This window comes from Sinohyriopsis cumingii, chromosome 2 (assembly GCF_028554795.1).
Source record: "Sinohyriopsis cumingii isolate HCF-2022 chromosome 2, ASM2855479v2, whole genome shotgun sequence".
NCBI classification, from domain to species: Eukaryota; Metazoa; Mollusca; class Bivalvia; order Unionida; family Unionidae; genus Sinohyriopsis; species Sinohyriopsis cumingii.
This window is the reverse complement of record NC_142962.1, coordinates 9,661,959-9,806,137: the sequence shown is the minus strand read 5'-3', so window position 1 is coordinate 9,806,137 and position 144,179 is coordinate 9,661,959. Positions and strand designations below refer to the sequence as shown.

General features: G+C 34.0%; 2 protein-coding genes across 4 annotated transcripts in view; one reads left to right on the top strand and one right to left on the bottom strand.

Moving 5' to 3' along the window:
- The first annotated feature begins 33,874 nt into the window (after window positions 1–33,874).
- On the top strand, window positions 33,875–132,708 carry LOC149804325 (WD repeat-containing and planar cell polarity effector protein fritz homolog). 2 transcript variants are annotated; one of them, XM_089938823.1, is made up of 26 exons: window positions 33,875–33,954; window positions 39,356–39,400; window positions 43,087–43,157; window positions 46,228–46,287; window positions 48,342–48,462; window positions 52,233–52,366; window positions 57,535–57,612; window positions 70,230–70,330; window positions 82,549–82,611; window positions 87,538–87,637; window positions 88,137–88,173; window positions 88,832–88,902; window positions 94,346–94,396; window positions 97,813–97,884; window positions 99,042–99,133; window positions 104,682–104,783; window positions 108,284–108,389; window positions 109,080–109,194; window positions 110,069–110,192; window positions 114,503–114,566; window positions 121,052–121,142; window positions 122,538–122,650; window positions 123,989–124,140; window positions 125,017–125,108; window positions 125,764–125,780; window positions 131,488–132,708. In XM_089938823.1, exons 5-26 carry the CDS (start codon window positions 48,378–48,380, stop codon window positions 131,527–131,529), a joined length of 1,902 nt encoding a protein of 633 aa, XP_089794949.1. In that variant the 5' UTR covers window positions 33,875–33,954; window positions 39,356–39,400; window positions 43,087–43,157; window positions 46,228–46,287; window positions 48,342–48,377; the 3' UTR covers window positions 131,530–132,708. The 2 variants fall into 2 exon arrangements, with proteins under 2 accessions (XP_089794949.1, XP_089794941.1); XM_089938815.1 differs by lacking the exon at window positions 125,764–125,780.
- Window positions 132,709–133,939: 1,231 nt separating this feature from the next.
- Window positions 133,940–144,179, bottom strand: part of LOC149804324 (large ribosomal subunit protein mL48-like) — an 11,178-nt gene continuing 938 nt past the window's right edge. For both annotated transcript variants that reach the window (XM_089938838.1, XM_089938847.1), the window contains exons 2-7: window positions 143,945–144,021; window positions 143,228–143,282; window positions 139,338–139,468; window positions 138,021–138,123; window positions 135,152–135,241; window positions 133,940–134,109 (exon numbers count right to left, since the gene is read on the bottom strand). In XM_089938838.1, coding sequence (XP_089794964.1) covers window positions 134,002–134,109; window positions 135,152–135,241; window positions 138,021–138,123; window positions 139,338–139,468; window positions 143,228–143,282; window positions 143,945–144,021 — 564 coding nt within the window. In that variant the 3' untranslated portion in view covers window positions 133,940–134,001. The remainder of the gene's footprint in view (window positions 134,110–135,151; window positions 135,242–138,020; window positions 138,124–139,337; window positions 139,469–143,227; window positions 143,283–143,944; window positions 144,022–144,179) is intronic.

Genomic DNA, 144,179 nt, shown 5'->3' with positions numbered 1-144,179 from the left:
GTATTCATTACTAATATTGGAAGTCATACAAATTGGGTAATGTAAAGCAGACATTGTATATGTATTCATTACTAATAATGGAAGTCATACAAATTGGGTAATGTAAAGCAGACATTGTGTGTGTATTCATTACTAATATTGGAAGTCATACTAATTGGGTAATGTAAAGCAGACATTGTGTGTGTATTCATTACTAATATTGGAAGTCATACAAATTGGGTAATGTAAAGCAGACATTGTGTATGTATTCATTACTAATATTGGAAGTCATACAAATTGGGTAATGTAAAGCAGACATTGTATATGTATTCATTACTAATATTGGAAGTCATACAAATTGGGTAATATAAAGCAGACATTGTGTGTGTATTCATTACTAATATTGGAAGTCATACTAATTGGGTAATATAAAGCAGACATTGTGTATGTATTCATTACTAATATTGGAAGTCATACAAATTGGGTAATGTAAAGCAGACATTGTGTGTGTGTATTCATTACTAATATTGGAAGTCATACAAATTGGGTAATGTAAAGCAGACATTGTATATGTATTCATTACTAATATTGGAAGTCATACAAATTGGATAATGTAAAGCAGACATTGTGTATGTATTCATTACTAATATTGGAAGTCATACAAATTGGGTAATGTAAAGCAGACATTGTGTGTGTGTATTCATTACTAATATTGGAAGTCATACAAATTGGGTAATGTAAAGCAGACATTGTATATGTATTCATTACTAATATTGGAAGTCATACAAATTGGATAATGTAAAGCAGACATTGTGTATGTATTCATTACTAATATTGGAAGTCATACAAATTGGGTAATGTAAAGCAGACATTGTATATGTATTCATTACTAATATTGGAAGTCATACAAATTGGGTAATATAAAGCAGTCATTGTTTATGTATTCATTACTAATATTGGAAGTCATACAAATTGGGTAATGTAAAGCAGACATTGTTTATGTATTCATTACTAATATTGGAAGTCATACAAATTGGGTAATATAAAGCAGTCATTGTGTATGTATTCATTACTAATATTGGAAGTCATACAAATTGGGTAATGTGAAGCAGACATTGTGTGTGTATTCATTACTAATATTGGACGTCATGGAAAATGGGTAATGTAAAGTGAACATTTTGTATGTATTCATTACCAATATTGGAAGTCATACAAATTGGGTAATATAAAGCAGACATTGTGTGTGTATTCATTACTAATATTGGAAGTCATACAAATTGGGTAATGTAAAGCAGACATTGTGTATGTATTCATTACTAATATTGGAAGTCATAAAAATTGGGTAATATAAAGCAGTCATTGTGTGTGTATTCATTACTAATATTGGAAGTCATACAAATTGGGTAATGTAAAGCAGACATTGTGTGCGTATTCATTACTAATATTGGAAGTCATACAAATTGGGTAATATAAAGCAGACATTGTGTATGTATTCATTACTAATATTGGAAGTCATACAAATTGGGTAATATAAAGCAGACATTGTATATGTATTCATTACTAATATTGGAAGTCATACAAACTGGGTAATGTAAAGCAGACATTGTGTATGTATTCATTACTAATATTGGAAGTCATACAAATTGGGTAATATAAAGCAGACATTGTGTGCGTATTCATTACTAATATTGGAAGTCATACAAGTTGGGTAATATAAAGCAGTCATTGTGTGTGTATTCATTACTAATATTGGAAGTCATACAAATTGGGTAATGTAAAGCAGACATTGTGTATGTATTCATTACTAATATTGGAAGTCATACAAATTGGGTAATGTAAAGCAGACATTGTGTGTGTATTCATTACTAATATTGGAAGTCATACAAATTGGATAATGTAAAGCAGACATTGTGTATGTATTCATTACTAATATTGGAAGTCATACAAATTGGGTAATGTAAAGCAGTCATTGTGTGTGTATTCATTACTAATATTGGAAGTCATACAAATTGGGTAATGTAAAGCAGACATTGTGTATGTATTCATTACTAATATTGGAAGTCATACAAATTGGGTAATATAAAGCAGACATTGTATATGTATTCATTACTAATATTGGAGGTCATACAAATTGGGTAATATAAAGCAGACATTGTATATGTATTCATTACTAATATTGGAAGTCATACAAATTGGGTAATGTAAAGCAGACATTGTGTATGTATTCATTACTAATATTGGAAGTCATACTAATTGGGTAATGTAAAGCAGACATTGTGTATGTATTCATTACTAATATTGGAAGTCATACAAATTGGGTAATATAAAGCAGTCATTGTGTATGTATTCATTACTAATATTGGAAGTCATACAAATTGGGTAATGTAAAGCAGACATTGTGTATGTATTCATTACTAATATTGGAGGTCATACTAATTGGGTAATATAAAGCAGACATTGTGTATGTATTCATTACTAATATTGGAAGTCATACAAATTGGGTAATGTAAAGGAGACATTGTGTATGTATTCATTACTAATATTGGAAGTCATACAAATTGGGTGATGTAAAGCAGACATTGTGTATGTATTCATTACTAATATTGGAGGTCATACTAATTGGGTAATATAAAGCAGACATTGTGTATGTATTCATTACTAATATTGGAAGTCATACAAATTGGGTAATGTAAAGCAGACATTGTGTATGTATTCATTACTAATATTGGAAGTCATACAAATTGGGTAATGTAAAGCAGACATTGTGTGTGTATTCATTACTAATATTGGAAGTCATACAAAGTGGATAATGTAAAGCAGACATTGTGTATGTATTCATTACTAATATTGGAAGTCATACAAATTGGGTAATGTAAAGCAGTCATTGTGTGTGTATTCATTACTAATATTGGAAGTCATACAAATTGGGTAATGTAAAGCAGTCATTGTGTGTGTATTCATTACTAATATTGGAAGTCATACAAATTGGGTAATGTAAAACAGACATTGTGTATGTATTCATTACTAATATTGGAGGTCATACAAATTGGGTAATATAAAGCAGTCATTGTGTGTGTATTCATTACTAATATTGGAAGTCATACAAATTGGGTAATGTAAAGCAGACATTGTGTATGTATTCATTACTAATATTGGAAGTCATACAAATTGGGTAATATAAAGCAGACATTGTATATGTATTCATTACTAATATTGGAGGTCATACAAATTGGGTAATATAAAGCAGACATTGTATATGTATTCATTACTAATATTGGAAGTCATACTAATTGGGTAATGTAAAGCAGACATTGTGTATGTATTCATTACTAATATTGGAAGTCATACAAATTGGGTAATAAAAAGCAGACATTGTGTATGTATTCATTACTAATATTGGAAGTCATACAAATTGGGTAATATAAAGCAGTCATTGTGTATGTATTCATTACTAATATTGGAAGTCATACAAATTGGGTAATGTAAAGCAGACATTGTGTGTGTATTCATTACTAATATTGTAGGTCATACTAATTGGGTAATATAAAGCAGACATTGTGTATGTATTCATTACTAATATTGGAAGTCATACAAATTGGGTAATATAAAGCAGTCATTGTGTGTGTATTCATTACTAATATTGGAAGTCATACAAATTGGGTAATATAAAGCAGTCATTGTGTATGTATTCATTACTAATATTGGACGTCATACAAATTGGGTAATGTAAAGGAGACATTGTGTATGTATTCATTACTAATATTGGAAGTCATACAAATTGGGTAATGTAAAGCAGACATTGTTTATGTATTCATTACTAATATTGGAAGTCATACAAATTGGGTAATGTAAAGCAGACATTGTGTATGTATTCATTACTAATATTGGAAGTCATACAAATTGGGTAATGTAAAGCAGACATTGTATATGTATTCATTACTAATATTGGAAGTCATACAAATTGGGTAATGTAAAGCAGACATTGTGTGTGTATTCATTACTAATATTGGAAGTCATACTAATTGGGTAATGTAAAGCAGACATTGTGTGTGTATTCATTACTAATATTGGAAGTCATACTAATTGGGTAATATAAAGCAGACATTGTGTATGTATTCATTACTAATATTGGAAGTCATACAAATTGGGTAATGTAAAGCAGACATTGTGTGTGTGTATTCATTACTAATATTGGAAGTCATACAAATTGGGTAATGTAAAGCAGACATTGTATATGTATTCATTACTAATATTGGAAGTCATACAAATTGGATAATGTAAAGCAGACATTGTGTATGTATTCATTACTAATATTGGAAGTCATACAAATTAGGTAATGTAAAGCAGACATTGTGTGTGTGTATTCATTACGAATATTGGAAGTCATACAAATTGGGTAATGTAAAGCAGACATTGTATATCTATTCATTACTAATATTGTAAGTCATACAAATTGGATAATGTAAAGCAGACATTGTGTATGTATTCATTACTAATATTGGAAGTCATACAAATTGGGTAATGTAAAGCAGACATTGTATATGTATTCATTACTAATATTGGAAGTCATACAAATTGGGTAATATAAAGCAGTCATTGTTTATGTATTCATTACTAATATTGGAAGTCATACAAATTGGGTAATGTAAAGCAGACATTGTTTATGTATTCATTACTAATATTGGAAGTCATACAAATTGGGTAATATAAAGCAGTCATTGTGTATGTATTCATTACTAATATTGGAAGTCATACAAATTGGGTAATGTGAAGCAGACATTGTGTGTGTATTCATTACTAATATTGGACGTCATGCAAAATGGGTAATGTAAAGTGAACATTGTGTATGTATTCATTACTAATATTGGAAGTCATACAAATTGGGTAATATAAAGCAGACATTGTGTGTGTATTCATTACTAATATTGGAAGTCATACAAATTGGGTAATGTAAAGCAGACATTGTGTATGTATTCATTACTAATATTGGAAGTCATACAAATTGGGTAATGTAAAGCAGACATTGTGTGTGTATTCATTACTAATATTGGAAGTCATACAAATTGGATAATGGAAAGCAGTCATTGTGTATGTATTCATTACTAATATTGGAAGTCATACAAATTGGGTAATGTAAAGCAGTCATTGTGTGTGAATTCATTACTAATATTGGAAGTCATACAAATTGGGTAATATAAAGCAGACATTGTGTATGTATTCATTACTAATATTGGAAGTCATACAAATTGGGTAATATAAAGCAGTCATTGTGTGTGTATTCATTACTAATATTGGAAGTCATACAAATTGGATAATATAAAGCAGTCATTGTGTGTGTTTTCATTACTAATATTGGAAGTCATACAAATTGGGTAATATAAAGCAGTCATTGTGTGTGTATTCATTACTAATATTGGAAGTCATACAAATTGGGTAATGTGAAGCAGACATTGTGTATGTATTCATTACTAATATTGGAAGTCATACAAATTGTATAATGTAAAGCAATCATTGTGTGTGTATTCATTACTAATATTGGAAGTCATACAAATTGGGTAATATAAAGCAGTCATTGTGTATGTATTCATTACTAATATTGGAAGTCATACAAATTGGGTAATGTGAAGCAGTCATTGTGTGTGTATTCATTACTAATATTGGACGCCATGCTAAATGGGTAATGTAAAGTGAACATTGTGTATGTATTCATTACTAATATTGGAAGTCATACAAATTGGATAATGTAAAGCAGACATTGTGTATGTATTCATTACTAATATTGGAAGTCATACAAATTGGATAATGTAAAGCAGTCATTGTGTGTGTATTCATTACTAATATTGGAAGTCATAGAAATTGGGTAATGTAAAGCAGACATTGTGTATGTATTCATTACTAATATTGGAAGTCATACAAATTGGATAATGTAAAGCAGTCATTGTTTATGTATTCATTACTAATATTGGAAGCCATACAAATTGGGTAATATAAAGCAGTCATTGTGTGTGTATTCATTACTAATATTGGAAGTCATACAAATTGGGTAATGTAAAGCAGACATTGTGTGTGTATTCATTACTAATATTGGAAGTCATAGAAATTGGATAATGTAAAGCAGACATTGTGTATGTATTCATTACTAATATTGGAAGTCATACAAATTGGGTAATGTAAAGCAGACATTGTGTATGTATTCATTACTAATATTGGAAGTCATACAAATTGGATAATGTAAAGCAGTCATTGTTTATGTATTCATTACTAATATTGGAAGCCATACAAATTGGGTAATATAAAGCAGTCATTGTGTGTGTATTCATTACTAATATTGGAAGTCATACAAATTGGGTAATGTAAAGCAGTCATTGTGTGTGTATTCATTACTAATATTGGAAGTCATACAAATTGGGTAATATAAAGCAGACATTGTGTATGTGTTCATTACTAATATTGGAAGTCATACAAATAGGGTAATATAAAGCAGTCATTGTGTGTGTATTCATTACTAATATTGGAAGGCATACAAATTGGATAATATAAAGCAGTCATTGTGTGTGTATTCATTACTAATATTGGAAGTCATACAAATTGGGTAATATAAAGCAGTCATTGTGTGTGTATTCATTACTAATATTGGAAGTCATACAAATTGGGTAATGTGAAGCAGACATTGTATATGTATTCATTACTAATATTGGAAATCATACAAATTGGGTAATGTAAAGCAATCATTGTGTGTGTATTCATTACTAATATTGGAAGTCATACAAATTGGGTAATATAAAGCAGTCATTGTGTATGTATTCATTACTAATATTGGAAGTCATACAAATTGGGTAATGTGAAGCAGACATTGTGTGTTTATTCATTACTAATATTGGACGCCATGTAAAATGGGTAATGTAAAGTGAACATTGTGTATGTATTCATTACTAATATTGGAAGTCATACAAATTGGATAATGTAAAGCAGACATTGTGTTTGTATTCATTACTAATATTGGAAGTCATACAAATTGGGTAATATAAAGCAGTCATTGTGTGTGTATTCATTACTAATATTGGAAGTCATACAAATTGGGTAATGTGAAGCAGACATTGTATATGTATTCATTACTAATATTGGAAGTCATACTAATTGGGTAATGTAAAGCAGACATTGTGTATGTATTCATTACTAATATTGGAAGTCATACAAATTGGGTAATATAAAGCAGTCATTGTGTATGTATTCATTACTAATATTGGAAGTCATACAAATTGGGTAATGTAAAGCAGACATTGTGTATGTATTCATTACTAATATTGGAGGTCATACTAATTGGGTAATATAAAGCAGACATTGTGTATGTATTCATTACTAATATTGGAAGTCATACAAATTGGGTAATATAAAGCAGTCATTGTGTATGTATTCATTACTAATATTGGAAGTCATACAAATTGGGTAATGTAAAGCAGACATTGTGTGTGTATTCATTACTAATATTGGAGGTCATACTAATTGGGTAATATAAAGCAGACATTGTGTATGTATTCATTACTAATATTGGAAGTCATACAAATTGGGTAATATAAAGCAGTCATTGTGTGTGTATTCATTACTAATATTGGAAGTCATACAAATTGGGTAATATAAAGCAGTCATTGTGTATGTATTCATTACTAATATTGGAAGTCATACAAATTGGGTAATGTAAAGGAGACATTGTGTATGTATTCATTACTAATATTGGAAGTCATACAAATTGGGTAATGTAAAGCAGACATTGTTTATGTATTCATTGCAAATATTGGAAGTCATACAAATTGGGTAATTTAAAGCAGACATTGTTTATGTATTCATTACTAATATTGGAAGTCATACAAATTGGGTAATGTAAAGCAGACATTGTATATGTATTCATTACTAATAATGGAAGTCATACAAATTGGATAATGTAAAGCAGACATTGTGTGTGTATTCATTACTAATATTGGAAGTCATACTAATTGGGTAATGTAAAGCAGACATTGTGTGTGTATTCATTACTAATATTGGAAGTCATACAAATTGGGTAATGTAAAGCAGACATTGTGTATGTATTCATTACTAATATTGGAAGTCATACAAATTGGGTAATGTAAAGCAGACATTGTATATGTATTCATTACTAATATTGGAAGTCATACAAATTGGGTAATATAAAGCAGACATTGTGTGTGTATTCATTACTAATATTGGAAGTCATACTAATTGGGTAATATAAAGCAGACATTGTGTATGTATTCATTACTAATATTGGAAGTCATACAAATTGGGTAATGTAAAGCAGACATTGTGTGTGTGTATTCATTACTAATATTGGAAGTCATACAAATTGGGTAATGTAAAGCAGACATTGTATATGTATTCATTACTAATATTGGAAGTCATACAAATTGGATAATGTAAAGCAGACATTGTGTATGTATTCATTACTAATATTGGAAGTCATACAAATTGGGTAATGTAAAGCAGACATTGTGTGTGTGTATTCATTACTAATATTGGAAGTCATACAAATTGGGTAATGTAAAGCAGACATTGTATATGTATTCATTACTAATATTGGAAGTCATACAAATTGGATAATGTAAAGCAGACATTGTGTATGTATTCATTACTAATATTGGAAGTCATACAAATTGGGTAATGTAAAGCAGACATTGTATATGTATTCATTACTAATATTGGAAGTCATACAAATTGGGGAATATAAAGCAGTCATTGTTTATGTATTCATTACTAATATTGGAAGTCATACAAATTGGGTAATGTAAAGCAGACATTGTTTATGTATTCATTACTAATATTGGAAGTCATACAAATTGGGTAATATAAAGCAGTCATTGTGTATGTATTCATTACTAATATTGGAAGTCATACAAATTGGGTAATGTGAAGCAGACATTGTGTGTGTATTCATTACTAATATTGGACGTCATGGAAAATGGGTAATGTAAAGTGAACATTGTGTATGTATTCATTACTAATATTGGAAGTCATAAAATTGGGTAATATAAAGCAGACATTGTGTGTGTTTTCATTACTAATATTGGAAGTCATACAAATTGGGTAATGTAAAGCAGACATTGTGTATGTATTCATTACTAATATTGGAAGTCATAAAAATTGGGTAATATAAAGCAGTCATTGTGTGTGTATTCATTACTAATATTGGAAGTCATACAAATTGGGTAATGTAAAGCAGACATTGTGTGCGTATTCATTACTAATATTGGAAGTCATACAAATTGGGTAATATAAAGCAGACATTGTGTATGTATTCATTACTAATATTGGAAGTCATACAAATTGGGTAATATAAAGCAGACATTGTATATGTATTCATTACTAATATTGGAAGTCATACAAACTGGGTAATGTAAAGCAGACATTGTGTATGTATTCATTACTAATATTGGAAGTCATACAAATTGGGTAATATAAAGCAGACATTGTGTGCGTATTCATTACTAATATTGGAAGTCATACAAGTTGGGTAATATAAAGCAGTCATTGTGTGTGTATTCATTACTAATATTGGAAGTCATACAAATTGGGTAATGTAAAGCAGACATTGTGTATGTATTCATTACTAATATTGGAAGTCATACAAATTGGGTAATGTAAAGCAGACATTGTGTGTGTATTCATTACTAATATTGGAAGTCATACAAATTGGATAATGTAAAGCAGACATTGTGTATGTATTCATTACTAATATTGGAAGTCATACAAATTGGGTAATGTAAAGCAGTCATTGTGTGTGTATTCATTACTAATATTGGAAGTCATACAAATTGGGTAATGTAAAGCAGACATTGTGTATGTATTCATTACTAATATTGGAAGTCATACAAATTGGGTAATATAAAGCAGACATTGTGTGCGTATTCATTACTAATATTGGAAGTCATACAAATTGGGTAATATAAAGCAGTCATTGTGTGTGTATTCATTACTAATATTGGAAGTCATACAAATTGGGTAATGTAAAGCAGACATTGTGTATGTATCCATTACTAATATTGGAAGTCATACAAATTGGGTAATATAAAGCAACATTGTATATGTATTCATTACTAATATTGGAGGTCATACAAATTGGGTAATATAAAGCAGACATTGTATATGTATTGATTACTAATATTGGAAGTCATACAAATTGGGTAATGTAAAGCAGACATTGTGTATGTATTCATTACTAATATTGGAAGTCATACTAATTGGGTAATGTAAAGCAGACATTGTGTATGTATTCATTACTAATATTGGAAGTCATACAAATTGGGTAATATAAAGCAGTCATTGTGTATGTATTCATTACTAATATTGGAAGTCATACAAATTGGGTAATGTAAAGCAGACATTGTGTATGTATTCATTACTAATATTGGAGGTCATACTAATTGGGTAATATAAAGCAGACATTGTGGATGTATTCATTACTAATATTGGAAGTCATACAAATTGGGTAATGTAAAGGAGACATTGTGTATGTATTCATTACTAATATTGGAAGTCATACAAATTGGGTGATGTAAAGCAGACATTGTGTATGTATTCATTACTAATATTGGAGGTCATACTAATTGGGTAATATAAAGCAGACATTGTGTATGTATTCATTACTAATATTGGAAGTCATACAAATTGGGTAATGTAAAGCAGACATTGTGTATGTATTCATTACTAATATTGGAAGTCATACAAATTGGGTAATGTAAAGCAGACATTGTGTGTGTATTCATTACTAATATTGGAAGTCATACAAAGTGGATAATGTAAAGCAGACATTGTGTATGTATTCATTACTAATATTGGAAGTCATACAAATTGGGTAATGTAAAGCAGTCATTGTGTGTGTATTCATTACTAATATTGGAAGTCATACAAATTGGGTAATGTAAAGCAGTCATTGTGTGTGTATTCATTACTAATATTGGAAGTCATACAAATTGGATAATATAAAGCAGTCATTGTGTGTGTTTTCATTACTAATATTGGAAGTCATACAAATTGGGTAATATAAAGCAGTCATTGTGTGTGTATTCATTACTAATATTGGAAGTCATACAAATTGGGTAATGTGAAGCAGACATTGTGTATGTATTCATTACTAATATTGGAAGTCATACAAATTGGATAATGTAAAGCAGTCATTGTGTGTGTATTCATTACTAATATTGGAAGTCATACAAATTGGGTAATATAAAGCAGTCATTGTGTATGTATTCATTACTAATATTGGAAGTCATACAAATTGGGTAATGTGAAGCAGTCATTGTGTGTGTATTCATTACTAATATTGGACGCCATGCAAAATGGGTAATGTAAAGTGAACATTGTGTATGTATTCATTACTAATATTGGAAGTCATACAAATTGGATAATGTAAAGCAGACATTGTGTATGTATTCATTACTAATATTGGAAGTCATACAAATTGGATAATGTAAAGCAGTCATTGTGTGTGTATTCATTACTAATATTGGAAGTCATAGAAATTGGGTAATGTAAAGCAGACATTGTGTATGTATTCATTACTAATATTGGAAGTCATACAAATTGGATAATGTAAAGCAGTCATTGTTTATGTATTCATTACTAATATTGGAAGCCATACAAATTGGGTAATATAAAGCAGTCATTGTGTGTGTATTCATTACTAATATTGGAAGTCATACAAATTGGGTAATGTAAAGCAGACATTGTGTGTGTATTCATTACTAATATTGGAAGTCATAGAAATTGGATAATGTAAAGCAGACATTGTGTATGTATTCATTACTAATATTGGAAGTCATACAAATTGGGTAATGTAAAGCAGACATTGTGTATGTATTCATTACTAATATTGGAAGTCATACAAATTGGATAATGTAAAGCAGTCATTGTTTATGTATTCATTACTAATATTGGAAGCCATACAAATTGGGTAATATAAAGCAGTCATTGTGTGTGTATTCATTACTAATATTGGAAGTCATACAAATTGGGTAATGTAAAGCAGTCATTGTGTGTGTATTCATTACTAATATTGGAAGTCATACAAATTGGGTAATATAAAGCAGACATTGTGTATGTATTCATTACTAATATTGGAAGTCATACAAATAGGGTAATATAAAGCAGTCATTGTGTGTGTATTCATTACTAATATTGGAAGTCATACAAATTGGATAATATAAAGCAGTCATTGTGTGTGTATTCATTACTAATATTGGAAGTCATACAAATTGGGTAATATAAAGCAGTCATTGTGTGTGTATTCATTACTAATATTGGAAGTCATACAAATTGGGTAATGTGAAGCAGACATTGTATATGTATTCATTACTAATATTGGAAATCATACAAATTGGGTAATGTAAAGCAATCATTGTGTGTGTATTCATTACTAATATTGGAAGTCATACAAATTGGGTAATATAAAGCAGTCATTGTGTATGTATTCATTACTAATATTGGAAGTCATACAAATTGGGTAATGTGAAGCAGACATTGTGTGTTTATTCATTACTAATATTGGACGCCATGCAAAATGGGTAATGTAAAGTGAACATTGTGTATGTATTCATTACTAATATTGGAAGTCATACAAATTGGATAATGTAAAGCAGACATTGTGTTTGTATTCATTACTAATATTGGAAGTCATACAAATTGGGTAATATAAAGCAGTCATTGTGTGTGTATTCATTACTAATATTGGAAGTCATACAAATTGGGTAATGTGAAGCAGACATTGTATATGTATTCATTACTAATATTGGAAGTCATACTAATTGGGTAATGTAAAGCAGACATTGTGTATGTATTCATTACTAATATTGGAAGTCATACAAATTGGGTAATATAAAGCAGTCATTGTGTATGTATTCATTACTAATATTGGAAGTCATACAAATTGGGTAATGTAAAGCAGACATTGTGTATGTATTCATTACTAATATTGGAGGTCATACTAATTGGGTAATATAAAGCAGACATTGTGTATGTATTCATTACTAATATTGGAAGTCATACAAATTGGGTAATATAAAGCAGTCATTGTGTATGTATTCATTACTAATATTGGAAGTCATACAAATTGGGTAATGTAAAGCAGACATTGTGTGTGTATTCATTACTAATATTGGAGGTCATACTAATTGGGTAATATAAAGCAGACATTGTGTATGTATTCATTACTAATATTGGAAGTCATACAAATTGGGTAATATAAAGCAGTCATTGTGTGTGTATTCATTACTAATATTGGAAGTCATACAAATTGGGTAATATAAAGCAGTCATTGTGTATGTATTCATTACTAATATTGGAAGTCATACAAATTGGGTAATGTAAAGGAGACATTGTGTATGTATTCATTACTAATATTGGAAGTCATACAAATTGGGTAATGTAAAGCAGACATTGTTTATGTATTCATTGCAAATATTGGAAGTCATACAAATTGGGTAATGTAAAGCAGACATTGTTTATGTATTCATTACTAATATTCGAAGTCATACAAATTGGGTAATGTAAAGCAGACATTGTATATGTATTCATTACTAATAATGGAAGTCATACAAATTGGATAATGTAAAGCAGACATTGTGTGTGTATTCATTACTAATATTGGAAGTCATACTAATTGGGTAATGTAAAGCAGACATTGTGTGTGTATTCATTACTAATATTGGAAGTCATACAAATTGGGTAATGTAAAGCAGACATTGTGTATGTATTCATTACTAATATTGGAAGTCATACAAATTGGGTAATGTAAAGCAGACATTGTATATGTATTCATTACTAATATTGGAAGTCATACAAATTGGGTAATATAAAGCAGACATTGTGTGTGTATTCATTACTAATATTGGAAGTCATACTAATTGGGTAATATAAAGCAGACATTGTGTATGTATTCATTACTAATATTGGAAGTCATACAAATTGGGTAATGTAAAGCAGACATTGTGTGTGTGTATTCATTACTAATATTGGAAGTCATACAAATTGGGTAATGTAAAGCAGACATTGTATATGTATTCATTACTAATATTGGAAGTCATACAAATTGGATAATGTAAAGCAGACATTGTGTATGTATTCATTACTAATATTGGAAGTCATACAAATTGGGTAATGTAAAGCAGACATTGTGTGTGTGTATTCATTACTAATATTGGAAGTCATACAAATTGGGTAATGTAAAGCAGACATTGTATATGTATTCATTACTAATATTGGAAGTCATACAAATTGGATAATGTAAAGCAGACATTGTGTATGTATTCATTACTAATATTGGAAGTCATACAAATTGGGTAATGTAAAGCAGACATTGTATATGTATTCATTACTAATATTGGAAGTCATACAAATTGGGGAATATAAAGCAGTCATTGTTTATGTATTCATTACTAATATTGGAAGTCATACAAATTGGGTAATGTAAAGCAGACATTGTTTATGTATTCATTACTAATATTGGAAGTCATACAAATTGGGTAATATAAAGCAGTCATTGTGTATGTATTCATTACTAATATTGGAAGTCATACAAATTGGGTAATGTGAAGCAGACATTGTGTGTGTATTCATTACTAATATTGGACGTCATGGAAAATGGGTAATGTAAAGTGAACATTGTGTATGTATTCATTACTAATATTGGAAGTCATAAAATTGGGTAATATAAAGCAGACATTGTGTGTGTTTTCATTACTAATATTGGAAGTCATACAAATTGGGTAATGTAAAGCAGACATTGTGTATGTATTCATTACTAATATTGGAAGTCATAAAAATTGGGTAATATAAAGCAGTCATTGTGTGTGTATTCATTACTAATATTGGAAGTCATACAAATTGGGTAATGTAAAGCAGACATTGTGTGCGTATTCATTACTAATATTGGAAGTCATACAAATTGGGTAATATAAAGCAGACATTGTGTATGTATTCATTACTAATATTGGAAGTCATACAAATTGGGTAATATAAAGCAGACATTGTATATGTATTCATTACTAATATTGGAAGTCATACAAACTGGGTAATGTAAAGCAGACATTGTGTATGTATTCATTACTAATATTGGAAGTCATACAAATTGGGTAATATAAAGCAGACATTGTGTGCGTATTCATTACTAATATTGGAAGTCATACAAGTTGGGTAATATAAAGCAGTCATTGTGTGTGTATTCATTACTAATATTGGAAGTCATACAAATTGGGTAATGTAAAGCAGACATTGTGTATGTATTCATTACTAATATTGGAAGTCATACAAATTGGGTAATGTAAAGCAGACATTGTGTGTGTATTCATTACTAATATTGGAAGTCATACAAATTGGATAATGTAAATCAGACATTGTGTATGTATTCATTACTAATATTGGAAGTCATACAAATTGGGTAATGTAAAGCAGTCATTGTGTGTGTATTCATTACTAATATTGGAAGTCATACAAATTGGGTAATGTAAAGCAGACATTGTGTATGTATTCATTACTAATATTGGAAGTCATACAAATTGGGTAATATAAAGCAGACATTGTGTGCGTATTCATTACTAATATTGGAAGTCATACAAATTGGGTAATATAAAGCAGTCATTGTGTGTGTATTCATTACTAATATTGGAAGTCATACAAATTGGGTAATGTAAAGCAGACATTGTGTATGTATCCATTACTAATATTGGAAGTCATACAAATTGGGTAATATAAAGCAGACATTGTATATGTATTCATTACTAATATTGGAGGTCATACAAATTGGGTAATATAAAGCAGACATTGTATATGTATTGATTACTAATATTGGAAGTCATACAAATTGGGTAATGTAAAGCAGACATTGTGTATGTATTCATTACTAATATTTGAAGTCATACTAATTGGGTAATGTAAAGCAGACATTGTGTATGTATTCATTACTAATATTGGAAGTCATACAAATTGGGTAATATAAAGCAGTCATTGTGTATGTATTCATTACTAATATTGGAAGTCATACAAATTGGGTAATGTAAAGCAGACATTGTGTATGTATTCATTACTAATATTGGAGGTCATACTAATTGGGTAATATAAAGCAGACATTGTGTATGTATTCATTACTAATATTGGAAGTCATAAAAATTGGGTAATGTAAAGGAGACATTGTGTATGTATTCATTACTAATATTGGAAGTCATACAAATTGGGTGATGTAAAGCAGACATTGTGTATGTATTCATTACTAATATTGGAGGTCATACTAATTGGGTAATATAAAGCAGACATTGTGTATGTATTCATTACTAATATTGGAAGTCATACAAATTGGGTAATGTAAAGCAGACATTGTGTATGTATTCATTACTAATATTGGAAGTCATACAAATTGGGTAATGTAAAGCAGACATTGTGTGTGTATTCATTACTAATATTGGAAGTCATACAAAGTGGATAATGTAAAGCAGACATTGTGTATGTATTCATTACTAATATTGGAAGTCATACAAATTGGGTAATGTAAAGCAGTCATTGTGTGTGTATTCATTACTAATATTGGAAGTCATACAAATTGGGTAATGTAAAGCAGTCATTGTGTGTGTATTCATTACTAATATTGGAAGTCATACAAATTGGGTAATGTAAAGCAGACATTGTGTATGTATTCATTACTAATATTGGAGGTCATACAAATTGGGTAATATAAAGCAATCATTGTGTGTGTATTCATTACTAATATTGGAAGTCATACAAATTGGGTAATGTAAAGCAGACATTGTGTATGTATTCATTACTAATATTGGAAGTCATACAAATTGGGTAATATAAAGCAGACATTGTATATGTATTCATTACTAATATTGGAGGTCATACAAATTGGGTAATATAAAGCAGACATTGTATATGTATTCATTACTAATATTGGAAGTCATACTAATTGGGTAATGTAAAGCAGACATTGTGTATGTATTCATTACTAATATTGGAAGTCATACAAATTGGGTAATATAAAGCAGACATTGTGTATGTATTCATTACTAATATTGGAAGTCATACAAATTGGGTAATATAAAGCAGTCATTGTGTATGTATTCATTACTAATATTGGAAGTCATACAAATTGGGTAATGTAAAGGAGACATTGTGTATGTATTCATTACTAATATTGGAAGTCATACAAATTGGGTAATGTAAAGCAGACATTGTTTATGTATTCATTGCAAATATTGGAAGTCATACAAATTGGGTAATGTAAAGCAGACATTGTTTATGTATTCATTACTAATATTGGAAGTCATACAAATTGGGTAATGTAAAGCAGACATTGTATATGTATTCATTACTAATAATGGAAGTCATACAAATTGGATAATGTAAAGCAGACATTGTGTGTGTATTCATTACTAATATTGGAAGTCATACTAATTGGTTAATGTAAAGCAGACATTGTGTGTGTATTCATTACTAATATTGGAAGTCATACAAATTGGGTAATGTAAAGCAGACATTGTGTATGTATTCATTACTAATATTGGAAGTCATACAAATTGGGTAATGTAAAGCAGACATTGTATATGTATTCATTACTAATATTGGAAGTCATACAAATTGGGTAATATAAAGCAGACATTGTGTGTGTATTCATTACTAATATTGGAAGTCATACTAATTGGGTAATATAAAGCAGACATTGTGTATGTATTCATTACTAATATTGGAAGTCATACAAATTGGGTAATGTAAAGCAGACATTGTGTGTGTGTATTCATTACTAATATTGGAAGTCATACAAATTGGGTAATGTAAAGCAGACATTGTATATGTATTCATTACTAATATTGGAAGTCATACAAATTGGATAATGTAAAGCAGACATTGTGTATGTATTCATTACTAATATTGGAAGTCATACAAATTGGGTAATGTAAAGCAGACATTGTGTGTGTGTATTCATTACTAATATTGGAAGTCATACAAATTGGGTAATGTAAAGCAGACATTGTATATGTATTCATTACTAATATTGGAAGTCATACAAATTGGATAATGTAAAGCAGACATTGTGTATGTATTCATTACTAATATTGGAAGTCATACAAATTGGGTAATGTAAAGCAGACATTGTATATGTATTCATTACTAATATTGGAAGTCATACAAATTGGGGAATATAAAGCAGTCATTGTTTATGTATTCATTACTAATATTGGAAGTCATACAAATTGGGTAATGTAAAGCAGACATTGTTTATGTATTCATTACTAATATTGGAAGTCATACAAATTGGGTAATATAAAGCAGTCATTGTGTATGTATTCATTACTAATATTGGAAGTCATACAAATTGGGTAATGTGAAGCAGACATTGTGTGTGTATTCATTACTAATATTGGACGTCATGGAAAATGGGTAATGTAAAGTGAACATTGTGTATGTATTCATTACTAATATTGGAAGTCATAAAATTGGGTAATATAATGCAGACATTGTGTGTGTTTTCATTACTAATATTGGAAGTCATACAAATTGGGTAATGTAAAGCAGACATTGTGTATGTATTCATTACTAATATTGGAAGTCATAAAAATTGGGTAATATAAAGCAGTCATTGTGTGTGTATTCATTACTAATATTGGAAGTCATACAAATTGGGTAATGTAAAGCAGACATTGTGTGCGTATTCATTACTAATATTGGAAGTCATACAAATTGGGTAATATAAAGCATTCATTGTGTATGTATTCATTACTAATATTGGAAGTCATACAAATTGGGTAATATAAAGCAGACATTGTATATGTATTCATTACTAATATTGGAAGTCATACAAACTGGGTAATGTAAAGCAGACATTGTGTATGTATTCATTACTAATATTGGAAGTCATACAAATTGGGTAATATAAAGCAGACATTGTGTGCGTATTCATTACTAATATTGGAAGTCATACAAGTTGGGTAATATAAAGCAGTCATTGTGTGTGTATTCATTACTAATATTGGAAGTCATACAAATTGGGTAATGTAAAGCAGACATTGTGTATGTATTCATTACTAATATTGGAAGTCATACAAATTGGGTAATGTAAAGCAGACATTGTGTGTGTATTCATTACTAATATTGGAAGTCATACAAATTGGATAATGTAAAGCAGACATTGTGTATGTATTCATTACTAATATTGGAAGTCATACAAATTGGGTAATGTAAAGCAGTCATTGTGTGTGTATTCATTACTAATATTGGAAGTCATACAAATTGGGTAATGTAAAGCAGACATTGTGTATGTATTCATTACTAATATTGGAAGTCATACAAATTGGGTAATATAAAGCAGACATTGTGTGCGTATTCATTACTAATATTGGAAGTCATACAAATTGGGTAATATAAAGCAGTCATTGTGTGTGTATTCATTACTAATATTGGAAGTCATACAAATTGGGTAATGTAAAGCAGACATTGTGTATGTATCCATTACTAATATTGGAAGTCATACAAATTGGGTAATATAAAGCAGACATTGTATATGTATTCATTACTAATATTGGAGGTCATACAAATTGGGTAATATAAAGCAGACATTGTATATGTATTGATTACTAATATTGGAAGTCATACAAATTGGGTAATGTAAAGCAGACATTGTTTATGTATTCATTACTAATATTGGAAGTCATACTAATTGGGTAATGTAAAGCAGACATTGTGTATGTATTCATTACTAATATTGGAAGTCATACAAATTGGGTAATATAAAGCAGTCATTGTGTATGTATTCATTACTAATATTGGAAGTCATACAAATTGGGTAATGTAAAGCAGACATTGTGTATGTATTCATTACTAATATTGGAGGTCATACTAATTGGGTAATATAAAGCAGACATTGTGTATGTATTCATTACTAATATTGGAAGTCATACAAATTGGGTAATGTAAAGGAGACATTGTGTATGTATTCATTACTAATATTGGAAGTCATACAAATTGGGTGATGTAAAGCAGACATTGTGTATGTATTCATTACTAATATTGGAGGTCATACTAATTGGGTAATATAAAGCAGACATTGTGTATGTATTCATTACTAATATTGGAAGTCATACAAATTGGGTAATGTAAAGCAGACATTGTGTATGTATTCATTACTAATATTGGAAGTCATACAAAATGGGTAATGTAAAGCAGACATTGTGTGTGTATTCATTACTAATATTGGAAGTCATACAAAGTGGATAATGTAAAGCAGACATTGTGTATGTATTCATTACTAATATTGGAAGTCATACAAATTGGGTAATGTAAAGCAGTCATTGTGTGTGTATTCATTACTAATATTGGAAGTCATACAAATTGGGTAATGTAAAGCAGTCATTGTGTGTGTATTCATTACTAATATTGGAAGTCATACAAATTGGATAATATAAAGCAGTCATTGTGTGTGTTTTCATTACTAATATTGGAAGTCATACAAATTGGGTAATATAAAGCAGTCATTGTGTGTGTATTCATTACTAATATTGGAAGTCATACAAATTGGGTAATGTGAAGCAGACATTGTGTATGTATTCATTACTAATATTGGAAGTCATACAAATTGGATAATGTAAAGCAATCATTGTGTGTGTATTCATTACTAATATTGGAAGTCATACAAATTGGGTAATATAAAGCAGTCATTGTGTATGTATTCATTACTAATATTGGAAGTCATACAAATTGGGTAATGTGAAGCAGTCATTGTGTGTGTATTCATTACTAATATTGGACGCCATGCAAAATGGGTAATGTAAAGTGAACATTGTGTATGTATTCATTACTAATATTGGAAGTCATACAAATTGGATAATGTAAAGCAGACATTGTGTATGTATTCATTACTAATATTGGAAGTCATACAAATTGGATAATGTAAAGCAGTCATTGTGTGTGTATTCATTACTAATATTGGAAGTCATAGAAATTGGGTAATGTAAAGCAGACATTGTGTATGTATTCATTACTAATATTGGAAGTCATACAAATTGGATAATGTAAAGCAGTCATTGTTTATGTATTCATTACTAATATTGGAAGCCATACAAATTGGGTAATATAAAGCAGTCATTGTGTGTGTATTCATTACTAATATTGGAAGTCATACAAATTGGGTAATGTAAAGCTGACATTGTGTGTGTATTCATTACTAATATTGGAAGTCATAGAAATTGGATAATGTAAAGCAGACATTGTGTATGTATTCATTACTAATATTGGAAGTCATACAAATTGGGTAATGTAAAGCAGACATTGTGTATGTATTCATTACTAATATTGGAAGTCATACAAATTGGATAATGTAAAGCAGTCATTGTTTATGTATTCATTACTAATATTGGAAGCCATACAAATTGGGTAATATAAAGCAGTCATTGTGTGTGTATTCATTACTAATATTGGAAGTCATACAAATTGGGTAATGTAAAGCAGTCATTGTGTGTGTATTCATTACTAATATTGGAAGTCATACAAATTGGGTAATATAAAGCAGACATTGTGTATGTATTCATTACTAATATTGGAAGTCATACAAATAGGGTAATATAAAGCAGTCATTGTGTGTGTATTCATTACTAATATTGGAAGTCATACAAATTGGATAATATAAAGCAGTCATTGTGTGTGTATTCATTACTAATATTGGAAGTCATACAAATTGGGTAATATAAAGCAGTCATTGTGTGTGTATTCATTACTAATATTGGAAGTCATACAAATTGGGTAATGTGAAGCAGACATTGTATATGTATTCATTACTAATATTGGAAATCATACAAATTGGGTAATGTAAAGCAATCATTGTGTGTGTATTCATTACTAATATTGGAAGTCATACAAATTGGGTAATATAAAGCAGTCATTGTGTATGTATTCATTACTAATATTGGAAGTCATACAAATTGGGTAATGTGAAGCAGACATTGTGTGTTTATTCATTACTAATATTGTACGCCATGCAAAATGGGTAATGTAAAGTGAACATTGTGTATGTATTCATTACTAATATTGGAAGTCATACAAATTGGATAATGTAAAGCAGACATTGTGTTTGTATTCATTACTAATATTGGAAGTCATACAAATTGGGTAATATAAAGCAGTCATTGTGTGTGTATTCATTACTAATATTGGAAGTCATACAAATTGGGTAATGTGAAGCAGACATTGTATATGTATTCATTACTAATATTGGAAGTCATACTAATTGGGTAATGTAAAGCAGACATTGTGTATGTATTCATTACTAATATTGGAAGTCATACAAATTGGGTAATATAAAGCAGTCATTGTGTATGTATTCATTACTAATATTGGAAGTCATACAAATTGGGTAATGTAAAGCAGACATTGTGTATGTATTCATTACTAATATTGGAGGTCATACTAATTGGGTAATATAAAGCAGACATTGTGTATGTATTCATTACTAATATTGGAAGTCATACAAATTGGGTAATATAAAGCAGTCATTGTGTATGTATTCATTACTAATATTGGAAGTCATACAAATTGGGTAATGTAAAGCAGACATTGTGTGTGTATTCATTACTAATATTGGAGGTCATACTAATTGGGTAATATAAAGCAGACATTGTGTATGTATTCATTACTAATATTGGAAGTCATACAAATTGGGTAATATAAAGCAGTCATTGTGTGTGTATTCATTACTAATATTGGAAGTCATACAAATTGGGTAATATAAAGCAGTCATTGTGTATGTATTCATTACTAATATTGGAAGTCATACAAATTGGGTAATGTAAAGGAGACATTGTGTATGTATTCATTACTAATATTGGAAGTCATACAAATTGGGTAATGTAAAGCAGACATTGTTTATGTATTCATTGCAAATATTGGAAGTCATACAAATTGGGTAATGTAAAGCAGACATTGTTTATGTATTCATTACTAATATTCGAAGTCATACAAATTGGGTAATGTAAAGCAGACATTGTATATGTATTCATTACTAATAATGGAAGTCATACAAATTGGATAATGTAAAGCAGACATTGTGTGTGTATTCATTACTAATATTGGAAGTCATACTAATTGGGTAATGTAAAGCAGACATTGTGTGTGTATTCATTACTAATATTGGAAGTCATACAAATTGGGTAATGTAAAGCAGACATTGTGTATGTATTCATTACTAATATTGGAAGTCATACAAATTGGGTAATGTAAAGCAGACATTGTATATGTATTCATTACTAATATTGGAAGTCATACAAATTGGGTAATATAAAGCAGACATTGTGTGTGTATTCATTACTAATATTGGAAGTCATACTAATTGGGTAATATAAAGCAGACATTGTGTATGTATTCATTACTAATATTGGAAGTCATACAAATTGGGTAATGTAAAGCAGACATTGTGTGTGTGTATTCATTACTAATATTGGAAGTCATACAAATTGGGTAATGTAAAGCAGACATTGTATATGTATTCATTACTAATATTGGAAGTCATACAAATTGGATAATGTAAAGCAGACATTGTGTATGTATTCATTACTAATATTGGAAGTCATACAAATTGGGTAATGTAAAGCAGACATTGTGTGTGTGTATTCATTACTAATATTGGAAGTCATACAAATTGGGTAATGTAAAGCAGACATTGTATATGTATTCATTACTAATATTGGAAGTCATACAAATTGGATAATGTAAAGCAGACATTGTGTATGTATTCATTACTAATATTGGAAGTCATACAAATTGGGTAATGTAAAGCAGACATTGTATATGTATTCATTACTAATATTGGAAGTCATACAAATTGGGGAATATAAAGCAGTCATTGTTTATGTATTCATTACTAATATTGGAAGTCATACAAATTGGGTAATGTAAAGCAGACATTGTTTATGTATTCATTACTAATATTGGAAGTCATACAAATTGGGTAATATAAAGCAGTCATTGTGTATGTATTCATTACTAATATTGGAAGTCATACAAATTGGGTAATGTGAAGCAGACATTGTGTGTGTATTCATTACTAATATTGGACGTCATGGAAAATGGGTAATGTAAAGTGAACATTGTGTATGTATTCATTACTAATATTGGAAGTCATAAAATTGGGTAATATAAAGCAGACATTGTGTGTGTTTTCATTACTAATATTGGAAGTCATACAAATTGGGTAATGTAAAGCAGACATTGTGTATGTATTCATTACTAATATTGGAAGTCATAAAAATTGGGTAATATAAAGCAGTCATTGTGTGTGTATTCATTACTAATATTGGAAGTCATACAAATTGGGTAATGTAAAGCAGACATTGTGTGCGTATTCATTACTAATATTGGAAGTCATACAAATTGGGTAATATAAAGCAGACATTGTGTATGTATTCATTACTAATATTGGAAGTCATACAAATTGGGTAATATAAAGCAGACATTGTATATGTATTCATTACTAATATTGGAAGTCATACAAACTGGGTAATGTAAAGCAGACATTGTGTATGTATTCATTACTAATATTGGAAGTCATACAAATTGGGTAATATAAAGCAGACATTGTGTGCGTATTCATTACTAATATTGGAAGTCATACAAGTTGGGTAATATAAAGCAGTCATTGTGTGTGTATTCATTACTAATATTGGAAGTCATACAAATTGGGTAATGTAAAGCAGACATTGTGTATGTATTCATTACTAATATTGGAAGTCATACAAATTGGGTAATGTAAAGCAGACATTGTGTGTGTATTCATTACTAATATTGGAAGTCATACAAATTGGATAATGTAAATCAGACATTGTGTATGTATTCATTACTAATATTGGAAGTCATACAAATTGGGTAATGTAAAGCAGTCATTGTGTGTGTATTCATTACTAATATTGGAAGTCATACAAATTGGGTAATGTAAAGCAGACATTGTGTATGTATTCATTACTAATATTGGAAGTCATACAAATTGGGTAATGTGAAGCAGACATTGTGTATGTATTCATTACTAATATTGGAAGTCATACAAATTGGATAATGTAAAGCAATCATTGTGTGTGTATTCATTACTAATATTGGAAGTCATACAAATTGGGTAATATAAAGCAGTCATTGTGTATGTATTCATTACTAATATTGGAAGTCATACAAATTGGGTAATGTGAAGCAGTCATTGTGTGTGTATTCATTACTAATATTGGACGCCATGCAAAATGGGTAATGTAAAGTGAACATTGTGTATGTATTCATTACTAATATTGGAAGTCATACAAATTGGATAATGTAAAGCAGACATTGTGTATGTATTCATTACTAATATTGGAAGTCATACAAATTGGATAATGTAAAGCAGTCATTGTGTGTGTATTCATTACTAATATTGGAAGTCATAGAAATTGGGTAATGTAAAGCAGACATTGTGTATGTATTCATTACTAATATTGGAAGTCATACAAATTGGATAATGTAAAGCAGTCATTGTTTATGTATTCATTACTAATATTGGAAGCCATACAAATTGGGTAATATAAAGCAGTCATTGTGTGTGTATTGATTACTAATATTGGAAGTCATACAAATTGGGTAATGTAAAGCAGACATTGTGTGTGTATTCATTACTAATATTGGAAGTCATAGAAATTGGATAATGTAAAGCAGACATTGTGTATGTATTCATTACTAATATTGGAAGTCATACAAATTGGGTAATGTAAAGCAGACATTGTGTATGTATTCATTACTAATATTGGAAGTCATACAAATTGGATAATGTAAAGCAGTCATTGTTTATGTATTCATTACTAATATTGGAAGCCATACAAATTGGGTAATATAAAGCAGTCATTGTGTGTGTATTCATTACTAATATTGGAAGTCATACAAATTGGGTAATGTAAAGCAGTCATTGTGTGTGTATTCATTACTAATATTGGAAGTCATACAAATTGGGTAATATAAAGCAGACATTGTGTATGTATTCATTACTAATATTGGAAGTCATACAAATTGGGTAATATAAAGCAGTCATTGTGTGTGTATTCATTACTAATATTGTAAGTCATACAAATTGGATAATATAAAGCAGTCATTGTGTGTGTATTCATTACTAATATTGGAAGTCATACAAATTGGGTAATATAAAGCAGTCATTGTGTGTGTATTCATTACTAATATTGGAAGTCATACAAATTGGGTAATGTGAAGCAGACATTGTATATGTATTCATTACTAATATTGGAAATCATACAAATTGGGTAATGTAAAGCAATCATTGTGTGTGTATTCATTACTAATATTGGAAGTCATACAAATTGGGTAATATAAAGCAGTCATTGTGTATGTATTCATTACTAATATTGGAAGTCATACAAATTGGGTAATGTGAAGCAGACATTGTGTGTTTATTCATTACTAATATTGGACGCCATGCAAAATGGGTAATGTAAAGTGAACATTGTGTATGTATTCATTACTAATATTGGAAGTCATACAAATTGGATAATGTAAAGCAGACATTGTGTTTGTATTCATTACTAATATTGGAAGTCATACAAATTGGATAATGTAAAGCAGTCATTGTGTGTGTATTCATTACTAATATTGGAAGTCATACAAATTGGGTAATGTAAAGCAGACATTGTGTATGTATTCATTACTAATATTGGAAGTCATACAAATTGGATAATGTAAAGCAGTCATTGTTTATGTATTCATTACTAATATTGGAAGCCATACAAATTGGGTAATATAAAGCAGTCATTGTGTGTGTATTCATTACTAATATTGGAAGTCATAGAAATTGGGTAATGTAAAGCAGACATTGTGTGTGTATTCATTACTAATATTGGAAGTCATACAAATTGGATAATGTAAAGCAGACATTGTGTATGTATTCATTACTAATATTGGAAGTCATACAAATTGGGTAATGTAAAGCAGACATTGTGTATGTATTCATTACTAATATTGGAAGTCATACAAATTGGATAATGTAAATCAGTCATTGTTTATGTATTCATTACTAATATTGGAAGCCATACAAATTGGGTAATATAAAGCAGTCATTGTGTGTGTATTCATTACTAATATTGCAAGTCATACAAATTGGGTAATGTAAAGCAGTCATTGTGTGTGTATTCATTACTAATATTGGAAGTCATACAAATTGGGTAATGTAAAGCAGACATTGTGTATGTATTCATTACTAATATTGGAAGTCATACAAATTGGGTAGTGTAAAGCAGACATTGTGTGTGTGTATTCATTACTAATATTGGAGGTCATACTAATTGGGTAATGTAAAGCAGACATTGTGTATGTATTCATTACTAATATTGGAGGTCATACTAATTGGGTAGTGTAAAGCAGACATTGTGTATGTATTCATTACTAATATTGGAAGTCATACAAATTGGGTAATGTAAAGCAGACATTGTATATGTATTCATTACTAATATTGGAGTTCATACAAATTGGGTAATGTAAAGCAGTCATTGTGTGTGTATTCATTACTAATATTGGAAGTCATACAAATTGGGTAATGTAAAGCAGTCATTGTGTGTGTATTCATTACTAATATTGGAAGTCATACAAATTGGGTAATGTAAAGCAGTCATTGTGTGTGTATTCATTACTAATATTGGAAGTCATACAAATTGGGTAATGTAAAGCAGTCATTGTGTGTGTATTCATTACTAATATTGGAAGTCATACAAGTTGGGTAATGTAAAGCAGACATTGTGTATATATTCATTACTAATATTGGAAGTCATACAAATTGGGTAATGTAAAGCAGACATTGTGTATGTATTCATTACTAATATTGGAAGTCATACAAATTGGGTAGTGTAAAGCAGACATTGTGTGTGTGTATTCATTACTAATATTGGAGGTCATACTAATTGGGTAATGTAAAGCAGACATTGTGTATGTATTCATTACTAATATTGGAAGTCATACAAATTGGGTAATGTAAAGCAGACATTGTATATGTATTCATTACTAATATTGGAGGTCATACAAATTGGGTAATGTAAAGCAGTAATTGTGTGTGTATTCATTACTAATATTGGAAGTCATACAAATTGGGTAATGTAAAGCAGACATTGTGTATGTATTCATTACTAATATTGGAAGTCATACAAATTGGGTAATATAAAGCAGTCATTGTGTGTGTATTCATTACTAATATTGGAAGTCATACAAATTGGGTAATGTAAAGCAGACATTGTGTATGTATTCATTACTAATATTGGAAGTCATACAAATTGGATAATGTAAAGCAGTCATTGTTTATGTATTCATTACTAATATTGGAAGTCATACAAATTGGGTAATGTAAAGGAGACATTGTTTATGTATTCATTACTAATATTGGAAGTCATACAAATTGGGTAATATAAAGCAGTCATTGTGTATGTATTCATTACTAATATTGGACGTCATACAAATTGGGTAATGTGAAGCAGACATTGTGTGTGTATTCATTACTAATATTGGACCTCATGCAAAATGGGTAATGTAAAGTGAACATTGTGTGTGTGTATTCATTACTAATATTGGAAGTCATACAAATTGGGTAATGTAAAGCAGACATTGTGTATGTATTCATTACTAATATTGGAAGTCATACAAATTGGGTAATGTAAAGCAGACATTGTGTGTGTGTATTCATTACTAATATTGGAAGTCATACAAATTGGGTAATATAAAGCAGACATTGTATATGTATTCATTACTAATATTGGAAGTCATACAAATTGGGTAATGTAAAGCAGACATTGTGTGTGTGTATTCATTACTAATATTGGAAGTCATACAAATTGGGTAATGTAAAGCAGACATTGTGTATGTATTTATTACTAATATTGGAAGTCATACAAATTGGGTAATGTAAAGGAGACATTGTTTATGTATTCATTACTAATATTGGAAGTCATACAAATTGGGTAATATAAAGCAGTCATTGTGTATGTATTCATTACTAATATTGGAAGTCATACAAATTGGGTAATGTGAAGCAGACATTGTGTGTGTATTCATTACTAATATTGGACGTCATGCAAAATGGGTAATGTAAAGTGAACATTGTGTGTGTGTATTCATTACTAATATTGGAAGTCATACAAATTGGGTAATGTAAAGCAGACATTGTGTATGTATTCATTACTAATATTGGAAGTCATACAAATTGGGTAATGTAAAGCAGACATTGTGTGTGTGTATTCATTACTAATATTGGAAGTCATACAAATTGGGTAATGTAAAGCAGACATTGTGTATGCATTCATTACTAATATTGGACGTCATACAAATTGGGTAATGTAAAGCAGACATTGTATATGTATTCATTACTAATATTGGAGGTCATACAAATTGGGTAATGTAAAGCAGACATTGTGTATATATTCATTACTAATATTGGAGGTCATACAAATTGTTCCAATATGAGGTCCTTTTATTGTGGCATATAGTATGTGATATTTTATCAGTTTTGCACTGGATAACATCTTTTGGTTGGCCACATCTAAATATCTCAGGGAACTCATAATTGGAAAATGATGTGGCTCCGGTTTCACTAATATCTTAAAATTTCTTCCTCTGATTGAGATTTTTGAATATTTTTCAGGCTGTTTGGGTGATTTTAGTGATTTTTTTCCTCATAATGTTTAGCATGGATTCAAGTATGTTAATAAAGCTTGAATTTTTCGTAAAATAGTCATTCTGTATCTCAGACGAAATTGTGAGGATTTCATTATGTTCATTGAATTTCTCAACTTTTTTTTAAGATTGAAAGTGTTTCGATGCATTAAAATGAAAAACTAAAAAGTAATGCATTCTTTCTAATATCTTTACCTCTGAGGAAATTGTTTATGTTATCTGAAGTATAATGTGGAAACTGATGTAACGACTGAATCGAGAGAAAATTTGAGAATTTTAGTGACATTGGGACCAGATATTGTTCTTGTCAGAACTGAAAAATGTTCATGCTGTTTATAAAAGTCTGATGAGACTTTTTATAAGGATTAGCTAAACCCCATCTTCAGTTTGCTTTGTATATCCCCATTTGTGTCCATGCTGTCCACCACTGTTACAAATATGGTTGGGGCCCCGAGTGGTCTAAAGTGCTCACTGTTACGGATCATTGCCATCTCACCTCTGTCTGCGTGGGTTTCAAGTCTCGGGTTTGACCAATGTGGTATGTGAGAAAGCTTGCACGTAGCTTCTCATGGGTCAGTGGTTCTTTCTGGGGTATTCCTGGGTTCTTCCTCCACCATTTATACTGGCTGCCATGTATCACCTATCTTGTGCTGAAAATGGCATTAAACCCTACAACAACAGCAACAAATATGGTTACCAAATGTACAGCAGAGCTAAGTAAATATTTTTACTGATTTTGTTACCTCTTTTAGTGACTACCTCTCTATTTCCATTGAAAATGTAAAAGCAAATAAGTAATTTGCTGGATCAAGGGAAGGAATTTATCCTGAATCATCATTGGTTGCAAAATCAACCTAACAGCCTGTCCCTGTTATTAAAATCTATGAATAAATCGTTAAATATCAGTGGCAATTCATACTATGTGTATCTGTCCAATTCATTCTAAATCATCAAGATAGATTCTCATTCCTTTTCTTTAGCAGAATACCAGCAACCTTTAAAGGAAGAAAAGCAGTATTCAGAGAGTTGGATGTTTTGTTATGGAGTATTAGATTGTAGAAATGGTGACCTGCCTGACAGAAGTCTTCATTTGGTCTATGAAGAATAATTTCAGTGTTCCAGGCAAGTATTAACTCTTTCATAGGCTGGACCTGCAGGCAACAGGAATTTAGTGGCTATATATTATGATGCAGTCCATTTACCATGGTTTGAGCAAGTTTAAAATCAGATGGTATATCCTTGGGCTACAGGAAAAAAATCTTTTACCCAAGATTAAATTCATTAAGAGAAGGCAGTGAAGGTACTTGTATATTAAACTGCTAACTTCAAAGACTATCCATTTAGATTCATATTTGTTTTAAATAGTTGCTATCCTTTGAAAGTATTTTTGTAGATTGTAAGTATGTTCTGAAAAAATATAGCACCATTCAAGATGTCATGTAGCAGCCTTTTTGCCTACCTGACACTTGTATATGGTAGCCCAGACCCATCATTCTGCATGCAAATACCTAGTATACTATTAGCCCAGACCCATCATTCTGCATGCAGATACCTAGTATACTGTTAGCCCAGACCTAGTATACTGTTAGCCCAGACCCAGTATTCTGCATGCAAATACCTAGTATAATATTAGCCCAGGCCCATCATTCTGCATGCAAATACCTATTATACTGTTAGTTCGGACCCATCATTCTGCATGCAAATACCTAGTATACTGTTAGCCCAGACCCATATTCTGTTAGCCCAGATCTAATCAGAGTTTCCTTGAATCTTGCCACCCCATTTTTGATAGTTGGACATTTATATTGTTGTGTAGGGTCAGAGCCCACTGCTTATCGAAAAGTTGGAAATCGCAGACACCATTTGGTGTCGGCATAGGGTAGCCACTTACTAGCCAGCCTAGAAAACTTGAATGACCTTTCATTGAGATATATCTGCATGAAATTGATAGGAATATGATTTATTTTCTTAGAACTTGCGAGCAAAGCATTTGTTAAATCTTTAATCCACTGACAGACGAGACGAAACTACATCATTGCTGAAATTTGACCTGGATCTCATCATTAGCATTCCTAGTCACATGACTATGCAAACCTTGCAACCTAGATGTCAGTGACATCAGAGGTCATAAAGTTTTGCACTTTGCACAGGGTTAGGTTTTTAAAGCAACAGAATTTCCCAGGTTTTTCTTATTGGTTATTCTGTTATTTAAATTAGACATTGTATATCTTAAATATTGTTAAAGTAACTTTTAATTCCATTTATTTTTGGCATACGATTGATGGGTTTAATTTGGGTTATAGTATATACAACTTGGCCTTACTACAGATGTGCAGCTTCCAAAAGACTGCTAGTTCCACTTGGTCATTTTCACTTCCAGCTTGTTTTTATATATACTTTTTATATATTTTATAATTCATTTACAGCACTTTCAAAGTTGTTTTGTCTGCTCTGGGCAAACTTCATTTTCCCTATTTTAATAATTACTAAAGTTTGTGTATTTTAAACTAATTCAGGCTCAAATTTTGAGCACATAGGAACGGCTATTTTGATAGCTGTCTGATTTAGATATGTATAGTTTCCATAATTACCACATGTAAAGAAAATTTAGTAAATGAAAGTAGCATATAAATATGCCAACATTCTGTCCATTGTGCTTGTTGCCAGTGCAAACAATTTCACCTTCAACGTCTAGTGGATCCTGGTGCCTGAGTGGTCTAAGGTGCTCGGCTTTATAGATCACTGACATCCCACCTCTCTCCATGTGGGTTCAAATCTTGGTTTGGCCATTGTGGGTATGTGAGAAAACTTGCCAGTAGCTTCCTGTGGGTTGGTGGTTCTTCAAAGGTTTTCCTCAGTTACCACTCCACTAAGTATACTGGCTGCTATGTGTAGCCTATCATATGCTGAAAAATGGCACTGAACCCACAAAATCAACCAAACCAAATGGGTTCCTCTGTCATAAGTATATTATAACTGTAGAGTAGGTTATAAATTGTTTATTAGAGATGTATAAACTGCGCTGATTTCAAATTCCTGAAACGATATGTGAATATTTCTTAATTTATGTAATTCAAAACAACCTTTTTCAATCTGGATTCTGTCAGTGACAACAATCGATGTCAACAGTTACCCCCCCCCAAAAAAAAAAAGACAAATAGAAAATACAAACTTTCATAAAAATATTATTATTTCACAGTAATTCAGCTCATAAAATATTCTTAAGAGAACAAGATTGAGAGAATGGTTGAGAGAATAAAAATGTCACACCATAAGAATCAGTCTTTGAGGTCAGCTGTGAGACTTCTTAAATTCCTATAAAGACATAATTTCTGACTCCACCAGGTGGGATTTTTCAGCACCACACATGTGCATAAAACTTGTCATTTGTATTAATACTTGTATGAAATAATTTGTTTATTGGTTTTAATGGCAATTTTAACTCCTGAAAGACACACCAAAGAAACTGACCAAGGCTGCTGGCCCAGGCATGTATTGAACCAGCAACCCTTGGGTTACAAGTCAAACACTTTACCAACTTAGCTGTCTTGGATTTTTGTATGAATAAGAATTGGTTTTAAGCAAAACAGTCGAATTTCAATAATTTGGCACAAATAATAAAATATGTGCCCATGTAGGAATTAATGCATAAAGTTTTTGTATGTATCATTGTGTGGGTATGTTTGCATGGGAAGACATAATTGGGTCTTTCAACCATAGTGTTATGGTGTACCATATCTCACCAGTGATATGCCCATTTTCAAAAATAAGCTCTTCCACCTTAATTTGAGAAACTTGAAGCAGAGATGGTCTCCATTATTAAGACCCATAAAAACATTTATAGTTTAGCTTGTCTTCATTTCATTTAGTGTTCAAGGCACCCCATCCCCCAACATATTGTACAACAGGTATTGTGTTCAAACAGCAAAATAACCAGATGATGATGATAATGACAGTGATGGAGATGATGATGATAATGACAGTGATGTAGATGATGATGATAATGACAGTGATGTAGATGATGATAATGACAGTGATGGAAATGATGGTTATGTTGACAGTGTCAAACTTGAGCCACTTATGAAGTATTTGTCTAATCATGGAATGTGAATTTATGAAAAAGTACCAGGTGGTTTTGTTTGATGGATTATGCTGTTCAGCCAAATATGGATTATCTATAATAATAATTCTTTCGTTAATTTCATTTGTCTTTTACAGACCATTGTATTGGATGCCACATCTACCACGACAAAAATGACACAGGTAAGTACAAAAAGTTTTTAAAAAACTGATTGAGGAGTGTGGAGAATTTGACTGGGGAGAAATGAAACTTGTGCTGGCTGATCAGATTTGTTTGAAGAATTAATCTGACTTGCTAAACATTTTAAGGGATTCATTTCTTTCCCCCTTTTATAATTGGTCATGGTAATGAGTTGCGACAGCTGGATATGCTCATTTCATACGTGGAATAAAGTGCACATATCCAAATTACATGGTAAATTCTATAATACTTTTAGTTTTTATTGCATTTTAATTTCTAGATTACTTTTTAGTTTTAATGCCCCCAAAATTCATTGGAATTACTAAGTGCTCATTGACTTAACCCATTTATCTGAATACGCCTGTGGTTGTAGTATCCCATTTTATCCTGAATAAGACTAAGGTTGTACTCTACTACATATGTGTGTAGTGTCTCTAGAAACATGTGTTACACCTCAAAGATATTTGTGTACTTCTTCACCAACACATCAGATGGTTAAGACATGCATGCGCAGTAAAATTTTTAAAAAAAATCGTGGTTGGAAAAGAAATTGTTGGTTTGAAATTTGATCAATAAAATGATGGACAACAACTCTGATGTAAACATGGATGTTGATAGTGAGGGTAGTGACATTGAAGTTGACGGTTTGGATGATTCTGATGATAATATTGACTTAAATGATGGGTTAGAATGGAATCAAGTTGATTGAAAGAGATGATGCATGGCTTTTTGACAGTGATTCAGAGAATGAAGCTGACTTTGAAGGCTTTCAAGAGAAAAGGGTCTGGGATGATTTTTCACCTCAGTTCCTGCCACGATTTAAATTGATAGAAGCGGCAACTGTTCAACACCCAGAAGAAGCCAATGCACAACATTACTTTGAGTTACTTTGGTATGATTTAATCTGGAACAAACTTGATGAAACAAACCGTAACGCTGAACAGAAGAGTAGAAAAAATCCCCCCCTCACCAAAGTCACTAAGATGGATGCCAGTCGATATTCCCCCAATGAAGGTCTTTATAGGCTTATGTTTTGCCATGGGAATAATTTGTCTTCCATCAAGACATAATTATTGGCAACAAAATAAGCATATATTTGTCACTTCCTTCAATAAAATCATGTCTTGTAACAGATCAGATTTGGTGATACTTGCATCTCCATGACAACGAAGAACACGCTGCAGAGCCTCAGCCAGAGGGAAGACTAGATATATTAAAGAAAATTAGATGGTACCTGGATTATTTAAACCAGAGATTTTCATCAAATTTCGTACCAAAAACAAATGTATATATGGATGAAAGCATGATAAAATTCAAAGAAAGACTCTATTTTAGGCAGTATCTCCCAGCAATGCCAACAAAATGGGTGGGGATGAAGCTATGGAGTATGGCCGACAGCTCAACTGGATACATGCACAGATTCCAGGTTTACACAGGCAAAGAAGATGGGCAAGAAAAGGGGCTGGCTTACAGAGTGGTAATGGATCTCTGCTCACACATGTTTGGAAAAAATCTGACAGTCTATTTTGACAACTTTTACAAAAACACAGATTTATTGAGAGACTTGCATACTAGAGGGGTGATGGCCTGTGGAACAGTCTGTAACAATAGGAAGGGGTTTCCAAAAGAGTTGCTGCCAAAAGGGCTGAAACTGAAGAAACATGAATACAAAGTCGCACAGAATGATGAATTTACATTTTGTGTATGGCAAGATACAAAAGCTTTTTGTGTCTTGTCAGATTTTCATGACCCATCATCTTGTGGCTTTGTAAACAGATGTTCTGGTGTGGCTGTTCAGCAACAGGTTGAAGTTCCCAAAATGCTATCAGATTACCAACAAAACATGAAGGGAGTAGATCTCTGTGACCAGATGGTTAGGTACCATCTTCTTCACCACCAGGCCAAAAAATGGTGGCATCAAATTTTCTTTTACCTAATGGAAACTTCGGCATACAATGCATATGTGATTGCAAGGGACACAAATCTAGAGAGAGTCAAAACTATGTGGCCAACATTTCAGAGCTATCTGGGGGACCTAGTTGCATCTCTGGTTGGTGACACTAGAGCTGGAAAGGCTGCAGCACTTGTTTCAGAGCCTACTAGAGGAACATTGCAACATACCATTGAAAAAATGTTTGACAGAAAAAAAACCTCATGAATGTTCACTGGCCGCTCAACCTAGAGAGAGAAGAGGGTAACAGTATTTGGTTGCAGGGAATGCAATGTCCCTGTTCATACTGAATGCCAGGGAAAACACATTTCTAGGTGTACAAATGCTTAAAAGCTGATGTTTAGACAACAACTGATGTAGAATTGTGTTTTAAAAATGAAATATGTCTTTGCAATGCGATGTGGACATTTTATTCACCATTAAAGTAATATTGTTATTACTGACATAGTGATGATGTGGTCTTCACAATTTAGACAAAAATTGTACTGATTAATTACCTTTATCTTACTGAAAGATTTCTAGGACTAATTTGTGACAAGTTTTATTTCTAGGAGTAATTTGTCACAAGTTTTCATGAGAAACTGCACGCTGAAGTACATGTTCTAGAATGTGAAGTAAACAAATTGTGCCAGGTGTTTTGTTTTCAATTTTAGTAAAATTATTATAAATTTTGAACTAACAGTGCTAGAAACTTCAAATATGGACCAACATACTATAAACAGAATTATCTTTATTTTATTCACATACTATTAGGAGCATTTCATTCATCTTCATAAACAAAAGATTCACTGAGCATCATGGTAAGATTTTTAATTTGTTTTTTGTTTCTCTCAGGTCTAATTTCAAAATACATTTGTGAGCATGTACATTGGTAAGTGATAACAAAACATTTATCACTGTGTTGCAAATTGTATTACTATTTCAGAGATACATAGTTTTGTATACTTTAAAAAATAAATAACAATGTTACAACATTTTAGTAAACATGGTGAAGGTCATCATAATTTGTGCTGTATGATGATCCATTTTACCACAATGTATTTTAAATTGCTTCTCAGGAATCAGGCAGTGCAGTTGAAATTGGTAAACAGGATAAAATGGGTAATACATTATTTTGGAATTATTGAGATGTCATTGAAAGACATTTTGGGTTGCATCATTGTGGTATATCAGAACATTCAAGCATATTAGAATTGATTCGAAACATTCTATATTTTTAGACTTGTTATTGGATGTTTAGGATTATTAGGGATTTAAATCACACTGCAGTGTCTTTTGAATTTTCATTTTGTATTGTAGGGAATTAAATTGTGTGATGATTTTGCTTAAATTGTTGGCTTCATTTTCTTTCTTGACATATTTTAAGACCGAAAGTAATTACAATTTAAAACATAATATATGCATGTACTCCACTTCTCTCAGTACCACTCCTCCAGAGTTTTGTCCCTGGGTGGAACAATGGGGTCAAGATATGCTATGAAGACTTATATTGGCTAAAGTGTTTATACAGTTACCAAAAGGCAGAAAACAACACCATGTTATGACATTGTCCATCTTTACATCTGTACTTTTTTCATTTGAAGAGAATACATTTTTCTCTACCATTACCAAACATTATAACTAACTTTCAAAAGTCAGGGTCACATGGTCTTTAAGGATTGGGATTTTTTCAGCACAATACCATGACTTTTATAGCCGATATCTTGACCAGTTTTTTTAAAAATTCCTTGCATTTAAGATAAAAAAAGACATTCTTTTTGGATATAAAAGTTCAGATATCAGGGTTACATGGGCAATAAGAAGAGAAAACGTGATTCATGATATGTTGAATTTTTGTATTACCCGCTTTGACCAGATGTGGATGGCTTGCATTTGAGTCAAATATGATGTCTTTTAATATTTTGGCATGGGAAGGTGAAAGCTCAATGTCACCTGGACTGAAAGGAAAAATAATTTCTATAGAACTACTTAAGTTCATTACCACATGTTATGACTAAATTTTGTGGATGGCTTGCATATGAGACAAAGAAAACATAAGTTAGTTTGGGTGAAAGTTCAAAGTCAGAGGGACTTCAACATGGCAGATAGTTTCACAAAATAACTCAAGTTCTTTTGCCACAAGCCAAGACCAAACTTTGTGGATGGCTTGCATATGAGACAAGAAGGGCACATTTTGATAGTTGGGGTCAAAGGTCAAAGCCACAGAGACTGAAAGAAGAAAAATGGTTTGCACAAAAAACTCGATATGGTGTATAATGTACTGTTTATGGTTCTTTTGTTGGTTACGTTTTTCTCATCATTTATATTTTGTAACCCCTCACGCTGTTCATGTTATATTATTAGATTAATTTCATTTGAAGACTCCCATCATACCAGTACCACTCATGATCATTGTTTCTTCCCCTAGGTAATGACATGATGTTAGTAATGATATTGTAGACATATTTTGGTAACAGTTTGTTCATCACATATGTTTCAAAACCTCTTGACCAATTATCTTCTCTTGTCATAGAATATATCACCATTATCATGACATAATGATCTTTTGCATTTCACCACTTTTGTCCTTGGGTGGGGCTGTTGGGTCAAGAAGTACATGGAGGACACATTTTGTTAAAGTTTTTGTTCCTCACTCATATTTAAAAAGGATTTACCCAGTGTACTTCTTTTGGGAACAGAACTTAATTATGCACTTTCCTTCCTAACTTTATTATCCGTGCTGCTGGGTCATGCCCTTGTGAGTTCCATGGGGTTAATATTCTGTTCATGCGTTGGGTTCAGGCAGCTCTTTCTTTTTATAACCCATTTCAGTTTATATTTGGATCATTACATTTTCCTTTCCTCCTTTACCTTTGTTTCACCTGGATTATGTCCTAGAATGAGTCCATGGGATCAAGAAGTAGAAAACTTTTTCGGTTATTTTTTAAAAAAATATTAAGAGTCCCTTGCACATTTCAGTTTATTTTTGAAGTTTATATAATCTAATACTTCCATTTCTCCCTAATCCACTGTTTCCTTTGGTTGGGGCTCATAGGGTCAGGAAGGCTTTGTTTTTTCATCATATTATTTTTCAACAAATCTGTACTTTTCGAGTATAGTATCATCACATGCTCAGACTTTTCCTTTCCAGCATATATTATTCCTGCTCATTTGTTATATTTTTGGATGATGCCACTAGGTCTGTTACTAATGTCTAAATAGTTGTTACCCTGTTTGAAATATAACTGTTGATAAATACTTCACTTATACTCCTTAGTGTTCCTATAATTTGGGTAATGGGGTTATACCCTTTGATAAATCATTTTCTAGGCGCCTACCATGTGTTCTTAAAACATTTCTTATTTAGAAATGGGACGTGAGTTGATTTTTTTATTTCAATTAATTACAAAATTAACAAAACTGGACAATAATTTATTTTTTTAAAACTTAAATGCTACTGTTTTGTTTTTCAGGATCAACCCAGCCCTATCATGAAGAAAGGCAGAAGTTTGCAGAAAGTAAGAACTCTTTGGCTTAGAGAATTTTGACCTCTTATGGACAAAAGTGAAATCGCCCTTAAATTTTATAATTACAACAACAAGGCATAACAATCCTCCTTAGTTGTAGGTCATAGGAAACTTTGAAAATACTTCTTTGTGTATGGTTTTTTATTAGACAAGGCTAGAAGTTGAGATTTCAAGCACTTGCATCTTTTTATGAGATCTAAATGCTTTAGTAATACACACAAATCATTTGTAAAACTCTTAGGTCAATGAATTCAGAAAAATACACATGCATTATTCCAAAATGTTAACTATGGTTTGCTTTGGCATTTACTGTTACATAAGCCGCTTCACATGTAGCTTAATAATGTACATGTACACACTGGTAATACACAGTGGACTAGGGCAATTAGGTATTTGCTCTGCACAACCCCAGAATAATGTATTTCAGAAACAATTTGACCCCACTAACTTTGACAGTGCATTAATTTAATTTTATGAATATTCAGCTGTTGTTACTGATATAAAAACCTCCAGTCTTTCATTGTTCTTGGCAAAGTAACTAATTTTGTAAATTTACATTTTGATTTTCTGTTAGTTTTTGAAAAACAAATATTATTAGGCTTTCTGTGTCGATTTTTTAAAATCTTAATAAATAGTCATTGATTGATGTTTTAAATGATTCAAAGACAGCATATTTTGTGTTAAACTTATACTTCCTGATGTTTTGTTTTAAATGGATATAACAAATCTAGCAGCTGGGTTCTGATTTTTTCCAGTAATACTCAGAATTGGAGTCCAAAACTGTTTAGGCATATTCAAAAAAAACTTAACCATTGAAAAATAATTATTTGAAAACATAATTACTTGTTAATATGAAGGTTTGAATTCAGATTGCTAGTAATTGTGATGCCAAAATATTGTATATGGGTGAGAATTTCTAAAGGAATTCTTATGTCAGAAATATGGCATACTAATTTTTTTTTAATATTGTCATTTGCATTAAGGTGGAACTGAAGATTGTAAATAAAATAAAAAATAAAGAAGACAGTTTAACATAAATAACATTTTTAAAAAAGTCAACCAAAATTAGTTTAAAACTTCTCGAGATATTAAATTAAGCAAATTTCAGGGGAGATAACTTTGGTTACTCATTAATACTCATGACTTTTAGTAAGGTTGTGAAAGAGTTACAAATGTTAATGATCTCTTGTAACAAAAAGCAGTATTAAGAAAAAAGATGTAGGAGATGGTGCTACACAGTTGAATAGTTATTTTTGATAAATTTTGCAGCACTCAAAATTGAAATTTAAACATGTTAGATGATGTAAATAAAATTTTAAAAAATTCTTCCAATCTCAGCAATATATAATAATATTTATTCCTTCACATTTATAGAAGTATTTATCTGAAAATACTGATCAAGAGAAAACGGTTAGCTGTATTTGTAGTTTTTATTCGAAATAATAAAATAGTTGATAGAAAATTGTCATAAGTCCTTAATACTAAGAACCACTGGCTTACAGGTTAATAAAGGTAACTGGTTAAAAAAAATTGCACTAAAACAAGATAAATTTGATACCCAATGAAGAGTTAAGGACTCCCAGGTCTGAGAGTTAAAATTAAGTTTTAAGCGATCAGAGCTTAATTTTTAGAAGTCATTTATTTCATACTTGGTTTATTTAGTTATCATTATTTATCATATTTATTTATTTACTGTGAAATTATTTCCAGTTTATGTGCCAAATGTATTGTATATATCATAATTTCAATGTATGTGCCCATTTCATATATGGTATGCAAGACAGAAACTTTAATATTAATATTATTTAGAGATATATATTATATCTACTGGAGTGGATATTACCTACTGCTAGTTTCCAGTTTGACCATGAATGAAAATGGTGAAAGTCTTGTTATTGCTACTCCTGAACAGAATGACCTTACATGTACAGTTAAATTTATGTTCTGAATTGTTGTTGAATTCAGTATTTTCTGTATTACTTTTTTCTGTATCAGGAATGGCCAGTTAATTGCACTTGCCAGTCGATATTTTAAGTATACCATTTAAATATAGCTCAGAATAATGTAATGTTTTAACTCAGCTCAGATCATTCTGTTATTTTAGGATATCATTGTTTTTTGTTTTCCAAGGGAGTTGTTTAAGTGTTTACTAGAGACATTTTACCAAACCAATTTTTCCTTTTTAGTTCTACTTGCCATAGACCAGGATAGCTTATGGGATGGTGTGTTGTTCATAATCCATCCTTCTGTCTGTTAGTGCAAGTTTGTTATCACTACTCCTCCTAAACTACCAGGATTGCCATAAAAACTTGACATACATTTTCATTCCATGTCCTAGTTGGTCCAAAATGAAAATAGTGACACTCAGACATCTAATATGGCCATCACATCAGCCATCATGAAAATCTTGTTATTGCTACTCCTGAACAATGTGCAAACAGTTCTCTTCTGAACTCAAGGAAAATTGAAGCATGAATTTAAAATGAATAAATTCAGCAAATAATTACCAATACATCAGTGCATATTGTATATGATTGAGGCCACACCATGTGCTTCAAGAGCCCTCACTCACTTATTATCAGAGAATTCCCTCTGCCTCTTCTTTGTTTTTGGATCTTTCAAATATTCTTGACCACCTGTCCCATGGACAGTTTATAATGGGAGAACACTTTCTACTCCATTAGAGTAAAGAAGTTCTTACTCTAGCAGAAAAACCGTGGTTGCCTAAAATTTTGTTGTATGTTACTTAAACTTTGAAATTTCATCTGGGAAATACACACCCTCATTTAGTTTAGCCAATCAGATTTAACTTTCTCTTACTGCCCAAAAATTTTAACACTCCCATCAAAGTCAGAATAATTCTCTCTAGACTGCCTTTATTAATAACTGTCCTGGACAATATCATTTTGTGACACCTGTTTAAGATGGCCAAAGATTTTCCAAAATTTAGGCTCTGGTTTGTCTTAGCTTTGTCATATCCCTCTATATTACCTTATGTTGACATCTCTGTCTCACCCTATTGAATGGACTCTAACTCAATTCACTTATGTCTCCAAACAGGAGAGGTTAACTATTACAAGTTGTCAAGTTATTGTGAGCCTAGCCCATATGTAAGTCTTAATGGTTACGTGTCATGCTGAACACAACAGAATGTACTGTAAAATTGTCGTCAGAATTTCACACCATTACAACGGTCATGTTGAAAACTTGTATTCACAACTTCTTGATGATAAAAATCTTGTTATCACTAAAGAAAATCGGAAATATCGGAATGAAAAATAAATTTTGCACACTGTTCAGTAACAAATTACACTGTATGAAGAGGCCAGGGTAAGGAAGCCAAATGCAGTTTGTAATTTGCAAGGATGTGAAATATTTTTGAATGCTTATTGGATTGCATCCCTTAGTATTAATCTTTTAAAAATCCTTGAGAAAATAAGAACTTCTGTCAAAACAGTTACATCGTCATTTAGTAGTTATGCACAAACAGAATGAAAAGCATATATTGCGTAGTCAGGTTGTTGCACTAGAACTGAGAACAACTCTGTAAACAATACTAGTTTGGTCAACCTCCTCTGTACCAGTATGTATATGTAATATTTATGTTTGCCATTCTTGCTTCAGACATTTTGGGTAAAGACAGCTATTTTATAAATTAATTTTAAAATGATTTACAGGCAGGGACATATTATGGACCCCGAGAAACAAAAGACCAGAGAAGCTTAGAGATACATTGAAAGAAGTAGAGGTAAGAAATATTCTTTGTTTACTTAGGTCATGTGCCTCCTATATACATGTATCTTTTAAAAGAAATTGAAGAAAGTGGCACTAGCATTTACCTGCTGGCAGGTTTATCATTGGATGATAAAGTGGCACTAGCATTTAACTGAAGGCAGGTTTATCATTGGAGATAAAGTGGCACTAGCATTACCTGCTGGCAGGTTTATCATTGGATGATAAAGTGGCACTAGCATTTTTACCTGCTGGCAGGTTTATCATTGGATGATAAAGTGGCACTAGCATTCACCTGCTGGCAGGTTTATCTTTGGATGATAAAGTGGCACTAGCATTTACCTGCTGGCAGGTTTATCTTTGGATGATAACATGGCACCAGCATTTACCTGCTGGCAGGATTATGCAAATTGGATATAATCCTGCCTTTGTGTAAATAAACTACTGTGAGAAAGGATTTTGTCTGTGGTCATCTATTTATACTGATGTATTTCTTGACAATCAGCTATAGTTTAAGTTACATTTTTAGATATTTGATATAAATGCTTTCAGAGTCCTTTTAAAGTCAAACATTTTTAGTTTACCTATACAAAGAAGTCGAGGTAAGAAGATGTGAAAATGCAAAAACCTAACCGAAAGTGACTGCCATTGTTTGTCTGGCTTTGGCTTGTAGGTGATTAAAATGTTATAATTAAGCAAATTTTCTGAGGTGTTCCACAGATCCAACTCTACAACCAATTAAACATGTAACAAAAGAAAACATTGTTATAACAAAGCTTTTAGAATTCCAAAAGCTTTGTTTTAATATTCTTTTATTACATGTTTAATTGCTTGTAGTGTTTGATTTGTGTAGTCTGTCTGAGAAAATAAGCTTAATTGTAACATTGTCATTGATGAAAACAGATGAACATTGGTGGTTGTTGAAATAACTTAGGCATATCAACTAAGCTATAATAAACACACATCATTCATAATTAATAAATATCAAAATCCTAACGAAGGTGACAGGTAACATAGACATGATAATTTCACCTCATTCTTAATTAGTATTTTTGAATCTTGGGATGCTGGTTCATTGCAGTGAGAGCATGAAAATAACTGTTTATTTAGTATTGTTTTAACTTAATATTTTAGCATTTTCCTTTAGCTCTTGTTCTCAGCTTAATAAAATATATGATTGTTTAAAATTTTCTTCCATCCAAACAAATAAAAGACTGCTGGCTAAACGGTTAAATTATGAAAAAAGGTGTTATGGAGAAAGAAAATTTATTCTGCTATTATTACATGTGTGAGTATGTTGACACTTTCCTTGGATGATAAAACTTAATTTATTTTTAAAAAATTGATAACTTGTATTAATACAAATGTATATTGGTTGAACATTTTATCAGCATTACATATTAGTTCATACTGTATTCACACTAGTGTAAATTGTTTGCTATATGAATGTTGAACATCAGTGACACTGACTGTAATCACACTAGTGTAAATTGTTTGCTATATGAATGTTGAACATCAGTGACACTGACTGTAATCACACTAGTGTAAATTGTTTGCTATATGAATGTTGAACATCAGTGACACTGTAATCACACTAGTATAAATTGTTTGCTATATGAATGTTGAACATCAGTGACACTGTAATCACACTAGTTTAAATTGTTTGCTATATGAATGTTGAACATCAGTGGCACCGTAATCACACTAGTATAAATTGTTTGCTATATGAATGTTGAACATCAGTGACACTGACAGTAATCACACTAGTGTAAATTGTTTGCTATATGAATGTTGAACATAAGTGACACTGACTGTAATCACACTAGTGTAAATTGTTTGCTATATGAATGTTGAACATCAGTGACACTGTAATCACACTAGTATAAATTGTTTGCTATATGAATGTTGAACATCAGTGACACTGACAGTAATCACACTAGTATAAATTGTTTGCTGTATGAATGTTGAACATCAGTGACACTGTAATCACACTAGTGTAAATTGTTTGCTATATGAATGTTGAAAATCAGTGACACTGACTGTAATCACACTAGTGTAAATTGTTTGCAATATGAATGTTGAACATCAGTGACACTGACTGTAATCACACTAGTGTAAATTGTTTGCTATATGAATGTTGAACATAAGTGACACTGACTATAATCACACTACTGTAAATTGTTTGCTATATGAATGTTGAACATCAGTGGCACTGACTGTAATCACACTAGTGTAAATTGTTTGCTGTATGAATGTTGAACATCAGTGACACTGACTGTAATCACAGTAGTATAAATTGTTTGCAATATGAATGTTGAACATCAGTGACACTGACTGTAATCACACTAGTATAAATTGTTTGCTGTACGAATGTTGAACATCAGTGACACTGACTGTAATCACACTAGTGTAAATTTTTTGCTGTATGAATGTTGAACATCAGTGACACTGACTGTAATCACACTAGTGTATATTGTTTGCTATATGAATGTTGAACATCAGTGACACTGACAAGTACATGAACAGTTTGAAAAATAAGTGATTAATTTTTGGATAGAATGTTTCTGGGTTACAACATCCTAAATATCCCAGTCCTCTGTGAAATGTTATAAACAATCTCCACTGTATAAAAGATTTTTTAAAAAACATTATTTTGAAAAGGGTCAATATCACTTTAGTCTGAATTTACATTCTGCATGGTAATGTTTGCAATGGCTACTGGAGACTAGTGAAAGTAGAGGTGAGCTATGTAATTGTTGGTTATGCTCTGGTTCATTTGTTTGTTGGATAGTGTCAGAGTTAAGTTGAAATGACTATTGCCTGTGGTCAGCTTTGCATTCATTTTTGCTCTCATCAGTTAGGAACTATGATTAAGAAAATTAATGAATCATAATTATTTTCTTTACTCTTTGAATTGTGATATAAATTCGAAAAATGCAATGTATTTATGAGATTGTAGACTGGTACCATGTTTAAAATGTTTATTTGTTTTAGTTGCAATTTTTTATATGAAATTTGTATTGATACATAGTATCATATTGAATACTGGAATCTTGTGTAAAAGCCATCTAAAATTGTTGTTGTAGGAACTCCTGTTTCAACATAAGGTCATACAGTGCAGATGGAGAAGTAGGGGAATATATCAGGTAAATTTTTTAGTTTAAATTAAAAGCTGACCTTGTTTACATTTAGCAGCATGTACTTTTTAGGGACCAAGTGGTCTAAAGTGCACGCCTTTACCAATCACTGCCATCTCACCTCTGTCAGCATGGGTTCGAGTCTTGGACTCAGCCAATGAAGGTATGTGGAAAAGCTCCCAGTAGCTTTCCATGGGTTGATGGTTCTTACTGGAGTTTTCCCAGTTTATTCCTCCACCAGATATATTGGCCACCACATATACCTATCATGCCCTGAAAAGTGGTGTTAAAGCCCAAATCAACAACAACAACATTTACTTTTTGATTTCTGTAATTTATTTTCAGGCAGTTCATGGAAGGATGTAATTTGCAAATTAAGTAGTTTGTATGGTCTTATTAGAGTCCCACTCAACCAAGTTAGCAATGTCTCATTTTAGGTGCTGGATTGGGACATCTTTATTAGAGTCCCACACAACCAAGTTAGCAATCTCTCATTTTAGGTACTAGACTGGGACATCTTTATTAGAGTCCCACTCAACCAAGTTAGCAATCTCTCATTTTAGGTGCTGGACTGGGACATCTTTATTAGAGTCCCACACAACCAAGTTAGCAATCTCTCATTTTAGGTGCTGGACTGGGACATCTTTATTAGAGTCCCACTCAACCAAGTTAGCAATCTCTCATTTTAGGTGCTGGACTGGGACATCTTTATTAGAGTCCCACTCAACCAAGTTAGCAATCTCTCATTTTAGGTGCTGGACTGGGACATCTTTATTAGAGTCCCACTCAACCAAGTTAGCAATCTCTCATTTTAGGCGCTGGACTGGGACAGCTGTGTTACATGAATTCATTTCTAGTTTAGATGTGGATATAAAACATTGATACACTACATGAAGAATCCCTGGGGAAAAATCCTTATTTGTCCATGTTTGGCCAAACCTTTATCATCACACTAACAGTTCCCATCCCCAAACTTCTTTTGTACTGCAGAGAAAGAAATCAACTATATAGTATGCAATAAACATATAGTAATGGTCATGTTGCTATAAAATCAAGGGCTATGAACAAGCTTTCTTTGTTGTTGTAGGGTTTAATGCCATATTTCTGCACATGATAGGCTATTCATGGCAGCCAGTATTAATGGTGGAAGAAGAACCTGGTGTAGCAGGCCAAATTAACCCCTGCCCAGATTAATCCCGGGTATAGTTTGGCCCAGGCCAGAGTATACTCTGGGGGATAAAGTGTCCTATGCTAAACTATGCCCGGGGGTATAAAATAGCCTGGGCCAGACCATACCCCTTCAGGCCAGAATATGCCCCACTTGTATATTAAATTAATATTTACTTATCGTTCTGGTCTTTACTTGTAGCAGGAAAACATGAACAATAATCATCACCGCCTTTTCTGAGTTTGTTGAGGTATGTTTTAGCTTCAGGTTAAAGAAATAAGAATACCATTGTGATTTAAAAACTAGAACATATTGATGGGAGTGTTGGAAATATAATAGTTAATCAATACAATTGGACTGGAAGAATGTGAGGTATATATTGTATCATGATATAGGTATAATCTAGCCTAGGCCGCTTTAACCCCAGGTATACTCCGGACTAGGGATATACTATTGCCTGTTACATCTGGAAAACCCCAGAAAGAACCACCGGCACACGAGAAGCTACTGGCAAGCTTTCTCACATACATATTAGCTGAATATGAACAAGCATTTTAGAGGGAGCTTGACCTACATTGAAAATAATAATTCTCCTTGCTAAAAGGTGGAGCAAAAACCCAAAATTTGGGGCATGTCCAGGTAGTATTGAGAAGGTTATAAATATCATTAATAATCGTAACTGTGGACATGATGTAAAATCCCGTGGGAAGGGTAAAATTAAAATTATGCTCATATGGACAATACTACTGTTCTCACCCCCATTAAGTTTTACTTTGAAATGTACAATGTGTATTTTATTTAAAATTATTTGAAAACTTTTAATTTTAAACAAGTTTCCACTTACATGTAAATTTGCCAGTATATTTTACAAAATATATTTTCATCTTTATTTCAGATAGTCCTGAGTAATGGTTGTGTCTTGACATTTACTATGACTGGACACTCAGGAGATGTAGACAGGATCTTAGTTGACAAAACACTCGTAGGAAAACTGAGTGGGGACACCTTATCAGATGGTATGACTAACTCATTTTTATGTAGTTAACATATTTTGTGACTGCTCCTGTGGCCTAGTGGTTAGAATGTCCGCCTTGGAAGCCAGAAGTCGTGGGTTCGAACCCCGGCCAAGTCATACCAGAGACATACAAAAATGGTACTAACAGCTGCCTTGCTAGGTGCTCAGCATTAAGAGGTTAGTTTAGAACTGCTTGGCCTGGTGTCAGGATAATGTGACTGGGTGTGACATCATGATACATGTCTGCGGCATGATGCCTCAGTGCTAGACATCACTATAAACTACCACATTGCAGACATCGTAGTGATATGACTGAAAAATTGTTAAAGCTACGTTAAAAATCCTAATCACACACACAAAACATATTTTGTTATTATGTCCCCCATGTAGCTGGGTACAGCATTGGTTAACAAAATCGACATTTGTCAGAATGAAATGTGGGTTTCAAATGAACATGCCTATAGTTTAGTGCATTATTGGTGAAATGTATGGCAGGTGTTATACAACTCCTTGAGAGAGGTGATTTTATTTGTGTTGCTGTAGATTACTTTGGTCTTGAGCCATGATAGATTCCACATTGGAGAGGGATGCAGTGGGGAAGGTTGAGTTTGTGAGATAGAGGGATTATGTTATTGAGGCAAGCTTGCTGAGTTTCAGTTTTTAGTGGTTGTAGTGTGGTGGGGTGTACTTTGCAGTTTCACTTCCATCATCATGTTATTGGCCTATGCTGACATTTCCTGTAATTGTCTGATTTACAAAACATGGGCCAAAATCTCTTGCATGGGTGAGGGTGTATGTATTGCTTTAATTTGGAATCAAAAGACTTCATTGACGAAGTGATCTCATTCTTAATGATTGAGGATGTTGGAACGGCATCAGTGAAACCATGAGACAAATTTTAGCCTCAAAAATATGAATATAAGCATTTTGAGAAGGACCTTTAATTTGTATTTTTATCATTAGATATAAATATGGGTTAAAATTATGAGGAGGGGTTCAGAGTCTAAATTATAGCTATTCATCAGAATTGATCCCATTAATGTTTGTAAGAAGATGATTATTGCAATGATTATTGCAATGATTAACACATATACCTGTATACTGTAGTGACATTAAGTTGTTTTTCCTTCAAATTCTTTCTGATCACTACTTTTATTGAAGCTTTTATTGAAAGCTTTCTCCATACATCATACAAACTCATGTGTGCATATAGGCTGTAGAATTTTTATCATCAAAATATTTAACTAATGTGCAGATATTTTCCTTAGCTATCCAGTTGCTTCTATAATCATTTTTAACCTCCACTTAACACAGTTGACATCTTCCTATAGTTTCTATATATTGTGCATTCATCTATCTATCTGAAGGTTAACTTCAGTGTGAATAGTTGGATTTCAACCAAATATGGCTTGCAGCTTTGTATTGCTGAATGAGTTCAATTGCCAGCTGTCCACATCATCATTAAAACAGTTACTGTCCGTGACTGCCTTACCTTATGATTTTGCTTTCTCCATAGCGTAGCCACACCAGGCGTTTTTGGATTTTGTCTGAAATTGTCAAGTAGCTTTATATTGATTAGACCAGTTCCCAGCATTCCAAGACAGTATTTACAGTTGTGGACCATGATTACTTATTCTCCTAACTTTATATTGATTAGACCAGTTCCCAGCATTCCAAGACAGTATTTACAGTTATGGACCATGATTACTCATTCTCCTAACTTTGATTGCCAGAGTATAACTTTATGAAAGATTATTTGATTTCAGTGAAATTCAGGGCATGACTTTACGTTGAGGAGGTCTTAAATTAAGTTTATTTTCAGCATTCCTTATCATTGTTCATAGGAGTTATGGCCCCTTCTTCCAGTTATTCATAGGAGTTATAGCCCCTTCTTCCAGTAATTCTAGTTTAGTTTTCAGCAGCATTACTTGACTATTAATTGCTGACTTTCAACAAAATTATGCATGCACTTTTATACAGCTGAGATCCTGATTGAATTATGCATGCAGTTTTATACAGCTGAGATCCTGATTGAATTATGCATGCACTTTTATACAGCTGAGATCCTGATTGAATTATGCATGCAGTTTTATACAGCTGAGATCCTGATTGAATATGAGTTGTAGCATTCAATATCATTTATAGGAATTCAAACCTCTGATTACCCATTCTCTTAACACTTGTAGCTCACCATAGCTTCACAAGGGATTGTTGGATTTTAACAATTTATACTTTGCAACTCCATATTGATGAGGTCTGGATTAAACCTCTTCCAAGCATTTTACACAATTGTTTACTCCTTGATTGCTTTTATTTGTTTATGTAACATATCATTGCCTAGGATTGTTATCTCTCGAGCAAATTTGGTATATGCTTAACATTGTTGAGATCTCACACAAGTTTAATTTTGGACATGTATTTTCCATGAAATTAAATGTAAGGCAACAATATAATTAATTAGTGGAGTGATTGTCCATATTTTCCAGATTTGCTCTTTGCACCAGGACCATCCAGGATTTTAAATACTGCTATAAATTGTTGAGCTCTAGCATGAGTTTGATTGTCAGCATTTTACACCATAATTTGACCAGAATTGGTATGGTCTGTTATCAGTTGTTGTTGCAGTAGCACACGTTTGTTATTACTACTCGCCATAAACTACTTGGAAAATTACCATGAAACTTTATACACATATTCATTCTAAGGTCTTGTGATCAGTAATTAAAATGACTTCTAATATGGCCACTACAGCAGCCATCATGAAACTCTGGTTCTTCCTACTCCTCTTGAATGGAAGGTCATATCAACATGGGGTTTTCACTTTAAAAAATTGATATAATGTCTAGTTGGTTCAGAATGAAAACGGTGCTGTCCAGACATCCAATGTCTGGTTGGTCAAGAATGAAAATGGTTTCCAATATGGCCATCACAGTGGCCATCTTGAAAGACTTGTTTATTCACCTGAACAGATGGTCATATCACCATGGGCTTTTCATTAAATGACTTCTTATGATGTCTAGTTGGACCTGAATGAAAACAGTGCCAATCTGAGATCAAGTATTAGCCACCACTGCCATTATCTTGAAAATCTTGTTATTGCTACTCCTTCTTAATGGAAAGTCATATGACCATGAGACTTTTAATGGTATGTAATTGGTCTTTAATACAACTTATCCCAATCTGATATCTTGAAAATCTTATTGTTGCTCCTCCTAGATAGAAAGTCATATCAACTGTGGTTTTCACCAGAAATTGTATTATTTGGTTGGTACTAAATAAAAACGGTGCAGTTCTGATATCCAGTTTGACCACCATGGCAGCCATCTTGGGAAGTCTTGTTATTGCTACTTCTTCTAAATGGATGGTCATATCAGCATTGGATTTCTGTCTGAAGACTAATTATGATATCAAGTCTTCTAATGGTGTCTAATTTGTCCCAGATGAAATGGAGCTGATGATAAATCCAGCATGGCTGTGGCAGTTGCCAATTTTGAAAATCTTATTGCTCAGCAATACCAGAGAGGGTTTCAAGACACAACAGTTATTCCTTGAATTCCTTGAAAATCGTTTCAGACAATAGAACATCTGTCTGTTTAGGGACTGTTGTTTGTATGGGTATATATCATTAATGTTCGATACACCTATAAAGCATACACCATACACCGTAAAGTTCTTCTTTTTACTGCTGAGAAAAGTTTTGCAGGTGGAACCTTTGTAATGCACCCATCATTAATAACTCAAGTCTATTAATACTATCATTAATATTTTCAGCATATTTAACAGACCAGTTCATGGTTGCAGCTTTTCCTGACAAGCCAAAATTAGATTTTGTGTACTTTGTCAAGAGGCCTCCACTAGGGGAGGCAATCAAGAGGATTGAGAAACTATCTGTCTGGGAACCAAAGGTAAAAGTATATATAAAAGTAATTTAAAATAAAGTTTTTCATATATGTCTGCCAGCCTGTTTGTTTGAAAATAAAGACAGTATTGTATTTTCAGCTCACATGACATGAATGACAGGTCAACTTAAGGTATGGCCCTGCATCAATCATGCATAATCCCGTGTGCATTATGTGTCTCTGAGCATTTGTTATTGTTAGCTTCTCAAGACGCACAGAATCAGTTTTATCAAAACTTTTGACTTCATATAAATGCTGCTGCTCTGGCTGCCATTACTTGACTTGACATTTTAGAAATGCTGGCTGCCATTACTTGACCTGACATTTTAAAAATGCTGGCTGCCATTACTTGACATGACATTTTAAAAATGCTGGCTGCCATTATTTGACATGACATTTTAAAAATGCTGGCTGCCATTACTTGACCTGACATTTTAAAAATGCTGGCTGCCATTACTTGACATGACATTTTAAAAATGCTGGCTGCCATTACTTGACCTGAATTTTAAAAATGCTGGCTGCCATTACTTGACCTGAATTTTAAAAATGCTGGCTGCCATTACTTGACCTGACATTTTAAAAATGCTGGCTGCCATTACTTGACATGACATTTTAAAAATGCTGGCTGCCATTACTTGACCTGAATTTTAAAAATGCTGGCTGCCATTACTTGACCTGAATTTTAAAAATGCTGGCTGCCATTACTTGACATGACATTTTAAAAATGCTGGCTGCCATTACTTGACCTGACATTTTAAAAATGCTGGCTGCCATTACTGGACCTGAATTTTAAAAATGCTGGCTGCCATTACTTGACCTGACATTTTAAAAATGCTGGCTGCCATTACTTGACATGACATTTTAAAAATGCTGGCTGCAATTACTTGACATGACATTTTAAAAATGCTGGCCAAAAGCATTCTGGTATAGATGGATTCCAAATTTTTGTACAATAGATGCCAGTCCACTATAAGATATGGCCAACATTTTTAAAAACAATAAAACCTTGAAACAGTTCTAATCTATAACCACACAGGAGATTTTGATCAACTTTGACTGAAAGACCCTTGCGTGAAAGGCTTAAAAATTTATACAAATAGTGCTGACTTGCCATTAAATATTGCCACTATTAATAAAAATTAAAAAAAACTTGATAACATCTCAACAACTTCTCATCAGAATTTTATCAAACTTGACAAAGTTTTTTGGCATAGCTTACTTTAAAGTATGTACAAAAAATGCTGATGTATTGTCACGATTACTGATTACAATTTCTGATTTATTGTCAGCTATGATCACGATTACTAAAATATTAAAATCTGTAGATGACTTTTTAAAAATCTGTTCAGTGGAATTTGACAACAAGCACTCTGGCTTGAATAACGTTTTTTTTAATAAGTGATGCTGATTAATCAAATATGGCAACTATGACAGAAAACATTTAAGTGATCTGTCAACAGAATTAGACCAATTATATTGAAGTGATTTGTCAACAGAATTAGACCCATTATATTTAAGTGATCTGTTAACAGAATTTGACCAATTTCGACAGAAGGCTGCTTGGCATGATGGGCTTTCAGATTTTTACCATTGTTGATGACTAATATTAGATAGATAATGCTGACATTCTTTCAGATATGTATGAAATGCTAAAAATTGAGAAACCTTATAAGAACAATTTTCGTAACATAAGCAAATCAACACCATTCAAAGAGATCAGCACAGAAAGTATCCTACAGACCGATATTTTGCATTGTGCTGAGTGATCTCAGGTCCACTTGGGATTATCATTTATCTTTTAGGACACTGCACTAGTTGGGACAATCTAAATTGTTTGCAAGAATTATTTTTTAATTCTCTTCAAGTTTTGGAATATTTTAGTTCAGTAATTTTATTCCATGAAGAGAGTTTCTGAAAACTTGTTCTGTGGGCATCATCCATGGTCGATAGGTTTGATTTCCATTTGTTCAGCTAAAATGACTTGTTAATGATCCCAGTTGTGACCCCAAAATCACAAATCAGATTGCTTCAGTAATTTTAGGTGGTTGCAGAAAAGGTCCACTTTTATGGTTGGAATGAATAAGGGTTTTATTTTATCCAAACACACATCTGATGTACTGAAACATTTTGCATAGCAGTAATAATCATACTGCTAGGACCAATCTCCAACTGTTTAATGCATATATACTTGTATTTTGTTATTTTGAGAGAAAAACTTCAACAAAATATAAAATCATTGAATTGCTTGGTATTTAGCAAGGTTGCTTATTTCATTGTGAATAGTAATTTATGAATTAACATTAACTACTGTGCCCAAATGAATATTTACTGTCATAAGCATTAAAATGAAGTATATTTCAGCAGCCTTTCTAATTAACTAAATGATTATAACTTTAATAATCGCTTCAGAGGAGCCATTTTGAAAGGACATTAGGGACAGCTTCTGTCACTGTGGTCTGCATACATCAATTATTTCAATGTCTTTGAATGTATGCATACAGAAGTATACAGAAGCAAAGGAGGAAAACAAAGAATGAAGAAAATTATTTATGATGTCTTGTTTGAAGATTATAGAGCTCTTCTTCTTATAACACACTTTGTTATAAAGAGTTCTGAATACAATGTGGTACCAGTATTTACCACATAAACAAAATCATGCCAATATATAACAATATGTGTTTTAAAAAAAACAAGGTGAAGTTAAGAGTTATATCTTTATTTCCATTTCAAATGACCGTTATTTTGCAAATTTTGTTGGTTCCTATCATACTGCAGTTCTGTATATTGCACTATTCTTAATATATAATGGTTCTATACATATCAAGATTTTCGTTATAATGCAGTTTGCCACATTATGTGGTCATTGGTTATGGACCCTAGCTACTGCATTATAACGAGGGATATCTGTATGTATTGGGAGGACAGGTAGATGATAATTTCTTACTTTTAGAAGTTTTGGGAAAGAAATCATTTTTTTCCTGTCCCAAAATATATGTTATTGCAGTCCATGCTTTAAATTTTTGTATGTTTATATTCATATTTGAATGACAATACTCTTTTCATATTTCTTGAGCATGGATTATTTTTAATAAGAAACATCTTACAAGCTATACAACATACAAGTTATATAAGTATTGATTAAAAATAATTCCATGAAAATGGGCATAGAGTATTCATAAAGTAACCAAAATGACAAAAGAAGCAATCTAGTTGATAAGAATTTATATGTAAGACATTCAAAATAAATAACCAGTATAATGGTTAGAAATAATAACTTACTGAAAAAAATGTTTACATATGTATATTTGTTATTAGAAGTTGACATGGAATTCTATTACACATGAAAAGTATATTGTTACATAATTTAAAACAAGACTAGTGGAATCAAATCTAATTCAACCACTTTTCTAGGGATCAAGATTGGGGTAAAACTTGGTCACAGTATTCTAGTATTTGCATTGATTTCTCAGTGTAAAATATTACAAAATGATGTACCACTCTAGTGGCATAAGTGGTAAGAGCATTTACCTCAGAGTTGGGAGGTGGCTGGTTTGAACACTGGCAGAATCATACCAAAGACTTATAATAATGGTACTAGCAGCTGCCTCGCTTGGTGCTCAGCATTAAGAGGTTAATGTTAGGACTGATTAACCTCATGTCAGGATAATGTGACTGGGTGGGACATGATACTAAATGTCTGCCACATGATGCCCTTGTGCTAGACATCACTATAAAACTGCCACACTGCAGACATCATAGCAAAATGATTAAAATTGTTAAAGCTACATTAAAAATCCAAATCACACAGAGATGAAATTATGTCAAATTCTCATTTTTTATAACTACCTTCTTCAAATTTTGTTCTCATTAGGTCTTTTTGTTGTTAAAAATTATGGGCACAAACCTAATTTCCTAATCCATAGAAGAGACCTTGCTTTATGTTTGCTCACCTGGCCATAGTGGCAAGCTTTTGGTCTGTGTGCATTATATCTTGTAGGTTGTGTGTCCATCAACAATTGCCAATTTAAACTACTCAAAACACACTGAATTAGTTTTTAGCTTATTCAGCAGAGAGCACCCTGGCATTCAGATGGATACAGATTATGCAAATATTACTAAAATGTTTGTGAAAAATAATTTAAACAACTTGAGTCACAATTACTAAAAATAGAAATAAAACACTTTAAATAACATCTGTCAGATAGAAATTTATCCTATTTGACAGAAAGCATTCTGGTATGATGGGTTTTAAAACTTATTCAAAAAAATAATGATCTGTAATCAAATCTGGTCAGTGTTAAAATAGAAAAATCATTAAAGAACCTTTCTCAAGAACCACTGATCAGATTTTGACCAATTTTGACAGAAAATATCTTGGCATGAAGGGCTATAAAATGCTTATAATTTATGCTGATTTGCAATAAAATATGACCACCATTACTAAAAACAGAAAAACCTTGAAATGACAGCTTCTCCAAATTAGGTAGAATTTGACCACACTGGATTGAAAGCATTATGCCACTAAAACCTTGAATGCCTGTGAAAATGATGCTAATCCACTACATGATATGGTTGTTAGGCTGTTATTACTAAAAAATGAATACCTTTAAATGACTTCTTTACTAAAACTGTGGTATAGAATTTGACCAACCTTTTCAGAAAACATCCTGGAATGAAGACCTTTTAAATTTACATAATTTATATAAATGATGTCAGTCTATCATCAGATATGACAAAGATTTAAATAACATCTCAAAAATGGCTGAACTGAATTTTACCAAATTTTATTGAAATAATCTTGGAATAGAGAGCTTTCCAGTTTGTACAAATAACTTTCTCGAAAAACAACTACTGTACAGAGATTAACTAACTTTGACACAAAACGTTTAGTCATAATAGCCTCTAAATACTTGACAAATGATGTTCATGTAACATCAGATATGGTTGAAGAGAGCAAAGCTGGAGAAACCATGAAAACGGTTTTTTTCATAACATATGTAATCAGCATTGTTGGAAGAAATTTTTCAGTATGCTACTGAATCAGATTTTTTGGCCACCTGCTCTTAGCCATGAGACAGTTGTCGGCCACGTGAGCACTATGAGGTCAGCTTGGTTATCTTGTAAAGGCCATTCATTAGTACATTATCATTTTACTTTTGCTTTCATGTTTACAGATCTGCCAGTTGGATTTGCCAGGGCCTGTCGGCAGGAGACTAGAAAGAACTCTCTCTGCAAATATTCATCAAGACATGGTGAGTAATCTTTCTGTTAGCAAGGGTTGAATGCAAGACCAGCCTTTAGTGATGCATTTACTTGCAATCAGTTGTAAAATAATATAATGATATGATTTTGTTGATTTTCTGATGAAGAATAATGCCATACTTTGCCAAAATGTATATCAGATTGGCAAGAAAACAGGGAAGTAGTTTGGGTGGCAGATGGTTATTATGTAAACAAGAACTGGATTGATTTCCAACAATGTAAACCATAATGTCAGCATTGCACACACAACTATAACAACCTTCAAATAAATGGCCCTCTTGTCTGTATTGTAAATGTATCGTAAATATATTGTAAATGTATTTTAAATGTTTTCAAATACTTCGTAATACTGTTGGTGTGTTCTAACAATTATAGAAAAAATGTCGGTTTGAACTTTCAACTGAAATTCAATTGCTAATTGAAAAATCCCAATAAGACTGCAAAGTTTTGTATATGAAACAATTAATGGACAACATAATTAGAACTTTTATGGGTTTGATGGTTTATGAAAAATTTGAAACTACAAAATATTACAGACAGTATAATAAGTCAGTAGTTGGCAAAGGTAAAGAATTGTGCTTTCTGAGTTCCACTGCATATTTGTTTCATTAACATGGAAGACCAGTTCTATCTAAATTATCTAATGGACCCAATTCAACGTCAAAGTCATTATAATAATATAAACACGATGAATGCATAAAGACTTGGACATGAAAAAAGCCTTATCATCAAAACTGCTGTGTCATTGATTGTAATCAATACTGTTATCAGTCCAAAAAGTAAACAGATTGAATTTGAAAAGTTTTATGATTTTCCTGGTTAGATAATGATTTTATTTGTTAACACAAATTTGTTGCATCAGTTTTATATTAGTTGCAGGACAGAATGCAGCTTTAGAAATGTTACCCTTGATCTCCCGAGTGCCTTAAAATGAATTCTTTCAAGAAAAAGATGTTGATTGGGGGCCATTGTCTGACACTGATTTTCTCTCATTTATTTTATTGTAAACTCATTTATTTTATTGTAAACTCATTTATTTTTTTGTAAAATAAGTCTGAATAAACATTCATAAAAAACCAAAGACAAAACATGTGACTCCAAAATATAATGATTAATCATGATTACATTGTTTTGCAATTGATGTTCAATAAACAAAGTTTAAATTTAAATAATTAAACATGGAATTTTATTCTACATCATGTTCACTTGTTTCATTCTCATTAGATTTCTTCATTTTTATCGTCCGACTTTTTTATTTTTTCCTTTTCTTTAAATTTCTTCTTTTTGTGTTGCCTGTGTCTCTCTGACCTTTCTTGTTGAGTCTCTGAGACACCAGGAAAATCATAGACCAGGTATCGAAGGTAATCTTTAATGTCTGTCAGCTGTTGTAGTTGCCTCCCTTTAATACGCCTGAACGTGATTGCTAAATTGTTTATATTGAGGTCATCGTCAGTAATCAATGCTTTTAGGCTGCTTGGAAGGCAGTACTCATACAAAATCAACTCCTGTTTCTCCACGAGGGGACCAAGATGACTGACCAAAAGGAAAAGACCACTGACAGAATGAAGCTGGCAGAGAATAAGTTGTTTGAATATATCTGAAACTGGCACATAAGCTCTGGGGGTGATAATAAAAGAAATTAGTGCACTATACTGAGCTTTTTCTTTTGATGTGACATTTCCATTTTCAGACAAAATCTGTTCCTCAGTGGTTTTAGTTGCACATGGTTTCTTCAACATTTTTGTTGTATTGCTCAGGTCATTGTCCTTTAAAAGTTCCATATCTTTGCTATTCCAACTTTTCACAAGGAGATGGTCCTGTTTAGAGAGATCAGATCCAGTCCTTTGTCTCCTCTTCCATTGTCTGTGTGTCCTTTCCCTTTCTCTTTCCAAATCCTTTTCCTTTAGACATAGACAGTCAAACATCCCCATTATCCTGATTTTTTTGTCTCCATCCAGGGCAACTCTGCATCTTTCTGCATCCAGTTCAACGCCTTCTTCCAAAAACTTACACTCTTTCAGCAATTTGTGTCCCTCAGCACTCAACTCCTTCATGAAAGTTTTCATTTCATCTGTAAGTTGGATCTCCTTCATTTGAGCCTTCAGCCCAAGCATGGTGTTACATGGCATATAGTGGACAGGAGGTCCATCTGACATTATCCATTTTCTCATATAAATGTGGAATGCATCTCTACAGAGTTGGTGCTTTGTCATCAATTCCTTATTTAGTTCTTCAGGACAATTGATCTCTTTTGAGTTCAACCTCTCCAGATAATTTTGTTCTTCATCAATGAGCACCTCATTCCTGTGAAAATGCTTTGTACACAATTCTGATACTGGTATTAGTTCTTTGACAATTTTTGCTTCCATTTTTAGCCTACATAAAGAAGGAAAAAAAACCCCACATTATTATGTGCATTGTTTTTTGTATTACACAGCATAAAGCATCAAGGGAAATTATCATACAAGTGACCTTACAATATGACCCTTTGTCCATCATAAGTCATCTATCATTCATTGTCTGTGAATAAATTGCCATTTTAAACTTCTCAAAAATCTACCATACCAATTCCAACTAAATTTGGCTACGAGCCCATCAGTTTTATAAAAAATGATACAGATCTTGAGTCATATACAACCATGATTGCTAAAAAGATAAAAAACATTTTATGACTTCTCAAAAACTGCCAAAAAAATTGACCAGGTTTGACAGAAAGCATCTTGGCATGAAGACTTTTCAGCTTTATACAAGTGGTGCTAATCTGCCATCAGAGATGGTCACAATTACTAAAAATGGACAAACCTTTCAATGTTCACCATTACCCCTAAACCATCAACAGACTTTGACCAAATTTGACAAAAAGCATATTGGCTTAAAGACCTTGCACATTTCTTTCACAAATGCTGCCAATCAGTCAAAAGATGTTACTAAAATAGAAAGCCTTTAAATGACTTTTTCTGTAATACCACAGAACAGATTTAACCCAATTTGAGAGAAAGCATGGATCATTAAAATATATACAGTCCAATTTGAGAGAAAGCAATCTGTTCTAGGAACCATTAAAATATATAAGATCCTGATGTGCCTTAAAATATGGCTACCTTTACTAAAAATAGAGAAACCTTTAATTGTTCTCTTTTCAAAATATTTTTAACAGAATTTGACCAAATCTAACAGAAAGCAACACGAGATTAAAGCCTCTCATATTTATACAAATGATGTAAATCGGCAGTCTGATATTGTCACTGTTAATAAAAAAGAGATAAACCTATAAAAGACTTCTCAAAAACTGCTGAACAGAATTTGACCAAACATAATGGAAAAAGAAACCTGACCTGCTGATCAGAATTTGTTGACCACATTTGGAAAGCATCCAAGGGATAAAGGTCTTTTAATTATGAACAAATAAAAAATGCTAATCTAACATCAGATATGACCATCATTACTAAAATATAAAAACGTTTCAATAACTTATTTTTTAGGAACCACTGAAGAATGGTATCAACATCAGATCTGGTCATCATTGCTAAAAATAGTTTTAAAAAAATATAACTTCATTTTAGAAAGTGCTGAATAGAATTTGACCAAAATTGACAAAATGCTTCCTGGCATGAAGAGATTTCAGTTTTTGATAAGTGTATGATGTGTCCAGATTTGATGGAGAGTGTCCATGCTTCAGTGCCTTTCATATGTGAGTCAATTTGCCATAAAATGTTTCCCCATCACAAAAAGATAGGAAAATCTTCAAAAACTTCTTGTTTAATTTACTCAAAAAAATACTTCACCAGCTTCAAATTTGGCCAGCGTTAAAAAAAATGGGAAAACCTTTAGACAATGATTTCTCCAGAATTGCTGAACAGAATTTGACCAAATTTGACAAAAAGTATTTGAGCTTATATTCCATTAAAATTTATAAAGATGATGTCAGTCAGAGATGGCCACTGTTACTAAAATTAATAAAAGCCTTTAAATGACTCAGAAACCACTGAACACTATTGGGTCAAATTTTACAGAAATCATTCAGGCATAAATTTTTTTACAATTTAAATAAGTGAAGCCAATCTGCCACTAAGTATGACAGGCATTGCTAAAAATAGAATAACTTTCAAACAACCTTTTCCCACACACTGATGAATAGAATTTAACCAAATCTGACAAAATCATTTTGGCATAAAGCCTTTTTTAATTTTTATAAAAATAAATGCTGATCCACTATCAGATATGGTCACCATAAAATAGAAAAATCTTAAACATCTTCTCCAAAACTGTTTAACAGAATGTGCTTAAATTTGGCAAAAAATATCTTTAAATAACTTCTCAAAACCATTCAGCAGAATTTACCCAATTTTGACAGCATCTTAGCTAGCATAAGGCCTTCATGCTGGCACAAATTATGTTGATCTGCCTTCCAATATGGTTGTCATTGCTAATTATATAAATCCTTATATGCTACAAGTAAAGCATCATACTTCTGGTAACCCAGATTTCTTGGCCAATTGCTATTGCATTTGGTTTTTATATAGATATCAGCCACCTGAGTGATTTTAAGTCCACCTTGACCTCTTCTTATGCATTTTATATAGTTCATTATAAACCACAAAATTTCAGATATATTGAGCAAAACTGTTCTCAAGTTATTTGATACAGAAGTTTGATGTAGTTTAATAGTTTATCCCTTCTTAATTTTTTGGAAGATATTTTTGACATAAATACATGTCAGGGCCGTGAATCAAAAAAGCAGTTAAAGTAATACAAATACATGCAGATTTTCCCCTGAATTCTAGATTAACATAAATATACACGTAAATTGTAAATCTTGCTAAAAGCTTGGTAAGATAGATATTTAAGAAGAGTTAAGATTAGAAAGACCATTTCAGACTTGTACTCAGATATAAGCACCAGTCATATTTTGTTGTTTTACTTTTATAGCACTGGTAGAGGTGGCATGAGTGCTAAGATTGGAAGTTACATATTATGTACATTGGTTGCTGTATTGCAATGATAGATTATGACATGTACTGTATATACCTGAATAAAAGTCAGATCCAATTGCAAACTGCACAGACCCTGATCTTCCATCCCATAATGCATTGACAGATCCAATTGCAAACTGCACAGACCCTGATCTTCCATCCCATAATGCATTGACAGATCCAATTGCAAACTGCACAGACCCTGATCTTCCATCCCATAATGCATTGACAGATCCAATTGCAAACTGCACAGACCCTGATCTTCCATCCCATAATGCATTGACAGATCCAATTGCAAACTGCACAGACCCTGATCTTCCATCCCATAATGCATTGACAGATCCAATTGCAAACTGCACAGACCCTGATCTTCCATCCCATAATGCATTGACAGATCCAATTGCAAACTGCACAAACCCTGATCTTCCATCCCATAATGCATTGACAGATCCAATTGCAAACTGCACAGACCCTGATCTTCCATTGCATAATGCATTGACAGATCCAATTGCAAACTGCACAGACCCTGATCTTCCATTGCATAATGCTTTGACAGATCCAATTGCAAACTGCACAGACCCTGATCTTCCATTGCGTAATGCATTGACAGATCCAATTGCAAACTGCACAGACCCTGATCTTCCATTGCATAATGATTTGACAGATCCAATTGCAAACTGCACAGACCCTGATCTTCCATTGCATAATGCATTGACAGATCCAATTGCAAACTGCACAGACCCTGATATTCCATCGCATAATGCATTAACAGATCTGCAAACATGCAGTTGCTAGGACTGACCAATAGGATGAACATGATAAACCAGCATCTACTAGCACATGTGTTTGCAAATCAGGTTCTATGTTGTTTGCGGTTGGTCTGGACTTAATAAGTGAATATATATCATATATACGTGATGTTTGTTCCCCAGATTTTTTTGATAATTCATGTCTTGCCTATCAAACATTAGTATAAAATTTAGGAAGAGATAAACAGTTTTATTAATATTTTTATTATTATGTAAAACGTATTATTTTCAATATATTATATCTAGTAAGAGTGTTTGAATATTGTTCATTAGTCCACCAGAACACAGATTATATAATAAAATTATGATCTGCATAATACTTACAGTAGCTATAAATATATAAGTATTTTATAAATAAATTAATCATAATGTATTGAACACGTTATATTTCTTTCTTTTTATCATTATTCATTTAGCACACATTATTATAATGAATTCAGTCAAAACACTGCATTCGGTAGAACCGTTTCTGACAAATTAAGAAAATGAAGAGTCTTAGTCACAGTAAACCTAATTAGGAATGCTAATTAAAGAAAAGGCATTGAATACAAATTATGTACTATACTGTACCTTCTTGGAATATCCTTCAAGTTGACTAATTCTCTGAGAAAAGCTGGTGGGAAAATGAAGAAGTACTGGCCAGGCTGTAACAATAAATGTTTTCAGTATTACTCAGGTAGTCTTATACTCTCATCTACACAACTCATGTGATGTAATTAAATATTTATCACCAGCCTTATGCTTTGTTACATGGCAACTGTTAAACAGTGGCTCCAGACTAATTTCTTTGTTTACCTGGCTACCTTTTCTAATTAACTTACCATATATACTTGCTTATAAGTCAAGTCAAACTGCAAACAGCAAAGATCCTGAACTACTGCAGCATAATGCACCTGCTGATAAGTGTCAGTCTTGTTTGTTCTACTGATTACTCCTGACAACTGCACAGACCCAGCTCTGTTGGTGCATTATGCGACAACAGATCTGGGTCTGTACAGTTTGCAGTTGGACTTGGCTTATAAGTGAGTACATACTGTATATTTGTCCTTATTGATTTTTTTTAATTATCTGGGATGGAGATTCCATGATACAAGTATTGTTTTTAATAAATAATACCCATAGTTAAGATTAGTCTCTAGTGCTGTTGTTTTCCAACAAACGCAGGTGTATGATTAAAGATTTCTAATGGGTATATTTTAGCTATGTTGATCATAGACCAGAAGAACTTATGTGATGGTCTGTTGTACATTGTCTGTCCATGAGATGGTCTATTGTACATTGTCTGTCCATGAGATAGTCTGTTGTACATTGTCTGTCCATGAGATGGTCTATTGTACATTGTCTGTCCATGAGATGGTCTATTGTACATTGTCTGTCCATGAGATGGTCTATTGTACATTGTCTGTCCATGAGATGGTCTGTTGTACATTGTCTGTCCATGAGATGGTCTATTGTACATTGTCTGTTCATGAGATGGTCTATTGTACATTGTCTGTTCATGAGATGGTCTATTGTATGTTTTCTGTCCATGAGATGAACTGTTGTATGTTGTGTGTCCATGAGATGGTCTATTGTATGTTGTCTGTCCATGAGATGGTCTATTGTATGTTGTCTGTCCATGAGATGGTCTATTGTATGTTGTCTGTTCATGAGATGTTTTTTTGTACATTGTCTATTCATGAGATGGTCTATTGTACATTGTCTGTCCATGAGATGGTCTATTGTACATTGTCTATTCATGAGATGGTCTATTGTACATTGTCTGTCCATGAGATGGTCTATTGTACATTGTCTGTCCATGAGATGGTCTATTGTACATTGTCTGTCCATGAGATGGTCTATTGTACATTGTCTGTCCATGAGATGGTCTATTGTACATTGTCTGTCCATGAGATGATCTGTTGTACATTGTCTGTCCATGAGATGGTCTATTGTACATTGTCTGTCCATGAGATGATCTATTGTACATTGTCTGTCCATGAGATGATCTATTGTACATTGTCTGTCCATGAGATGATCTATTGTACATTGTTTGTCCATGAGATGATCTATTGTACATTGTCTGTCCATGAGATGATCTATTGTACATTGTCTGTCCATGAGATGGTCTATTGTACATTGTCTGTCCATGAGATGGTCTATTGTACATTGTCTATTCATGAGATGGTCTATTGTACATTGTCTATTCATGAGATGGTCTATTGTACATTGTCTGTCCATGAGATGATCTATTGTACATTGTCTGTCCATGAGATGGTCTATTGTACATTGTCTGTCCATGAGATGGTCTATTGTACATTGTCTGTCCATGAGATGGTCTATTGTACATTGTCTATTCATGAGATGGTCTATTGTACATTGTCTGTCCATGAGATGGTCTATTGTACATTGTCTATTCATGAGATGGTCTATTGTATGTTGTCTGTCCATGAGATGATCTATTGTACATTGTCTATTCATGAGATGGTCTGTTGTACATTGTCTGTCCATGAGATGATCTATTGTACATTGTCTATTCATGAGATGGTCTGTTGTATGTTGTCTGTCCATCCATTAGCACAGGTTTGTTATTGCTATTGGTCCTAGACTATTTGGAAGATTACCATGAAACTTCATACACATTCATCCCATGATTTATTTGGTACCAGTTGAAAATGTTGCTTCTTAGACATCCATTATGGCCACCACAGCGCTAATCTTGAAAAACTTCTATGAAGATAACAAGGTCTATCAGGAGTAGTTCCAAGATGGGGTTTTCACTAAAACACTTCTTATGATGTTTAGTTGGTCCTCAAAGAAAATGGGGGTGATCTGTTGTTCAGTATTGCCATAACAGTGGCTATCCTAAAAATCATGTTATCACTTATGGAAGTCATATTGGCATAACCCATGTCACCAGAATTCACCAGAATTCTTTTGATGTCTACTTGGTCTTAAATAAAAATGGCTGCCACAATGGACATCCTGAAAATCTTGCTATCACTACTCCTTCAGAATTGATGGTCAAATCAACATGGGGTCTTCACAAATGACTTCTTATGGTATCTTGTTGGTTCTAAACGAAAATGTTGCTAAATGATATCTTGGGTTTCATTCAGACATTCAATATGCCTGCCACAGTGGCCATTTTGGAAACTTGTTTGTTATCACTATTTCTTCTGAATGAATGGTCATATCAGTATGAGCTTTTCACTGAAGACTTCCTATGTCTTGTTGGTCATAATGAAAATGGTGCCAGTCCAGCCTCTGATATGAGCGCTGTAATAGCCATCTTGAAAATGTTGCTATCCCTATTTCTTATAGTTATGTCAGCATTATGCTTTCACCAAAAGACATGTCTTATGATGTCTAGTTTGTACTAAATAGAAATGTGCCAATCCGAATATGGCCACCATGGCTTTCATCTTGAAAATTTTATTATTACTCAACCAAAACAGAAAGTAGTATCAGCATGGTGTTTTCACCAGAAGACTTCTTATGATGCCTTGTTGGTTGTAAATGAATATGGTGACAGGTTGACATCCATTATGTCTACCATAACAGCTAGTTTGAAAATCTTGCAATCAAAGATTATCTAAGGTGGTTACAGTACTCTTCAGTTAAAAGGAAGAAATGGACTTTTCTTGAATTCCCAGAAATTCCTTTCAGTCAGTAGCGTCAGTCCCTTTGAGGGGCTCATGGTGTTATTTCGTGCTTGGGAAGGGGATAATGAGGTGGTTAAAAGTCAAATATGGTATACAAAATTGAAAATACAGTGTCAGTGACATTTTGGAGTATACTTCTGACCAGAAATTGTTAATGAATTTTTAGCTGGAGGACACAATATGTAGGTAATAGAGTTAGGGTTACAACTCCTGGGTGACAGTCATGGGGGGGCTGGGGGGTGCAGTGTAGGGAGCATGTAATACAAAGTTTGGGCTTTTTTAAGTTCTGTGATTTTTTTCTTTTGCTGGCAAAGCCTTGACTATATGACAGGCATGAAGTTTTTATCATATAAATTCAGATTTATTAATGGATTTACTCATGTATACTGCACAGTTTACTGTGAATAGCACTGACCCAGCTTGTATACCATTAGATAATATCCTGGGAGGTCTGACAGGTGTATGCTATTTGTGTGAGAACATTAATCTCATTCAGTCAGACTCTTACATTGCATCTTGAAATCACTATCATATGAGGGTATGGAAAATGCTTTATTGATCACTCTGATTGAGTGATGGCATTTCAGGCAAACTTCAGACAGATGAAGTTACAAAGATATTTCTCACTATCTTCAAACTTACCTACACTTAATTTTCATTATCTTTCAAGCAAGAATCCATTCTGCTGTAAGCTAACAAGATATAATTAAACTTATTTTGTATATTATGTTATGATATTTTCTGTCCGTCCATTTGTTACTTATTTCATTTAAGTTTTCTACCATGGACCATACCAAACATTGTGGATGGCTTCCAGACAATAGCCTTAGTTGTGCACAACAGACCTGGACCAAACTTTTTTTGATGGCAAGCACTTTGAGTAAGGAAGAAGCCTATCAATTTAATGGTCAAAAGGTCTAAAGATAAAAGTCACTGCTACTGAAAAAAGAAATGGTTTTTGCACAGTCGCATTAGCTGTACATTACAAAATTGTACCAAACTTTATAAATGGCTTTCAACTTAGGTAAGACAAATGCCTAGAAGAATTGATCATTCTAGAATGAAAATAATGGTAAACAATGTTTCAGCAATCAATATTGGAATACCTACGCTTTAAATTTTATTGTTATTCCGGCATGTTTTTAATGAAAAAATTGAAGAAATTATTCAGTTTCAATAGCCTGAAACTTTTGCAAATATTTCTATAGTGATGACACATCATTAAGTCATTGTGACTTTAGGGAAGTTATTATGATATAATGACAATGGACTTGAGACAGTTCAAAATGGTCACTATTTGTATCAGGAATCTTCTTCTAACATTTGACAGAAAAGGCAGTGGATGTTCTCATTGGTTAGCAATTGAACATATAAAGGCAGTGGATGGTCTTATTGGTTAGCAATTGAACACAGAAAAGGCAATGTATGTTCTCATTGGTAAGCAATTGAACACATAAAGGCAGTGGATGTTCTCATTGGTTAGCAATTGAACACAGAAAAGGCAGTGGATGGTCTTATTGGTTAGCAATCAAACATAGAAAAGGCAGTGTATGTTCTCATTGGTAAGCAAATGAACACAGAAAAGGCAGTGAATGTTCTCATTGGTAAGCAATTGAACACAGAAAAGGCAGTGGATGTTCTCATTGGTAAGCAATTGAACACATAAAGGCAGTGGATGTTCTCATTGGTAAGCAGTTGAACACAGAAAAGGCAGCGGATGTTCTCATTGGTAAGCACTTGAACACATAAAGGCAGTGGATGTTCTCATTGGTAAGCAATTGAACACATAAAGGCAGTGGATGTTCTCATTGGTAAGCAGTTGAACACAGAAAAGGCAGCGGATGTTCTCATTGGTAAGCAATTGAACACAGAAAAGGCAGCGGATGTTCTCATTGGTAAGCAATTGAACACATAAAGGCAGTGGATGTTCTCATTGGTTAGCAATTGAACACATAAAGGCAGTGGATGTTCTCATTGGTTAGCAATTGAACACATTCTGTATGTAGATGAATACAGTAGGTATAGTAAAACATCTTCTGATATGAAACTAGAATAATATACTGTTGAATTATTTTGTAATTTAAAGGGACACAAAAAATATAATATTTTATGGCAGTCAGACCATTATCTGCATTACTACTGTATTAGTTTTCCTTAGACTTTCAGTTCTATAACAAGTCCAAGTGCATAATTGTGACCACTTATGCATGTAGCCAACATAATGTCCACATATTAGCTAGACAAGTATTGACAACAAAAGGAAAAGTAAAGGCATATTCTTGTACATGTAAGAGCCCTATTTAAAATCAAACCCCAAAAAATAACATATGCTTTATAGCACAGTTTATAACAAAACATTAACATAATAACATGAGGCCATAAAAATCATGATTCACTGTAACATAGCAAACAATTTCTCAGTACTTGAGTTACTCCAGCTTTTTCATCATTGGAAGAAGCAACTTATATCCACAAAACAGACACTGAATGTAAAAGTCAAGAGAAAATGTTTGACAGGGACAGTCCATAAATAAAAGTTGCATAATCAAAACCAAAAAATAGAAATAATTGAAAAATGATTTTAAAATTAGTAACCACATATATTTTTGTCACATTAGCACAGTTTTACAACAAATATCAAAGATGGGGTGATCTGTGCAGTTATGTGTTTATCATACAGAAAATGACCATTCCAGTGACCTAAGTGGTTTGAGAATTTGCCTTGGATGCAGGAGATCACATGTTTGAACCCCTATTTTAAGTTGGTACTAGCAGCTGCCTCACTTGGTGCTCAGCATTAATAGATTAGTGTTAGGACTGGTAAGCCTGGTGTTAGGATAATGTGACTAGCTTGGACATGATGCTATATGTCTGTGGCATGATGCCCTAGTGCTAGACATCACTATCAACTGCCACACTGCGGACATCAAAGCGATATGACTGAAAAATTGTTAAAGCTAATATTAAAAATCCAAATTACACACACACTCACTCATACAGAGAACCAGCTTGTTTTGCAATTATTGCAATTTTGAACATTTTCATAGGTTTTTAACTTTATGGGTTTAGACTTTTTTGTGTGTAGAAGGGGCATGTATTTTACCAATACAAATCTAATTCATTTTCTGATAGTTTTATTAAATTGCCTGATATTGATCTACATTATTTATTTTGTTACCAGGTATTGCTATGGTGGCCAATTTTGAGTGAAGAAGCCATGCCCTGGTCGCCAATGACAACAGACAAAGAAAGGGCCAATCTCGTCATACTCTCCATTCATGGGTTAGTAACCTGTACATATCTTTCAGAATTTAATATGCAGCTTATGTAACATAATTTCTAGATTTTGTTTTTATACATAGCATTAGTGGTTTATTAATTTTGCATTGCAAACTGTACCTCTTGAATAATAGTTTTACAAGAAATACAAAGAAGACTCCTACAACGCAAATGTTTTAATGCACATGATGAATATCCATTTTAGTCATGGAATATCATCTTGATCTTTTGTATTGGAGAGGGCATGTGACCATGTTGGTAGGCATGGTAGACTTGGGCATGTGACCATGTTGGTGGACATGGTAGACTTGGGTGTGTGACCATGTTGGTAGACTTGGGTGTGTGACCATGTTGGTAGGCATGGTAGACTTGGGCGTGTGACCATGTTGGTGGACATGGTAGACTTGGGCATGTGACCATGTTGGTGGACATGGTAGACTTGGGTGTGTGACCATGTTGGTAGACTTGGGTGTGTGACCATGTTGGTAGGCATGGTAGACTTGGGCGTGTGACCATGTTGGTAGGCATGGTAGACTTGGGTGTATGACCATGTTGGTAGACATGGTAGACTTGGGCGTGTGACCATGTTGGTAGGCATGGTAGACTTGGGCGTGTGACCATGTTGGTAGGCATGGTAGACTTGGGCGTGTGACCATGTTGGTAGGCATGGTAGACTTGGGCATGTGACCATGTTGGTAGGCATGGTAGACTTGGGCGTGTGACCATGTTGGTAGACATGGTAGACTTGGGTGTATGACCATGTTGGTAGGCATGGTAGACTTGGGCATGTGACCATGTTGGTAGGCATGATAGACTTGGGCGTGTGACCATGTTGGTAGACTTGGGTGTGTGACCATGTTGGTAGGCATGGTAGACTTGGGCGTGTGACCATGTTGGTAGGCATGATAGACTTGGGCGTGTGACCATGTTGGTAGACATGGTAGACTTGGGCGTGTGACCATGTTGGTAGACATGATAGACTTGGGCGTGTGACCATGTTGGTAGGCATGATAGACTTGGGCGTGTGACCATGTTGGTAGACTTGGGTGTGTGACCATGTTGGTAGGCATGGTAGACTTGGGCATGTGACCATGTTGGTAGGCATGATAGACTTGGGCGTGTGACCATGTTGGTAGACATGGTAGACTTGGGCGTGTGACCATGTTGGTAGACTTGGGTGTGTGACCATGTTGGTAGGCATGGTAGACTTGGGCGTGTGACCATGTTGGTAGGCATGGTAGACTTGGGCGTGTGACCATGTTGGTAGACTTGGGTATGTGACCATGTTGGTAGACATGGTAGACTTGGGCATGTGACCATGTTGGTAGGCATGGTAGACTTGGGCGTGTGACCATGTTGGTGGACATGGTAGACTTGGGCGTGTGACCATGTTGGTAGGCATGGTAGACTTGGGCGTGTGACCATGTTGGTAGACATGGTAGACTTGGGCGTGTGACCATGTTGGTAGGCATGGTAGACTTGGGCGTGTGACCATGTTGGTAGACTTGGGTGTGTGACCATGTTGGTAGACATGGTAGACTTGGGCGTGTGACCATGTTGGTAGGCATGGTAGACTTGGGCACAGAAGGTTTCTGGACTCTATCCTTCCATGATATAAAGGGGTCATACCCTTGAGCAACCCATTATGCATTAAAAGCCCTGCTATGAACTGGCATCTTAGACAAGGGGAGCTAAGTTGCATTAATCTCTTAAACTTTCTCACATTTTGACCCAAAGTGTATGGTAACCATTATATTTTTTTTCTTCAGAAAAACCATGGTAAATCTGCTTAAAGTACCTTAGTTCGGTGAAAGTATTTGCTTTGTTTTGTTTCTACCAATATCTGTTTTGATTTCCCTTCCACTTCCAGTCTGCCAGCTTTGAACTGAAGTCTTTTATATAAGCAACAACAATTTTGTCTCATAAGTTCATTAAGAGTGTCAACGCTCAGCATACACTGCAGTTTTATTTTAATAAATTCTGGCATAAAATTTGTGCTCATAATCCCTCTTGACACATCAAGTACCTGTGAATTTCTCATCAGTGAATCACATCCAGGTACTGTCCTTTCATTTAAATTAATGTTCAGCTGCAGACAGTTGTCTGTAATTGTTGTACACAACGTACTTGAGAATCACCCACTTCTTCTTCTTCACTTCTTTCTTGGTTGACCATATTGAATTATCAGTGTGTGCATGTGATCACTGTCATGTCACTAACATTTTCAGGAAAATGCTTGAAAAATGTCATTTTCTAAAAATTTATTGTGTACATCGCAGTGAATAATTCATACATACTGTACTGCTTTTATTGGCAAGTCAATGACTTGATAAACAGTTCAGTTGTCTCCCTTCGAAGTGACAACTTGTGCCTGTCACTAAGAAATTCATTGTGAAGGAGCTAAAAATAGAGTGTTACTCAGCTTTCATTGATGTAAAAATCGATGAACATGTTTCTTTCATGGTAGCATACAGCAGGTCTCTTGTCTGCAGACACAGATTAATGGTGTCTATTTTTCCCAAGACATCACAAAGAAAATGCATAAAAAGACATAAATTTGTTGGCTGCCATGTTATGTTGCCATAATATCTGTTAGTCAACAGGATGGACACAATTGATGGTCAAACAATGTTTAAGGCATCCCCTATAGACAGTCAGCATAGTTGGTGAAACTCGGGATGGTCAACTCCAGGCTGTCAGTGTTTGTTTGCAAGACTTGCAGTTCAAAAAGATGAGTTGGGGACCACTTTAAGTTGATATGAGTTAAGGATGCCTTCTAAGTGACCTATGACACTTACTTTGTGGCATCTATGCACATGAGTGAGAGTCTAAGGGGCAGACAGTACATTTCAAATAAATAAGGGTAAGTTTCCTTAAGAAAATGCAATACACCTACCTGGTTCACAAGCATCATTGGTGCACCATCCAATCCCATGCCATAGATATTTGTTATATGTAATCCATTAGATATGCAAGGAGTTTTTATGTAATGATAAAAGCAGTTTCTGGTAAGTTGATACATTTTGTATATGAAGTATGTAATTTACCTTCTGTTACATGTGGAAGGTGTAGAATCAAGTGCTTCTGTATTGCAGGGTCAGCTTATTTGTCAACATTTATTCCCATGGCAGTCCTTGCTCTTATCTTGTCAAGATTATGGTTTCCAACATTGTAGATATAATGCTAATGAATTCAGAACAGGCATTAATCTCCAGATACAACTTTGTGGTGATGACAGTGTCACTTAACTGTGTAAGCTTGTTGATTGAATTTAATTTGTCAATGGATAAGTTCTCCTTTGCAGTGTGATCTTTAGGTCTGAACAAGGTACACATTGCTTCATCAGCGTTTTTGGATATTTTATCAAGGAATGTCACCAATTTGTTATCCTTATTTTTAGCTTTCACCAATATTACATGGTATCACGGTATTCAGTGCAGCGTGCTCCACAAATGTTAGATCATTCTTTTTAAACCTCATATATAATTAATCTATGGTAAAGAGAAAGATTTATTATGCAAATCTTTCTTTTTATTTTATGAGGGAAGTGTTATGTATATGCAATTTATATATTTTTTTGTTAGTTTTAAATTTGTTTTTATTCCATTACATGCTATTATAAGGTAACTTTGTCTACTGGATTTGACATTTTTTTCAGAAACTCAGTTTATTTCTGTTTGACCTGACTATTATAATATAGAAACACTGTATCTAGTTGCTGACCTTGATTCAGAACCAGAAAGGGTTCTTGTAAACAACTTTGTTAATGTTTGTTATTATTATTCTTTCTCAGAGTAAGAACCAATGATTTCAGTTATGGCAATACTGGGAGTATGTGATGTTAGGCATGTAAAAAGCTTCTATTTTGTTCTGGAAGGGTGACTGTGACCTTCATACAGGAATCTGTTTTGGGTCTTAAATTAGTGTATAACTGTTTTCTGGATAGAATTTGGGCAGTTTGGCTATTAACCATTGACACTTAAAGATGTTTTCATGTGACCAGTTTGAGTTGAAATTTTATTTTATGGAATACAAGTAATTATTTTCCCTGAAAATATATAAGAGCTCATACAGAATTCTTGAACAAAGACATTCATTAAAATTTATTTAGAATTCAAAACTGGATTAATTTTTTCTGTGATTCAGCAAGGAACTGTTGACACAACATCACTTTGAAGGTTGCAACAGATGTCATCTCCTTCTATTTTGGATTTCATTGGGACTTGAACTCAGATTCACTTAGGACTTTTTTATAAAATGTATTTTTATTTTTTAATTCTTGGATTAATTTTGGATTTGATTCATAAACCATAAGTTCTTTTTCTCATTTTTACCTAGTTTTTCTAGGGAAATAAATTATTTGTTAAATTTTACAAAGCTTGTTGTCTTTACTCTTTTCTGTTATGTTTTGTAAGATCCTAAACACGTAACACTCTCTCTCTCCCTTTTGAACTGTAAGCAGTATATCATTGAGACAGTTGAACAGTAACTAGCTTAGTTGTTGACAACACTCTTAATTGTTCAACAGAGAAACTGTATTAATTAGACCTAATCACCTTTGGATGAGCTTAGACAGTGACATATTTGTTGATTGTCTGACAAAGAAAAAGTCTGTAAACTTGACATAGTGAGTTTCAAATGTTACTTTGTTAGGGTTTCTTGACAGTTTAATGGATAAAGAAATGAAAGACAGTGTAATATAATGATATATGGGATATCCTATGACATCTCCAATTGCTCAGGGTTTGGGCAGTCAAATGCAGGCATTTTAGGAACTCTGATACACACACTACGTACAGTTTGTATCTGGTTTCTTGAAGAGGTACATTATATGTAATATTATGTTTGTAATAACATAGTAATTGAGTAACATTGTACATGTACTTATAATTTTGTTTGTAATATTGTAGTAATTGAGTAATATTGTACACGTACTTATAATTTTGTTGTAATAACAATAATTGAGTAACATTGTATGTAGCATAACATTTTGTTGTAATAACATAGTAATTGAGTAGCATCGTACGTATTATTTTCTTTGTAATGTAGTAATTGAGTAACATTGTACATTCATTTTCTTTGTAATAATGTAGTAATTGAGTAACATCATACATAACATTTGTTTGTAACAACAAAGTAATTGAGCAACATTATATGTACATAACAAATTTTTGTAATAACAAAGTAACTGAGTAACATTCTACGTATCATTTTGTTGTTTGTAATAATTTAGTATTTTAGTAGCATTATAGATAACATATGTTTGTAATAACAGTAATTGAGTAACATTGAACATATAAATTTGTTTGTTTTAATATAGTAATTGAGTAACATTGTACATATAATTTTGTTTGTATTGTAGTAATTGAATAACATTGAACATATAAATTTGTTTCTCCTTCAAATACGTTCCCCGATCACATTAATGTTAGGGGATATAAGCCTGCTACCTCTCGAATCCAGCCCTACTAAAAGACGAAAATTCGTCTTTTTGGTCTATCTCATATAGACCAAAGGGCAATAACTCTTGCCCCTTACCTCCCCTTGCCACCGCCAGGTGTCACTAGTTTTTAAGCTTCGCTTGTACGGATAACACGTACATTATACCTCCAAACAATCCAAGCCATCTTAGCGTTAAATTGGACCATCCGAAGTTAAATTTGGATTTATTGCGTTGGACAATCATTCTTCTACAGGTTGTATACATTATTTTAACAATTTTTTTCAAAATTGAGTGACTTTGTCACCCTTACGGATTTCGTTTACTGAAGACCATGTTACACACGCTATTGCGGAACTCATGTTGTCAGTTAAGAGTTAACGCGACACTGACTAATTTCGCTTACTCTGCTAGTAACAGTTGTGGTATTAGCGAATTAATAACATGCTGAATTGCTAATTTGTGCTTTGTTTCCTTTCTTGTGTCGTTTCAGTAGAAATGTCAACCAAATGCATAAAATGCAAAAAGTTCAAAGCAAAAGAAGACAACCATGACTCTTGTATTGTATGTACCAAGTGTACATCATCTATACCATGCAGCGTGTGTAATACTTGGATAGAGCAAACATGGGCTGATGTAGTCCAGAAGGCAGCAAAAGGGAGGGATAGACGGAATAAGTCGAAGAAAGATAGCATTGATGTCCTCAGTATATATCCGAAAACAGCCTACATTGCGAGCCTTGTGGGGGACGTTGGGGTCCCCCCTCCACCTAAAGTTCGTTGTTTGCAACCGTCAGCCACAGTAACATCAGCAGCAATGGAGGAAAATAATGTTGACAGGGTACAATAGTCCAACTTTGAACAGATGCGTCATTTGGTCCAGGAAACGATGACGCAGCTATTGACATCAGGCCAGATATTACCCTTATTTCCCTTGCTCGCTTCCACAGCTTTTTCTGACTCTTTGGGGGAATGTTCCCCCAATTTTAGGCTGCCCAGTGGGCGTAAGTCCCCCCGCATGTCCGAGCATGGCCTTCGGGCCTGTAAGTCAGGACGCATGGGGTTTTTACTGGATCCATCAGATCCATATCTTTATACAACCTCTATGTCACCGGCCGTCCAACTGTCCCAGCATGGGGACCCTATTGCTAAAACGGTCCGACCAAACATGACTTGCGGGGATTTTAGTGATAAATCCGTCCATAAGCTGTACCGCCGGCAACATACCGTTACTATGGCAGAGATTTTAGTGAGAAATCTGTCTGTCCAGCCAGGCCATTGGAGCAGCCAGTACCGGTGATAGCAGCCGGTACCGGTGATACCGTCGCCAACATTCAGACCGACCACAAGCCAGACAAACCAGCCGGCAGGGCCGGCCATCCATATGTTCATGGCTTATCCACAAGGGAGAGTTAGTGACAGTGTTAATGATGACAGAATCGCATCATCTATGCCACCTGGTATGCTCTATCCAGAAATGCAAGCTATTACAGAACACTACTCGGCACATAGTGAGTGTGAGGAAACTCCTGCAAATCAGCCATACACAGATCCAACCATGGAACGGACTGAGTTTGGCTTCAAGGCAGCAGTGGAAGAAATTTATAGGGTGTTGGCAACTTGAGAATGCCCTCCACCTCCTACCGCCACTCAAGATTACAAAGTTAAGGCATCTGTAGATCTTGACGGGGAGGAAGAGACGCTGTCCTTCCAGCTCCTTCCCCAGTCAGCAAAAATTAAGGAGATCAATGATCGTCTATCAGGACGAATAGGTGATCCAGGGAATGCTAAGGCGTTCTTTTCAGAAAGCCAAGTACCAGCGACGTTCTTGTGTCGCTGGTACAAAACTCATTCAGACGCCTTCAGTACGGATCTTCCGGCCCTGGACAAAAATATGGCAGCAGCTCACATGTCCGCTCCACTGTTTTACAAAGTGGACAAAAATGTGTTCCATGCCACGTCAAAGCTAGTCCGGAACGTAGTCACTACGTCTTCAATGTTAGACTTGGCTTCATTAGCCATTTTCCGACTTGCAGAAAAATCTGACAATGACCACGCTTGGGAAGCAACGGCCCGGATTGCTAGAGTTATTAACAGGGCAGCTCACCATTCTATGGCTAATGCATTGACTGCTTCTGCCAACTTAGACCTGATATGATGTGATGCATGTCTGCGGTCCACGTCGCTCAAGCCCCATCATACTCTGGCTTTACGGATGACTCCGTTTGCGTCGCCTTACTCTTTGGAGGAAAAATTGAAGAAGTTCGGAAGCGGGCAGCTCAAGAACTGTTCCTCCAACTTGCCGCCCAACCCTCGCAGGCGTTTAGAAAAAATCAGCCCCTGCCACAGCGGGATGATTGGTGGACCAGGGACAAGGGATCCTTACAATCAAATGTGCAGTATAGATCCCAACCCAATGCCAGGAGACAACAGTCTAATCAAGCTAGGAGGCAACCATACAGAGGCAGTAAGAAACAAAGTTTCTCCGTCTTCAAGCCTCCTAACTCTAAAAATTGACATACCCTCTCCACCACCCGCGGACAGCCTACCTGTGGGCGGCCGCCTCCTGCAATTTCAGGACCACTGGACCACCTTTTTTTCCTCAGAATGATTGGGTGATCCAGGTCATTTCGGAGGGACTTCGGATTTCATTTATCCAACCCCCTTCCCTGTCCTCCTCTCCCCTCTTCACAGACATACCGTCCAATCGGGAGAAGGATACCTTTCTACAACAGGAGATACGGTCGCTCATAGAAAAATGGGCGGTGGAGATTGTGAAAAAAACGCAATCGCCGGAGTTTTATTCCAGGCTGTTTCTTATCCAGAAGGCAAACGGCAAGTTGAGGCCAATCATCGACCTGAGTCGCCTCAACCAATACATTTTACCACCGAAATTCAAGTTGGAAATGGCGAGATCAATCCGTCTTTCCATCCGGCGGGACGAGTATGCCATCAGTCTAGATATGACTGGCGCATATTTTCACGTTTCTATCCACCCCGCATCACGGAAATTTCTCCGATTCACTTACCGCGACGTGGTTTATCAGTTCCAGGTCCTACCCTTTGACCTCAACATCAGCCCTTGGGCTTTTACCAAGGTTATAGATTGCGTCGTCACCCTGTTCCGCTCAACTTCATCTACAGGGACGGCAGTGTACTTGGACGACATCTTCCAGAAACATATGGTAAGTCCTGTTCTGCTCAAAGGCAGAAATGATCTTTTAGTGCTTTTAGATCATCTCGGCTTTCTCGTGAACTGGAAAAAGTCCGATCTCTGTCCATCCCAGCATTTTGTCCATCTGGGTATGGAGTTTCTCACCGATCTGAATCTGGTACGGCTTCCTCGTGTTCGCATAATCCGGATCATCGAACTCATCGAGTCCATTTCCAACAGGACGTGGATTTCAGTGAGAGAATTCTTGCAACTCCTCTGATTATTCAATGCGGTGGTGGACATGATCCCGCTTGGCCGTCTTTTTATGCGTCCCTTAGAAATGATGTTACTGGCACAGTGGCGCCCCTTTTCAAGTCCCCTTAATCAAACAATAATGATCACACCCGAGATATGATCGTTTCTGCGTCAGTGGCACAACCCCGGATGGCTGTCCATGGGGATTCCTCTGAAGATGCGCCAAGCGGAGATAACGGTATGTACCAACGCCAGTACCTACAGTTGGGGTGCCCACCTGTTGCCTGCCTTTGCTATAGTCAGCGGTATGTGGGAGCCAGGGGAGAGGCCTCTCCACATCAACCTTTTTAGAAATGAGGGCTGTCATCAATGCCTTTCATTTCTGGAAGGATCAACTCTCAGGAAAAACTGTCCTCATTATGTCAGACAACTCTGTGGTGGTGACTTACCTCCTCAAACAAGGGGGCATCAAATCACCAGACCTGTGCATTCTGATCTGGCAGTTTCTATGTTGGTGCGACAACCTCCACATCAACGTACAAATCAGACACATTCCCGGCAGACTCAATGTCTTGGCTGACACTCTATCCAGGAAAGGTCAAGTCATTCACACAGAATGGTCACTCCATCAATCAGTCTTTCTTTGGATTTGCACACTTTGGGGGCGTCCAGTGATCGATCTTTTTGCGACAAGGTGGAATCGCAAGTTGCCCACCTTCATCTCTCCGGTTCCAGACCCAGAGGCTTGGGCCATGGATGCTCTGTCAATCAGCTGGGAGGGGTTGTGGGCATTCGCCTACCCTCCCCCAGTTTTGGTACCGAAAATAATCCAGAGGTTAATGGGTCAGAACTGTCGGATGATTCTGATTGCCCTTCTCAGATGGAACAAGTCCTGGGTCACCGATCTACTCGATCTAGCGATAGATCTACCCAGGAAGATTCCAACCAGCCCAAATCTTCTCAAACAACCGCGGTTACAGGTGTTCCACCCCTGCCCGGACCGTCTTCTTCTTCACACTTGGCTCTTGTCCAGGCAGCCTTGCGAGACAAACAATTTAAACCTTCGATTGTGGAGAGAATCTCAAGAGCAAGAAGGCCCTCCACTCTGAAAGCTTACGAGGGAAAGTGGCGTGTTTTCAGGGACTGGTGCCATATCAATAACATCGTCCCTTTGAGTGTCTCAATCCCTCAACTGGCCGACTTTTTTCTCTGGCTTTTCAAGGAGAAACAGTTGGCCCCAATTACTATCAAAGGCTATCGCTAGATATCAGACACATTCCGCCATCATGGTAGATGTGATATTGGGCATAACAAAGATCTATCAGATCTTTTAGCCAAATTTGATTTCAATCGACCAAAATCCCTCACCCTGTTTCCAAAATGGAATCTGTCCTGGGTTTTAACATGGCTCAATTCAGACAAATTTGAACTTTTAGCCCACACTTCATTAAAGCTACTATCATATACAAAACATGTTTCTTGATAACCTTAGCTTCAGCATGCAGGGTGAGCGAGTTACATGCCCTTTCCAGTGACCCGAACTTTCTTCAGTTCAGATCAGATGGTTCGGTGGTCCTCCTGACGCAACCAGGCTTTGTAGCCAAAAATAGGTTACCATCCACTGGCAATCAAAGAATCGTCATTCGCTCGCTCTCTTCCATAGATAAGTCAAGAGCAGCAGCCATGCAAGATCCTGTTCGTGCACTCAAGCACTATTTAAAACGCACAGAGGCATGTCGGGACACACGTAAGTACCTCTTTCTTCCGGTCAAAGCTGGTAAACGGGATATCACCCCTCAAGCCCTTGCTTTATGGCTGAAGTGGGTTATACGCTCAGCGTACTCTGAGGTCTCACAAGATCAGAGTCGCCTCATGAAGATTACGGCTCATGAGATTAGAGCAATCTCGGCGAGCCTGGCATTTGAACGCAATGTTTCGATCTGAGATATAATAGAAGCTGTTGGCTGGCATGCAGAGTCAACCTTCTCCAGTTTTTATCTCAGAGATTTGGCTTCTCAGAGGCAAACCTTGAATCTGGTAGGTCTGGTGTTGGCAGCCCAGATGACCACCAGACCCATTTAAAATGATCAGCACAGCCTATCAGCTTCGCTGGATTTGCCAGTGAAATTTCGTAGGTAAGAAGATTTCAATAACTGTCATCTTAACCGTATATAGGGGTCACATATCACGTGACCCTAGGCTGTGTTGCTGATGAAATTAGGAGAACGGGTTATCGTTCAAATGGGGAATCCAGCCATCATTCCCTAGAAGGTACCCGGGGTGGAGGTAGGATGCTCAGCATCCCTCCTCCTATTACTTATTCTCCTAACGTTAATGTGATCGGGGAATGTATTTGAAGGAGGAAGCAAATTTTTAGTAAATTGTGTTTCTCTGAGAATACTTACCCTATCACATTACTTAAAAACCCTCCCAACCACCCCGCTATGCGAGCATCCTCGTGTAATATATATCGCTCAGCTTAAAAAACTAGTGACACCTGGCAGTGGCAAGGGAAGGTAAGGGGCAAGAGTTATTGCCCTTTGGTCTATATGAGATAGACCGAAAAGATGAATTTTCATCTTTTAGTAGGGCTGGATTCGAGAGGTAGCAGGCTTATATCCCCTAACTTTAATGTGATCGGGTAAGTATTCTGAGAGAAACACAATTTACTAAAAATTTGCTTTGTAATAATATAGTAATTGAGTAATATTGTACATTTAATTTTGTTTGTAATAATGCTTTAATTGAGTAAAATTGTATGGACCATTTCGTTTGTAATAATGCAGTTATTGTGTAACATTGTAAATATAATTTTATTGGTAATACTTGAGTAATTGTGTAACATTGTACATATGCTTTTGTTTGTAATCGTGTAGTAATTAAGTAACATTGTAAATATAATTTTGTTTGTAATAGTGTAGTAATTGAGTAACATTGTACATATCTTTTTGTTTGTAATAGTGTAGTAATTGAGTAACACTAAATATAATTTTGTTTGTAATAGTGTAGTAATTGAGTAACACTGTAAATATAATTTTGTTTGTAATAGTGTAGTAATTGAGTAACACTGTAAATATAATTTTGTTTGTAATAGTGTAGTATTTGAGTAACACTGTAAATATAATTTTGTTTGCAATAGTGTAGTAATTGAGTAACACTGTAAATATAATTTAGTTTGTAATAGTGTAGTAATTGAGCAACATTGTACATATAATTTTGTTTGTAATAGTGTAGTAATTGAGTGAAATTGTAAATATAATTTTGTTTTAGATTTTTGCTCATCATGATATGCAGCCTAATTTTTAAGACAGTTTTATTCATTTGTTTTGATTTTCATTAAGATTATACATTTATCATTGATTTCTCTTTTTAGTCCCAATATTGATGTTCTGACCTTCACAAGAACAGAATGTGATCCTTTATTTGCTGAGTTCAGGTAATCGTCCACAAAAATAATTCACTTTGTTCTTTTATTTATTGCATCATATTTCAACAGGAGAGTAGGCAACAGTATATGCTTCTAAATATTTTGAGATTTGTATTTTCTCACCCATGGACCAGAGAAGTTGTGCTTTATTTTTGCTAACCTTACTTTTCTTATCTCAGTCCGGTCATCTCAGTCAGGTTGACTTGGTTATGGCATCCACATGCTAGAAACTACTAAATCAAGGAATGTTACCATTGTTGTCTTCAGCTTGGCTCAATGGAGTTGTTTCATTGTAGTAAATATTAATTATTTATTGTTAATTTCATATAACTTCTATCTATTGAATTTGATAATACTTAAATACTATCAAACATTTTAGGTTTTGTTATTCTCTGATGAGTAAATATTGTGCGCTTTGGACGGACAGGTCATGCTACAGACCTCATTAACATGTTGCTATGCCATATGTAAACAGCATTTGGATGGACAGGTCATGATACAGCCCTCATTAACATATTTATATTGCTATGCCATATGTAAACAACATTTGGATGGACAGGTCATGATACAGCCCTCATTAACATATTTATATTGCTGTTCCATACATAAACAACATTTGGATGGACAGGTCATCCTACAGCCCTCATTAACATATTTATATTGCTATGCCATAAGTAAACAACCGAATGACCTACATTGTAAAACCGAATGACCTACATTGTAAGACCAAATGACCTACATTGTAAGACCGAATGACCTACATTGTAAAACCAAATGACCTACATTGTAAGACCGAATGACCTACATTGTAAAACCGAATGACCTACATTGTAAGACTGAATGACCTACATTGTAAAACTGAATGACCTACATTGTAAGACCGATGACCTACATTGTAAAACTGAATCACCTACATTGTAAGACCGAATGACCTACATTGTAAAACCGAATGACCTACATTGTAAGACCGAATGACCTACATTGTAAAACCAAATGACCTACATTGTAAGACCAATGACCTACATTGTAAACCGAATGACCTACATTGTAAGACTGAATGACCTACATTGTAAAACCGATTGACCTACATTGTAAGACCGATGACCTACATTGTAAGACCGAATGACCTTCATTGTAAAACCAAATGACCTACATTGTAAAACCACATGACCTACATTGTAAAACCAAATGACCTACATTGTAAGACCGAATGACCTACAGATAAACGTGAAGAAATAATGGAGAGTGATGAATACTGTATGGGTTGAATATGCTATACTATATTGCAAAAATGAAAAGTTCTTTTAACTTTTAAGGAAAATACTGGTTGGGAAAAATAATCTGCATTGGGGTTTGCACCAAGACAAAGAAATCCCAGTCTTGGTGTTACATTATTTGTTTCCCCACTTAGCAAAACTTCATGGAGAGACAAATAATGAAATGTCCTTGCCTCATTGCAAACTGCACCATAGATTCTGTTAATCTACCAAAACATTACTATCAGGGTGTCATCAGTCCTGCTGTACTTTGCTTTCAGTTAGAAGTCAGTGTAATAAATTTATTTGATGTAAGTTTGAGGATAAAACTCTAGAAGTCAATGTAAATAAAATTTGTTTGTTATAAGATTGAGAATTCAACTCTCAGAAGTTAGTGTAAATAGATTTGTTTGATGTAAGACTGAGAATTCAACTCTCAGAAGTTAGTGTAAATAGATTTGTTTGATGTAAGACTGAGAATTCAACTCTCAGAAGTTAGTGTAAATAGATTTGTTTGATGTAAGACTGAGAATTCAATTCTCAGAAGTCAGTCTAAACAATTTTGTTTGTAATAAGATTGAGAATTCAATTCCCAGTTAGAAGTCAGTGTAAATAAATTTGTTTGACGTAAGATTGAGAATTCAACTTTCTTCAGTGTAGAACTACTTGTTTGCTATGCACATCATTGAGGTAATGTATATAAACATAGAGCCCTTGAGGAATGTACCAGGTTAAATTTAATTGTCCAGAAATAGTGGCCGATGCAAAGTTTTATTTATTTTATTTTCCATACATATCAGTCTTAGTGACTTAAACCTCTTATTACTCTCAAATAAAATGGTAACTTGTATTAAGCAACCACCTGTGTTAAACAGCTAATTCTTTAGTGTTGTAACAAGATAACCGGGTGGGATATTTCAGATTAACAACAGAACACGTTTTGACGACACAGATATATATGGTTTAATGTGATGATTTATATGAGCAGTGGATTATGAAGATGTGTGCATATTTGTAATCCAAATATTGGATCTATTTAACATAAAAAACGCACAGTTTCAAAGATGGAAAAAATATACAAATAAATTAGTTCAGTAACACTAAAACACAGGATAAATGATTTCACAAATGATTCAGTAATGGAAAGATGAATATAGTTCACTCAAATAGTAAACAATGTAAGTCTTTACACATAGTAAAAAATGTATTCGCTCAGGTAGCGAAATTATGTCACTAAATACAAGGACGGATATACAATCTATCCTTCCAGTCCTGAATAATACACTGGGTCTTACTAACCCAAAATTAGCATACAGCTAATAAAATACATGTGTGGAGATGCACTCCATCACCCGTGCACTATATCCGCTCCACAGCTCCTCCGAATCAATTTCACAACTGCTATAGACTCCAGACCCTCGGAATACTATGATCACTTGAACATTAGACCCTCCGGACACTTGAAATATTAGACCCTCCGGACCCCCTGGTCTTTTGACGGCTCTACAGCTGGGTCACCTTAGTCACTCTTGACATTGGACACTCCGGACGCTAGACATTAGACACTCTGGCACCTTAAACGCTCTGGACAAACGGACGTTTCTACACTCGGACAACACCGGACACCCCGGACATTCCTACTCTCAGACAACACCGGACACCCCGGATATTCCTACCATCAAAAACAGCTGAAAATATACCCGACACAGTGTACTAAACTTGATACTGACATAACGTAAGGATGTTATACATGGTAAGTTATAAAGATTATATTATTACGGCAATTACAAAACAGAGGTTCAATAGTAAACATAACCCTGCTCGATAAGACAATAGTAAAGAATTCTTTTATATAAAAAAAATGTAGCTTTACATTACCAACATAAATCATGTACTACGTCGCAACAAGAATAAAAGAAATGCACGCATTATGCTGTATAAAGGAAACTATATAACAAACATGCAAAGGTAAATATGGTAATACACTAGTTATCACTTAAGACCGAAAAATTACCTACCCCTACAGCTGGAGTTGTGCGAATCCTTTAAGCAGGCCGCTTGCTGACAAAACCATTAGTATTGTAAAGGTCCTTTACATGCAGTAACATATTTATACCTTTAGAATTTTCGTTTTGCCTTATCGAAGGCACCTTGCACGTGTGGCATAGGACGAATCGTACTCACGATTTCGAAATACATAGACCATAATATAATCACCCTTGGGTATCATTGTACAGCGAAAAGAAACGAAACCCGAGTACATGTATTTATTTAACAACATTTACACCATTCCGTGACAAGTGTCTTGTATACCAAGATAATAAAGGCATAAGTCTCTGTTAGGCAACAAATGGACTTTAGTGGTCGATTAAGTCACTGCCTATAGGTGTTTGTTTTAGGCAGGTTTATGTGTATGCTGTAAATATTTGCTAAATTTGACTCCTATCCCCATAAAAATGTTTGTGTAAGGTCACCAAGATTGTATAGTGGAGACTTATTTATCTCTACTTCAAATTTTCAGATTGTATCTTAATCAATGTTGCCTCCAAGATTCTTTTGATCCATTTGTTAATTTACATTTGTTTAATTGGCTTTAAAGATGTAGGAATAGTGGTGTCTGGGTTAATGGATGTTACTTCCATAATTAGATATTTTCTAATATCAGAAATTGTATGTAAACATAACTGTTTGAAGGGTTAGGGTTAGTTAATTGTATGTAGACATAACTGTTTGAAGGGTTAGAGTTAGTTAATTCTGTGTAAACATAACTGTTGGAAGGGTTAGAGTTAGTTAATTGTGTGTAAACATAACTGAAGGGTTAGGGTTAGTCAGTTGTATGTAAACAGAACTGTTTAAAGGGTTAGGGTTAGTCAGTTGTATGTAAACATTACTGTTTGAAGGGTTAGGATTAGTCATTTGTATGTAAACAGAACTGTTTGAAGAGTTAGTTAATTGTATGTAAACTTAACTGTTTGAAGGGTTAGAGTTAGTTGTATGTAAACATAACTGTTTGAAGGGTTAGGGTTAGTTAATTGTATGTAAACATAACTGAAGGGTTAGGGTTAGTTAATTGTATGTAAACGTAACTGAAGGGTTTGGGTTAGTTGTGTGTAAACATAACTGTTTGAAGGGTTAGGGTTAGTTAATTGTATGTAAACATAACTGTTTGAAGGGTTAGGGTTAGTTAATTTTATGTAAACATAACTGTTTGAAGGGTTAGGGTTAGTTAATTGTATGTAAACATAACTGTTTGAAGGGTTAGGGTTAGTTAATTGTATGTAAATATAACTGTATGAAGGGTTAGGGTTAGTTAATTGTATGTGAACATAACTGTTTGAAGGGTTAGGGTTAGTTAATTGTATGTAAACACAACTGCTTGAAGCAGTCTAGATATATATTCTTTGACTAAAAACAAAATAGTGCAAGCTTAAGAAATAAGAGGTGGACTCCCTTAAGAGACAGTTTTGGATTACTCTCTAATTTGTCATGGACAATTTTGGTACATAAATAGTAAATTTGTTTTGGATGAAAATGATCTTGGGTTTTCGTTTTTCAAATATGATTATTATAGTTTGGACACCATTATCTTTTTAATTTACTAAAATAAAATTTGTTATAAATAAAAATACAATATATATACAATGTATAAGTAGATTTGTTCTTTTTATTGTAATTTCAGTAATCTGTACCCAGATAAGCTGTATACAGTTGAGAAAGCCCTTGTGTCAGGTGGGGAAATGACTGCTAAAGCTTGTGTATATGACATTATTCACGAGAAGGTATGAATAATACTGGAAGTAACTTCCACTGTCCAACCAATATTTTTAATAATTCATTGTCCAGGCATATGCTTATCAGTAGTTAAGATTAATTTATCTTCTGTTGCCTTTGAAGGGAGCTGAAGTAGTTTAGTTGGTAAATTATTGGACTCATAATCTTGGGGATGTAGGTTTGATACCCAAACAGGCCAGCCCAAGTTAGCTGTCTCAGTGAGTCCATAGAAAATGAACTTATCTCTAATCATCACCACTATTTGTAAATGGTCTGGATTCCTAACATGTAAACCAGAGTCATATTGTTTTGATGAAAAGTTTAATTCCTTAACAATTAAAACCTCTTGACTCATTTCTTATAGATAATGATATCGTCTTTTTTGTATGCTTGTTTATGTTAGTGAGAGAACATTAAATACATAAAAATTATCACTTAACTGTTAGTTTATAAAGTTTGATTTGCTATAAATTTAAGTAAATGATGGTATTTTGTGTCATTTTTCAGATTAAAAGAACAGCTGTTACTAACATACCCCTTAAGAGTAAGTATTATTCAATGTTAACATTTATCAATTAGGATCATGCTGTTTTAGTTCAGAACTTTCCAGATCAAAACTGAAACTGTAATTAAAAGAAAATGCAATCTGTTCAGCATTATTATATTCTAATATATTTGTTTATTTGCAGTAGTTAATATCAATTGTATTTACATTACTCATCTCTATTTGCTTATAGTATTCAGTCATGTAATTTTCAGAAAGTTTCATGAAAAGTAGGTCACAGTAACCTTTTTAACTGAAATCAGTTGATTGTATTTGTTGCAGATTTACAGAGTACTTTCTGTTTTAAGTATTTTGCAATAACTCTCCGTATTAAGTATTTGAAATACCCAAGTTTGATTAATAATAATAATAATAATTAATAGTAATAATAATAATAATGTATGTTAATTTATAATTAATAAATAATTTATTATTATTATTGTTGTTGTTGTTATTATTTTTACTATTGATCTACATACTTTAAATAGAAAGTACATGTACTCTGAAAATCTGTAACAAACTTAATCAGTTGATTTCAGTTAAAACTTCTTCTGTGACCTACTTTTCATGAAACTGTATCAGTAGCAACTGCAACAGCATTATCATCAGAAAAATTATTCTGAATCACAAATGATTTTTTAAAAATTGACTTTTACAGGTCATCTGTGCTGTCAACGTTGGAGTCCAAGTGAAGATAAACTGTTATTAGGCTGTGCTGATGGCACCTTGGTAAAAATAAATAAATCACTGTTATTAGGCTGTGCTGATGGCACCTTGGTAAAAATAAATAAATCACTGTTATTTCCATTTCACATCACTGAATAAATTATGTTTTATCTCTATCAACATAAAAAATTATGTTTTATCTCTGTCAACATAAAAAATTATGTTTTATCTCTATCAACATAAAAAATTATGTTTTATCTCTATCAGCATAAACTTGTTTAAGTGAATATGAATATTTTTTATTGTTTTTTTTATTTTAATTCAAAGCTAACTATGCTACCTAAGATATCCTATAGTGAGAATCCTTTTTGAAGAACTCATTATGTATATGTGCTGCAGTTGTCTGATAGGTGAAGTGAATCATGGCACTCAATAAGACTATGGGCAGTTGTCTGATAGGTGAAGTGAATCATGGCACTCAATAAGACTATGGGCAGTTGTCTGATAGGTGAAGTGAATCATGGCACTCAATAAGACTATGGGCAGTTGTCTGATAGGTGAAGTGAATCATGGCACTCAATAAGACTATGGGCAGTTGTCTGTTAGGTGAAGTGAATCATGGCACTCAATAAGACTATGGGCAGTTGTCTGTTAGGTGAAGTGAATCATGGCACTCAATAAGACAATGGGCAGTTGTCTGTTAGGTGAAGTGAATCATGGCACTCAGTAAGACTATGGGCAGTTGTCTGTTAGGTGAAGTGAATCATGGCACTCAGTAAGAATATGGGTAGTTGTCTGTTAGGTGAAGTGAATCATGGCACTCAATAAGACTATGGGCAGTTGTCTGTTAGGTGAAGTGAATCATGGCACTCAATAAGACTATGGGCAGTTGTCTGTTAGGTGAAGTGAATCATGGCACTCAATAAGACTATGGGCAGTTGTCTGTTAGGTGAAGTGAATCATGGCATTCAGTAAGACTATGGGCAGTTGTCTGTTAGGTGAAGTGAATCATGGCACTCAGTAAGAATATGGGCAGTTGTCTGTTAGGTGAAGTGAATTATGGCACTCAATAAGACTATGGGCAGTTGTCTGTTAGTTGAAGTGAATCATGGCACTCAGTAAGAATATGGGCAGTTGTCTGTTAGGTGAAGTGAATCATGGCACTCAATAAGACTATGGGCAATTGTCTGTTAAGTGAAGTGAATCATGGCACTCAATAAGACTATGGGCAGTTGTCTGTTAGATGAAGTGAATCATGGCACTGAATAAGACTATGGGCAGTTGTCTGTTAGATGAAGTGAATCATGGCACTCAATAAGACTATGGGCAGTTGTCTGTTAGGTGAAGTGAATCATGGCACTCAATAAGAATATGGGCAGTTGTATGTTAGATGAAGTGAATCATGGCACTCAATAAGACTATGGGCAGTTGTCTGTTAGGTGAAGTGAATCATGGCACTCAATAAGAATATGGGCAGTTGTATGTTAGATGAAGTGAATCATGGCACTCAATAAGACTATGGGCAGTTGTCTGTTAGATGAAGTGAATCATGGCACTGAATAAGACTATGGGCAGTTGTCTGTTAGGTGAAGTGAATCATGGCACTCAGTAAGACTATGGGCAGTTTTCTGTTAGGTGAAGTGAATCATGGCACTCAGTAAGACTATGGGCAGTTGTCTGTTAGGTGAAGTGAATCATGGCACTCAGTAAGACTATGGGCAGTTGTCTGTTAGGTGAAGTGAATCATGGCATTCAGTAAGAATATGGGCAGTTGTCTGTTAGGTGAAGTAAATCATGGCACTCAGTAAGAATATGGGCAGTTGTCTGTTAGGTGAAGTGAATCATGGCACTCAGTAAGAATATGGGCAGTTGTCTGTTAGGTGAAGTGAATCATGGCGTTCAGTAAGAATATGGGCAGTTGTCAGTTAGGTGAAGTGAATCATGGCACTCAGTAAGAATATGGGCAGTTGTCTGTTAGGTGAAGTGAATCATGACATTCAGTAAGACTATGGGCAGTTGTCTGTTTGGTGAAGTGAATCATGGCATTCAGTAAGAATATGGGCAGTTGTCAGTTAGGTGAAGTGAATCATGGCACTCAATAAGAATATGGCAGCTGTCTGTTAGGTGAAGTGAATCATGACATTCAGTAAGACTATGGGCAGTTGTCTGTTAGGTGAAGTGAATCATGGCATTCAGTAAGAATATGGGCAGTTGTCTGTTAGGTGAAGTGAATCATGGCACTCAGTAAGAATATGGGCAGTTGTCTGTTAGGTGAAGTGAATCATGACATTCAGTAAGACTATGGGCAGTTGTCTGTTAGGTGAAGTGAATCATGGCACTCAGTAAGAATATGGGCAAACACTTACAGATCTTTAAACTGTGTTGTGATGGATTAGAAATCCAGGAACTCATATCTGCAGTGTAAGTACTTCAACAACTAGGCTAGGGTTTTGTTGAACGTTTTTATTTTATATTATTAACAAAGAAATAACTGCCTCAGCATTTAATTAAGATAAAATGTGTATACCTTTTATATTTTAAAACTCATATGGATTTTGTATTGCATTCTAAAATCCTAATGTATTTTCTGTAGCAAATGTACTGGCATGAGTTGATCTGTGAAATGGTGAAAACTAGAGGAGGGGCAGATCATATAAATTTATTCTTGTAGATACTTGAGGAGACTTTGATGGATACATATCAGTGAATCACCATGAACATGTTGGTTGACAGTGTTAGAATTAATGTGAAAAACTAGGTCCACATATGCTTTTAACATATTGTTCCAGTTCTAAAACAGGGATATAAAAATTATAGGATCATTTTAATGACCCCTGGGGATGGATATTGATCAGGGTTAATCAAATTCATGTCCAAAAATTGATGATGCACATATTAAACAAACATTGAGAAAACAAGGGGCATAACTTCATCATTATTTATTGATATAATTACCATGCAGCAAGTAGAACTCAAGAAAATATATAATGGAGCATCAGATTTCATATTCACAGACTGTCATAGACTTCTAAATAATAACAAATAATGGAAAATAAGCTTTCATAGACTTCTAAATAATAACAAATAATAGAAAATAAGCATTCATAGACTTCTAAATAATAACAAATAATAGAAAATAAGCTTTCATAGACAGCTAAATAATAATAGCTTTACATTTCAAGGCGTTCATGCTTCTTCTATTAAGTTTTCAGATGTGCACATACTGGTGTCTTTTAAAACTTTTACCTAGAATGAGATTAATACATGTGTATTTAAATGAATTTCAATTTAATTTATGTTTGTTTACAAAGGTAAATTGATAATCTGCATTTAAACTTCTTTTAAATATATGAAAACCCTAACTATGAAACCCATAGGTTAAAAATCACTCTGATGTGTACATCCTGCCACCCAAACATTTACAGAGTTAGTTGTTTTGTGTGGCCATTCTGTTTGAATGTAAATCACTGATGTAGAAACCAGGGTGACTGTTGATTATTCATTGATAACCATTTAGTGATGTTTATACAGATATACATGGTTTCAGACCTTGGACTGTATAGGTGAAAAGTATTTGTTTTTAAAAGTATATTCATACATCATAAGATGTATTTTAAAAGTTTTTTATCTTGTTATCCAGATGATTTATGCATCATTTTATAGGTTTTTCCCATCTTTAGTGAAAGATTTAAATGTTTAGCATGACGATGAATCTCTTTCATGCAGTGTCACAATTTTTGTCATAAAACTCAGAGAACTTTTAGGTTGCACATAAGAAGGATTAAGAATGCATACAGCACGGAGGATTATCAAATTAAAATACTTCTATTTCTTTTTTATGTTTGAGATTTCATGTAACAATATTATTGGACCCATTCATTATATCTATTTTGTGATCTTTGAAACAAAATTCTATATATCATACATGATAAATAATATTGGTTGTGAATAAAAGTCATATTTGGTGGAATGTGCACCTGAATTTATGTGCTATATATTTATACAGGTCTGTTACCTCCCATGCATATTCTTTCAGATATGACTCAGATCACAAGAAATAGCTGTGCCAAAATTGAACCTTCATAAATATTTTTCAGACCAAGCAAAATGTAAAAGAGCAAAAGAAAAATAATTATTGGGTCAAATTACATTCTCAGACTTAAAAAAAAAAAGATGCCTGAGAAGAGACAAATGTCCATCAGAGTTGTACATCCCACTGTGTTGTCTGCATTTTAGTTGGCCCTACCATATTTAACCTGTAAGGTCCCTTTCACAGTCTGTCTGCACAAGATCAGGCCATTCCTGAGGAAGATTGGTGGGCATCGATAGTTGACATCTGCATGCAGATGTGAACATTAGTTGTAGAATTTCATTATCCCCTATAGTTAAAGAATAAATAGTTGATGTGGTCCTTTATTATTTCAGACATACTATTGTCATACATTAATAAATATCAAGGTCCCAGTCCAGTAACATTCTGTAGAAACACTGGTTACCATTTGTTACAGTATCAGTACTTAGAGCTAGAGGTTTAAACCTAGGTATCTAAATGTGGGCATTAATGTTATTTTCACTTGATCTCCTTAACTTTTATTTTCATTGGCTTAACATGAAAATTGAGTGGCATATGCTTCCAGCATACTGTGCCAGGTCTACAAGAAGAGAATAAAATGATGGTGTCATTCTAAGGATGTGCCTGGTGTGATGCTGATTTGATGTAGATTTGTACTTTCATTGTATTTATTAATGCAACACATTTCTATACCTAACATGTTTGCCACATGTGAACAAGATCTATAATGATTTTCATATTTCTATGCATAATTTGTTACAATATTCTATTCTGAAAAGTTGGGGATATTTAGAGGCCTTTTGGGGAGAGTTTGATATTTAGAGGCCTTTTGGGGAGAGTTTGATATTTAGAGGCCTTTTGGGGAGAGTTTGACGCCAAATTTATGTCCAATCCTAATCACAATTGTGTATTAATTTTTTCAATTCTAACCTGACAATTTTTTCATGAGAGAAGCTAGGTTGAAGATTAAGATATCTTTATTCCCTTGGATTTTTAATTTTAGTTTGCCTTATGACAGTACTCACTGACTCCTTTTAGGCATCATAATTTTAGTTTGCCTTATGACAGTACACACTGACTCCTTTTAGGCATCATAATTTTAGTTTGCCTTATGACAGTACTCACTGACTCCTTTTAGGCATCATAACTTCTCACTCACATGCAGCCTTCATATTTCATTTATTCCAAAAGTCGTAATTTAGCATGTTTACATGTAAATTTATTCCAAAAGTCATAATTTAGCATGTTTACATGTAAATTTATTCCAAAAGTCATAATTTAGCATGTTTACATGTAAATTTTGTTATTATCAGTGGACCCCAGGTCCCATTTTTGACACAGTAGGAAAATCCCAGAAAAGTGTTATAGCTGTCATAATTTAGTTAGAAGATTCCTTGACTTATTATAAAGAAATCCTTCACGTTTTTGTCACAGGTCATGTATGATGAACAGAAGAAAACAACACAGATAGCACGTTCTGCAATGGTTAGTATTAGAGGGTGCTGTTTTGAAATTCAAGTTTATGTTCATATATAAATTTAAGTCTTGATTGGGCATGAAAATACAACAGAAAATTTTGCTCATTTAATATACCTAGTTTGGATGCATTTATTTAACAGTCAGAATGTTGAGATTTCTTTCTGCAGTCAAATACATTACCCAGTCCATTAGGAAATAAAGCCCCCTGATAGGATGAGAAATTCGTCTTTCCATCTATGTATCATATAAGCACAACTGGAGAGAAAACCTTGTTTCACCGCTGACATTCCTCCAATCACAATTGCTCTGTCAAACCGCCAGTTTTTAACACTGTGAGCACCAGACTTACGTTTTGGCAGATTTGAATCAGCTTATTGTTGTAGAAAAATTTTAAAAGTCATTTCAAAGGGTCTACAGCTCCCACCCTTTTCATCATCCTCTTTCATGATCAGAACAATGTCTCCAGAAGAATCACAGGGAAGCAGATATTTAAAAAAAAGAACATAGAACTATAACTCTCAGAACAGGCAGGGGTGATAGTTCAAAAGCTGAGTTTCCCTTGCTTTTGCTCCAACTCTTTCCTATCCCAAAAGCTATTGAGAAATTTTTTTGAGGCCACTTATAGACTTGGCCTACTGAGTCAGTTTATTGCAACTTCTAAGTTTAAAATTAAGATGGCAGGGTTGACATGACTGTCATTACAGTACAGCAGTTATGGAGTCATCCTCAATATGACCAATGTGTCTTTTCAAGACTCTTATTTTAATAGTTTCTTCAGTTTTCTGCCTTCTCAATACAGTGCGGACTTGCTTTGTCTTGGCTGCCTATGTATGTGCCCCATGCAGGTGGCAATGGTGCCCTATGAAGGGTTGTTTAAATAATTACACAAGTTTGATACAAATCAACTGCTTTCTGCTCCAGTTTGTAAGACAGGGAGTGGTTAGCAGTAGTAATACCACTGGAAGCTTCCAACCAGAAGTCAGTCAGCACAGATACCAGTTTGTCGGGTGGGGAGGCTTTCATGCTGCCCTGTATCATGACAATAACTGGCAAATGGATGGTACAAAAGGCACTTCATAGTGGTCTCTTAGACTGAAAGCTGTTCTTGTTAATGTCAACTCTGTGTAGGGTGAATTACACATGGGTTATTGAAATCACCAGAACTATCTGTTATAGTATGAGAGTTCCTTAACAGGTGTGCAAAAATACCATAACTCTGTACAAGTCTGGTACACATGGGCAGACTTAACATCCTGGCTGGTTTGTTGTCAAGGATAGGCCATCTGATTCATATGGAGTGGTCTCATTGTTTGTCAGTATTCAGTGAGTTTATGCTTAGTGAGATAACTGGATGACTAACCACTTTGCAACAAGGTGGAACTGCAAACTGCACATCCTCCTCACCATTCCTGAGCACAGAGGTCTGGCCATCAATGCTGTGTCAATCAACATGGGTAAATGTGGGCTTATGCCTTCCACCACCAGCAGTTCAGATTAGGTCTGGCCATCAGTGCTGTGTCAATCAGCTTGTGGAAGTATGGGCTTATGCCTTTCATTTCCAGCAGTTTGGATTTCAAAAGAAGTTGAGAAAATGAGTGGCCAGACTTGTAGCTATTTCTGGTTGCTCTTCTATGATAGGACAAGTTCTGGTCATTGATCTACCTGGTTTCATAGTAGACATGCCCAGATCCCCACATTACTCAAGCAGCCATTGTTGCATAATCTCCCTCTTCATGCCTGGCTCTTCCAGAGAGTCTTGCATAAAAAAGAGATCAGCATTTCAGTCTCTCAAAAGCTACAAGTCTGTACACTTTAACAGCATATGAGGGAAAGTGGCATGTTTTCATCAGCTAGTGTAGAAACCCACAGGGGTTGGATTTCATAAATAAATGTATTTAGAGTTGCCATACGTCCTCTTTTTCCTCCTCCTTTTCAGTCCTTAAAAACTCCAGCTGGCTGAGTTTTTTAAATATCTAAAAATGTCCAGAATTTTGCACTGTTCATTCTATATCAAACAAAGATATGTTTATATTAAACACTGTATGTGTGATATAATTTTTTTGCGAAATGTTGCATACTCACTGTTACTTGTTGTATTTGCTCATGATAGATTAATGTGATATTTATACTATATATAACATAGTAATACAACGTGAGTTGGTAGATGCTGACACAGATGCACCCACTTTCCAAAGTGTACTCTTTTTTTTGAAAGTTAAAATATGGTAACCCCAACTGTGTTCATACTTTTCTTGTATATTTTTCACATTAGGAGTAAAGCAGCTCCTATTGAATTGGATGCTTTGCATTTGCACCTCCTCTTACCAATTCTCCTAATATTATTGTGATCAGGTAATGTATTCAATGGAAAATGGAAGTGTAAAGTATAGTTTTGCTAAGCCTAAACTGGTAAATATCTGGCATAATGGTGACCACATAGCTGGGGCATGGGAGGTAATTTGTAAGAGTTACTTCCCTTAGATATCTGTTGTATAGCTGTAAAGACAAATTTTTTATTTTTTGGATGGGCTGGATTTTGGAGGTAGTAGAGTTTATTTTCTAATGATAACATGGTTGGGTAAGTATTCAAAGAAATACGATTCACTAAATAATATCCTCTTTATCCATGAACTTATTGCAAGATAGGCTGTGTAGAATTGCAGGTACTTGGTATTAATATGGAGATTATACAAGTAGATTTGTAGTTTGCGGAATTGAGGCAAATACTGATATTTTTTAAAGAATTTTAAATATTATAATCCAGGGTACATTGATAATTATCAGTACTTAAGCATATATGAAATACTCTGTACAGTGATGTTTTAATATGATACTCGTACAATTTAAATATATAGTTTGTTTTCTTGTTAAAAAATGTTTTCCTATCAGTACAATTTCAATTTTAAAAATACTTTGTACTAGCCTTTTTCAAGCTGGGTACTATTAGGCATCTGTAGCAATATCATTAAAATTTCGAATACAGTTTTTAACAGAAACATCTACTGAAAAAATATGCAACTCTATGGGGAAAGTATATTTGTGTTTGTGTAGTTTTGCATGCAAATATGTGTTTGTGTTTGTGTTTGTGTGTGTGTGGATGTATGTATGTGTTTGTGTATGTAAGCAAGAGAGATCAAAGATCAGTATGGGAATGAGGATGATGAGTGATTACATCTTTTGTATTTGTGTAACTGTTGTTGTTATAGATATTATTTCTGTTGTTACATAAAAATCTGAAAATTGAATGAGCGACAGCAGGCCCTGAAGTTTTTGTACAAGTTTTCATTAGTTCTAGTTTTTAAGTTTGCAGGCAAGATAGACTGAACAATAAATTTGTTTGGTGACATGTACTTGAATGCATGATGTTTGTATTACTGAAGGTATGATTATTATTATTATTATTATTATTATTATTATTATAGGTTCCCTCTGTAATTGGCTGGCATCCAACAGGCACTATTTTCTTTGTTGGCAGTGTCAGAGGTGACTTTCAGGTAAGAAGCCAATGATATGTTCATAGTACATTGACAACAAATGGGGCCACATCAGTATTTTTGACCGCAGAAATTATGGTCAGAAGTTTCACATATATATCTTCTGACTTTAATGGCAGAGAAAAACTGAGTCCAAAGAATATGATAAAATGTGTATGATATAATTGTGTATATAATTTCTTTTTCTTTTTTTTCTTTTCTTGTGCAGTTTTACATCTATTGGTAAATATCATGAAAAAGTACATGATTGTTTTTCTGTGCTTGCATAAATCAGTGTTATTTCAGTAGCAGTTTCCTTAGAATGGTGTTGAATTATTGTGTTTCTGGAAGTGATCATCATAATCCAAAGAGAGGTAGTGGGTTCAATCCCCAGCCAAGTCATACTAAAGACTTCAAAAAATGGTACTAGAAGCTGCACCATTTGGCCTTCATCATTAAGAGGTTAGTGTTAGGAATGGTTGGTCTGGTGTTAGAATAATGTGACTGGGTGGAACATGATGCCCCAGTGATGCAGCATGATGCCCCAGTGCTGGACATCGGTATAAACATTCACACTGCAGACATCATATTGACATGACTAAAATCGTTAGAACTACATTAAAAATCAAAATCTCACAAATGACACACATAGTCCAATTAATTATTTACAGTTTAATTGTCACATCTTTTCTTTTCCTCGTGGTATGTTGATCAGAAAGACTGCATTCTGTTCATTTGAGAAAATTAACAAAATTTTCAGGTATTAATGTGTTGCTATCATTCATATAGCCATCAGAGTGGGTGGGCATCCATTTTAGTGTTCGTATGATAAACAGATTTAATTCCATTAGTATAATAACTGGCTACATTATATACCAAATTTAGTATAGCAGGAATGGTAATAAATTTGATGAATACTTGTGGTGGGGTGGGGTGGGTGAATAAACAAGATGCTGGTAGAAACTGCTGACCTGTTGAACCATGGTTTAGAAAAAAGAACAAATTGATTAATAAACAATATATCAATCAGAAATTAATGGTGGAATGAAATAAACAAAATGCCAGTCAAGTGTATATTAATGATTTTAGTTTATATTAATACAAATATTTTTCACTTCATGGTATTTGAGTATTTAATTTTGTGAAATAATAATGTTTTAAATTTGAATTTCTTACAGATATTTGATATGGCACTGACACCATTGAGAATCCAGGTACTTACAGAAGAACCAGACCCAAATAGAGTGCTTCAGATGAGTAAATTATTTAGGTAAGACCTGCACAGATTTTGTTTTCACTTCTGCTAGTAGAGAGGGAAATGTAGTTTTCACATTTTTCAGTATAACCTGATTGTCACCGTCATAACTATTTTTGGTGTATTAAAGTTGTTAAAAGTTATTATAACAATATATAGGTGAGGCAAAATATTCTGTAGAATATTTGATTGCAATTACACATTTTTACCAAGCCTTTATAGCAAGCTTTCGGATGGCATCTTGTAGCAAGCATTCGGATGGCATCTTGTAGCAAGCATTTGGATGGCATCCTGTAGCAAGCATTTGGATAGCATCTTGTAGCAAGCATTTGGATGGCTTTGTCCAAATGGCATCTTGTAGCAAGCATTTGGATTTGTCCAAATGGCATCTTGTTATGCACAAAAGTAGAAGTTATTAGTTAACACCAGAACAGAATTACTTATATATTCATGTGTTCTTCATGCATGCTTTGGCATATTTGTAAACAGTGGTTAAAATATAGTTCTGTTATTTATTTCTTGAGCTTCATTATTTTTTTAAAAGTATTTTTAATTGCAAGAATTGTACTTTAAATTTTACCCAATTCATTATGTTATGAAACTTCCAAATCTATAATACACCATAAATGAGCAGCCTTTGTTTCTCTAAGGCCATTCATGGATTGTGCAATTACTTTTTAAGCTTCATGACTTCATGATTCTCCCTCAAGTACATTCTCCAATAACATTAACATTAGGAATTTAAGCTTCACTACCTCTCAAATCCAGCAATACAAGAAAGATGAAAATTTTCTTTTCTGTCTATATGCCATATAGACGAAGGGAAGGAACTCTTGTTTATTACCTCCCCTTACAGCTGCTATGCAGCCCTGGTAGTCAACAAGTTCTTGCTGTGGAATGAGTAACATCATTCTGCATTGCCTTTTTGAATTCTTTAAGATTTTTTCATTTATAACTCTCCATCTATATTATGGTTATTTGTTTTATGTGTTAAGCGTTAGCAAGGAATTGGTAACCCTTATTGTTTTTGTGCCAATATATTTCCATTATTTTTCTGTTTTGTGGACATCATTTTTTGCATCATGGTAAGTCACATGTCATAGCATCTGATATTTGTGTGCTGTATTTTTAATTCCAAATAGTTTGAATTTGATATTTTGCAATGTTATGTGTGTTATTGATCAGGTGATTTTTCAGGTTGCTATTTCCAGGTTTTTGTCAAGCATTTGTGTGTGTGTGTGTGTGTGTGTGTGTGTGTGTGATTTGGATTTTTTAACAATTTTTCAGTGATATCGCTATGATGTCTACATTGTGACAGTGTATAGTGATGTCTAGTACTGGAGTATTGTGCTGCAGACATGTAGCATGATGTCCCCCACCCAGTCACATTATCCTGACAACAGACCAACCAGTCCTAACACTAACCTCTTAATGCTGAGGACCTAGTGAGACAGCTGTTAGTAACATTTTTATAAGTCTTTGGTATGACAAGCATTTTGGTCTTTTCGAAAGTAATGGTGACAGAATGTAGTGAATGTCGGAAGTATAAGGTCAGCAAGGACAATCGTGACTCTTGCCTTACCGTACAAAATATGATTCTACAACACCATGTCAAGTTTGCAGATTTGGTTGGAGGAGACTGTGTCTTCTGTCACAAGGAAGTATATTGGGGCAAAAGAGAAGATATAATTGAAACGTGATGTGAAGTTTCTGGAGTGTGACCTGTTGAGTTTTTACCTGAAATTGTCTTTCATCATTGGTGTAGTAGGGATGTTTTGTTGACACTCCCCACCACCACATCACACCAAAAATACCTCGAAAAGGGCTGTTAGTTACTATCACATCCAGTCAACTAGAGACGGATAATGTAGTGTCTTGGATATTTCCAAATGACACCAGGTGAATATCTTGATTTAAACCCACATGAGGAGATTGATTAAAGAGGTTACAGAGTAGTTGCTTTTGTTGGGAGTATTGCTGCCCCTCCGTCGTATACTTGAAGCCCTGGGAGTATTGCTGCCCCCTCCGTTGTATACTTGAAGCCCTGGGTGTATTGCTGCCCCCTCCGTCGTATACTTGAAGCCCTGGGAGTATTGCTGCCCCCTCCGTCGTATACTTGAAGCCCTGGCAGGTCAAGTGGTCTAAGGCACTGATCACTGACGTCTCACCTCCCTCTGTCATTGTTTATTAGAATCTCAGGCTCAGCCAATGAGAGTATGTGAGAAAGCTTGCCAATAGCTTCCCTTTGATTGTTGGTTCTTCCTGGGGTTTTACCAGGTTCTTTCTCCATCAGGTATACTTGCCACCATGTATAGCCTATTATGTGCTGAAAAATGGCATTAAACCCACAAAACCACAAACAGTTTATATATACATCTAATACTATGTTTGTTTTGTCAAGAGTGTGCACTCCCAATATTTGGCAGACTCCAGTAGTGGCTTGGCAGACCTCCAGTAGTGGCTTGGCAGACTCCAGTAGTGGTTTGGCAGACCTCCAGTAGTGGCTTGGAGTCTACAAGTCCACCTGCATGTCCGAGCTTTGGGTCTGTAAGGCCAGATGCGTGGGGTATAATTCTGATTTCACTGATTTGTGTGTCTAGTTGTCAAGACAAACAATAGCTTTAATCCAAAATTTCTCTCGATAAGTCCTAAACAGATGTCACACTTTGTACACATGCCAGTTCTTTTTGCTGGGGACTCAACTGTTATCTCTCTTCACTATGGTAAGTGGCAAGTTGGAGCCCATAGGAGGTAGCTCTTCATATAACCCATTTGGAAATGATAGACCTCTTTGTGATAGGGTGGAATCACAGACTGACCACTTCCATCTCTATTTTGGATTCGGAAATTTGGACATGTATGCTCTAATTATCAGTTTGGATGGCATTTGGGTCTGTGCCTTCCATCACACTGTTCTGGTTGTCAGTTTGGATGGCATTTGGGTTTATGCCTTCCATCACACTGTTCTGGTTGTCAGTTTGGATGGCTTTGGGTCTATGCCTTCCATCAAACTGTTCTGGTTGTCAGTTTGGATGGCATTTTGGTCTATGCCTTCCATAAAACTATTCTGATTGTCAGTTTGGGTGACATTTGGGTCTATGCTTTATATCAAACTGTTTTGGTTGTCAGTTTGGATGGCATTTGGGTCTATGCCTTCTATCAAACTGTTCTGGTTGTCTGTTTGGATGGCATTTGGGTCTGTGCCTTCCATCAACTGTTCTGATTGTCAGTTTGGATGGCATTTGGGTCTGCGCCTTCCATCAAACTGTTCTGGTTGTCAATTTGGATGGCATTTGGGTCTATGCCTTCTATCAAACTGTTCTGGTTGTCAGCTTGGATGGCATTTGGGTCTGTACCTTCCATCAAACTGTTCTGATTCAGGAGTCATTCAGAAAATGATGGACCAGACTTGTAAAGTTGTTCTGCTAAGCCCATTCAGATGGGACAAAGTCATGAATGAATGATCTGCTCAAAATAGGTTGCTTCCATGATCTTAATGATGCAGCTGGGTTTCATAGCTAAGAATGAGTTGCTCTCCACCGACAGTCAGAGTTGGTTAACTATTCTCTCTCCTCCATTGACATGGCAAGGGAGTCAGTTAACCAAGACCCAATCTGTGTTCTCAAACTGTTGGTCCCAAAAATAACTTTTCTTCCAGTTAAGACAGGAAACAAGGATATAATCCCTCGAGTCCTGATATCATGACTGAAGTCAGAATTATTACAGCATCACATACACAACATGCAAATTTCTGCACATGAGATAGGAGCATTCATAGCAAATCTTGCTTTAAAATGCAACACTGTGGTATGAGATAAAATAGAAGCCATTAGCTGGCGTGTAGTCAACTTTCTCAAGTTGTTTTCTCCAAGATCCAGCATCACACAGAAGTGAATTTAATCTGGTGAGGATAGTGGTTGCAGCCCAGATAACCACCAAACCCTTTTGAGATCTGCACAACCTCCTCCTGGGCATGGTTTTAGTGTGTTTGCTGGATTCACCCAATTTTTTTGCCCAATAAGGGAAAGTCATTCTTTTGTTCTTATCTGAGTGTTGCTATCATGGGTCAAACGACCATCAGTTGTACTACCTTCATATTAAATTACTAGTTTATCCATCGTAAAGGGAGATTAGACTTTCTTTCTACAGAGGGCGCTGATGGCAGAGGTTTGATGCCTATCCATTTCTTCCTGTTAAGTTTTTAAAAAAAAATTAATGTTAGTACATTATATTTCTCTGTAAATGCTTTCCTGGTGATATTACTAGTACATGTAATACCTCCCACACCTTTCGACATTGATGTATTGCACTATTTAAATCAGTTACTGTTGGTGCCACCTGGTAAGGGAATGAAATGGGTAAGCGTTTCATCCCTTTGCCTTTTATGTTTAAAGACATCAAAAAATTATTTTGTCCTTTGAAATTACTGGATTAAAAAGGTAGTGAAACTTATATTCCTAGTATTATTGTGAGTAATTATTCTTGGAGAAACATTATTTAGTGCAAAATTTGCTATCCTGTAAAATGTGAAATTCTTGATTTGTAATTATTTTAGAATTGGAATAATTGTTTGGTGATAATATGTCATCCTAAATTGTCATTTTGTAACAAATTTCAGAAATTGTCATTAATCTGCAGTTAAGAGTTTGGGAATTTCATATGCCAAAAGTAGTTTTGATCAGACGTTTGAGGTTTTGAAGGGGTCAGTACAGTGAAATACTATCAGTTAATTTAATTAAGGGAACAGTACTGGGTGACTATCAGTTGATTTAATTAAGGGGACAGTACAGTGAAACACTATCAGTTGATTTAACTACATTTGTCGAACATTAGTCCATTATGAAATTGAGTACCTTTCTTTTATTTAGGATGTGTTTCTTTAGAAATAGAAATTATTTTGCCCGTACTATAATCTAATTTGCATTTTAAATGATAATTGGTTCACTTAAGAATGATCAATTTTAGAAATTCAAGTTATGATTTAAAGTTAATGTAAGATCACTTAAACATCAATCATTGATATTCTTCATGGCCTGTCTAGTTGTATCATGAAGTGTTTTCTTGTCAGTGACCTAACAAACTCGAAACATCTGCAGACTCACACAAAATGTGTTTGCTTTCAGCCCTTAAAATATTCAGATATCTACACTGTCATGATTTGGTTTTGAAAGCAGTGATAAAATCATCATTGTCCGTTGAGTTGTGTACCATTCAATTGTGATACTGGGAGAATCTGGCTTATGTGAAGATTTTCTTACCAGAAATCTGCTAAACAAATGATCTCTCTTGCATGAGTGCATGTACAAGTACAAAATAGACACAACAGTTTTCTGAGAAGTTAATAACATGATATGATGCAAGCTGCTGCTGTGAATGGCATATTGTATTATTATAAATATAGTTATTTTCTTTTTTTATTTCACATAAGTGCAGACTTCAAGATTCCTGATGACATTAAAAGTTGATTTTACTGAATTATATATTACAGGGTCATTCCATATTTATTTTGTTATGCTGTGCCTTATAATTGTAATATTATTTGATAAAATTTGTTTATTTCTAGGGTTCCTCCTCCTTTGAAAGAAATACATTGGTGCCCTTTTGACCCTCAATCAGCAGACTGGGGAGGGGACTACACAGATGCCATGGTGATAGTGTATGAGAGGTAGTATTAGATTTAAAGTCTCAGGTGAAGTTTGGATTTAACTGCATTTTAAGCACAAGATAGGCTATACATGGTGGCCACTATATTTGCTGGAGGAAGAATCCAGGAAGAACCACTGACCCATGGGAAGCTACTAGCAATTTTTTTAACATACCCATACATGTTGAGATTGAACTCATGCAGACAGAGGTGATATGTGTGAGTGATCTGGAAATGCAAGAGCCTTAGACCACTTGGCCACCTGCTTTTATTAGACCACTTGGCCACCTGCTTATATTAGACCACTTGGCCTGCTGCTTATATTAGACCACTGGGCCACCTACTTATACTAGACTACTTGGCCACCTGCTTATATTAGACCACTTGGCCATCTGCTTATATTAGACTACTTGGCCACCTACTTATATTAGACCAATTGGCCAGCTGCTTATAATAGACTACTTGGCCACCTGCTTATATTTGACCACTTGGCCATCTGATTATATTAGACCACTGGGCCACCTGATTATATTAGACTACTTGGCCACCTGCTTATATTAGACCACTTGGCCATCTACTTATATTAGACCACTTGGCCACCTGCTTATATTAGACCACTTGGCCATCTGCTTATATTAGACCACTGGCCACCTGCTTATATTAGACCACTTGGCCACCTGCTTATATTTGACCACTTGGTCATCTGATTATATTAGACCACTGGGCCACTTACTTATATTAGACCACTTGGCCATCTGCTTATATTAGACCACTTGGCCATCTACTTATATTAGACCACTGGGCCACCTGCTTATATTAGACTACTTGGCCACCTGCTTATATTGGACCACTTGGCCATCTGCTTATATTAGACTACTTGGCCACCTACTTATATTAGACCAATTGGCCAGCTGCTTATAATAGACTACTTGGCCACCTGCTTATATTTGACCACTTGGCCATCTGATTATATTAGACCACTGGGCCACCTGCTTATATTAGACTACTTGGCCACCTGCTTATATTAGACCACTTGGCCATCTACTTATATTAGACCACTTGGCCACCTGCTTATATTAGACCACTTGGCCATCTGCTTATATTAGACCACTTGGCCACCTGCTTATATTTGACCACTTGGTCATCTGATTATATTAGACCACTGGGCCACTTACTTATATTAGACCACTTGGCCATCTGCTTATATTAGACCACTTGGCCATCTACTTATATTAGACCACTGGGCCACCTGCTTATATTAGACTACTTGGCCACCTGCTTATATTGGACCACTTGGCCATCTGCTTATATTAGACCAATTGGCCAGCTGCTTATAATAGACTACTTGGCCACCTGCTTATATTTGACCACTTGGCCATCTGATTATATTAGACCACTGGGCCACCTGCTTATATTAGACTACTTGGCCACCTGCTTATATTAGACCACTTGGCCATCTGCTTATATTAGACCACTTGGCCATCTACTTATATTAGACTACTTGGCCATCTGCTTATATTAGACCACTTGGCCATCTACTTATATTAGACTACTTGGCCATCTGCTTATATTAGACCACTTGGCCATCTGCTTATATTAGACCACTTGGCCATCTACTTATATTAGACTACTTGGCCATCTGCTTATATTAGACTACTTGGCCATCTGCTTATATTAGACCACTTGGCCACCTGCTTATATTAGACCACTTGGCCATCTGCTTATATTAGACCACTTGGCCATCTACTTATACTAGACTACTTGGCCACCTGCTTATATTAGACCACTTGGCCATCTGCTTATATTAGACCACTTGGCCATCTACTTATATTAGACTACTTGGCCATCTGCTTATATTAGACCACTTGGCCATCTACTTATATTAGACTACTTGGCCATCTGCTTATATTAGACCACTTGGCCATCTGCTTATATTAGACCACTTGGCCATCTACTTATATTAGACCAATTGGCCACCTGCTTATATTTGACCACTTGGCCATCTGATTATATTAGACCACTGGGCCACCTGCTTATATTAGACTACTTGGCCACCTGCTTATATTAGACTACTTGGCCACCTGCTTATATTAGACCACTTGGCCATCTACTTATATTAGACTACTTGGCCATCTGCTTATATTAGACCACTGGGCCACCTACTTATATACATAAAATTGCCTCCTTTTAATTTTTTTATAAATCAGGTTTTAAGAGTTCATACATTTTTTTAATGGTCTGCTTTTATTGTATTCATACAGGGATTCCTCTATTCATTTGTTCATCTCAATATTTTCCTGTTATTTTGCTCTGACTTTTCTTCTTTCCCACAGTATTTGTAAATGCTACACAAGTGTTATAAATGTATTATAAGTTACCTTATATTTAAAGCTTGCTAAGGACTGTATATACTATACCCCCGGAATCACAGTCATCAATGTAGAAGTAAACGATTTCAAAGACAACAGTTGCTGATATAATCAATAAACTTTTTTATGTACATACATCCTGAGGAGTAATGTACCACCATATCAGAGGTAAGTCACCATAACCTACTTTTAACACTCTGTGACAAGATACATATTTTATATTTAGGTAAATTTGTGGAATACTTGCTGGTACAGTCATAAAATAGGCGCATACATTTTGGGAAGTATTACACTAAAATAGGTCAGTGTTACCTACTTTTCATGTTGCAGGGGTCTTGTACATTATCTGCATTTAGGCCATTTTCTGGAATACTGTTGCTTATACAATCATAAAAATAGAAATGTATATACATCATAAGGAGTACTACACCCAGTACCATAAATAGGTCACTGTGACCTCCTTTTCATGCTCCAGTGATGATATATACCTTTTACATTTAAGTTAACTTCCAGGACACTGTCACTTCTATCATCATGTCAGTAGATATGCGAATGCATCCTTAGGGTTATCCATCGTGATTCAGATGTTGGTTGATGTGGGTGCATGTTCCAGTTATTATAACACCTTCTGTGTTGAGGTCATTTTCTGAGATGCTGTTGCTTGCACAGTTGTGAAACTTCATCATATATTATTGAAACACCTCTGTGGGTGAATTTCTTGAAAACTGTTGCTCGTAAAGTCATGAAACTTGCTATGTGCATGCATGCTGAGGAGTACCATTCATTGATATAACAAGTAGATAATTTTTACACTTCAATAATTCTTTTCACGTTTGGTGTTTAGGTGATTCTTATGGACCCCATTACAGTCATCAGTCTGGATATAAGCACCGCCATATCAAAGGAATATCTCATGTCTGAATAAATATATGGAGGCGAGCTTTATTGTCTTCCGACAGCTTTATTTTTTGTTAAGAAATGCAGTGGGGTGTTTTTTGGTCTTTTTTCGTTTGGTGCTGTCATTGATTCACATTGTTACATTTAAGTATATCTCTTCTTTGTCTTGTAGTTCTATTACATTACTAGAATATTAATTTATCAGTCGTCCGATTTATTTTGAAAAACTCAACAAATTTGGTATCTTGTTTTCAGAGGGCCTCTTGCAATGTTGATGTTGCCACTGGGTATTATTAGCCGGGAAAGGTTCTCTTGTTTGGAGCTTGTCAAAGAATATATCAGACAGAAGCAAGTTGATGAGGTTTGTAGAAGTAAATTTGCATTGATTTGCAACAACAAATATTGTAGAACTATTATAAAACTATATATGGATATAAGACTATATATAGATTTAAAATTATATAAAGATATATATATAAAGTATTTGTCTCCTTGCACCTTGCTAGAAAATCGTTCATATCAGAAAATTGAAAATGTCAAAAGTAAACTAAATTTGGCATCAAAACTGATGCTCAGATAGTTGAGCCTTGCTTTAGTACTGTACATTATTCTACTAATAAGGAAGGTTAATAGTCCTTTAAAGTTGATAAATATCTGTTTATTGTATGAAGCAGTTATCTACCCAGTCTAACCTCAACCTTCCCCTTTCTGACAGTGGTAACCATTTATGCAAGTCCAGGGCTTGTTATTTCAGGTTTCATTATATGAACCAGTCTAACCCCAACCATTATCCTTTCTGATAGTGGTAACGATTTACATAATTACCTTACTAAATTTATAAAAAGAATTGCTACAATGCTAATATAATAATATCCAGCCTTTCTCAAACCAAAACTGTTCCAGGCTACCCATTATTTTGTTTAAACATCAATTTAATAAATAAATATAACTTTAATTTTTTATTTAAATTGTACTGAATATTTGGGAACAGCTTTGTGAATCCTCCATGGCAGCGTAAAAGTTTGATGACCATTTTTTGTTCTGTTTCTAGGCAGTGACATTGTTGAGTAGTATGAACTGGGATCTGGATGGTCAGAGCTGTTACGTTTGTCTGTCGACCATAGTTAATCATCTCCTTCGAATGCCTCTCAATGCAGACAGAGAAGGTAAAATTATGTAGAATCTCTTTCTTTGCCAAATGCAAGGTCTTATGAATTACAAATACTAATACAGGGTCTTATGAATTACAAATACCTAATACAGGGTCTTACAAATTACAGATACCTAAACAGGGTCTTACACATTACAAATACCTAATACAGGGTCTTATGAATTACATATACCTAATACAGGGTCTTATGAATGACATATACCTAATACAGGGTCTTCTTATTACAAATACCTAAAACATGGTCTTATGAATTACATATACCTAATATAGGGTCTTATGAATGACATATACCTAATACAGGGTCTTCTTATTACAAATACCTAAAACATGGTCTTATGAATTACAAATACCTAAAACATGGTCTTTTGAATTAACTCTTGCAAAAGAGTTTGTCATCCATTTTGTTTCATCCAGTTTTGTATTGTCAGTGATCATCTGACTTACTTTCACCCCACATGTAAGTTACGTGATACAGTTACTACTTTGTTAGAATTCTTACACCATGCTGAAAAATGTTTTAACAGAAATACTGTCTTTTATGTCTTGATAATTGACCAATCATATTACTGGAATTTTGTTGATGAGGTAATAAAAATTGTGATTGCTATGGAGATACTGCCTGTTCTGAGAAACCATTTTTGTTTGCAGACAGGAATGGTCCAGTGATACTATTTTTAGTGTTTCTATTAAGACTATGTTTTTAATTACTATCACAACTGTACAGCAACAAACTTACTTACTACTATCAGTGCAGACATGTCAGTCTTTAAGTTATATCTTATATCTCTATTATAGATGGAATTTGTAGATATCATAATAATAAACAAAAACAAAACATTAATTATTTGAAAATGGAACTTGTTTTACAGATTATTTAGAGGCAGCACTGGGAACTTTTTATGCGCCCAAAAGACCTTTATCAGAGTCAACAATCTTGGACTTCCGTGATCCAATTAGTAGACTTGCCAGGCGATTCTTCCTTCACTTGCTGAGGTAGATTATCTGTCTGTTCTCTGCATATACAGAATTCATTTGTCTAATTACTGAATTATAAAAATGTACATATTTTTTATGCTGCATATATATGCAGTATTCAGGGATAGCAACATGCACACAAGTGTTCATAACTGTCAACTTTTTCTTAATATATTTTGACAGTGGATTGTGTATTTTTAATGAACTAACATTACTGTCAGATGATTCTTTCAGGATAAGATAAATTTACCAGTTTTTCTTATTTTAATACATTTTTTGCATTTTGAGTGTTTTTGTGTAAAGAAATTCAGGAGTAATATCAAATGTGTACATATTCATTAATGTCAATGTAAACTTCTGATGTCAGAAGTTCAGCTGTATGTAGAATCAGAGATTTGCTAGTAAATGTCATAAAAAGTCATCTTTGATCTTAGCATTTACTTTGGTAAATGATTCTGATGTCTCATATATAGATTATGAGACAAAACATACGGACATGGAAGTCTTTGTACACTGCTGAAAGTTGCAGATATTGCATGCACATTACACGTATACCCTTGAAATTTGAAATTAAGCAGACCTTGAAATTAAACTTACCTCAACAATAAGACAACCGATTCCTACAATACTTTGCCATTAAAAGTTAGCTGGTCCTGAAAGTAAACTTACCTCAACAGTAAAACAACTGATTCCTACAATATTTTGCCATTAAAAGTAAGTTGGTCTTGAAAGTAAACTTACTTCAACAATAAGACAGCCAGTTCCTACAATACTTTGCCCTGATATGTAAGCAGGCCATGAAAGTAAATCTACCTGAGCTACAAGACAGACAATTATAACATGTTTTGCCCTTAAATGTAAGCTGGCCTTGAAGGTAAATCTACCTAAATAAAAAGATGGGCAATTTCTGCAATGTTTTTCCCTTAAAATAAGCAGCCTGATATATTTAATACACATCTTGTTTGCTTTTAAGTAAATAAGTGGAGATAGAAAACTTCTGATGCCATAGAAGGAACACAGTAATATTCTAAGTTGTATGTAAAACTCTAATTGTAAAATTCTGATATATTCTTCATCATTATTATATTCAAGAGTATGAATATTATTTGCAAATCTTTCACATTCTTGTTATATATATATATATATATATATATATATATATATATATATATATATATATATATATATGTATGTATGTATGTATGTATGTATGTATGTATGTATGTATGTATATATATATATATATATATATATATATATATATATATATATATATATATATGTATGTATGTATGTATACCCCTTGTCTACTGATACTTTTACTCAAAAGTATAACTACCTGGAAAATAACTTTTGTAAATAAGCTGTGATTATTTGTTAAGTTTTTTTTATAGCATTTAATAACAATGATACATGAAAATTTACCACTTTGATGCGCATGCAGTTTGATAATTTTTTTGTTGATTCACTATATGACTCTAACAGAGCTTAGTATAAATTATAGTTAAAGTTTAAGTGTTCGTACAGCATGACTCCACTATAGCATGTTTTGTTATAACACAAATTCAGATGTAACATGATCGTGTTGTGGTTCCTGAAATTTCATATTAATGTATGTTTTTCACATGTGAACAAAATATATATTTTTTCTTCTTAAATGTATGAAAAGTATGTGTAACAAATTTACCATTTTGGGGAAAAGATTCTTATATAAGACAATCATGGTGTGGCTCCTTATATTTAATATACATATATCTTTCTTGTACTTGCAAAACTATTGTTTCTTCTTCAAAGTAGGAAAAATAATGTGTAAAAGTTTATTTAGCGATTGTACAAGGCTTTGTTAGTGTTAATAATTTCAATTTTTTTCCTTTATTTGTGGCAGCCTTTACCATCTGGTGATCTTTTTTGTCGACAATATTATTCGCTGTTTAAACTTTTATATACAGTCTTGAATGTGGAGTGGGGAAATTCAGAGGCACCATGAAAAGAAGCTGCAAACTTGTATATAAATTGCACTGGAATTTATTATTGCATAAACCAATCCTTTGTTTGTATTGACAAACCATATTAACAGTGCATTGTTACATTATGCTGACATCCGGCCTGAATGATGTGATACACTCAGATAGTCATGCTACTGGACTAGCTACAATTGATCAGTCTCTGAAGGCAGGAATGACTACAATCAACCAAATAACAGCCAATTCCCAGAAGAATTTTTTTTTGCAGAAACTTAAGAGAAAACAGATTACCTTTAAAGCACTAATTGTTCAGGATAAATACAGTAGTACCCACTTATATCGACATCACTTATGTTGACAAGCCACCTATTTTGACAAATTTTGACAAAAAATCAAAGTCCCAGTCCCTTGGTCTACTATTAGTACCAAAATTATCACGGTTTTGTCGATATCAAGATAAAACTAAATAAATGTACATGTCGACAAAAGCCATTGGTCCCAGCTTGAACAAATCCTTTGTTTTCTAATAATTTATGTTGACAAGCTGCCAGTTCCGGACCATACTTTGTTCAACAATTAGTTGATGTTGGTGCCAGGCTTTAATTTTCCTGCCAAATCATTTATGTCGGCAAGTGGCCAGTTCCAACCTTTACTTTATTCCACAATTAGTCAATCTTGCCACCAGGCTTTAATGTCGTGGTTGGATATAAAAACAGGCCTTTGTTTGGTCCTATAAAGTTGGCCTCTCGTGGCGACTTAAATAAAAGCAATGAAATCTGATTGATTCTTGCATTTTCCAATGTGATCAGTGATTAAAACAAGTTTATTGTGCTGTGACAGTTTCCTTTTTAACTTTATTTAGCATGTGTCAATGTATACAATATTATGCCTTCATTAATCTTATCAGTCGCATATCTCTTGTTTGCTTTTATGTACTTTTAATGTGACTTCTGTAACTAAATACATGTACTGTTTAAACCAACTTGTTGACAGGTTTTCATTTCCCTGTGAATAGCCCCATCCCCTTGCTAGCCTTAATAAGATGGGAACAGACTGACCAAAATCTAGTCCAATTTAAGTACATGTACTTGAAGCATGTAAATAACAACTATGCAACCATGTGCTAATGCCGACTTTGAATATCAACGTTGAATATCGTAGTGAATGTTTTTCACACTGGTTTTGTCTTCATGTACTCAAAATTTCCATTGTTTGTTTTCTCAAAGTGTAAATGCTACTCACTGATGACAGGTCACCCCTAACTGATGAATTTAACTTGTATCTTTTTTCAGACCTTCCAACACTTATCTCAACATCCGCCTATGTCGACAATATTTCCTTGGGCCCGAGGATGTCGACATAAACGGGTAGCACTGTACTAAGCAAATGAAAAAATTTTGTTCGGTCCTCCAAATTTGGCCTTTAGTGGTGATGTGTACCCATTATCAAAGCAAGCTGACTACAATCTTCAATAAAACAATGTACCTTTCATCAAAGGAAGTCAGCACCAAACTTAAATAAAAACAATGGAATTTGATAGATTGTTGCATTTTCCAAAGTGACTGGAACACATTTATTGTGCCATAAAAGTTTCTTTTTTACAGGAAAATGGTTATGCATATGATCACTTCTAATGGAGCATAAAATACAGATTAAATTTCCAATCATTTGAAACCATAGATAAGTGACCATCAAGTTAATTGAATGTGGGATTTGTTCATGTTTTCATTTCCTTATGAATAGTCTCATCCCCTGGGTAGCCTCAGCAAGATAGTTGTCTCCTGCTGACCAAAATCTAGGACAGTTTAAATACATTTACATGTAGCATGTAAACAATGATATAGCCATGTGCTACTGGTGAAAATTAATATCATAGTGAACTGTTTAGTGACACATGTTTGTTAACGATGGGATAAGGATCAAATGAGTACTGCCATTTTTTATATGTGTTATTTGTGTTTTCTAATGGGATGTGACTGATAAATGAATTGTATATGATCTGTACTTGAATTCATGGATTTATCATATACATGTACAGTATTGAACAAATTATGGATTGTATTGCACAAATGTAAGTTGTCAATATACAGATGTATTTCAGACTAATTTTGTCTTCATTTGATCAAAAGCACCTATTTTGGCACCCATTTTTATTACTTCCCTCCCTTCTGCCATTTTTCAGTAGATGCATCATTCTTTTCACATGACTGACTTGGTTGGTTATAACATGGTTTGGTACATAACACAGTCTGGTTATATGGACCCCAACCATTGTGTTTTAGCGGATTCACACGTCAGTCAAATGAAGGTTTCCATGCTGAAAATATTTCCTTCTGTTTAATATCTAATTTGTTTTTCACATAGGTATGCCAGATTTGATAAGGCTTTCTTATTAGCTGTGGACATAGGTGCAAAAGATCTATTTATGGTAAGTAGGATGTCAGCTATTGCTGTAAGATTTCTTTATTTACATTGTAAATGTTATTGAATATACAGTAGTCCCCCATTTATAAGGCCACCCCTATTGCAGCAGGGAAGTGGCCTTATAATGAGGGTGGACGTTCTAGAGGGGGATGACAAATGCGAATAGTAAATACATATGAAGAAAGTCACAAGTACATTTAATTCTAAAATATTTAATATTTTCATTAAAAAATCACATGCATGTTGTGAAATAAATGTAAAACAAACCGTTTCATCATTTTCAAAAGAATGTTATGAATAATCATTGATATAGTTTCAAAACTGTCTTTATAATTATGTTGCAGATCACATCGTCTGTCACTTTGTTGGTAACAGTCTAAAAAACAATTAAAAATATCCTTGCTATCATATCCCCAGCATATATCATTTAGTCTTTTGTTCCAATCTTTAACAACTTCATTATTAACATCAGATGATTCTCCACTAAGGACAGGACACTTAATAATGTGTCGGACTTGAAATCTGTGCAGCCATCCATTACTTGTGGTAGAGTTGTCATATCGCATTTCAACTGACAAAATTGTTGCTTTTTCTTGGATCATTCAACTGGTGAGTGGAAATTTCTTAGCACGCGCAGTGCAAAACCATTCAAAAACCTTGTCATTCAGATCAGGATACAAACATCTTGGCTCAAACAATCTTCCTTTCTCCGTCCATTTCACCTTCCCACTTCTGCAGAATTGTTTCTTTATCTTTCATGATATTGTTTATCGGAGTCTTTCTGACATCAGTTTTCTGCAAGGATCCTCGACACCATCCCCTTTTTGGTCATTTGAATTACTTTCACTTTCTCTTCTAAACTGAGAATTGTTCTTTTCCTCAATGACATGTTGATCTTTTTGCATCTTTTTCATGTTGCCAACTACAATACTGGTAGAACAAATTTTTATGCATCTAAACAAATTGCCATGTGTTTTTAAAGGAAGTGATCTTGTCTCATGATTGGTTAGTCGCAGTCTGGTATCCTATTGTTTTTATACATTTCTTTACACTAAGTGAGAGAAGCCAAAACGGTTTCGATATGTACCATTAACATCACACAAATTTGACCTTGTGGCCGTTAGGATTTGTAATCTTGACAATTATTGTCAGTTAAGTAATAGCCACTAATTATCAAAGTGAACAAGCTCAGCATCTTACTAAGGGAAGCCATAAAGGCTATCAAACCATTTTCCTGCTGACTTTTGTATTGTACATCGATACTGCCACTTCTCAGCTGTTACTACTGTTCAATAATTGTAATCTTAACAATTATCATAGTGACTAAACCGGACATCTTATGATAACACAGCAGTATGGCTAATTGGATTACATGTACTTACCCTTTTGTATGGATTAAACTTTGAGTCTTTCTCGGCTTTATGGAATAAATGTGGCTTCTGGTGAGGCATAAATGATATAATATTAACCTTAGTGGTACATGTACTTTAGTCAACACTTCTTTCAGTAACGAAAACCTGACATCTTGAAACAGAAATCGGATTTACACACATTATAAATAAAATACTGGTTCTGGATACATACTGAAATAAAATGCAGCCGCTTGTGAGGGTAAAATGTTATATTATTGCACTAATGTGCTGGCTGCTGGTTGCATTAGCCAGGTGGCCTTTCGTGAGTGTTATTTTTGAACACAAACTTGTTGGTGCCAACAGATTCTGGCCGTTAAGGATGGGGTGACCACTGGTCATTGGGGTCGTTCAAGAAGGGGACTATTGTGTGTATATATATATATATATATATATATATATATATATATATATATATATATATATATATATATTATTTTAATGGTTAAATGATGAATTCTAGTTGTAGGGTGTCTTTGTTCTTTTTTAAATCAAGCAGAATGTTTATACTTAAGGCACATCCTAACACTAATTTTACAGAACCAAAGATTTACTAAATTCTGATCAAACATGCTGTATGAACTTCTTGTGTGGTCTAATTTAAAGGAAACCAGACATAAAACTTTTCCTTTTATGTATGTAATTCTTCGCAAATTTTAATTCGACTGTAATGTTTATAAATTAAATATCATATGTGGGTAGTGATTATATTGCACGGAAGATAACATGATTCTGTAAATTGCTGAGTTTTGATGAGACAACAGATCACATGGTCCTGTGACGCAATATTAGCCAGTCCTTGAATGCAAACAGAAACATGGTGAGCGAGACAGACGGGAGGAGACCAGATTTGGGTTGCACATTTAATCTGCTTCCGAGACATGCTCATAACTATGTCTGGTGAATTGTGTTAACAATGTGTTTAAGACCTGACAGCGGAAAAGTACAGCAGTAAGAAGGTGCTCATATTTCATATTTTGGAAATTAAGAAAAAGCAATGTAATTTTAAAATACTTATACATTGAGTGCTGTGCAAAAATGTGATAAGGATTAAATGATGGTGCCCAATGTAAAAATTAAAATTTATCATAATGCAATAAATTCATTTAAGTAGGATGAGGTTCAATCATATTATATGTAAATGACATAGCCATTACCTACCCCCAACACACACACACACCACCACCTAAGGACTAACATCTTGAAAATATACATCCAACACTGAAACACTGAGAGATAATACTGAATTCTGGGCGAATAGACTAGAATGAGGTCCGACTTGTGTGTGAAACAATATCCATTACCGGGGATGTGTAAAAGGCATTGAGAATGGTTTTCATCGGTCGTAACTTATGCATTAGTTTTTCACAATCCCCCCCCCCTCGCCTCCCCACAAATAAATCTGCAAAGCAGAAATCAAAAGCAATTAATTTAAACAGTAAGAAACTTCCGTCTTTAGATTCAATTACAGTGTATTTTACAAGCAGGCTACAGTTAGTGTATTGATATTATATACATGTCTGGTATAAATAGTTTTATGTACTGTATTGGTCAGTGCTCAAAGAAAAACTTTTAGGCACAAGCCCCAGGCTGGTGACCGAAATAAACTCACTAGCCCTGACTGAAATTCCACAAGCCTGGACAGTTAATACCTGTCAACTTTCAAACTGGGAGAAAAACTTCCTGATTTTGATGGTATTTCCACACCTACCTGTTGATCTTGTGATATCCCCTCGATTTTTTGCAGAGAACTCCCAATTATTACATTATGTCTGTCAATTTTCTTTTCTCAGAAGAAAAAAAAACATACATAAATAGAGATAACGTATGCAATCCACAGATATCATATTCTATTTTATCATGTGTGAATACTGAAGTGATGAAATAATATCACATGACAGTTTTTTTTCTCCAGTAAATAGAATGTTAAGATTAAATATTATTCACATAAATTTCAGATTTTTGTAAACCACTACAACAGTACTGTAGTAAAAAAAATGAAAGAAATAAAATTGGCAAACAAAATCGCATCTCTATTTCCGCCAAAGAAACTTGGCCAGGTAACACCTGACATTCCTCTACTGTATATGTAAAGTTTAATTACCATGATTAAATTAAAATAAGGACTAAAACAAAATACACTACACAGTATATGTGCCCCCAAAGAACTATTTCAGAATAAATATTTTGTTCAGTAATCAGTGTTATATACCTTAAGAGTTAAACTTGTGACTGCAGATTTGAACTGTTAAAATGAAGTCCTAGGCATCGTAAGTTACAACAGAATAGGGGATCGTATAAGGTGCCTTAGCGGACAGAATTGGGACCAATCAGAATGCTGCCATTGCAGTTTTAATGTCATATGTCCAGAATTCCAATTTCACTTGTATAAGAAATGATTGTCCTTAAAGTTTAATTTTCTTGGTCGAAAGTTTATCTGTTAGATTTTAGAATATATCTGTTGAATTAAACAGTAGTGGTTGAAAGTTATATTTTCTATGCTGAGGTTTTAGATTATGTTGTTTGAATTACATGGCAGTGGTTGAAATTTCAATGTCATACGTCAAGAATTTATGTATTGGTTCAACTAGTTTATGTTGAAAGTTCCATTTCATATGTTGAGCATTTAGATTTCATCTGTTGAATTACACAGCGCTGGTTTACAATTTGATGTCCAATGTCGAGTTTTTAGATTGTATTTTCTGAATTACACGTCGGTTGTTGAAATTTTAATGTCATATGTCGAGAGTTTCTGTTTAACATGTTGAATCATATTGATTTTCCTGAAAGTTCTGTTTCGTAAGTTGAGTTTTCAGATTGTATCTGTTGAAGTACACAGCGGTGATTTGACATTTTATTGTGCTTGTCAGAATTTTTATTTTTATATGGTGAAATGATGTATTGGTGTTGAAAATAACATTGCACAATGTCCACTTTAACATTTTAAAATAATGTCAAGTATTAAGATACATCATTCTTGTATTCAGTTTGAGGCACTGTTACATTTCATGCTTTTACAGTTTGAAAGTTACCATTTACATGTTGAGAATTACTCTGATTTTCTTTGCTAGATGTCGCTCTCGTGAATGGACCATGTTTTTTTTAAACAAGGAGGCTGCTTATTATTGCTGTGAAATTCAACAGATGAAATCTAAATACTTGTCATATGAAATGGAACTTTTATCACAAACCGTTACATACAACATGTGAAATAGGGATTATCAACATATGATATTGAAATTTCAACCACTGCTGTGTAATTCAAAATATACGCTGTGAAACATCGACATAGGAAATAGAACTTTAAACCACCACTGTATAATTCAACATATAAAATCTAAAATCTCGATTTTGAAAATGGAACTTTAAGGACATGCTGTTTGATCCAGCACGTGATATTGGATTTCTTAACATACAGTATTGAAATTTTAAATGCAACTTCTCATTGGACCAGCTTTTGTCCGTTATGGCGCCTCATAGCATTGTTTATTTGCCAATCAATTGCTGGTGCTTTCATACACACTCTGTTGAACATGGTTTCTTTGAAGTATGCCCGAAGGGCAGTCCTTTTCACAAGATAAATGCAATGATAAGGATTAACTGTTAATTAGTCACACTGGCTTTATTGCTTGTGTACTTAAATCAAAACTTTAGCTATTTTGCCTGTTTAGCTACAGCTGACCAGAATATGAAAAAGGGGCTTGTCCTGGGGGATAATAAGGTGTATCACTGGGAGAAATGGCGTGTCCCAAGGGCACTCACACATTGGTGCAAGGGGGTGGGGTCAGTAGTCACCTCCCCCCATTTCTATTGTCAGCCAGTTAATGTGAAACTTTGATTTTATACATGACCTTTATTCTTTTAATCGCTGCTATTTAAACTTTCCAAGGGAGAGTTTTATTTCAGTTCCATTCATTACAGATTACCATTAATACATACTAAATGTAACAGGCATAGACTGAAAGTTTATTTTTAGTTTGTAAAAATTTGTTTTTAAGATTACTGAAAATAGTGTTTTTTCAAAACACAACAGGTTTAAAATCTTATTTTTAGCAAAGCTTCCATTTGATTAAAATCAGATCTGAATTTTACCTATGACATTGGTGATTTGATTTGGAGTTTGCCGTGTTAAGGCATGTATGTCAACGTCTTGAAAATACATTTACTCATTTCATCAGTGCGATCAAAGTTTCCTCAGGCAAACAATTTGTTTTGACAAGCCCGACAGGCACCTCCCTTTGAATACAGGATGAGCCCGAACTAAAAAAGAGTGGCCCCGGGTGTAGGGCTATCAGATTTCTTTAGAACTGCTGGTGTAGATAAAAGATCTGTGAATTAATCATTGCATTTTGTGGTCACTTACTCAGCTTTCTGCCTATTTTCGTAACTCACACATTTAACACTTTTCCTAGGATTTAAAATATCTAACGGTATGTCTGGAACAGCACGAACTTTTAGTCTAGGCCTAGCATTTGCGTATCCTTGAGCTACCATTTTTTTCAGGATCCCACTCATAACATTCCTTTGAGAAATGTAATGATCACAGAGTGCTGTATGGTGTTGATTTGAAATCTTGTAATAATGCATCCATACTTTCTTTATACCTTTATCTTTTGGAAAAGAAAAACAAATTTTGTCTACAGGCTTTTCTTAATGTGCTATTACACCTGTAAGCAACACAAAACGTTATTGTCTTTTACTCTGGTGACTCACATTTTGGATGCTGGAATCACTACTATGACATCACATCCCGAAAGTAACCAAATGGGGATGGAAATTTTGCATACAAGGTCATGGAAATTCAGCTCCTAGAAGTTATGCCAATATTTAAATAATTTCCATTGGTTTCTGGTCTCCTTCAAACTAAGCCGAAATATTTTGGGTTTTCTCCTGGTCATTTTCAGTATAAGATGCAGCATATTTTGAGTATGCGTAGGTCCACCAAGAACTTCTAATAGTGTATTAAACCATTATATAGATTGTTTCATTCTCCTCTTGTTTCATTGTGTGCTCAAATTTGACTGAGATTTGTAATGGAAAACAGATGCAGCTTACCGAGATCTATGGTGGTTTTTTTAAGGATCTTCATTACATGGCATTGGATAAAGGTGAAACAGCATTAGCAGAAGTTGCAAGAAGAAAAGCAGAGCAGATAGAATCTGATTTATCAGGTAATTTCCAATTTTGAAGGTCACATTTGTCATCATGTTGGTTTATTAAAATATTTTTAATTTAATTTAACTCTTTACGTCTTATGCAACAATTTAATCATGCACATGAATTTTAAGTTTTTCTTTAACAAATATCATGGGAGCTGCTGGCACAAAATGACAATGGGAAGTGTAAGAAAATACAAGTTTCATCAGTTGTTTTCTTTACTTCCACATAAATTCATGGATTCTTGGATATGCCTTTCTTCTTCAAATGTGTTACCAGATCACAACAAATGAGGAGTATGACAACTAAGAAGCAAATCGATCCCTCCCAAGTTTGATTTTAGCAACAAAAGTGTTAAAATGGGTCTGCTTGTCCGACTCCCACCTACGCAGGCAGACAACTTTGGCACTGCTGTTGAGAAAAGAAGCTTGGGAGGGCAAGATAGTGGTCATTCTCCTAATACATTAAAACATATTTTAGTTCAGAAATTGGTTTTTCAAGCCAGCCTATTGAAAATTAATTTCATTTGCAAAGTTTTATAGCAAATTTTTGTACATATACATTTGAAATGGATGTTCCCAAGTTGTACTGCTCCAGCCAGTAAGGGAGGAGAAATTTTATGAGTAGAGATTTAAAAAAAACACTTGCTGTAAAATATGTCAAAATAGTATTTGCTGAGATAGATGTAAAACAAGCTTGATGTATATTTTACAGCTTGTGTTACCGCTTTTGAAAATTGGAGGTAAATCAGAAAACATCATATACAGGAATTTCTACTAAGTGATATTTAGCTAGATAGATCTTGTTAATTATAGAGATTCTGTGATATTTAGCTAGATAGCTCTTGTTAGTTATAGAGATTCGGTGATAGCTAGATAGCTCTTGTTATAGAGATTCGGTGATATTTAGCTAGATAGCACTTGTAAGTTATAGAGATTCGGTGATATTTAGCTAGATAGCTCTTGTTAGTTATAGAGATTCGGTGATATTTAGCTAGATAGCTCTAGTTAGTTATAGAGATTCGGTGATATTTAGCTAGATAGCTCTTGTTAATTATAGAGATTCAGTGATATTTAGCTAGATAGCTCTTGTTAGTTATAGTGATTCTGTGATATTTAGCTAGATAGCTCTTGTTAGTTATAGACATTGTGATATTTAGCTAGATTGTTAGTTATAGAGATTCAGTGATATTTAGCTAGATTATTAGTTATAGAGATTCAGTGATATTTAGCTAGATTGTTAGTTATAGAGATTCAGTGCATCTCCTTATAGTTAAGGTATTAAAGCTTTAAATTACAAGAAAAAAATCATATTCATTTAATTGCATTGATAGTCTTACTCTGAATGTAGAATTACCACTTCATGTACATACTCCTGCATAGTGTTTTTCTACACTAATTTCTTATCAGATTCACTGGATGGCTTTGATGATGACATTCCTCCTCTAGTGGGTCAAGGTCAAGGTTATCAGCAAAATGGTGAGATGTACAGTAGGACTAATTCATCCAGGCAGCAGGAGAGGGTATGTTGACATCCAAAAAAAATTTAAATGGTAAATTACTTGGCAGTGGAACATGTGAGTGTATGGTGTGGCCTTGCAATCATAGTGTGTTGTGTCATCAGTATTATAGCAGGCAGATCATCAGTTACTACTTTCAACTTGTTTTTAAAAAATATCCTGGCCAGTTTTTTTCTACCAGTGCTCACACTAAGCCCCAATGTAAACATGCTATGAATTGATCATGGAATGTTGAACCAAACTGTTATAATCAGTTTTGCCTTTATTCTTACAACTAATCCACGTTTTTTCTTCATCATTAAACATATTAAATCACATGACTGATAACCAGTCTGAGGTAAACAACCATTGTAAGCTGTACTGACAAATATATAATGCACCTTGTTTTGTACATTCAATACTCACTCTTTAGAAGTCTGTTAGTGATAATTATAGCTAGGTACCGCAAGAACATTTGTACTACTGTATACCGCAGTACTTATCAATGTACCACAATACATAATACAGTATATCACAATTATTATAGGGACCAACAGTATAGTTCTGGGGCAGGAACTTGACACTTTTTTAATTCCATCTATCAATAACTGGTAAAAATATCTTGCTCTAATTTTTCAAAATGACATCATGCATACTTGATATATATTGTCTATATGATTGTGTGCATGCATCAGGCATACTTGATATTGTCTGTATGATTGTTTGCATACTTGATATATATTGTCTGTACGATTGTGTGCATACTTGATATATATTGTCTGTATGATTGTGTGCATACTTGATATATATTGTCTGTACAATTGTGTGCATACTTGATATATATTGTCTGTATGATTGTGTGCATACTTGATATATATTGTCTGTACGATTGTGTGCATACTTGATATATATTGTCTGTATGATTGTGTGCATACTTGATATATATGGCCTGTATGATTGTGTGCATACTTGATATATATTGTCTGTACAATTGTGTGCATACTTGATATATATTGTCTGTACAATTGTGTGCATACTTGATATATATTGCCTGTATGATTGTGTGCATACTTGATATATATTGTCTGTACGATTGTGTGCATACTTGATATATATTGTCTGTACGATTGTGTGCATGCTTGATATATATTGTCTGTACGATTGTGTGCATACTTGATATATATTGCATAATTAACATCATCGTACCAAACATGCAGTAGATATGCAGATCACCTTACATATTTTTTAAGATAATACTAATTTTATGGATATTCTGATGAAAGCTTAAGTGCCAGGTCACTCTAGTTGATCTATAACTTCATAGATATATGTAACATATATGGTCCAGTTCTTGTTTAACAGATTCCTCGGTCAAGGCAGCATCCATGGCAACAGAACTTGCCACCATCCTCCTCAGTATCCCATAATTCCTCAAGTCCGGGATATGCAAGTCAGCAAAGATCCAGGCAGAGCCATAGGTCCAGATCAGCTGAGGATGATCAGGACTCTGGCCTGTAAGTATCAGCTTTGTGTAAGGGTGTACCATATGTACTCACTTATAGGTCAGGTACAACTGTAAACAACATATACCTAATCTGCTGTCACAATGCACTGGCAGATCAGGTTCTTTGTTGTTTATTCTACTGAGTAGTTCTAACAAACTGCATAGACCCAGCTATGCTGAGACATTATGTGAAGGCTGATTAGGTCTGTGCATTTTATAGTTGGATTTGACTCATAAGCAAGTATATACATTATGTGTGTATTTCCATACTTATGCACAAAGTGTATTATGATGCGGTATGATTTTTTATTACAGTCATCGATCTACCACTATTACCACCTTCAAACAAGTGTGCACATTTCTCTTAGCAGCTCTTTACCCACAAATATCTGACAAACATTTCAGATGCTAAATGTATTACTGACATGTCAAGGCCCTTCAACAGGCAGGAATGTATCTCTCTTATGAACACTGTACCTTATTATTTACCCTAGGAGCCATTTATGATCTCTAGTTTTGTTCAACAAATATTCCTTTCAGAAACTAACAAGGGCTAACAAACTTTGTATTGGTTACACCTTTTTCATGACAATGCTTAAGTTTGTATATATCATGTTATAATTTAACTATAGCAATTTCCCTCGTAACTGAGACAATTTTATTGGTTATTAAATACAAAAAATTATATATTTTCTAAGAGGTTGTGTATCATCTATATTCATTACCTGTTGATGTAGTTTCCATGATTCAGCACACTTTATTGCATAGATGGTTTAAATAGCACTGTACTGAAACTTTGATCAGATGACTACAATTGTAACTATGCTACCATCATAATAGGGTCTTGTTTTCTTTAAAATTAATCGTTTTTGACAACTGATTTCAGACACCTACAGTTAGGTGAGCTCGACTTGGATTCAGATCTAATACAAGATTATACAGCCGCTCTACAAGATGATAATGGGTGGAACAAACAGGGTAAGTTACATTCAGAATTTTCAAGTGATAAGAGTGTGATTCAGAAGGTGAAAATCACATTGTGAATCTTCTGTTTTTGTTGGTTTAAAAGGCACTTTTAATACATTGGCTATACGCAGAGGAAATGCAATCCAGGTGCCTTTTCAAAGGACACACAGAAGCAGGTGCCCTAAGCTGGCATAGGTGAATATTGTAACCAATGATTTATGAGTACAATGCTCTACCAGCAAGGAAGGCAGTATGAGCATGAATTTTGTCAAGCCTACCCTGCTGGAAGATTGACATAGCAGTCGCTTGATGTCTGCGTGCTTGTCTGTCTGTCCACACCCTAAATTAATTTCATTGTAACAGTCTTTTTAACTTCTTTTCATTTCAATACTGTTTCATCTCACCATTTTCAGATTTGGAAACTAGCTTGATAATGCTGTCACTATATTAGCATGCTGACCTTGACCAGTTTCTCCTGTTAGGTACATCCTTTTTTTAACTATCTTGGTCTTACAAATTTCAAGCAGATCCACACATTATACACACTATATGAAGTTTCCCATATTTGATATATATTTGTACTAAATTTTTGAGAAAGGAATAGATTTGGAATTTCTTAGCATATTACCAGAAAATTTCCCATGACAAGAATACAATTTTTTTCCAGATGAACATGAGGATGGGGTGAGTGTGACACTTAATTTCTTTTGTTGTATAGGAATTAAAACGTTCTTGTATGGGTGAATGTAATCTATATAGCAGTAGTTCATGCTTTATTTAATCAAATAATGGAAGGTATACTATGTTTGTGGGTAAAAATGATATATCCAGCCAAAAAAGGAAGCAAATGCTTTTGTCAAAACTGAAGGGATTTTACAGTTTATTGTCAAGCCTGCAAAGCATAGGCATGGACATTGAAAACCACATTCTGATGACTTTGTCATAGGCAAGGACATTGAAAACCACATTCACATGACTTTGTCATAGGCATGGACATTGCAAACCACATTCAGATGACTTTGTCATAGGCATGGACATTGCAAACCACATTCTGATGACTTTGTCATAGGCAATGACATTGAAAACCACATTCTGATGACTTTGTCATAGGCAAAGACATTGGAAACCACATTCTGATGACTTTGTCATATGCAAGGCATTGAAAACCACATTATGATGACTTTGTCATAGGTAAGGGCATTGAAAACCACATTATGATGACTTTGTCATAGGCAAGGGCATTGAAAACCACATTATGATGACTTTGTCATAGGCATGGACATCAGTGCTGTTTTGCATTTGGCTTAGTTCCTCTGACTCTGTCACATGTACAGTCATGAAATTTGGTGGGTGTATTTATCATGGAGGGTCCTACTCATGATGGACATAAGCTCACAGTGACCTACTTTCATGCCCCATTGATTATCTTATTTTTCTTAATTTCGCTTTGTTGACATGTCTGATGGTAATGGTATTTTGACTGATTACAAAATACTGTTGTAGGACATTCATAGCTGTGAAAGTGAATTGTATTAATTTTCTTTGCTACAGAACTATAAAGTTGATTAATTTCTAACCCCTTATCTGATGAAGCACATATGGATGGCAAATCTTCATAATGACAAGTGTAAGATTATCATGGGCATTGGTCAAAACTACTTCCTAATCTTGGCTTTACATTTCTAGAAAACAAAATAGACTAAACTATGCACTGCCACACAGAATCTCCACTTTAAATAATAAATACAATTACAGCTTTGTTTCAGGTAAAACAACTGCTCTGGTGGCCTAGTGGTTAGAGTGTCTATCTCGGATGCGGGAGGTCGTTGGTTCGATCCCCGACCGAGTCATACAAAAGACTTACAAAAGTGGTACTAACAGCTGCCTCGCTTGGCGCTCAGCATTAAGAGGTTAGTGTTAGGATTGGTTGGCCTGGTGTCAGGATAATGTGACTGGGTGGGACATCATGCTACACATCACTATAAATTGTCATACTGCAGACATTGTAGCGATACGACTGAAAAATTGTTAAAGCTACGTTAAAAATCCAAATCACACACACACACAGAGAGGTACAGCAATTATGCAGAGAACAATAGGGAAATCAAGATAAAAAAGTAAACAAATCACTTATCCATATTTTTTTAATTAGTTAATTTCAATTGTGCAATAAAAACCAATGAAGCAAACAAATCACCTATCTTTGTCGAACAGGTTGATTAATACCTTATTATGCTGTTCCCAATTATGTGTGTATATAACAATATCATCAGCCAAACCACACCCAAGTATGTGTGTATATAACAATATCATTAGCCAAACTACAGTCTCCTTGCCAATTATGTGTGTATATAACAATATCATAAGCCAAGCTACACTCAGTTATGTGTGTATATAACAATATCATCAGCCAAACCACACTCAGTTATGTGTATATAACAATATCATCAGCTAAACTACACCCACTTGTGTATATAACAATATCATCAGCCAAACTACACCCATTTATGTGTATATAACAATATCATCAGCCAAACTACACTCATTTATGTGTGTATATAACAATATCATCAGCCAAACTACACTCAGTTACGTGTTTATATAACATCATCAGCAAAACTACAGTCTCCTTGTCTTTCAGCAATCTGTGTATAAGATAAACAAAGAATGCTTCAGCACTGACCAGACTGAAAGGCATAACTTTAAACTGATATACACCTTTAAGGGTCATCAAAGCCATTAATGCATGGGCATTCTTAGTGATGGGCATCTGCCAATGTTGAGGTCTTGGAAATATATAGGTACCCCTGGCAATTTTGAAAACACGTCTGTCATATCTGGCATCGACATTATCTGAAACACTTTGACCTTATTCAGTTGATGAAAGTCTATACAAAAAATGTTTTTTTCCCATCTTTCTATAAATATCGCATGGGATGAATACGGGAATTTTAGAGTTTAATTACTCCCAGGTCTAGCATTTTAGTTACTTCCCGATCAGTCATCTCCCATGCATTAAAGGGTATTGGATATCATTTAATTCTGATCGGCTCCGAGCAAAGATGCCAACAGGTATCTGGGTACTTGGATACTCACCCGTTAATAATAACCCAGGTAATAAAATGAGCCATATGGTACTCATTTGCCGTTAAAAAGTTTCTCCAGTGCTTGTACAGACAGCACTCATTCTCTTTTCAAGTAAGCAATCCATTTGATTGAGCTGTAAATACATGTTTTCAGTGCCATGCAGAGCTCTGCCTCTTTCAGTAAATAACTGAGGTCTGCCTCTTCTAGTAAATAACTGAGGTCTGCCTCTTCCAGTAAATAACCGAGTTTAATCCCATAGCTTGTTTTCCTGTGCGACAACTCGGATCTTATCGTGTCGTGGAAGAGTGGCAAGGAACAGAGGATGGTTTTTTGATCTTACCACACAAATGATGCATTCAGTTGCAACCTTGAATATATTTCACAAATTGTATGATCAAAGTGTTACTTACAAACTGTATGATCAAAGTGTTACTTACAAATTGTATGATCAAAGTGTTACTTACAAACTGTAGGATCAAAGTGTTACTTACAAACTGTATGATCAAAGTGTTACTTACAAATTGTATGATCAAAGTGTTACTTACAAACTGTATGATCAAAGTGTTACTTACAAATTGTATGATCAAAGTGTTACTTACAAACTGTATGATCAAAGTGTTACTTACAAACTGTATGATCAAAGTGTTACTTACAAACTGTATGATCAAAGTGTTACTTACAAACTGTATGATCAAAGTGTTACTTACAAAGCTCAAGCTCAGTCTCTAAGCATCTGCATATGACCATAAGGCCAAGGAAAGGGAATCGGATGACATATATGATGAATAGATCATGACGACTTTCCAGGCAGTAATGAAGGATTTTCAACTTTATCAGAAAATGAGGATGAAATCTTTGACTTTGTACCAGGTGACATTAGGTTGTGATATTAATAGGATACTGTGAATTTAAAAAAATGTTGACTCAACTTCAGGTTTGCACACATTTAAAACAATTTATAGGTATCTAATGGTTAGGAACAGCAGGTACCTGGTAGAAGTTTTCTAAATTTTTGACAGCTTTAACTATGAGGTACTTAGGTATAGTTTGTGCTTCATTAACAAAGTATGACCTGGACTGTCTGTAAACACATATGGATACCTATTTAAGATCTCACCAATTTGTCAGTGCTGACCATTTTTATTTCCTCATTTCCCACTCCATTTGAGCACACAAGGGAAGTTTCTCTACTGGGATCTAATATGGGCTTGTAGCTCAACCTGTCTTTTATGACCGGTGGCCTGAGTGGTTAGAGCAATCAAATTGGATGCAGGAGGTCACAGGTTTGAAACCCAGCCAAGTCCTACCAAAGACTTATGAAAATAGTTCTAACAACTGCCTTGCTTGGCACTCAGCATTAAGAGGTTACTGTTTGGATTCGTCTGCCTGGTGTCATGATAATGTGTCTGAATGGGATACGATGCCACATCTGTGGCATAATACCCCAGTGCAAGATGTCACACTAAACTGCCACACTGCAGACATCATAGTGGTAAGACTCAAATTGTTAAAACCATGTTGAAAATCCAAACACACTCTCCCAACCCTGCTACTCCTGAACAAAATTCTTAGGGACTCCCCCTCATAACCAAACTGCTACCCCATCTCCACAAGATCTTTATGTGATGACATGATTAATACCAATGATAAAATCCCAAGTGCACTACCATGTATATAGTTATGGGAATATCACATAAATCAACTCTATCTTCCTTTTATATATATATATATATATATATATATATATATATATATATATATATATATATACAATAGGACTAATATATAATGTAAAATTTTGAATAAATTCTGAAACATCCAGTATGTAAAACAATTCTCTCATGTAAAACAGATAGCAAGACAAAATGCAATTTTATATTTTGCATACCTCTACAATGGAAGATTGCTCCCAAACAATGAACAGCTTTCTGACAAAACTCATATTACCCTGGTTGAAATCAAATCTACAGAGAACTTGAGGTATTTGGGCTTCTCAGTGCAGACACTTTGCGCATGCAAGTGTGTAACCTGAATCGAGCATACTGAAATAGCCAATTGTAAAAATAAACCACCCTCAGGTAACATTTTAAAACACACAATTTAGTGACACCACATTGGGGTATATCCTTGAGTTCAGTAGAATTCAGGTATATATTCAAAATGTGTATGCTTGTATCTTTTGAAATTAATTTTCTTATCATGTGATCATGTTACCCCAGTTGTCATTTGCTTCATTGAAATGTCCCACTCTCATTTGCTTAAATAAATTGTCACACTGTAAATTTCTTCAGTAAATTGTCAGTCTGATTAATAAGAAACTTTGGTGATAGGAGCAGTTTCATTGGCCCCAAATGTTTCCAACCTTTTTTGTCAGGCTCCCCATTTTTTCCTGCATTTTTCAACATGGCCCTTACTTACCTTAATTTTTTTCAGTAATGTTGAAAGTCAATTACATAATACATGAATAGCAATAGTGAAGCTAATTATGGTATGACCTCTGGGATGTGGTATTGGGTGTATGAGTTTTATGTGCTTCTGTTGGTAAAATGAGCAGAGCAGAATTTATACACTGCAATTAATTAAAACTGATATGAATGCCTGGATTTCATTATTGTAATTACAAATAGGTACAAATATTTAATCAGCTGCCAATAGAACATGCAATGGAATTTTGTTTAGTTTCCAGAACATTGCTAAAAATTGAGTCCAAAACATTGTCAAGATATTTTGAGAAAGCCCCAATAAACATATAAGAACATATGTACAGATGTCTTCACTATATAATAGTGGTCTCAAACCTTAATGGTCACCACTGCCATGGGTTGATAACTCAGCTTTATCAGCTACATACATGTTTATGGGGACAGTTCAAAACTGAAATGTAAATCATTTGTACTTTGTCAGTTTTTGGTGAAGTTTTGGAAACTGAAATGTAAATCATTTGTACTTTGTCAGTTTTGGGTGAAGTTTTGAAACAAAAGTGAATATCTTATTCTGGTTGAAGTTGATTTTGAAAAATATTTTTACCTAGTTGTAATTACAGTACTCATTTAATTGCAGTTAGTTACAATTTCTTTGTTTCTGCTGTGCTTATATGAAGTTATTGTTGCTCAAGTTTACAAAGGTACGTCAAGTAAAGACTTTAATGTTTTGCTAATTTACACAAGCTTAATATTTTTCTTTGTATATATCCCTATTTTGACCCTACTTTTTCACAAATGGTTGCTGGAAAGAGGGCAAATTCCTACACCAATAACGAATTTAATTTGACATCAATTTTTATTGAATAAATTTGTCATTTCAGGACGGGAAATCACTGAAGGTGATTCACTTTGGAGTGGTGTGATTTTGAAAAGAAGAAAATAAGAACTCACTTTATACTACAAAAGGCAGCTGCATTCAGAAGGACAAGTTGTATCTTACATTCATATGATGAGATGTTGTATCTTACATTGATATGATGAGATGTTGTATCTTACATTGATATGATGAGATGTTGTATCTTACATTGATATGATGAGATGTTGTATCTTACATTCATATGATGAGATGTTGTATCTTACATTGATATGATGAGATGTTGTATCTTACATTCAGATGATGAGATGTTGTATCTTACATTCATATGATGAGATGTTTTCCCAGGAGACATCTTTTCTGGTCATGAACTTGTATGATGATTTACTAATAGGATTAAATATAGACTACCATAAACAACTTGTACTGATATCATGAATATTGATTGACAAAATAGATAATATTATTTTATTTGAAAATACTTCTCGATTTCTGACCTGTTAAAAAACTTCCCCAATGTTGATACACAGTGGATGCACCTAACTGGAGATCGTTACAGGTATATACAAAGTAATTTAAATAGTCAATTTTAGATCATTACCTATCTAAATAAGACATGAATTGGTCTCTGATACACTTGTGTGTGTATCTGGAACATTTCTTTACAGTTCAACAGAAAATCAGTAACATTTTTGTACTTTTTCCCCTCAAGTAATTTACCGTTAAAGTAGGTACATGTACAATGTACTTACTGGAATTAAACAATGTACATACCTGGAGAACATCAATGACACTGATGTGAAAGTGCTTGAAGGAATAATGTATGAATATATGACTTATTTCCTGTTATGTGAGCAATATTGATGCATATATATATATATATATATATATATATATAATCATTTTCTCAAAATAAAAAGAGCAAGTCATTTGTAGAATCATTCTCCCCTTGATCTCTCAGAGATCAATTCCAAGAGGACTAAGCCCTGTTCAAAGAATGAACTGAAGGCCCACAACCAACAATGCTTTAAGAATTTCACAATGTTCATTGTCACAGCAACTTCTTCTATAGTAATGTTAGTGCTGAAGTTATTACATAAGCATGTCAGCATTAATGCCGTAATTTACTTACAGTTATTTGCAGCAAATATTAGATTACACTTTCCTCTTCAGAAGAAATCTGTTAAAAGACCCAAATATATCAACTATATACAAATAATCACAAAAATTCACTTGTCTTTTTCCCCTACTGGACAAAACCAGTGATAGTCTTGGAGAACATTTATTTTGCTTTCCTTTTCATCACCACTGATGTATTTGGCTCAGTGTTCAATTTTTCATTTTTCTCAACAAGGATTTTTTTCCTTTCAAGCATCTCCTCATACTGGCTGTAATGTGTTCTTCTGATATTAAATTTCTCTGTATGCAGCTTCTTTCAGAGGTGCTGTGTGCTGCTCCAACCAAGATTAGCATAATTAAAATCTTTCTTGAAAAGATCGCAAAATGCCAGTCCTTTGGTGTTGTTTGTGTTCTTTTCTTTCTTGAAACTTGAGATGCCATGTTTTGCAAGCATGCTTATATCTTTCCATTTCCATCAGCTTCTGCTACACAAAGATTCATTGGATGAGTAGAAACTCTTGACCAGTCAGAATACTCTTTACAATGATCATGTCTAATGTGCGGAATGAATATTTACAAGGGTCGTTGTGACTGGACAGACCGATTGTGCTTTTTTTTACAAACCAGATTGGAGATTCAAAAAATGGACTGCACCTTGACTTGGATTTTTCTCATCAGGAGAAAACTGGAATTCCGTTTCAAGATGAAGAAAAATAATGTCTGTTAAAATGAAACTCATTGAAGGATGATATAGTTTACATACCAAAATCTGGTCAAAAACTTGTCAGAAATGTGGCATAGAGAGTATTATCTTATTAAGATGCATGGATGTTGCTCATAACCAAACTCAACAGAGATCTTGATGACATAAGCTTACATACCAAATCTGATAAGAAACATGGCCAGTAAAATATTCACAAACTCTGCCAATTAGATACAAGTCAGCCAATTAGATACAAGTCAGCCAATTAGATACAAGGTCACCTAATTAATATATATGGATGTCACCTTTAATTAAAATTTTCTGAGATCTTGATGATAAAAGTTTACACACCAAATTTTATCAGTAGCTGATACACTCGCAAACGTCGATGGACAATAGACAATTTACAATGGACAATGGGCCATGCCATAAGCTCACTTGGCCTTTGGCCAGGGAGTCTAAAAACAACATTATTGTTGTTGACTTTAGGTTTCTTTTAGGGGATACAGGACCAGTGATTCATATATTGGTATGATCATGTCACATAAGATGGACATACATGCTTGTGTGTTTGTGCATCCATGTAATTGTCTGAAACACAGATGCTAATACTCAATAATCAATGACAAAACTACCAAAAAAATAACCTTTTAATTCTAAATTGTTTACAGAAAATGATGAATACATTTTTGAAATGTCCTATTTCTTCTTGGGCTTACTTGCGCCTCCAAGCTCTTCCAATTGTGCTTCAAGAGTTTCCTTTTCCCTGTCTGGGATGTAGCGGTACTCATCGTCCTCTTCTGTAGGCTGGAAGTGATGAACCCAATGGTTATTAGCATTTGATAAATATTGTAACAATGTATTATAAATTCTTGTGTAACAGCTGCACTCCCATATTGATAAATATGATATAATCAAAGTCTGACAACTGACATGATCAAGCACTTATTAAGTAAATTATTTTTAACTGAGCAATGAGGTACTTTCACTGATTATCTATTTATTAAAAGTTTTACCTAATGCACTTGCAATGACTGTACAATGGCAGAGATGCAGTTTTTTGGTATTAATTTGTAATTTCTCTACCGTTACATGCATACGTCATGCCATTGTCATAATTGCTGCCACTGTGCCGATAAAGGAGATAAACAACAGTAACTTGTACTATTGTTCATTAAAAGTTATTTATCACACATTTGTTGAAATATACTAAAACGGATCGATTCATGTGGACTATTCTTCTAACCTCAATAGGAAATATCCTTGCCTTGTAAAAATGCCAAAGGGAAATTCACCTTTTAAACAGTTTTTAAAACATAAATGAAAAACACATACATTTTACATCAAAGGAGTTTCCTTATATCACTTAATCAAACGTAGGCTAAACTACTACTCAGATTACAGGTAAATGGATCCAACACTTTTAAAATTAATAGCGATGCCAATAGCATTCCTTGGATCTAACTATAGATCTCTAACAGCTCAAATGAATACTGATGCCAATAGCATTCCTTGGATCTAACTATAGATCTCTAACAGCTCAAATGAATACTGATGCCAATAGCATTCCTTGGATCTAACTATAGATCTCTAACAGCTCAAATGAATACTGATGCCAATAGCATTCCTTGGATCTAACTACAGATCTCAAAATAATTGGTATGAATAGTATATCAGTTGATAAATTATCATTTTGACCACAAAACACCAAATATATTTATAAGTGTCTTCAGCTTACCACTATCGAGTTGTTTTATAGTTATCCCATCTTGGCTACACATTTCAAACAAGTATACTTTGGCTGTATGGTTAAATTATAGTGAACTAAATTTTTGAAAAAAACGTTTACCTCTTTAACAGTGACTTGAATTCCTTCTGGTGTGTGCATTCTTAAAAGCTCAACAAAAGCAGGAAGTTTGGTGGAAGGTACATCTTGTAACTGGAAACAAATTCATTGAAACATCTTAATCCAAATTCAAACACCTTAATCCGAATTCAAACACCTTAATCCAAACTCAAACATCGTAATCTAAATTCAAACATCTTAATCCGAATTCAAACACCTTAATCCAAATTCAAACATCTTAATCCAAATTCAAACACCTTAATCTATATTCAAACATCTTAATCTAAATTCAAACATCTAAATCTGAATTCAAACATCTAAATCCGAATTCAAACATCTAAATCCAAATTCAAACACCATAATCTAAATTCAAACACCATAATCTAAATTCAAACACCATAATCTAAATTCAAACATCTTAATTTAAATTCAAACATCTAAATCTGAATTCAAACATCTTAATCCAAACTCAAACATCTTAATCCAAATTCAAACACCTTAATCTCAATTCAAACATCTTCATCAAAGGTCCAACGTTTTAATCCAAATCACCAACACCTATTGCAGTAAGTATCATTATTTGCTTCAATAAAAAGATGAAGAGGAGGAAAGACAGACCAATGAACATAAAATGCAACTGACTAGGTAGGATTAAAGCAGATGTCCAATTCTGATACTGTAACATGTGCTTCACAAAAATTGGAACAAACAAGATCCCAGAAATGAAATGCAGAATAAGGTAGACAGTCGCCATTATAAAGCAGTCACCCAGTCACAATGGCCAATTTCGTATACAAAAGTCATGTGTACAACTGTCAGAGCCCAGGTGTCTTAAAACCAAATAACATCTTTCACCTTCTATCAGCAGTTGCTGAAGCATATCTGCAGTGATCATTGTATGCAAATTAAACTTTACTTGATGAGGAAAGAATTGTTTAGATAAAGGAATATGTGAATCGATATGTAAACATTTCTTAGCTCATTTGTACTCGCCATACTCCAGTCACACTGTCAGTGAAACTCAGAGGTGTCAATAGGTCAAGAAAATTGAGAGAGGTGGTCTTTATCATTGATACGGGCATTTTATTCCTAAATTTATGGCCCGCTTTGAATAAAATACTCTTGGTCTGAGTTGTGGAAGAAAAAACTATTGATCATATTAGTTGACAAAAAAAAGTTAAATTGATTATCTTGAAATGAAACAAGAAAAGAGCTATTCTGATTGGAAACAAAATCGCAGCCCCCCCCCCCTTTCACAATTAAATGTCTGTCCCTTAGCTGATATTGTAGAAACAATTTGCATGCAGGACGGTGGGGGAAAATGTTATATAGTCGCAGCTGAAATGGGAGTTGCCATTTGTGACAGTGTAACATGTGTAGTTCCATATCTTCATCTATTTTATTGGCCTATAAATTAAAGCTATTGAATCTTTGAGGAAAGATAGGAGTTACATCCCTTTTCATTTGTGATATTCCATGTTTTTTCAAGTGAATTAAAAAGACAGTGAAAATATGTATCCCACCATGATTTTCCTATCTACAGTAATTTGGAGGTAAATCATTCCCAATTATAAATTTGAATTTACCTTGCTTTGAATTACTTGGAAATAAAAACAATCCAAGTAAATCAAGAGAATGTAAATGCATGTTACTGTTCATTGTTTCAATTGCACACATTCTTGTAATTGAAAATTAAATAGGAAATTAAAAGTCCAGATAATACTTAACAACACTCCTCAAGAACATGAACGGGTTAATCCATGCTTATAAGTCTATAAGTTGGTGCTAAAAATTGCCACAGGTGCAGCCAAAAGTTTATACCTTTTAAGCTGGTGATCAGACCTACTAAAATTACAAATATGGTGATTTAAAAGTTTTGAAAATGTTGTATGGAGTGCTGATTTTGATCCAAAAGTTGACATTCTTTTGCAGTGTAACATATTTTCAAACCTTCAGAATGCCACCACTAACCATACATACTACTTCTGCCATGTTGGCAATGCATCTTCCATTTTTTGTACTACATGCTTGACTCACTTAATGCAAAACTCAATTTCAGCATGGCACATAAATTTAAATTTCAAACATATCTTAAAAAAAGGGTAAAATTTGTGCTCTTTCTAAAAGTGCTGTCAATGATATAACTTTATCGGTCTGTCAAATGAATGACAGAAACAAATGACCCCATGGCTTTAATTTGTGTGCTTTCTTGACTGCTAGACTAGCCTAATAAAAAACATTTGCAAAAAACATTTTTTGGTGGGGTCATGGTAGACTCGTTTATCATATTTTAAAATTTTGAACTTTTTTTTCCATCAGTCTTTTTAGGGTTTTTTTAGGCTTCTATGGTCATAATGAAATTGTAGGTTTTTCAAGGTATTTTAGGTCCACTACAGACCATGTTACTTGTGTCAATCAAAACTAACCCTCCAAAATATATATATAAATATTTCATTCTTGAATCAGAAAAAAACATTTATTCCAATATGTATAACAACTTGTGTATTAAATTTTTTAACAATGTCACCCACTGATACTGTATTTGAATTAGCTTGTTTACAACATGTACCCAAATGCCAATGCAGTAGACCCCAATCTGTGGTACATTGAATACTGACAAAACTGGGTCTACCCTGCTTGTTCTATTGCTAATTTCACATCAGTGCAGTAGACCCCAATCTGTGGTACATTAAATACTGACAAAACTGGGTCTACCCTGCTTGTTCTATTGCTAATTTCACATCAAAAACAGGGACCCTGATCTGCCCAGGGGTTTTTGTAACAACAAATTGGGATGCTCATGGTTCCCTTTTGCCTCGTACACAGGTTTATATGAAATGAAATCTTTCTAAGAGTTTGAGACAGATCATACCTCTACTACACGTTCATACAGCTTCAGTGAGTAAGTATTTTGTACATTTGAAGTACTGGGCTTGTATGTATTCACATTGCAACTGGTGGAAGGTACAGCAAAACTGCAAATAGAAATTTATATAGTAACTGTGATTTTTGTAGTCATTTTGTCCTCAAAATATTGTAATTTCTTTTTAGAAAGAAGATATTATAGCATATGCACTGATTTGGGTATGTTGTGAAAGAAATTCATATTTTATTTTACCTAAGCTCCATATTACAAAACTAGTTCACTTATATCAAATGGCATGAGAACAATGTGCACGCAGCTTTCTGATATCACTATCTTTATTACTTTTTCGTTAAAATTATTGCATTTTCTGCCCTCATTGTATAATACAGTTAGGATGGGAAGTATTTTATATAACATTTGTGTGCATGTGTTAATCATGCAATCACTTCAATGGACTTCACTCGCTCTTTCTCTCTCTTGTAGATTCTTGACAATGCACTGTATTAATTGGATTCTTGGTAGGGTAAATCTAAAACAGTTTGGATGATCCGAAATGTATCAGTCAACTTCTCAAATCTTCCCCCAAAAATGAGACTCATAATTTTCATATTTCTGTTTATGATAATGAATCTTCAGTAGGACACAAAATTTAGCATTTGACAAATAGTCATTACATGAATTCTTAAAAACACTCTTGTTCACCTGCAAAGTAAAACCAGAGTTTTCCTTAAATCTGAGGAACTGTCAAAATACCAAAAATCCCCAAACTATCCTAGACTTTTAAGAATATATTTCCATCCATTAATTTAATTTTCAACAAGTATTTGAAACCTGGAATGAGTATCATGTTCTAGAGTCTCTAGACGATCTTAAACAGTTGTTCCCGACCCTCAGGTTGTGACCCAAATCAGCGTCATGAGGACGTTCTCATACATGCTAACCCTAAGAGAGGTATAAGCATAAAATTTGCTAACATAAGTGGCAAAAGAGCGTAATCTTTGCTTATAATGTGTAATCTAATATTAATAAAAAGACTTCATTGAGGCTATTTTTGAGGGTGGCAAAACTTATAAATTAAAAATGTTGAAATGGGGTCATTAGGTTCTGAAAACCTATTGTTTTGGTTCGTGGTCAGCAAGTTTTGGAACCACTGATCTAAAACATAATTGTACCTTAAAAACCATAAGTGTCGATCTGAAAAACTTACTAAGCATTGCTCCAGAAGCTTGAACAACTAGATTCAGGGGATACATGGTCTGATAAATCAATAATAATCAGGGTATAGCAAGCCATAAATATTTTGTGCCAGTTCACAAAATGTACCTGTCTGTTTCAAATTCCATTGCCTTTCCCATTTTATGAACATATTTAGCAAAGGTTTCTAGAACTACAAAGTCATATCCCTTCATTCTGATATGGACTGACTCATATTCAGGAATCTCTGTCCCACTGCTCTGAAATAAAAGACAGCAAAAGTCAATATGATTATTAAGTTATGCTTACTACAAGCTTAAAGGAAGACTAATGTGTACAAGTGTTTATACTAAGCAACATGAAGACAGGTAAAAAAAAACCATATCAAGATGACTTTCTGTTTAGAAGAGTTGCAATAATAACATTTTTTAAGATGACTGCCATGGCTGCCATAATGGACAACATACTGGCACAAATTTCACACAGGACACACTACAAGTAATAAGAACTCTTTTTGGCGAAAACCCCCTATCACAAAACTGACCATCCTTCCTGAAGATTGATTTGGTTTTGGTGTCTTAAAACTCAGTAATGTATGTAGGTTATTTAGTGCTATGGCAATTGGAATAAAGTGCCTTGGCCAAGGACATGCTCCAGTAAATGACAAGAGTAGGAGGATGCAAACCTGCTTTTAGTAGTCATATGTCACGTTGTCAAAACAAAACTTTCAAGTTGATCACCATCATGGCCATATCAGAGGTCCAACTGGCACCATTTTCATTTAAAACCAACTACCCATGAGAAGTCTTCTGGTGAAAACCCCATGTTGATATGACTCTCCATTATGGTGGAAATATAACAAGATTTTTGAGATGGCTGCCATGACAGCCATATTGAATGCCAAATTAGCACCATATTCATTTGGGACCAAGTAGACTCGGCGATGAATGTGTGTCTGAAGTTTCAAGGCAATCCTCCAAGTAGTTTAGAACAAGTCAAAATAATTTGTGCTAGAAGATGGATGGACAACAGGCTACCATATTAGCTCTTCTCATCTTTGATGAGTATAACTAGGAAAGTGCAAAAACTAAAAACTACAATATGTACCAAGTTTAACAACAATCCATAAAAGCTGCAAGGCAAACTGCAGGACTAATTGCACTAATAGGATTGTATCATAAACTGCATTAAGTTACAAAACAAAAAAAGTAATAACTCTAAAGTTGCTGCTGAACTTAACACAGTAAGGCTCTGGCACATAATATTAAAGGATTTTGTCATTGTTGTGCAATAACATTTAGTTCTCATTTTGTAGCAAGTTCTAAAGCAGTTTCAAATAAACAGAACTTTCTATTTCCTGGTTTCATACTAAAGTAATAGGTTCTTTTTTAAATTTCAAAAGTGTGCTATGTGAAAACCACAGAAAAACATCCCAGACCAACTCTTCAAAATCAGCATGTTTATCAGGCCTTTGAGAATGTGTTCAACAGTTAAATGACCAATGCTAAGTTAGGGTACACTTGATTAAATGGCTCTGTTTGATTAGTGTTCCAATTGTAATCAAAAGTACAAGTCATACAGATCATGCAGATGTTCAGAAAATGTTTGAGAATTTGACTACATCTACCTTCAGATCCTTGAAAGATTATATGAATGCCCTAAGAAATTTTATACAATAAAAACAATGTTAAAGTACATGAACAACTAATTGGTGTGATTCAATGAAAACCAGATTGAATCTCACAAATGATCTGTATAGTTGTTGTTGTTCTAGGGTTTAACGCCATTTTTCAGCACAAGATAGGCTATACATGGCGGCCAGTATAACTGGTGGAGGAAGAACCCTGGAAGAACCACCGACCCACAAGAAGCTACTGGCAGGCTTTCCCACGTACCCATGCTAGCCGAGCCTGGACTCGAACCCACGCAGATAGAGTGATCCAGAACGGTGAGCGTTTTAGACCACTCGGCCACCCCAATCTGTACAGTACTTAAATCATACATGGGAAACAAGTTCTGTACAGTACTTAAATCATACATGGGAAACAAGTTTGGAATGTGTCCTTTTATGCCGATATATGAAATCATTGTAAGTGCTGATGGGATTAGCAAATAATTAGCACAGAACTGGCAAGAGGGCAGATTCCAAACTGCATGAGTTATGAACACATTGTTAATTTGCAGAAAGGGCATGGGTGTTTTTAACAATTTCCTTTTACACAGACGTGAGTGTGCATGTCCTCCCCAGGGTTTTGGCCTCTGCAAGGAATACAATATAGAGGATATGGATGTTAGTCATCTCCGCTCTCATACTCGGACTTGATCTAGATAAGATTTTCCTTGCAGGAGAAAACTGCACAATTTCTTCTGTTTTAAATTAATACAGCAATAGCTTCAAATTTTAGTAGACATGAAATTGGTTACAAAATGTTTCAAAAGTATTTTTGTCGTGCAAAATAAAGGTATGGTGACCAGAGGTCTTGCTAGGATTTTAAAACTAGGAGCAGAGGACTCCTATTTGGTAAAATTAGGAGACCCACCAGCAAAAGTTGCAGTCCCCATAAGCATATTGGGCATATCTGAAGTGGCTAAATGTCCAGATGAGAAGAACAAGTGGATGTCTTTTTCAATCCAAGGAAAGATCTTATTCTGAACACAAAGCCAGGCATCACACACTTTCTTACACTTGGCTACTGTTCATCTAAACTATCAGTTCTAGCAACTTTAGCACTCTCCTGAATCTCATTACAATCTTCGTCAGTTTGCCGTTTAACCCCAAAATACCTATCCAAATTTTGCAAATGGTATTTTGTCTAAGTCCTGACGTGTCTTGATTTCGAGGTCACATGCACTACTTATTCTGTTACACTAGGAAATGAACACAATAATGAAAGCTAACTTTGTTCATTTGATGTACACTTATAATTACCACACATATATCTCTGGGTCTCTCTGCCTCTGAATTCAGTCACTGAAGGCCTAAATATCAGAACATTTTCCCACCACTCAGCAGCTAGTCGAAGTCTTTGAACTTGCTGCCGAGCTATTGCATCATGTTCTTTTGATGTTATCTTATAATGACAACATGTACATATGGGGGTCTTTCAGCCACTGAATTCTGTCATTGTAATTATCAGCACAGCTAAAATGATCGATTGATCAACTGATTTTCCCACTCAGCATGTGATTGAAGCATGACTTGCAAGCCTTTGAATTTGCCGCCCAGCTATTGCATGCATACAAAGGACTCCTGCGCAAGTGATTTTCTGCATCCCAGATAAAAAAATTGCATCCAAATACACATGACTAAGTGTTTCCAAGACATCCTGTGACCAAGATAAGCCCTGCACCTGATCAAATGGAGCAGTCTACAATGGCCCAAAAGACTGAATAAAAATCACTGACACCTAAAAGGTCATGTGTTTGGAAGTATTTATTAGTTATCTTGTCTAAGGTGAGAATGGAATATGAACAGATAATAAGCCCATGTCTGTCTGTAATCACCATGCTAGAAATACAACCAATATGTCAGCAAAATGGCACAAATGTACTATCCTAGACGTCTCAAGATGAAAGCCCATCAAGCTGATATGTATATCAATAATGATGCTTAATGATAATGTATCACATCATAGGCTGTGTATCATGAATCATATCAATACAAGACAGAGGTCTATCATTTCACCCACTGCTTACTGCTTTAAATCAATCCATCTTTATCACTAAATGAAAATGTTATGCATATCTGTTAATTTGTCAGTTTATCTGCATAAAATATACAAATATGCTAAACAGAACTCAGCTGTATCATGTTTCCCAATACTGGGGTTACATCTAACTCCTTTTATACTCTATCATATCAGGAGTGCATTTAGTTCTCACACTGTATATGTATGACACTATAGGGGTTATATTAGTGTTCATATGAAAGGGCCATATTTAGTTCACACACTGTATCACAATATCACAGTGATAATCATATTTCCATGCATTATGTATATCCTTGATTGACATCTTACCAAGTCATCTGGCTCAAAAACTCCACAAAGTTGTCTACTTTCACTAAAACTGCATCTGGAAAAAAATGTGAAAAGAGATGTGCATGGCTGGATAAAATTTCCTGTCCAGCTGATTGGAAAACTTTTGTCACTCACCAAGAATTTTTTAACTAATGATAATATCAAATACTTAGTTTTGTTCAGTTGTGGGAAAATATAAATCCTGGGCAGGTAGGATTTTTCTAGCCCTGAGTGTAAGTTTATATTTACAGATATAGCATTTTTCATTAAAATGTACAAATAAATAAAATATAAATAAACGTATCAATCTGGTAATTTTTTAAAATTTTATAAGACCACAAGAGCTTAATTTAAATATGGTTTTTGTTTTATGAACAATAAATATGATGAATATTGTTCAAATATTCAGGATTAGTTCAAATATCTATTAATATTATTGAATGGGTGGTGGAGGAAGTTTTGTTTGATAGGTTTCACATGTACTGAAAACTAAAAAGGTAAAAGTTTCTAAACATTGTTGCAGGGGTTGAGGACATTCACAAAAGTACAACACAGGGTCTGGACATAATATACTACATTTTTTATAAATCACAAAAACTGAAAGAATATTCCAGTATGAATAATGCTATGTATTTCTTCCATATGGTACAGTTAGTATAATTTTCCCTTCATTCGTCAACATTATTTTCTTGGTTAAAATAAATATATATATATTACCTTTGCATGCATCTTAGATGTTTCCACTTTGAAAAACTGAACAGATTCCTTGCTGTATTTCTTGAGAGCATGTTCACCTTTAACAAAACAATGATTATATTTTCAACATTATCAGTATCTTCAAGTAATGCACAAATTCATAAGAAAATTGCACGCACCAATTTATATATATATATATATATATAATTAGAACACACAAAAATACCCAAATATTAACACATGTGAATGTCAGTGT

Excerpts from the sequence above, each read along its gene's own strand:
- LOC149804325 (XM_089938815.1), top strand. The coding sequence starts at position 48,378 with ATGACTGGACACTCAGGAGATGTAGACAGGATCTTAGTTGACAAAACA. Across the intron at positions 70,331-82,548 it reads GTCATACTCTCCATTCATGG|TCCCAATATTGATGTTCTGA; the intron begins GTTAGTAACCTG and ends TTCTCTTTTTAG. Across the intron at positions 110,193-114,502 it reads TTCTTCCTTCACTTGCTGAG|GTATGCCAGATTTGATAAGG; the intron begins GTAGATTATCTG and ends TTTTTCACATAG.